General features: G+C 35.0%; 3 protein-coding genes across 10 annotated transcripts; all 3 read right to left on the bottom strand.

The window, feature by feature from the left end:
• Positions 1 to 735: 735 nt before the first annotated feature.
• On the bottom strand, positions 736 to 3,195 carry kcnv2a (potassium channel, subfamily V, member 2a). The gene is made up of 2 exons (XM_056467249.1): positions 1,880 to 3,195; positions 736 to 1,115 (listed from the first exon to the last, which is right to left on the bottom strand). Exons 1-2 carry the CDS (start codon positions 3,191 to 3,193, stop codon positions 873 to 875), a joined length of 1,557 nt encoding a protein of 518 aa, XP_056323224.1. The 5' UTR covers positions 3,194 to 3,195; the 3' UTR covers positions 736 to 872.
• A 5,068-nt stretch (positions 3,196 to 8,263) lies between these two features.
• On the bottom strand, positions 8,264 to 60,351 carry vldlr (very low density lipoprotein receptor). Of its 5 annotated transcripts, none has more exons than XM_056467072.1 (20): positions 60,012 to 60,351; positions 48,486 to 48,605; positions 36,686 to 36,808; positions 34,012 to 34,134; positions 31,079 to 31,450; positions 29,672 to 29,794; positions 29,205 to 29,327; positions 25,776 to 25,895; positions 25,516 to 25,641; positions 19,582 to 19,753; positions 19,135 to 19,353; positions 18,893 to 19,011; positions 14,975 to 15,114; positions 14,725 to 14,866; positions 14,394 to 14,543; positions 14,136 to 14,198; positions 13,198 to 13,239; positions 12,795 to 12,875; positions 9,270 to 9,439; positions 8,264 to 9,163 (listed from the first exon to the last, which is right to left on the bottom strand). In XM_056467072.1, the coding sequence occupies exons 1-20, from the start codon at positions 60,079 to 60,081 to the stop codon at positions 9,137 to 9,139; spliced, it is 2,625 nt and encodes an 874-aa protein (XP_056323047.1). In that variant the 5' UTR covers positions 60,082 to 60,351; the 3' UTR covers positions 8,264 to 9,136. The 5 variants fall into 5 exon arrangements, with proteins under 5 accessions (XP_056323047.1, XP_056323046.1, XP_056323049.1 ...); XM_056467071.1 differs by having other exon boundaries at positions 8,264 to 9,149; XM_056467074.1 differs by lacking the exon at positions 13,198 to 13,239 and having other exon boundaries at positions 8,264 to 9,149.
• Positions 60,352 to 71,190: 10,839 nt separating this feature from the next.
• sh3bp2 (SH3-domain binding protein 2) lies at positions 71,191 to 118,714 on the bottom strand. 4 transcript variants are annotated; one of them, XM_056467080.1, is made up of 13 exons: positions 118,642 to 118,714; positions 89,689 to 89,828; positions 87,266 to 87,368; positions 83,596 to 83,713; positions 83,411 to 83,478; positions 82,545 to 82,627; positions 81,386 to 81,442; positions 80,041 to 80,557; positions 78,516 to 78,624; positions 77,765 to 77,820; positions 77,027 to 77,105; positions 76,501 to 76,560; positions 71,191 to 74,357 (listed from the first exon to the last, which is right to left on the bottom strand). In XM_056467080.1, exons 2-13 carry the CDS (start codon positions 89,822 to 89,824, stop codon positions 74,202 to 74,204), a joined length of 1,542 nt encoding a protein of 513 aa, XP_056323055.1. In that variant the 5' UTR covers positions 89,825 to 89,828; positions 118,642 to 118,714; the 3' UTR covers positions 71,191 to 74,201. The 4 variants fall into 4 exon arrangements, with proteins under 4 accessions (XP_056323055.1, XP_056323052.1, XP_056323053.1 ...); XM_056467077.1 differs by lacking the exon at positions 118,642 to 118,714 and adding an exon at positions 102,527 to 102,720; XM_056467078.1 differs by lacking the exon at positions 118,642 to 118,714 and adding an exon at positions 102,527 to 102,720 and having other exon boundaries at positions 78,516 to 78,621.
• Between the last annotated feature and the right edge of the window lie 3,182 nt (positions 118,715 to 121,896).

Below are 121,896 nucleotides of genomic sequence, written 5' to 3'. Positions count from 1 at the left end.
CGTGCTTGAAAAATTTATTTTGTTGACCTGCTCTACTTCCATCTGTCCTTGGGACTTCAATGATCCCCAAGGATTAATCTTTCAGGATTATCAATGCTTGCATGAGCATGCTTTTCAGAATTAATTACGTCGCAGTTGTCTGCATTCTTATGGACGTCACAATGGCCACCGTTTATTAAGTCAACAAGGGGTTGTAATTGCGAACCGCATATAGTTGAATGCCCGGTCATTGTAGTAAGGATGTCAGTTCTGAACGGATTAAAAGGTTTACCGTTGTAAAGTTATACCTATAGAAGATGTATTTTCCAATCCATCCAGCTTAAAGTGCTTTCAGAGGAAACCATTTGAAATGAATCATAAATCCGCTTTTCTTGATTCAAACTTAAAAAATTACAATACAAGATTGCCAAAAGTGCTGATGCTGAGCTTGTGCTCGGCCAGATGTTAAACCTTCAACTGATTATTTGAAGTAGTGTTTATCTATCCCTGGATAATTCCTTTTTGCCTCATTGCACTCAGCCCATATAAAAAAATGATGATTCATACAATTACTTATGCTTCTATGAAATAATATATTTGACAAAGACTTGGTATTCCAAGAGGAGTTTTTATTAACTGCATCCATAACTGGTAGACTTGCCTAAATGCATTGTTTTCAGCATAAAAAATGTATAATACAAAAGTTCCTTAATATAATTGTATCCCAGCAGTACAAGAGAAAGGTTTTCTAGACAAACAGCAATGACAAATTTGTGTGAGGACAGTTATACTTAGGTGGTCTGTTTGGTGTGAATTTTTGGAAAGGCAGGCCACCGTGTCCATGAATTAAAAATCAGCCTGTAGGAGGATGGAGTAGGTCAGCACATGGCGTTCTAAAAACATTCTGCAAACCTCTTGGCAGCCCTTTTTACAAACCTCACTTTCCCACGATTCTTTATAGAGGAGGTGTATTCATAGGCTTTTAGTTTTGAATAGTAGTCTGAGAATTTATTGAACAGAATGGAGATCGGCATGCCGTTGAGAATAATTCCAAACGAGATGCATGCAAATGCAAAAATCCTGCCCAGATGGGTCTCTGGAAACATGTCGCCATAGCCCACGGTGGAGATGCTCACCTGTGGAATAAATATAGGAATACTTAGACGTGCCAGTTAATACATATATTTTGAGGTTTAATAAAAATAATAGGTAACACTTTATTTTGATGGTCCATTTGATTAGTAGACTGTCTGCTTAATATCTGTTGATACTGCTCCTTCAACAGACGTTTAACTGACTAAGAAACTTTGCAAGTACATGTCAACTTACTCTAACCCTAATCCTAACCCCAACCTAACAGTCTACTTAAAATCTAATGAGATGAATTGACATGTAGATGCAATGTAACTTAATTCAACAAACGGACCATCAAAATAAAGTGTGACCAAAACATGTTGCTCTTGGGATAAATAGAAGGATTAAGAAGAGCAGTAGGGGATTACACATGGTGGGCAAGTGACACGATTGTGACAGGTGCCGTAGTCACACTTATCACAGTTAAAGATGAAGCATTTAATAGAATTACAGTGGAAACACCCCTCTTGATCTGGCTCGGTCCAAATTCTTCACGAAAATACCATCAGGGGTGTCCAAGCATGTTCCTTAAGGGCCATTGTCATGAGTTTAAATCCGACCTAAATAAACAACTGAACCAACCAAGTAAGGTCTTTAGAATCACTAGAAATTTTTGGCAAGTGTATTGGAGATGGTTGGAGCTAAAATCTGTTGGACATGGGCAGAATTGAACACTCCTAGGTATTACGAGCATTATCATTATCATATTACCATGATACATTCACAGCACATTTTATACACTAATATAAAAAAAATATGTACTTACAGCTGCCCACCACCATGCGTGTGGAATGCTGGTAAAGTTTGTTTTATGCACATCATGCTCAACGGTATACACCATGGCCGAAAATGTTAAGATTCCCATTGCAATGAAGAGGAACAGACAGCCCACTTGTTGGTAACACTGCCGAAGCGTGAAGCCAAATGCTCGAAGTCCAGTAGAGTGGCGTGCTAGTTTAAGGATACGAAATATCCTCATGAGACGCATGATTCTGAGAACTTGGCCCAATTTACCGACCCGTCCTACTGTCTCAATATCGCTACCATGTTTCCAGTAGTCATGGCTCTCGAAACACTCTAGAACCATCTGGAGGTATAATGGAAGGATTGCAATCAAGTCAACAGCATTCAACACACTTCTCACAAAGCGTTTGAGGTCAGGCGTGGACACGAGCCGGAGCAGGTATTCCATGGTGAAAAATGCAATGCAGAAAGTCTCGACATACTCGCAGTAGGTCTTTCCACTTAGTTGTCCGGTGGTTGTTATGTATTGCATTTCCTCTACCGTATTGAGCGTCATTGCCACAAGTGATACCAGCACGAAGAAACTGGAAGCTACAGCCATGAGCTTGGCTATAATTGACGAGAAGGGCTTCTCCATCATGTTCCAAATGAGGAAACGTGTATGCCCAAAAGCCATATCCTGAAACAAGTCCTCATGTTCCTCAGTCTCCACTTCTGCTTCAAGTTCCCTCTGCACCTTCAGCTGTTCGTTGAGTTCATCCTGCCGTTCCTCAAATGAAATTCGACAGCAGCGATGGGTGTTCTTGATACGAACACCCCAATAGTTGATCTCCTCCAAAAAATTGCGTGGACACAGTTCATCTTTTATCCACAGAACTCCAGTCCTATAGAAGTTAAAGATGTTGTGGAAGACATCTGGGTCCCTGTCGAAGAAAAACTCATTGTTGTGGACGGTGTAATCATCACAGAGGTCAAGTTTCCTGTTGTGGTCCGTATATGTTGCGAGACGGCCAATTCTTGTCTTGGGATACTTTGCTGCTACCCTGTAAGAGATCTGGTAGACCTTGCCTCCTACATTGAGGTTAAGCATGTAGTTCTTAACCGGAGAGGACAGTTTACTAGGAGTGGAGAACAGTCGATCCTCTTCATCATCCTCATACTCTGCATAGATGTCGTAAATATCCTTACTTAACTCCTGCATCGAATTCCATGGTTTTACCCAATTGTGCTGACCGAAAGGAAGGTCAGAGTCCTCTGGATCTTTGGGAGCAGGGACTGTGACCCCAAGTTTATAGTTGGGAAAAAGGCTTTGCCTTCTGCCCTTAAGCTTGAGCATGGTGCCGATGTCCTCTCAGCCTGGCAGATGCACAGGTTGCACAGGGCGTAGAGGTATTAGATGAATTTAATACCTCTGAGTCAGACCCCTGAGCAACTACAGGAAGCAGCACTGACTAATGTTGCTGACACAGAGGATCTGAGTGCTTAAAGACTTAAATACTATGATCCTCTTCCAGACTTTATCTACCAACCCTGATGTCTTTCATTTCCCATATATTGACCAATCTCCAACAGAGGATATTACACCATGTGGCTTGTAAACTAAAGCAATGAAGATTTTCTATATACAATTTTTTTTACAAATGTCGCACCAGAGAGAACTATAGTGAGAACGATTTTTCAAAGGGATGGACATCAGAGCATCCCTTTTCTTTGGAATCACACTGTATATTCCAGAAACCCACTCAAAATGAAATAAAAAGTATTTAGTCCCCTTGCCACAACTCAAAGGGTCTAAGGTAAAAGGCTAAACACAAACTTCTCCCCTTTAGTAATTGCCAACATTCTAACCAAATCAATTCTTCAGTCAAGAAGTCATTTCACTCAGATTCCCATTATGTCCCAACAAGGAGAAAAAGACAAATCACAAATAAACAACATGCTGAATAAAGAATCACTGGTACCTAGAGATCCTACTGGAGTATGGTTTCCAAAGTGTTTTTGTTCTATATCTGGTTCTTTGGGGAAATGTAATGTCCACTCACTCACTGCCAGACAAAGATTTTTTTGGGTTTGGTACAACAATATTAAAAGCAACCATTCACAACCATCACAGGAACCTTATGAACCATGATGCACAAGACTGGTTGCTCACTGAAGAGTTGTGATGGGCCATTAATTAGAATATATATGTAGGTCCTGCTTCGGGTAATATTGTGAGTCCAATGTTTACCCTGACATGTTGAATACAGAGTTTACCAATAAAAAAAAACCTCTCATCTGTCCATTACATCTGGCTCCTTTCTGTTGCGATTTAAAAATAGCATTGCTTTTTTTGTAAAGAATCAGGATGTTATTCCCTGTATCCGAGCAAACTTCAGTCATGGCCTCCTTATTACCTACATCCAATGATCAGGAAATTTGCCCTTTTATTATACCCCTACTGAAATTGGCTTCTTGGGGGCTTTTACACAGGAAGAACTTTGAGTTGCTAGAACTATTGTTGACAGTAACTGCTTCATGGCTTGTTCACATCAAAATCAACTGGAAATGGTTTTAGTTCTACGAAAATCTTTTAGTTTAACTAACTTAACAGCTATTTCAGAGCAGGGTCTAATCCAGCACAATAATAACTACAGTGACGTGTACACTGATTGATACAAAACACTGGCACAGTATTTTAGTGTTACAATACATTACCATTCAGAAAGGTAATAGTAGTGCTTACCTGTTGCCTGCGGTGTTATGTTTAGTGCTGTGTAGCTAGCACTACAAGTTGCCATAGAGTTTTCATATTTTGCAGTATCAACACACAATGACATTTTCCTCTTCAGACATTGCCATGGGGCCAGTGCACTCACCACATACCAGCATTGGTACTGATGTTGCATCATTCAGGTAGATGTACACAGGTGGTAGGCGAGGAGACACCACCACTATGATTTTAAAGCACTTTGTTTATAGTACAACAATCAAAGTGCTGTATAAAGCCAGACACAATGTTTTGCTGTCTGACATTACATAATAGACAATACTTTGGTTCCTAAACAGCTAGCCTAACTGCAAAAATAGACAGTTCTTCTCAAATGAATGGTCACAAAGGGTCAACTCGCCTAAAAATAACATTTTCAAATAATTTTACACTCATGTCATAACCCCCAAGATGTTTGCTCATCTTTAGAACAGAAATGAAAGATATTTTGGATCAAATTCAAGAGCTCCCTGATCCACCATGGACTGCAATTGTCCAGATTTATTCAAAGTTCAGAAAGGTACCAACCATCTTCAAAACAGACAATGTATTAATATTGATTAATTCAATCAAAAAATGATCAAGCACACTGTTAGTATAGGGCACACATTCCCAAAAGTGTAGTGTGCTGATATATACCTCAGATGCCCACACAAATTTCTCTTTGATGTATACCTCAGATGCGTTGGTGCTTTTTTTAAAGTCACAAAACTTGAACGTAAATGTAGCTTCATAAATTTCAGATTGAACTGAAGGCATAGGTTCTGCTTTTTATTATGGACTTTTAAATGAGTCAGGACTATTGCGGTCTAGAGGAAGAGGGAGCTCTCAGATTTCATCTAAAAAATGTTACAGGTGCAGTTCGTAAGTTGACACCCAGTGGTTGAACTAGGTATTGCACTGCTAGTTCAAAACGCATGCAAACTCAGGTTGCCAGATTGATGCCACAAACAGGAGTGTGCCTGACTATCGAGCCTAAAGGCTGATTTAAAGTTGTGTTCTATATAAAAGCAACAGTATGCAATAGAAGGAATAATTTCCATATTAAAATGAGTTTGTTCTAATCAACACCTGAAATTGATATTTTAGAAACAGTTTCTATTTCTTGCATCTGAACAACAGGATTAACTGACAGTTATCACCTCACCATGCACCACATACACCTCATGTGCTTTATTCAGTGTTAAATGCTAACAAGGGCTACTTTTACATGGACACCAATAATTCGATTTTAATGCAATTAAGACAATACTCAACAAGACAAGAGTTTACCATTGTGGAAATACAAATTTATATTATCTAGTTTCTAATGAACAATAATCTACATAGAACTCAAAAGTTATATTTTTTGTTTTTTTGATTATATCATTTTATTAACAGCCCAGCCATGAGAGACATTAACCTTTGTCTTTCTGACTACTGGCTGAGCCAAAGTGATGCAAATGCTACGGACAGGCTTTTAACGACTCTGCCTTTGGGTGATGCTTTCATGCTAAAGAAACCCTTTTGTTGATTAACTCATCTGGTCAGTTGCTGTGCAGGCCGCGAACACCTATATGCTGATTATCATGCCGACTCCAAAACTTAATTTGCATGCTTTGTTTAGCCATCTTCCCTCCTCCTAACATGACAATATAGACAGGACATCCTTGTTTTAATTTAGACTTGTGATAAAACTCGCAGACTTCAGACCTCCAGTAGGCTCTAGCAGACACATGGACTTCTTGAAGATGCTGTATGACTGCAGATTAACCAACACGTCTCAATAAAGGAATTCTGCTTGTTTTGAGTTTCCTGGACTGGGTTCTTCACTCATTTATTTTTACAACACCATGTAAACAGCGATTTTTGATTAATTTAATCAGATTAAAGGTCATATACGAACTAAAGAGAAATTGAATTAAGACATGTGGAGTATGCCGATTTTAGTCGTATTAAAGTGCAGTACAGACATGTAAACACCTTAATAGAATTATTACCGTCATGTAGGACTTTTCACAGTGTTTTGCGACAGGATAATCACACACATGGCTGTTTGACACTCTCTGGACCTACTGAGTCAGTGCAGACTACAGACACCTGCATCGTGAAATGCGGAGGCTTTCTCTTCCATTCAGCATGCGGTATGAACTTCAGTTAAATCAACGTTCTTCCAGCAGTTCAAAGTTGCATCCAATATCTCGTTTGTCACAGCGGGCATGTCCGAATGAAAGTGAAAGTGTTAAACCACAGTTAAAGTCGACAAATTAATAATGAAACACCCGAAATTACATGAAACTCCGGAGGAAATGCGGATAGCGCGGTGACGCAATGACATTAATCGAATTATGTGCTATAACATGTAAAACAGGATCATGAAAGAAACATTTAAAAAGCAACTCATGTAAATGCCTTAATCTTATTACTGTCTTAATTAGATTAAGGCAAATAATTTGATTACTGATGACCATGTAAACGTAGACATTGTGAGTTTGAATGGCATTTTACATGACATTTATTGCCATACTACTGAAAGCAGCAGCACAGTTCAATTCTGATATTATAAATAAACTGTTTGAAATTGAACTTTTGAACTTTGAAATAATGTAAACCAACTCAGTGATTCAGCATGTACATTTAATAATGTTAAAGAGGTTTAATATGTATTAATTAGATTGTAAACCTTACCATTAACCATTTTGTAGGAGTGCACTATTCTGTGCTTCTGAATGGCTGTATTTAAACATCTGTCGTGTTTCGTCTGGTGCAATCGGCCAAATTCTTATCACTGCAAATCTTGTCATGTTGCGTGTTGTTAGGACACGGGGCTACAAGGTAACCTGCTCACCTAATGTTTAAATTCGTAATATTTATGTTATTTGCTATTAATAACCTCAAGTGGAACTTTGAATCTGCGTCTCATTTCGGAGTCTGCTACTGTCCACTTGAGGTCAAATTTTGGTTCAGAGTCTGACTGAAATATGCTGTTTTCCACCAAGGCAGCCCGGGGTGCTTAAATATAATTGGCTAAAGTGGCAGTGGGTGGGTTAAAAGACCAAAACAAAGACAGCATTCCGGCACATAACAGACATTTTCAAAGCAGACAATCTGACTTTAGCATTGTTTTTCAGATAAACAAGAATGTTCACTTGGCATGTTTCTTAAATATCTGCAAACATATTATGGTATTTATATGCTTTACAAGAGTCAAAAATGTACATACAGCACTTTTAAACTGTTTTGAAGATGAACGAAGCTCGCAGGGGATTGGAATGACATGAGCATGAGTGACTAAGTATTTTCATTTTTGGGTGAATTTCATAGTAACACTTCATGGGTTTTTATTCCTGCAAGAGTAGGAATCATTCACAATCTCTGCAATGTGTCTAGACAGCAAAATTGTAGAGTGAATCCAATGTCATTTCATCATGCCTGTATTGCAGTGGCAGCACTTTATAAATATCAGTTTGCATCATGATTCTGTAAACGACCCTCAAAACACAAAAAGTCAAGGCTTTAAGGAAGTCTGGAGTTTGCTAGTAGTTATGACACTGAATGACTGCATTTATTTGCACTCAACACATAATTACCATCAGAGTTCAGCATAGCATTACGTGTAGGCGACCTAGACTGAATCTCGAGTCTTAGGAGCCTAAAAAACGACAAGGGAATCTGCGGTTAACAAAGCAGCATAATTTAAACTTTAATTTTATTTTACGGTTTGCAAATGTTTCCTTTTCACAATACAGAGCATTTCATCCCCCTGTACACTGCTATAAAAGGTCACAGGAACAGCACACAAACATACAAAATAGGTTTAACAAACTCCATTTTTTTTTTGTTTTTTGTTTTTAAATACATCATCCTCTACCCTGGTACAGTGCCCAACCATAGCAAAATTGTCTCAGTCAAATGTATACAATCTTATTTACAGAGGAACATTTGATCAAAGTGCTTGAGGAATCCTGATTATGTTTTTTCCAGAGAGGGATATATACAATGTTTTACAAACGTCGTAACAGCACTTTTCCCCATAGAGCATTTTTTAATCCCAGCAAGACTCACGAAGCATCTCTGGGAAACAATGTTCATTATGAGAAAGAAAGAAACTTACATCTTAAAGACATGATCATCTAAAATATGCATTTTCATTTAAATATTTCAGGCATCCACACACACTGCTAGCCATCTACTCAGCATTCTGGTTCTTGAGTTAATTCTAACATCCTTGTAAGTAGGACGCAAGGCTGTTGAATCATTTTTGGGCCTTCTATGGTGTACGTGAAGTTAAAATCATAATCCCAATGGAATTCCTTGATGCTTTTGGAGCACACTCAGCCTGAGCAGGATGCAAATACTTTCTTGTACCACAAATGACATCCTCTGATTGGGATTTGGAGGGGGACAAAACTTGAAAATGCAATTCAGAAGGCAGCTGGTTGTGAAACCGTCGAAACGGCAGCAGTTGCCATTGGTGCCAAGTGGCTACTAAATAAACCGGAGCATTGTAGGGGGGGGGGGGCTTGGGTTATGACAAGTCATCTTCTGTGTTTACCATTGAGATCTGCAGGAAAAGGACTGGAAAGATTAGAGGACTGAATGTTTGCTTGTAACAGTGATTGTAGACTACTAATCTACGGTTTCACTGATCTGAAACCGCAGGTGATGAATAAGCGTTACTCACAGCAGGGTACGTGTGACCTACAGAAGCGCTGTGTCTACTGATATCGATATTGAGGTCTTCCTCTGTGGTCTTCAGATACACTGGGTTGTCGAAGTTCATGCTCTTCTTGTTTTTGATCTGCCAGTTGCGCCACATTAAGTAACCACCAGCAGCAGCCATGGCCAATAATACTGCAAGTAAAGAACAATAAAAATAATGACTTAACTAAAATAGTAAGGAACTTGTAGAATGAGACATTTATGAGATGATTTTTATTTAAAAATACTTTAAAATTCCTTTCAGACGCCTCCAATTTTTTTTGTTTTCAAATATGGAGGGACATTTGCTTTTAAAATTTTTTTTTTTTATTTACGAACAGATTACATGGTCAAAATTCATTTTGAAACAGACCTAAAATATTAGGGCTGCCACCTAAGCCAAGGACAAGAGGCTTGGTCGACAAGTTTTAGTAGTCGTTTAGAGATTTATTATTATTTATTTATTTATTTATTTTTTAATGCACAACTTTTTGAAAAAATTGTTATGTTAACATGCAACATACAAAGCAATTATTAAAAGACAGAAAAAGCAAAACAACAACAACAACAACAAAGACCATCAGTTCCTCCAGTTTTTTTTACATGGGTTAACAATGTTACACATATTTCTAGGCCAGTGGGAACAGGCAATATGGTGATCTTGCAGACAAATCACAGTGTTATACCTTTAAACTGTTATCCTTGACATTAGACAGATAATTAAAAAAGGGTTTCAGGTGGCTTTGAAGCCAGCAATGTTATCAGAAAGATTGTGTCCAAGTCTCCCTAAATGTAAAAAGCAAGAAAATTCTGAAAGCCAGCATTTTAAAAAAAAGTTTTGTTTTTTTTAGCCATCACCATTTCATATTGGACAGCTTTTTTTAATTTGATGACTGAACCCACGAAGTGAGTCAGACCAACCAAAAACAGCGATTGCTGGATAAGGGTCACAAGAATAAGCCTTAAAGTAGAGTCTGAAAATTTCCCTCAAACTCAAAACGTTTTGGGCATGACCAATTTTGAAAATGTTAAATGCAGCCTCTATTGATTTTAATTACAATCATTAGTTGCGTTCGACTTCATGTAGCGCTGCACAGATCAATCGAAATCTGTCTTAAAGCAGTGCATGCAGGTTAGAAATTATGTCCCGATTACAGCGTTTGAAGAGCGACTGCTGGAACTGCGATGACAACACTGATATTACATGACTGGCCGAGTTCACCGCATGACAACAACCACGTGTTTCCGGTTTATTATTGGACAAATTCCGATTTACAAATTTCAAAACAAACAATTCACTTTTCATAACATCTCTATCTTGTATACATTGTGCTTATTAAAAGACTACAAATATTTTACTGCAGTAATCATCTTTTGGTAAATAATTTGTTTATAATGACTAGATTGCTTGCATAAGTTTATTTTCGAACTTTTTTCATACAGACTATTTACTGCATTCAGCTCCATAAACGATTTAAATGATATATTTCAGTGAATAACCTAAATATTAACTCAAGTCTTACAGACTTTAAATAAAATAATTATCATCATTGATCCTGCCACCCTAACGGTTTCTTAACAAATTAAGTTAAAGAACTATTTTATTTAATATATAAATATACTGTCAATCGATTAACAAAAAAAAAAAAAAAAAAAAAAAAAAAAAAAAAAAAAAAAAAAACCCTCTCTGCAATTAGATCGTACTTAATCGAATTTAAAAGACTGAAATGTGTAATTGGCTGTTCAAACGTAAAATTAATGTAAACACGGCAAAAAACTATTTTAAATTCAAAATATGATTGTTTATTAGAATTTTTGTTTAACTTGTAACCCAGATTTCTTCATGTAAACAACATACCTGCAATAAACCATCAAGATCCTCAAACTGTTGGCTTGACAGCCATATTCATTACAGAAATAAACAAGAGTTGAGAACATTAATTATAAAGTAGAAAGAATTTTGTTCAGTCCCCCTTTATATTCAGCCAGTTAAGACAGTCCCGTCTGTCGATCAAGGAACGATGTGGCCCTTTTCTTTTGAATGATGTGACCTGAGAGTGAGAACAGTCTCTTAACAAGCAGAATCAACATAGGAATTTCGGCGACTAATTTTGGTGCCACTAGTTCTATGACAAAGACGCAAGGAGGATCAAGGGGTACATCAAAAGGCACCCACAGGTACGTGTTGTGTCACACCAAAGACTAATTCTTACAGGGACTTTAGGTCACACCATCTCTAAACATTTAATTCTAAACAACTTTGAGGGATACACCATTGGCGATGTTTAGGCGTTTGTTCTTGTTGTGTTACTTTATGGTCTTGTATGAAGGGAGCCTGTGATTGTGTCTTTTGATGATGGCTAACACATCCATCGGTGTAGAAAAAGAGAGATGTAAAATAAGGTAAAAAAGACCAGGAAAACGTCTTGTGCTCCTAATGGCTAGTTCGCCACTGCACCTTGGTCCTGATTTTATTTCAAACAAGGGTTACCCTGTACCAAGATGGCAGCTCAATTGACATTAATTCTATTTGAAAATAACCTACATGACATCTACTGTATGCATCTATGGTTGTGCAAATATAGCCTATAGCCTACCAGGTTCAAGTACTCACACATGCTTATAAACAAGTGCATAATGTTGTGGTTTTCATAAAAGTCATGTTTTTGTAGTTGAGACCATAACGGTTCATTAAAATAATAATAATAATAATAATAAATATACATTTTTTGGAACCCATTCATTTACTGTACATGACAATGTCGTTTTGGGGGAAAAGTCTGAGTGGATTTAAATTAAGAGTACAGTTTCTTATTTTGCAAAATCATCTTAAATACCAATTCAAGAGTTCACACTTAGCTGATGATTATAAAGCATGTTAAGCATGCTGTCCCGGGAGAGAGCCCTGAGCTTATAAGATCCTCCCGGGGCTCCCTCCAATTTGCAAGGCAAGAGGAGAGTTTGAGCTCAGGTAGATCGAGAACTCCCTGCTGTAGTAGCTAATGAACAGATAGTGATTGCTCTTAAGAGAACTACTTACTAGGAGCATGTCTATGGTGCAGATTTGGATTAGTCATTTAACTTAAAGTGCATGTTTTTGGATAGTGTGAGGAAACCGGGGAACCCAGGGGAAACCCACGTGAGCACGGGGAGAACATGTACACTCCACACAGAAACGCTGGGTAGCTTGGTAAGAACTAGATCCAGTGACGTTCTTGCTTTGAGGCAACAGTGCTAACCACTGGGCCACTTATCTAGGAAAGGGGTGTAAAAGGGGATTCTTCAAAATAAAGATGGCAGTTATATGGAACTTAGGGTATTTATAGTGGCTTAAGAACCGCCTGATTGGTGAATCATAAATTGAATAATGCGGGACCAGCCGCAAGCAATCATAAGCACGTGATCCCCTCGAAACTAGTTTAAACTTTGCTAAATAAAAAGTAATAATAAAAAAAAGAATATTGTAATGGGATACAGCATAATATAGGAGCAGAAACTTTGTACTTACACACAGGTAGAATCGCCCAGGCGGCAGCAGATCCTCTGGCTGATGTATTAACCTCATGTATGGAGGTGCTTAGGTTTCCTTCTGTAGATGGAAAAAACAAACAAAATAAAATCATTTTATGACCATCGTGTTATGGAACACGACAAACAATGAAATGTAAACTATATAAAGAATCGGCCAAGCAACATGTAAATAATAGTGGAAAATGCAATTTGGTTATGAGTAAGCAGACAAGCAGCAGCAAAAGGATGAATGGGACTCTCTTGAATGAAAGAAAAAGCCAGCCACTGAATTCAGTCTTGTTATTCAGAATAGTTAGGATTTTCTATTCTAAATGTATAGTTAAAGGTTAGGGGTTTATAATTAGAAAGATTCCAGAAGATAAGAGGCAGCTAGGCCTTACCAGTATGAACTGGTTCAGAGACAACCTTCGATACTGCAGATGCTTTAAAAGAAAATAAAAGGTTTATAAGCACTGGAGGCCCATTTTACATATTATACAATTACTAACTCTATAACCATTATACATGTCATGGAACATGGTAATAACAGTATATTAGTAATAACCTACTAGCTACAAGTAATCCAACCACAGTCAACAATATAGGCGAGATCCATGGCGTTCAAGCTACTAAGGCCTAAATTTGCATATTTCAGGGTTCTTAAAGACCCACCAGTCCAAAAATAAAAAAAATAAAAAAAACATTGAAGACCTACTTGGTAACGGTGTTAATTTAAAGACCAAAATGCAGTCAAAGCCAATATTAATTAGCTAACCAATGTTAATTCTTGTTTAACTGCTCTATGGTATCCTTCATTTTGCCATTTTAAGGAGATTCTGTGCTCCTATTGGTCAGCGTCACCCATGTGACAGAACTCAAGGACAACGGGAACAAAAATGCTAGACTTTCTATGATGAGGTTGTGAAGCGTCTCAGACATGGCAATGGTTGTCATGCACTATGACACTACACAAGAAGAAATGATTGAATCTTGCATTCTGATACCCATTGTTGTACAAACCCCCATGATACCCTACATCAAGAATCAAAAAGAATCAGCTTCAGTTGTGAGCAGTATAATCTTTTAAAAATACTTGAATCCATACTTGTTTTGAGGAGGAATAGCATTAGTTAAAATTCCCAAAACCTCACAGAAGTGATCTTAGGAATAGGTCAGTCATCACCACTACAGCCTTACTGCTAGCTGGACCTGTTAACCTACTGTAGGTCACTTCTACAGATTTTAAATAGCGAAGCCTACTGTCTACGGCAGGAAGCAAATCAAAGCCATTGATCAATCTCCATGCGCATGCAGTTAGCATCCTATCTAACTGCTTTACCTTTTGGGTGACTGGGGCGAGTAGTTACCTGCCCTCCGTCTTGAGGGGCGGCAGAAGTTGCCTCTGTCATAAAAGATCAATACAGCCAAAGCAATAAAACGGCCAATTCTTAGCTCTATGGTAACTTGTTTTTAGATAGCTTTTAAGACCCAAATATGACCAACAAAAATGGATCGTGAATGACAAACATGTAACAATGCAAATGGAAGCTTGTTTAGCATTACATGGTTTCACATTGTAAAGTTATGCGTTGCGTACCTGCTCTGCAGCGCAAGCCATCTGAAGCCAGGGTTTGGCCTTCCGGACACACGCAGGTGAATTTAGGGGAATGTTTATTAATTTGTGGAGCTGGTAGACACATGAAGGAACAGCCTCCATTCTCCATCTTCTCATTACACCAGTTAGTCCCTGAGATGAAAAATAAAAAAGGTGGTGACTGAATTGATACAGAATGACATAGGCAGGGTTCAAATGATGCCATTTCGAAACAAGGGAGAAGCTTGTGAATGTCACAGAATCAGAAAAAACAAAAAGGACTTAAGTCTCTTGACGGGGTTTGTTGCTGTTCAGCAATAAATAAAAGACCCACCAGATAGCTGAATTAGCTCATGGTACACAATGATATCCTGGGGTTCGTTGAGGTTGCTGGCCAGCAGAGTTACATCAGATCCTGTGAACTTGTTCGCGCCATAGATTGCCTCATTCTCACCATCTGTCCAGAACACTCGGTCCTGGGATGACATAATAAAAACAGTGGGAAAATACCAGGAATTAAACATGGTATAACAGAAATCAGTACCATCAATAAAGGTCAGTTGTGATTAATCTAGGTGGTGTACCTCAAAAACAGTAAGAGCAAAAGGGTGGGCTAGGTAATCAGGAGACTGCAGCACCTTCCGACGGTTGTCTCCATTCAAGTCTACGCTACAAAGCATGTGCAGCTTGGAATCCACCCAGTAGAGCCTTCCCTTGATCAAATCTATAAAAGGCAAGAGTCACGATTAGAGGACAATTTATTATTTTGGCTGACTGCTCATTGGTCTTACAATGGCCAAGTCAAGAGAGACCACCACAATTGTGAAAAAAACAGTTGGGCGGCAGATTAGCTCAAACCATAAATACACACACCTGGACAGTTAGGCAAGTCCTCCAGAATTACCAATCCCAAATGGCTTGCACACTTCACTTGGGGTCTTGTAGACTTGCGATTGTCTATTAAATCAACAAGATGGTAGGGTGTCCCATTCCTTATTTTAGCTTTTAAAATGGTGCATGCAAGCACCTTTGTGGCTGCTAAGTGTGAAGTCCATCACTCAAAGCAGTATATATCAGCAAATTGCAGATCATGACTACAAGGGTATGGGGTGCCATTTGGGATTGGGCAATTCCTTACGGGTAAAAGGCAGCTATGTTTAAGCAGGTTTGCATCTAAAGAATACAAGACTGTGACCCTCCAGGAACTACTTTTTTTATTGCTTGTGCACACTGGAAGAATTATCATGTGATCACGTGACTTCTGACGTTTAACATCTCATGACTAATCAGAGGGCACTAATGTCATCGTGTACACATGTAAAAAGGCAGACCAACTTGATTTATTCATGTGTCCTGAGCTGCTGAAGATACAGCAAAATCACGACTTACTGGTGCTTAAACAAAAAAATGTCTACATTTATTGCAGATCAAACAGGATTAGATAGCTTAATTTCACTCTTTTTTTCAGGTTTATAACTTTTTCCCACAAATTTCGAAACAGGTGTGCTGTAGTGGAGTGGAAAAGCTTCCGCAATAAAAACACAAGAAAAAAAAAAAAAAGCATGAAGGCGACTTCTTGTTTTGTGCAACATGTAAATGTTAGCTGCATAGCACCACCTTGTGTACTGGGGAATTTCCTTAAGCGAAATATATTGTCAGGTAGTGATTTTGCACCTTCCCCTGGCTCGTTTCCAGTGAAAATTGCTTGGGCATGAATGTTGAAAAATGTTGGGGGAAAAAAAGCTGATAAGCAAAAAAACATCCTGGTGTACGAGCTTTACTTTGTTTTATCATCCACATATGCAGAGTTCAGACTGCACGATTTTTAAAGTAGTGGCATCATAGATGTTTTCACACTGCATGACTAGTGAAAAAAGTGCATGGCTAGGGGTAGCATTCTGTTGGTGTTGTGTTTACACTGTAGGATGGATCGGTGACAGGGGGGGTTTCACACTGCATGACATTACAATACGAGAATAACTGACAACTTTGTCTTGGTCCACAAACTACGTCTCCCAACCAAACGCATGCGAGAAGTGACATTGAAAATGCAAGGTCAAGTTGTATATCTTTTGTTATTAACTACATAATGAGAAAGAATTCTTAAGTGGGGAAGAACATTTATTTATTTTGCTCACCTGGCATTTGGAGGCAATCTTTTTTTTGGGCAAAGTTTTTTTTCCTCGATCCACTTGTGGTATTGCTCAGATGACACAAACAGGCACGGGTGCTCCTGCCAAATTTACACTAGCTTTTCCCCCAATTTCTTGGGTGTAAAAGAGTGAAAAGCAGCACTTTTAACTTGGCTATACCTATACTAGTGGATGCTGCTCTTTAATTGACTAGGTAATAACCAATGTTATTTTCAATCAGAACATTTTACACAGCATGATTTTGAATCGCTGACAGCTACAGATATTTAGCAAGCCAAATATCTTACAGGGGTCGGCGACTCCTCAGCAATTCTCTCAGAACGCGTCTTTGATAGTTCACACGGTGTCATTTTTACTTGCGTAAACGAGCACTGATTTGCTTGTGATTTCAGGCATTTCAAGAGTTCACACTTAGCTGATGATTGATTATAAAGTTTGTTTGGCATGCTGTCCTGGGAGAGAGCCCTGAGCTTATAAGATCCTCCCTCCTCGGGGCTCCCTCCAATTTGCAAGGCGAGAGGGGAGTTAGAGCTCAGGTAGATCTCGAGAACTCCCCTGCTGTAGTAGCTAATGAACAGATAGTGATTGGTCTTAAGAGATAACTACTTACTAGGAGCATGTCTATGGTGCAGATTTGGAATAGTCATTTAACTTAAATTGTATGTTTTTGGGCAGTGGGAGGAAATGGGGGAACCCAGGGGAAACCCACGTGAACACGGGGAGAACGTGTAAACTCCACACAGAAACGCTGGCTGGATTGGTAAGGGCTAGAACCAGGTGACGTTCTTGCTGTGAGGCAACAGTACTAACCACTGGGCCACCGTGCCACCCATCTAGGAAAGGAGGAGTAGGGGTGGAAGGAGGATTCTTCTAAAAGATGGCAGTTATATGGAACTTAGGGTTTTTAAAGTGGTTTAAGAATCGTCTGATTGGTGAATTATAAATTGAATAATGCAGGACCAGCCGCAAGCAATCATAAGCACGTGATCCTCTCGAAATTAGTTTATAAATAAACTTCACTCATCTGCGATTTCTCAAAGCCGGTTGGAGAGTCAAAATCAGGGTTAAAATCATGCAGTCTGAATGCGACAAAAGTCCAAATGCTTTCACAAACCTCTTTTATATTTATTTATATATATATATATACATACACAGTCAGGTGTGTTGGATTCAATCTTCATGGGTAGAGTTATATATATATATATATAGTTATATGGAAGAGTTTTATATATATATATATATATATATATATATATATATATATATATATATATATATATATATATATATATATAAAACTCTTCCATATAACTATATATATATATATATATATATAACTCTACCCATGAAGATTGAATCCAACACACCTGACTGTAGTTCAACCTATTTTGAAATTAATGCCAAGTTCAGACTGCATGATTTTAGCCCCGATTTTGATTTGCAGACAGGTTGAGAAATCGCTTGTTCATGAGAGTAATAATCAGACAGTGTGAACTGTCAAAGATGTGATCTGAGAGAACTGCCAATGAGTCCTGTGAGATATTTGGCATGCTAAATATCTGGAGCTGTTGGCGATTCAAAATCATGCCGTGTGAAATGTCTTCTGATCGAAAATAACATCGGTAATAACCTACAGCCAATAAGTGAGCAACATCCACTAGTATGGGTATCTGCAGGCCAGCAGGAGGTTGGGAGAGAAGTTAAAAAAAAAAGCGCTTATTTTCAGTCTATTTTGACCCCCCCAAAAAATAGAGGAAAAACTAGTGGAAATTTTGCAGGAGCACTCATGCCAGTTTGACATGTCATCTGAGCAATACCACAACCAGGTCAAAAAAAAAAAAAAAAAAAAAAACAAGTTGAAGAGAAATTGCTAATTCCATTCAAAGGCCAGGTGAGCAAAATAAGTACATTTTCTAGCCCATGTCACTTCTCGCGTTTGTTTGGTTGTGTGGGTTTGTGGATCGGGATGAAGTTGTTGGCGATTCTCCAATTGTAATGTCATGCAGTGTGAAACCCTGTAACCGATCCATCCTACAGTGTAAACAACAAACTGGATCACATCACAATAGTCTGAAAAAAAAAAAAAAAAAAAATAGAAAAATTTTGCTAGTCTCGCTCCTGAAGCGCTACCATCATGCAGAGTTGAAATCGAATCAAACTCAAACAAACCTGAAATGACCAAATCAAGACCATGTTCAGGGCTTGAAAATAACTGATGTTTTGTTGCAGTGCTGGAACAGAAATCTGCAGAAAAGCAGCTTTCCAGGAGCTGAGTTGGTCATTCCTGCCTTACTGGTTCAATTATTGAAGAAAAAAAAAAAAAGGGAGAGTGCAGAAAATGTCACATACCAAGAGTGATTCCATTGGGCCATTGAATGTCCGTCTCAACAAGAACCTGTCTGTCATTCCCATTCATACCAGACTTCTCAATCTTAGCTGGCTCACCCCAGTCTGACCAATACAGAAACCTGCATTTAAAAGGACAAAATCCAATTAAGATTGATTTACAGGCTCCTTCCAGAGAAGTACTCACAAAAGGCATTAAAAGCAGTGTAAATGTTTTATTGATATTTATTACAAATCAAAATTACCCTGATAGAGGATCTACAGCAATAGAGGCTGGTTCCTTTAGGCCATTGTTAAAAAGCACCTTCTTCTTGGTCCCATTGAAGTTGGCCACAGTTATGCTCTTACTCCCCAGGTCTGACCAATAGATGTTTTTATAAATCCAGTCCACTGCAATCCCAACAGGCATCTGAACATCGTCAATCACTTTCTTATGACTCTCTTCCTGCTTATCCAACACTGTGCTGTGGGTGGAAAATAATGCAAATCAGACAAATACTTGCAAGTCAAAGTGGTTGGATGAACAAACACATTGACATTTATACACAAAAACCTGTTAAAAGCCAACAAAAGTACAGTAGGTAGCATTGCTTCTGGATTTTTTTGTGCCATTTAAGAGTCTCTGCTTTCATATTTGGGGTCATTTAAATAAGTTTGCTCTAGTTAAGTGAGGCAGAGGCAACGACTGTTACCTAAAAATGGCCTTCTGGCCCAGGTCAGCCCAGAATATCATCTGCTGAATGAAGTCGGCATCAAGAGCTACAGTGTTCCGCAGTTGCTCCACAATCTGAGTATATTCACGACGCTCCAGGCCTAGTTTACGGATGTCTCTTCGATTGGTAAAAATGAGACAGGGTTCTTTACCTGAAAATGTAAAAAAGAGGGAATGATACAAGTGCTAATATTTTTATGAAATCAACCCCTTAAAATGTCACTTTATCTAAACCTGAATTTCTCTTTACAGACTATCATTGTTTATCAGTGAAAACCAAAAAAGTTGGGTGATAATTAAGGGGACAACTTTAATTGGGCAAAGAAGAAAAAAAAAAAAAAAGAAAAAAAAAAGAAAAAAAAAAAGGACTACTTAATTGACATTGATTACAAGTTTATAAATTCATAAGTCTTGTACCATCCCACCAGTGATTTCATTGTTAACCATTGAAACAATCATAGCTTAACACTATTGATTAATTCAAGTGAAAATTCATCATATTTTTGGTTAAAGCCGTTTTTTTATTAGCCATGTTTTTGTTTGAACACAATCTCACCATTAGTTGGTATTGCGTTTACACCATAAACACAAGGCAGACATCATCCCCACTGTACAATCAAATGTTCCAAAACATTTCTGCTTAGAAAGTAGCTGTAAGCATCAAGACTACTAAGCTATTACCAATTTTCCTATGTAAACGCATTCAGCACAGCAACAATCAGATATTGCAGTAGTTCTCAATCCCAGTCCTCTTGCCCAACCACTCTGCATATTTTGCCTGTTTCTTATTGAACACACCCGACTCAGATAAGCAGCTTGTTAGAGGAGCTACATGCATGAACTGTTCTGATTGACAGAGTCCCTACACAGTCTTCACTGCTCCCTTAAGCATAAAAAAACTAAATAAAATAATAATAATAAAAAAAAAAAAAAAAAAAAAACTTTACTTTAGAACATTCATGAATTGCAGCAATTTAGACAGACAATACTTACTAATCCAATTCTCTCTAAATAAATTAAAAACCAAATATCACAAGCTAAAATGTAATTTGAATGAAACCTATACACTCCTTTCAAACTGTAATTTGAGGAATAACCTGGTGAGTTCACTTATGGTGGAATACGAATAAACATCTGAAGGGATAAGAGAAGCATAAGAAAATGTGCAAAGCAGTGAGGCATGAGGACGGAAATGAGAAACGCTAAAACATTACCCATCTGCATTATCCTTAAGGCACTGCAAAAAATAGTCACCTAAAAGTCTTTAGTTCTGTAATTCTACTTCATAATTTTATGTAAATGCCTCAACTGTTGGCCAGATTTGGCCAGACTTCAGTTTATGTATTTGTGATTTAAAAAAAAACGGCACCAATTGGACTGCTTTACAATCAGACTTGCATAACATTTTTGTGATCATTTACTTCCTTATTCTTATAGAGTTAACTTAAAGGTTCAGCAGTGGGACCACGTCTCACTTTGCCTCCTCAACAATCACCTACTCCCTAAAACTTATTTAAGGCAGACCAGCCCTCTAGCACTGTTCTTCTCATTCTCTCGAACCCACCCTCCCTCCCTCTATTTCCTTAATCCCATTAACAATCATATAACCCTCTCTTCCCTCCTAGATTGAATTGGGGAGTCCAATCACTCTACCAAAATATTACAGAGACAGTACCCCCCCTCGGAGTCTCTGGGCATCATCGTAGGACGCCCGATCAACCTACCTACCCGTTCACCTTCTTACTTCCCTTCATGCCACTGTTCCCTTACCAACCCTTTCATTCCTACAATAAAGTCTAGCTCAGTGTGGCATGGGCCATGCTGGAGAATACACGTTTGTATGTAAAGCAAAACAAATTTATAGTTGCATAAGGAAAAAAAAAAAAAAAAAAAAAAAAAAAAAAAAAAAAAAAAAGAATAAAAATAAAATAAATAAATAAAATAATAATAATAATAATGGAGTAGGTACTACATTTGAATTTTAACATACTTCAGTTGTTGTTCATATGGTATGAATAATAGTGTTAATGGCTAATCAATTGCATTGATTCACTTCTATTCATAAATTCTCTCACGTGGCCCAAGTTTACTATGGTTTTAAATTTTTTTTAGATTAGTTTTTCTATCCGAATTTAAAATTCTGTAAATTGTTTAGTTTTAGTTAGAATTAGCAATTCCAGTTTGACAGACTTAACAGGACATGGGTGTTGAGAAAAACAAAAGTTTAGCGTTTCCACAGCTTATATAGACTCATTCAAACCTCTAATAATATTTTGAACAGACAATGGGGTCTCATTCACCAACCATGTGTATGCACATTTTTTTTTTTTCAAATTTGATTCACCAAAACACTTGTACCAAATTGTATTTTAAATCCACAGAAAAATTCAACAACAACTCAAGCACCCTACATATAATTATTAAATATGCATTTACAGGGTGAATGAAAAGCAAATAACTAGGCATTACAAATTGATATTATAGGTGCAAACAACAATCAGCTGCTCTATCCTTATATAGAGGATGAATATTGTTTCCCACCTTGTGTTTAGAGGCATACCAACAGTAACTGAGTCTTTAGAGAGTGGACAGATATGTTTCCTGAGAGGTGGTGAATGGCTGTTCAGGCCCCGATCACACCGGATGAGTTCTTTTATACTCACCACAAAAAGTACATTCTAATGGCATCAAGTGTTCTGCGCGTGGCTCGTATTTGCCTGCTGCGGCCTTGTTTTGACTGTGTGCTCATGTACACCTGGAGCTAGAAAAAGTCAACTCTGCACAAATTGCACCTGAGCATCAAGGCCATTACAGTCATAGTGATTGCCTAGGATCATAAAACATGCAGCTCTCTGCTCTTTTAAAAAGTATAGTCAACACAAATGAAGTGCGTTTTAATAAAGTGTTCCACATCCAACATTAAGATTTTCATTGGTGTTACATTTTTTTTCTTTTGTTGCCATAATGGTCTCTTCTTAAATCATAATTTGACTTTCTCTGGACAGGTGCCAATTTACAGAAAGTCCTTATATGGAGCTGGCAGGGCGTGTGTTATGCAAATTACTAATTGCATGTACAATGACACTCACTGAGGCCCAGTCTGCAATAATATGTTTTAGTTTTAAAACAAATACGTTTTGCTACGGTTATGCCTTCCGTCCACACTACCCCAGAGTTTGAGCCTGGAAAAGGGAGCGTTTTGGAATTGCTGAAGAGCCCATTTTGGTTTTGAAAATTCTGCTGCTCCGTGTCAGTGTGCATGGGGGAAACGGAGACTGAAGACAGAGGTGTGGCTGCAGACATTCACCTATCTGACTGGGGCTTTTCCCTCAATATTAAGTGCACAAAAGTTCAGTCTTGCATCCTTTCCATGCAAGTCCAGACTTCACAAGTTTGATATGGAAAACAAACTCCAGAGGACACGGAGTAAATCTTCAAACAATCTTAACAATAAAATGAAAATATGATAAGAAACTGCCTATTTTCATTTTGATTGTAGCAACTTCACAGACACTAATGGTCCATTTCCATTGGTACAGTACGGGTCACCGTAATCAGGCTTGCATTTACACTACCACAAGTACCCTTTTGGTGGGCGTGGTGTATGACAAAGTTTCAGTCTATGTCATTCTCGCTCAAATAAATGTCTACAATAAAGCTGTACGGGTCGTTCACATACCAAATGAGAAGCACTTCTCACAAAACAGATGCTTTATACACAAATACTTCTGTGTAAATGTTTATTACTAACTTTTCTATGAACAATTTAATTATAACTGCAGATCAATGATGAAATAGCCTACTGTAACGTCTGCAATTATATTAAATAAATAAAAACATATGAACACATACAGACCCTTACAGTCTCTGATATGTTACAAATAACAGATAAACTACACAGAATACATTTAGTCCTTATTTGGGTTTAAACAACCTGCAACATATAGTTCAGTCAGCGCAAACCTCTCATCTGTGTCTGTAATCTTCACCTGCACATGTAACCTCAGTTAAAATGTAATTGTCATTACGAGTTCATAATAGTCAAAAGGCGATGATAAACACGGCAGTTTGTTCATGATTCAGGTTGCTGAAACTATTTGCTTCTGTGTTTTGTCAGGCTTGTCCTTGTTTTTTTTTTTTTTGTTTGTTTTTTTCACGCTTCACTCTCGCATTTGTCCTTTTCTTTTCTGAAAAGATCAGATGTCGGAAGCACTTCAAAAAAATAAAATAAAATAAATAAATAAATAAATAAATAAAAAAAAATAATAATAAAATAAAAAAAAATAAATAAATAAAAAATAAATAAATAAAAAAAACACACACACGTTATTAATCACCAGCTCAAGAACTTTGTCATTTCAAATATAGATGCGATCGTGAGCTCCCTAGAGAAAGCGAAAACTGCTCGCACTTTTAGACGGCCTCGTAAAACAACAACAGTACACGGCAGATTTTGTTCTTCTTGGCTTTGTGGCTGTACATCAAGACAACGACAAGGTTTGTTTGAGCTCGGGTCATCTATGGCTCGTTATTTTATGCATATAGTAGTTTGTTTTCATTCTGGCTAGCTCCACGAGCTCATGACGCATCTCTGTAACCTATCAGTGTTCAGCTGCAAGTGTAGCTCCACCTTTTGGTACCCTTTCGAAAGGGTGCTGAAAAAGTCCATGTACCACTCAGTGAAAACAGGTCATAAAAAAGGCATCATGTAGCTAGATACTTATACGACCATCATCTTCACTATATGCATATTTATAACAAAACAGAGCCTATAACAGAACTACCTCCTTTTATTTTTAGCGAAAAATATGAAACATATACAGTCTCTTTTGCTGAATATCAGTTTTAATAATACAATAAGTTTATACAATATAGGAAAAGCAAGCAATCAGTCAAATGTGCAGAATCAGTGTACACGGTTATATAAATAACCTATTTGCGCTCAGTCACGTTACCTGAGAACAAGTAATAGATTCAAAAGACCAAAGAGTTGTTAGCTAAAGACAAGATGAATAACATGCATTTAACAACTATAGCGAGAGGAGATCCAGCGGTATATCCATGGTGAACTGTCCAACGTGCGCCGCTCTCACCAGGGGAGGTGTCTGCAGACCACCCGCTGACTGCCTGGGGCTCATATGCTGCAGCGCACCACGAGCGTGTGAGTGGTCATGTGATGTGCATTTTCTGCGGTATAGTGTGGATGGAGATCTTTTTAGAAATGCTGAGTAAACACCAGTGCGGATGTGGATCGTTTACGTTCTAAAACTAAAAATTTTAAAAACTAAAACGTATTAGTGTAAACGGGGCCTGAGAACACTTCAAATGCAATAACAGAAGAACGTGCAAGAACAAACTCGTATGCATTAACACGGACAGAAAGTTTCCGTGAAAAGTTTAAATGTGCATATAAATATGAAAAATGTATGCAATTATTTGTGAATGAGGTCCACAGAACCCAAAAGTCACACAAATGCGACAAGTGCTTTTCCCCTAACCTGATTTCACCAAGTAGGACATGTTCCTGGATTAACATCTATGTTGATTCTGGAACAACATTCCAATCAGCCAATCAGAATTAAGGAATATGCTTGCAGTTTCTGTTAAGTTTAGGCTTATGGTTGGGGTTATGCACTTCTATGCACTTCTTATTCAACTATCTTTCCCCTCTGATTTTGGGAATAATGTACAGCTTTGATTGAGTTTAGGAGTAGGAACATAGATGTTAATCCAGGGATTGCACCGTACTAGACAAAATCATGACGTGCATGTTTATCGAATACTAGGAATTTGGACATGCTACTTGGCTCTCACATACTATATAGTAGGAAAGTACACAATATAGAATGCACTGTATATTTGTTTAATCGCCAAGCCAATGAAAAAAAGGGGATTAAATTCAAAGTGAACTTACCAACAGCTTTGCACACTCCAGTGGTGGGGTCCATCTGGTAACCATTGTGACACTCACATTTGTATCCTCCTTTAAGATTTATACATATCTGACTACATATCCCTGGGTTGAGGCACTCATTGACATCTGCGGGGAAACAATTATAGTCTGAGTTCCTATTGGAGAGTACGCTCACAAAAGATCCATTATCAAGACCCACGATAATCAATAATAAATTCAATATTTGACTACATTACAACAGCATGTGTGGTTATTCATACCCCCGCAGGTCTTGCGATCGATGAGCTGGAGTCCCGGCGTGCAGTCGCATTTGTAGCCAATCGTCAAGTCCTGACAGATGTGCGAACAGCCTCCGTTATTGAGCAAGCATTCATTCATATCTAGAACAAACAGCGAATGACTGTGTTTTACACATTTGTAATATCAATGTTGTACATTTTACACACATGATGTTGACATGCTGAGATTTACAGAGATCAATAAATCCAGATGGGGTCCACATGATGAACGTCCCACAGGGTGATATAGCAGCGTCCTTGGATAAGGTTTAAAAACACGGTGTGTATGTCTGTGATTCAATTGACTCCATGCTGGACAAATGTGCCATAAAACTCAGTGGTTTAGGTCTTACTGTAGATAGTATGTAACAAAAACAGGAACAATTTATGTCTATGGTCCACATATTGTTTTTGTGTGTGTGACATAATGCATGGTGTCCAGTTACAGCCAAATGTGAATGATGAAGTGTTGTTTTTCAGGCCCAAAGGCTAAAACACACACTATTGTTGTGAACGGTGTCAGAGCACAATAAACCGAGTCAGTGGAGGTTTGAGATTTTGTTTCATACTTAATCTCAGCAGTTGCTCAGTTCTACCCTCCAGCTGGTCACCAGACTGCTGATGTAGCATGGCTTTGAGGGAGTAATTTCCGTAAAGTAAGTATTGACTTGCAGACTCATTAAAAAGAAAACAGTGGCCTTGCGAGCCAAACTGTGGACTATCAAATGCAGGCAATCCTGATGTAGATAGCAAGCAAATTAAGGTCAAAGGTTGGATGGATACAAATAGTTGATGCCTTTTCAAATATACGAACAAAAAGACAGACTGTAAGCAAGCAAACATATAAAAAAAATCTATATATTTTAAAGGCGTCACTAAAGTCATAGGCCTACAGGTTTGGAATGATAAGATTATGACAATTAAGGTTCAAAATTATTAGTGTTTTCATTATACCCCACCCAAAATGAAATTTAAAAATAGAATTGGATTTTTTTCCCTTTTCCATTTGGTTCACATGTTCCATCTGGTTAAGTCCAAGGTAGGAAAACAGTTTTAACATAGTTCTATATTTTAACGATCTAGGCGCAAAGTCTAAAGCGCATGGCGCAAAAGCAAAAAGGGCGTGTCCAAATACACTTTTGCTATTTTTCAGATGGAAAAATACATATTGCACCCCAGTGCATGGTCTAACAGGGTTGTGCTTATTCTCTTAATGAGATATGGGTGTGTTTTGACTAGAATTAAATCAATCAGCGTCATCTTCCATTCCCTTTAAGAGTCAGTTGCGTCGGGCCATGGTGCATTTGCTGTTGGTGGACTTTGCAAGTGGAAAAACTGAACGCTTCACTAGCGGGAAAACAGTTAAAATAGACCATCTGTGCAAGGATAATAAATGAGCCTCTTCCATTCAGCCTCTTTACTTTCCTTTTACATTTGTGGATAAGTAAATGGTGAAAACCCACTCCATTGAAGACATCTATTAGCCTACATATCTAATTTTGTTTGTTAAGTGCAAAGATTAGTTTCAAAACTATTTCTAAATTCAGTTCTAATTTCCAGCAAAGGAATAAATGAACAATAATAACCAAGTGTGGTCAAAAAACAGTTCTATCCAAACACAAGGAGTTATGCTCCATATGGTGATGCAGACGTCTCCAAAACATGAAAGGTGGACTAATCTAAACTTGTTTTTATAAAAACAAATATAAAACTGCATATAATAAATAATACTGCTAACAACAACAACAACAACAACAACAACAACAACAACAACGTCATGAATGAACTAAAAAAAAAAAAAAAACTCCCCGAGATGAAGGAATGGATATAATGGTTTTCATAGTTAAGAAAATAATTTTTGTAACATTTTAATCCTTTAATTGTGTATTTCTGTACATCATGTGTATACTAAGCAATGTGTAAGCATTTAAACATGCATAGGCACATAACTAACGCACTCTGCTCTTGACTTTAGACCAGCTTTTAATTGGTCAATGGTGCAGTCTATTTCAGTTCCTCAAAATAGCAATGTGCCAACAATGCACCTTAACACACCTCCTTTTCAGACTGGCAGACCCATGAGTCCACAAAGTTGGTGTAAAACATGTCAATTAGAGGATTAATCCAAACAAGAATTATTTGGTTTAAATGCCAATACCAATGTTGGCTACTAGTACTTTTAAAACGCACTAATCTGCTTCAGATCTAAAGCAATAATAATAATAATAATAATAATAATAATAATAATAATAATAATAATAATAATAATAATAATAATAAATAAATAAATAAATAATAATAAAAAAAAAATCCTCAGATCTATACAGAAACAAAGATTTGTAATACACTGCAAAAAAAATAAATAAAAATAATAATAATAAATTTATTTGGTTTTTAAAATTTAAGTGGATTAAACAAAGAAATTTTGTTGTCTCCAAAAAAAAAAAAAAAAAAAAAAAAAAAAGAATTGTGTTTCAGCTCATTTTAAATTCATTTGAACAAGCAGCAACCATCATTTTTAATGTAGACAAAGTATGAAATGTAAATGTGCATTTTGTCCTTTTTATGGTACTTCCTTGTAAATTTTCAGTTTCAATCCCCTATACAGATCACTCAAGTCTTAAAACTTCCCAAATTCTTTCTCAAAAGTTTTAAAGAGCTAAAATTATCCTGAAACAAAATGTAAAAATATTGCAAATCACTTCCTGTACAGCATCTCATATACCAGTCCCCATGTCCTGTTCACACCCCTAACATCTGGAACCATTTAAAAAGCATTTAGGTCAAGCTCGCATACAGCCTGAAATAATTTACTCACAAACGTTCAGACTTAACAACCCTGCCTATCATTACACTGTGGACTAAACATACTGCAGGTTCTGCCTCACGATGAACCTACAATTCTTCAGTCAGCAAATAACAAAAAGGTTAAACCAACAGTTTCACAGTAAACCATCATAAGATCAAAGTTAAATGTTATTCATTCAGAAATATGATTGGTCCTTCCTAACTGCAGTTATGTGCAGGGTGAATAGTTACAGTTTTCCATTTTTGTATTCATTTAGTCACATAGCAGTCTTTAGATTTCAAAAACTGTAAATTAACAGAAGTAATGATGCAATTCCATAATAAAGAGCTAAAATATTTATGACTCAATGCTACTTTCTAATTTTTGGATTCTGATGTAAGGGGGAAGCTGGAAATTATGCATCAAATAACAGGGAAACTACAAACCGTAATTATGTGATACACATTACACACTTCTAAGAATTCTTGCATTTAAATTTTGCTTTGACAATATATTTTATTCAAGCTTTGTGTACACTCGTGAAATTCTTGGACGCTGAGCTTTCTTACATTTTAGTGTATATCTTTAAGCTTTTGGTAATGAGAACAGCTGTATGTACTTACTGCACTCTTTGATGGGCTCGTCACTCCAGTCAGGACAGTCACGGACCTTATTACACACTTTACTCATATCAATGCACTCTCCACTTCGACACTTGAACTGGTCAGAACTGTTACATTGAGTTACTGAAGAAAAACAACATCAAAAACATCCAATTAGTCCATTAAACAAAATCCAAACCGGTCAAAAGCATGCAAAATAATAAATGTGAAGCAGTCATCAATTCTGTTGTCATCACAGTTAGGATTGCAAATTAAACATTTAAATTAAAATACTCCCCAAATTTTGGTTGACATGCTTTAATCTGTTAACATGTTACTAATACACATTCAATATTTGGTTCAGGTGTTAAACAACGTTTCTGAATCTTGCAGATTACTGGCCAGTCAACAAGAACTCTTGAATTTTGAGGATGTCTTTTCCAAGTAAAAGCACTCAGAGAGAATTTGTTTCAGTTCAGTGGACTCACAGTTTTTGCAGTTGACTTCGTCTGTTCCGTCTACACAATCTCTGAATCCGTTGCACTGTCGGCTGCCATGGATACAGCTGCCGTCATCACACTTGAACTGGTCAGGTCTGCAGTTACGGGCAGCTGGAAAGGGCATGGACAAACACTTAGTGAAGCAAAACCAGAGACTACACTACAAAAACCACCAAAAAGTCCAAGTCAAAAAGGTAAATACAAATCAGCAACAAAACACACCACAATTAATAAGAAAATAAAACGACCAAAGTAACACCAACAAAACTGAATTGTAAACCAAAAGCAAAGAAACTAAACTAAAGACAAACCAAAACACCAGACTAGGGGCCTGTACCATGAAGCTGGATTAGCTGGCTAGCCAGTTAAATTTTAGTTTGCACCAATCTTGGGTTTTAGATCAGGGGTTGCCAAACTTTTCAGCTCATGACCCTCAAAATAACAATGCCAGTGACTCGCGACCCCCAATATGCTCGGAGGTGGTTATAAACATAGAAACCTTGCATGCAACGACGCACACACACCAATTGGTCCAAGTCCATTCTTCGTTTATTTATTTAATGTATGCGAGTGCTGTAAAAGTTTAACCTGGTGCCATAAAATCAATCCGCTGCATCCGACGCTATTGCGGTGTCTTTTATATAAATGTAAAAAAAAAAAAAAAAAAAAAAAACCACCAAGGGTCGAATCCAATAGACAATACATACATACAAAAAAAATATATATTATTATTTATTTTTTTTAAAGGCTGTAACTATAAAACTACTATTATCTTCAGTAGCTTATTGATAAAATATGGTAATTCTAATGGTTTCAATTTTTTTTTACTTTTTTGGAAATCAATCATTATCCCGCGACCCCCACTTTGGGATCCACTGTTTTAGGTAACATGAAGGCAGCTTCACTCTGTCGCCATTGTATTATGTAGGTTGGCTGACCTGAACTACCTTCATGGTAACCAAAAAAACCCTGAATTGGTACACACTAAAACTTAACTTTCTAGCCAGCAAATTTTCATGGTACAGGCCCCAGACCAAACACCAAAACAGCATAAAAGCAAAAACCAAAGCAAACACCACCTCAAAGTAAACCAAAACCAAATCAGCTAATAAAGAAACTAATAAATAAAAATAAAAAATAAAAAAAAGCAGAACACACTAAAAACAACAAACCAAATTAAAATGACATGACCGACTTCAAAAGCAAACTAAATCCTAAAATATATAAAATCTAAACCAAAATAAAAACAAACCCCAAGAAAAAAAAAGCCAAACTCAAACAAAACCAAAAAAATAAAATAAAAATAAATAAATAAAACACCACAAAAACAAGCAAAGAAAAAAACAAACAAACAATCCCACCCCAAAAAAAAGAAAAAACGAAAAAAGAACTCACAGCAGTTTTTCTCGTCACTGCCATCCTTGCAATCAGGGTCTCCATCGCAGCGCCACTTCCGGTGAATGCATTCGCCAGAGCCGCACTGCATCTCACTGGGCGAACACTTGGCCGGCGGCGTCGGGTTGTGGCCGCAGCGCTCCGGAGACTCATCTGACTGATCTTGGCAGTCCACATCATCATCACATAACCAGCTTCTAGGAATACACGTATTGTTCCCACAAGGGATTTCGCTTGGGCTGCAGGAGGAAGGAGCGCAGTCCTGTTCATCGCTGCCATCGCCGCAGTCATCTTCACCATTGCAGACGAATTTACGAGAAACACAGCGGCCACTGGAACAGGTGAACTCCAGAGGGGCACATGTAATGTTACCTAACAAACATGACAGGTAAAAGGGTGACAGAGTTAAAATGGGCTGTCAAAAGATCATCAAGTGGTTTAGAATGGTATTATGAATTTCAGCAAACAATTTAATGGACATTCCTGTATAACAAGGCTCTCAGGTAGCTCTTGATGTACCTCAACCTACTTATCCATGATAATGGATACCATGTTTTGGGGAATGACTATGTTTCTACACTTGTGTTGAAAAGGTGAAGTGCAAGAACCAAGGAAGGCAGTGAGCTTGACTTTTGCCTGAGGAAGTAAACACCTTGCTGAAACGACTTTGAAACAAGGTGCAGTATCATAGATTAGTCAAAGTGGACACTTATGTGAATTAGGGCTGTAAGATATTTTTTTTGTGGTAAATGTTACGATGTGAATAGTGTCACAAGATAGCTTGAATAGCTCTATCCCCAGTTTCTGGGGAGGCTAACAGTATTCAGGTACAGAAATGGAGTAATTACAGTGCAAAAAATACTGTTCATACTTTGTCTTGTTTCTAGTCGAAATCTCAAATTTTTAGATCAAGTAAAAATATAGTTTTGTTTTCATCTTCAGAGGAAATAAGAGGCAATATTAAGAGTTCATCCTCTTTTCTTTCCATTCCAATGGGCAAAGTAAAATAATTTTGTTTTTGCTTTAAAATGTAGATATCTGAACTAGAAACCAGACAAAAATTAAGATTTTTTTTCCCCGAATAATTAAATGCAATTCTAAACAATATTGTAACAAACAAATCTGTTACACAAATCTGTTACACCTCCAAACATAATTTTTTTGTGCCTAAAATATTTTAAAACTCTTTTGAAATGCTCAGTCACACATGAAAATGACATGATTTTACTCTATTATGGTTGAACTTAGCAGTGACTCTTCAAATCGCATGTTCTGTAGCTCCTGGTCAACTACAATTCAGCCTCAACATTCCAGATCTTGCAACGTGACTATTGCAGACGCACATGTTGTGATATCAATGCTGAAGCTATTTATTGTGCAGACCTAATTTGAATTTTATTTGATTGAATGACACCTCTTTTCACTTTTACTGCCCATGTTTACATTGAAGCATTTTTTCCAGTTGCATGCGGTGCACCTGTTGTGGTTTCAGTCAACAAGGTCACATTTGTATTTGCTCATATCTAAACCCAAATGTTACACAGGAGTGGGGCAAAATTTAATTGTGGAAAAAATGTGTTACACGCAGGTCTAGTCTGAACTGTTCTCTGACTGCAGAGTAATTAACCAGCCCACAACAAATAACAGGTTCAACTAAAAATTGCAGGGGCCATGGTAATGTAATATATAAAAAAAGAATTAAATAAATAAATTACATGCATTAAAAAAAAAAAAGTTAATAAAATAAAAAAAATAATAAAATAAATAAATAAAAGAAATGGGAATGACTGCTCTGGACTACATTCTATACTAGACTAAGACCCTGTCCACACGAAAACGAAACTTTCTGAAAACTCTGGCCTGCATGAAGATTTGCCAAACCTCCCAGTACAGTACACAAGTAGCAAAGAATTCGGGCCCAGATTCGTTATAAATCTGGCAGACCAAGCATTAATCCAGCACTGGCAGTTGCTAAGTTGTTCCGAGTAGTTGTTAGGCAGTTGCTAACAAATAAGCATGTTCTAGTATGAATTAGAATGTTGCTAGCATGTTTCTAGTATAAAATAGCACATTGGTAGCATGAATTAGCATGTTGCTAGTATGTTTATAGTATAATTAGCATGTTTGCTAGTATGATTAGTACTTTTCTAGTATGATCAGTATATTGCTATTATGAATTGGTTTGTTGTTAGTATGTCAAATGTAAAGTCAATGGAAGTTTTTATACAATGGAAGTCTTAGGTACAGTTGCTAGCGAGCCATAAGTGGTTGCTATGGTGGGGCTAGTAAGTTGAAAGGTCATCAGTGATTGGCAGATTGGTAGTCAGAGTTAAATGAACCCAAACTTAAGTCTGTACGACAGTCCGCACAAAGTTATGAGGTCACAAAGTTTGGTCCATTGTTAAGTCAATGGGACTTTTCTGAATTTTCTGGGTCAGTTTTGGGAAAACCGCAAGTCAGATCAGTTGGAAAAGATACAGTAACTTAATTCAGTATAGTTTGGAGGTTTGGTGGTTGTAGTATGAGGAGTCTGGGAGGAGATGCATTCTTAAAATAGTCTAAAAAAAAGATGGAAGAATAATAAGTTTTAGTATAATAGTATGTTGGTTTACTCAAGCCACCCTAATGAGCTCATGTATGGGACAAATTTTGGACCTTTGCCAGCGAGGGGTGGGTCTTTCAAACCACCTGAACCCGCCCTGGCTACGGGCCTGAAAATAAACTATTCCAACTTAACTCGAACAGTGTTTACAAGGAAAAAACACAGGGCATTATATTTCATTCATTCAAGGAATTAATAGTTTCTTCTTTAGAGTTTGACTTTGATTCTCTCAGAAATGAGTCATTGAGAGCCAGAGTAAGAGGTAAGGAGAAAGGGGAATTGAAAGCGATGGTAAGAGGCGTTTCAGCTGCTGTTGTGTCTAGTGACTCACCACAATTAATCTCGTCCTCTCCGTTGTCGCAGTCTTTCTCACCATCACACTTCCAGAAAACAGGAATGCACTGTGTGGAGCCGACACCACAGCTAAATTCATTCACTCGACAGGTCCGTGTATCTGAAAGGGGAAAAGTCAGTCAGGAGTTAATAATTCACCTTAAATGCCAGATTTTACAGCTCTCCGGAAGGCGGATGAAAGTACGCCTCAAACAATGCTGGATTTTAAACTGCGTTGGCCAGAAGTCGCTTTCACATATTTGGAGATACACTGCAAAACATTCCTTTTTATGTGTCTGCCAGGCTTTGCATAAACAAACGTTAATTTATAGCACTTAACATTGGTGTAAACCTACACAAGGAAATAACCTTTAGACTCTTAACAATTTGGTTGAAACATCTATCCCTTTGGCAAACCTCTAAAGCCTGCCATGGTTAAGAGACACTAGCGGCTCAAACGCAATGGGAAACTTATCAAAAGGAGGAATGATGCAATAGGCCTGTTGCGTAATGCGTGAAGCCTTTGATAATTTACTCAAAGTTGAAACGCTAGTCTTCTTTTGAGTCATTTATGAAGGTGCATCTTGACGGAAATACTAAGTAAAAGGTAATTAGAGATTTATAGCTACACGTGCAAATCTTAGCTCACACACTCACACAGTTGGTCTCTTTCCATTTTCTGCTCAATAACTTTCCAACAGCTGGTCAAACAAGACTTGATATAGAGAGCTGACCTGCATAACTGCACGTACACTGATACTTCTACACTGGACTGTATAGAATGTACAGCCACTTTACGTTATTGAAGCAACAGGTCACTTTTTCCAATAGGGTTAATGAACTTTGCAAAGAAAAGTCAAAGAATATTAATTTAAAATGCACTCGATATCAACTAGGATAGAACGAACATGAAAAGGACGGACCATAACAGTCTACAAATGTACAGACTGGTGTTTAAAGTCAGTGTGATCCAAATTTACAATGTTATTATTTAGGTGAATGATAAATCCGTACACGTTAATCCACTGAAAACGAACCAAACTTTTTTTTTTTTTTTTTTGGTATTTTTTTAAACAAAGTCTGACCATTTGCATCCGCACTTGGGGTGGCAGTTCTTCTGTTGACATCAGTTTGACAGCTTCAGCCACAATATTCTTGACCACGACCTTCTTACCATTAGTTTGCTATGAGGGAGTGATTTGCAAAAAGAAAGCCCCGTCCGCTACTCAATATTCAGTTTCAGTTGTAAGTACATCAAAATACTGTAATACAAGTTTAAGCTAACTTTCAGGTGATAGGGACTTTAATTATATCTTGTAATACTTATGTTTAGGACATTGTAAACATTAGTAATTTAGTGTTTCAATGTTTGACTATGTACTTTATGAAAAACGTATGAGCAGGCAATATCTGTATTAGTCATTTGAATGTCTTAAGGACAATTGCAAAAGATCACAAATACAAGTGGACAGATGACCACATCACCGAACTGATATTATACGTCAATGGTGAAGCTATATTATACGTGAAGCTGCGGTTGAGCAATCTTTTGCAGATGGCAAAAAAATGCAACAAACTTGTAAATTGCGGGTATGCATCTACGGTTTCAGGGGATGGCGCAAAGTTATGAGTGTTCAAATCAGTTTGTGGCTTGAAATTAAATTTACTTGGTCCACAATGTAATCATTCAATATGCAAGCTGAGAAACCACTTTAGCCTTTTTTAATTTTTATAATTCTGTTAAATGTACAGTTAAAGTCAAAATATTAGCCCTGCTGTGATCCCCCCCCCCCCCCTTTAAGTATTGCCCAAATGCAGAGCACAAAAAAAAGAAAAAAAAAAAAAAAAAGCGCAAGACATTTTTCACAGTATTTCCTAATACTGAAATATAGTTAACTTGTTTTCTTATGGATAGTCTTATTTGATTTTGGCTTGTATAAAAGCAATTTCTAATATTTGAAGTTAACAATATTAGCCTCCTTAAGAAATATTTTTTTAGATTGCCCACAGAACAAACCCCTAACTTGCCTAGTAAACCTAATTAAGCCTTTACATTGCACTTTAAGCTCAATACTAAACTATTATGTTTATAAATGCCTAAGGGGAAAAAAAAAAAATCTTTCAGTTAAACAGAAATTGGGGGGGGGGGGGTATATTTCTTGTGTTTACTGTGCTTTTTAGCATTTACTTGTTCTAAATTTTCTTCTGTTGCATGCAATCACGCACCTTGAAAATGGTTTATTTTGCCATTTGTTTTTCTATTTTACAAGTCAATGGCTACTGCTTTCCAACATTTTTCAAAATATCTTTTTTCTTTTTCGTTTAATAAAACATTTGAAATGGATAAAGGGAGTAAATGATGACAATTTTCAAGTTACTAACCCAAACTAACAAAAGAACAAGGCCTGCATAAAGAAGAGACCATGTCCATGTGCTTTTATTAAATGATCATCATGTCAAATGTTCATCTAGTGCACAGGGGTGAATCTAAATATACCTCACAGTTGAGATAAGACTCACACTGAGGAAGTTAAAAATAAACTCGAGGTTTTATGATCCAACTTTGAAAGTAACTGGGGGATTTACAACCCACTCAAACGCAGTTCATGCAGTGCACACAAATCAAAAGAAGGTAACACTGCTGAATAAAAATGAATAAAAATCTGACTTACGGCACATTTCGATGCTTTCGTCTGAGCCGTCCTCGCAGTCTGGTTCACCATCACACTGCCATCTTTTGGGGATGCATTGTCCACTGCGACAGACAAAGTCCACCTCTGCACAGGTTTTCCTCACTGAAATGGTCAAGAAACAGAACGGTTCAACTGATGTTCATTACATATTAACCCTAGGTAGGTATCCAAGTGAAGATTCAGAAATGCTGCCGTTTAGCAGTTGGAATTGCAAATCTTAGGCTTTGGCACGCAGTTTGATCACTTAAGCAGCAAATAATGCAAATGTGAAACCACTTAGACAATTGTTTACATGGACTGTAGGTTGCTTGGAATAGTTGGACAGTTGTCCCTGCATGGTGGATGTTTACATAATGCTGTTAAAATACTTGTTTTAGTTATATGATAATATATATATCTAAAACAAGTATTTTAACAGCATTATGTAAACATCCAGATAGATATATATATATATATATATATATATATATATATATATATATATATATATATATATATATATATATATATATATATATATATATATATATATATCTATCTATCTATCTATCTATCTATCTATCTATCTTATATATCTGGATGTTTACATAATGCTGTTAAAATACTTGTTTTAGATATATATATTATCATATAACTAAAACAAGTATTTTAACAGCATTATGTAAACATCCAGATATATATAATATATCTATCTATCTATCTATCTATCTATCTATCTATCTATCTATATCTATATCTATCTATCTATCTATCTATCTATCTATATCTATATCTATCTATCTATATATATCTATATCTATCTATCTATATCTATATATCTATATATATATATATATATATATATATATATATATATATATATATATATATATATATATATATGATAATATATAGGACACATGGATTAGCAATTAATGCTGCTATAATTCTCGTTTTTGTAAAATAAATTAAATACTAAATATAACACTTCATAAAAATAGAAACAAATGAAATAGCATGGTAGACGTTTACTTAATGCTGATGAAATTCTCTTGTTTTTGTAATATAAATAATTTAATATGAACAAAAATAAAAATATAAAAATAACTAAAAATTTGAAAAAAATAAAACACTTAAAATAAATGAAATAAATGAATAGCATGGTGGACATTTACTTAATGCTGATGGACATCTTTTTTTGGTAAAATAAATCAAATTAAAATGAATTAAAATGATAATAATAATAATAATAATAATAATTAAAATACACAGTTGAAGTCAGAATTATTAGCCCCCCTTTGATTTCTTTTTTCTGTTTTTATATTTACCAAATCATGTTTAACAGCGCAAGAAAATTTCACAGTATGTCTGATATTTTTTCTTCTGGAGAAAGTCTTATTATTTTTTTTATTTCGCCTAGAATAAAAGCAGTTTTAAATTTTTTTTAAAACCATTTTAGGGTCAAAATTATTAGCCCCTTTAAGCAATATATATTTTTTCATAGTATACAGAACTGTAGTTAACCAATAACTTGCCTAATTACCCTAACCAGCCCAGTTAACCTAGTTAAGCCTTTAAATGTCACTTTAAGCTGTATAGATGGGTCTTGAAAAATATATAGTAAAATTTGTAAATATTTTGTCATCATGGCAAAGTTACTAAAACTAATACGTTTAGAAATGTGTTGGAAAAAAATCTTCCCTCTGTCAAGTAGAAATCAGGGAAAAAGAGAAATCAGGGGGGCTAATAATTCAGAAAATGTATTCTAAATTTAAAATAAATAGACAAATGGAATAGCATGGTGGATGTTTACTTAAAGCGGATGAAATTCTCTTGTTTTTGTAAAAAAAAAAAATTATAATAAAATTAATGAATATAAAAAAAAAAAAAAAAAAAAAAACAATATAAAATTAAAATAAAATAATGGACAAATGGAACAGCATTGTAACGCTGATGGAATTATCTTGGTTGTTTTTAAAAATAAATTAATAAATATATAAAATCTAAATATATTTAAATAAATGTATAAAAAAATTACTTGATTAAAAAAACTAACAAACACAAATGTCTTTTTTGAAAAAAAATGTCATTAAGCTTTAAAACTTTATACAAATGTTTAAAATTACATAAAAAAAAAGGAATGAACAATAGAGAAGAGAAAAATTTTTTTTAAAACACCACTTGGTTTGATCAAATTACATCTCTTTGGGGTCATAGACAGACCTTCCATATAAATGTTAGTTATTTCTCTTCAAGCCATATAATTGTCCTCATACCATAAGATAACAACAAAAAGCAATAAATCACTCAACATCTCTGCTAAGTCCACCTGTCTCCACTTTAAAGTGTCTGGAGGAGATCTACCCAAATCCACGCTGCACAAAGGCCTACGCATTTCTGCTTAATTCAGCACTGGATATTGATTTAAAAGAAAACACTTCAACCTTAAAGTGGCGTCTAGAGATGGAGGCTCTCCGAATCCCAGCTCCCTCCCACTGGACACATTCACAGTCTCTTCATGTCCACTCAGAGCACAAGTGCACACTCAAAACAGGAGGCCTCCTGCAGACCCAATGGCAACAAGAGACGGAGCCGTTTAAACTCACATTCTTAACACGGGATGAGTGTGTTTACTGCCACTGCTGAGGGAGAGCAAATGATGTGGAGTTTTGTGGCTTCGGAAATTGAGGCAAAAATGGAGGCCTCTTCACTTTAGTCCAATGTGAAAGCATGCTACAGTTAAAGGCATTCTATTATGCAAGTAACAAAGTGTGAAGGAACTATTTATTTACTTTTAAGTGCCATGCCAACACCAAGGTCATCTTTATGGCACTCTCAGAAAGAAAACAAAATGACAAGGTGTACAATTAATAAAAGGTTAAGATATTTTAGATTAAAACTAGCCAAAAAAGTAGAAAGTACAATTTAAAAAAAAAAAAATTCTGTTGAGGGATTGGAGATGCACACAATATATTATTTTACATTAATGTTAAATAAATAAATTAAACCCTTCTAAGTCAGGTCAGACTTTATTTATAGAGCACTTTACAAAACACAGAAGTGAGCCAACATGCTGTACAGAAAATAAACAAAATAAGCATCATAGTAGATAAAATACAAGATAAATATAGCTAAACTACTTAAAATGGCATGCAAGTTAACCAATTAGTAAGATCAGGTGCCCAATGCAAAGAAAAAAATAAAAAGTTAAGAGCTGATTTAAACGAGAACACTGAAGAGGCCTGTCTGCAAATTGTTCCAATATAGGACCTACCACAGTTTTTTGCACAATCAGGAGAAGCTGATCAGCTGACCTGACAGAACGAGCGGGTTTACAGAGGTGTATTAGCTCAAAGATATAAAAAGGTGGGGCAAGAGCATTTACAGATTTAAAAACAAATAAAACATCTTAAACTGTATTCTAAAATTCAATGGCTACCAATGAGGCAAAGCTAACACGTGGGAACTGCGGTCATTTGCGAGAACCAGGCGTGCTGCAGCATTTTGCACATTTTGCTAATTTCCTCTGAATCAAAACCATTGTCTGTTTATATGCAAGATAATTAAATAAAATATATACTTGTCATTTTAGTGTGACAAGTATGAACTAAAGACATCTTGTAAAAAATAATAATAATTTAATAATTTTAAAAAAAGCCTCAAAGTTTACTCTAAAAAGGCAGTTATCCTCTGCCATCCGTAAAGTATCTACTATCCTCCTGCTCTCCCTCGTGAAGTAAATGAAACTGCAATTTATCAAAATTCCGCTAGTCCTGGCTCCATAAGAGCAGATTTCTATTGATCCCACTGTTAAAATAGCTAACTTTACAGCAGAAGAGAAAGAAAGAAAAAAAAAAAAAAAAAAAGTTACAGCCTGGTACAAAGAACGATTTTGGTTCATACAGCTAATATTACCCATCATGACAACTGTGAGGGGGATGAATTTTTTTATAACTCAGTTCTCTTTATATTAGGTTATATTAAGTCTGCATAATTAAGGGCGTGGCCACTTGAGTGACAGCCAGGTCTCGCTGGTCGCAGTCACTTCACCTTAGCTGATTAGCCACTAAACTCGGCATATACATCGTATTTTTGTTTTGTTTTATGTGGCTTTACACAGTCAGTTGCTTTTTGGAATTATTTCTTACAATTATCAGATGATATGGCATGCTGTGTGCACTTAATTGTGCTCAAACCATTCACGTGGCCTCCATTTCCCAGTTGAGTGAAAATTTTATACTTATAACATCTATATAAATTTGTTTACTTTAAGATAATTTATCACTTATAATTCTTTATACCAGTTATGCACTCCAGAGTCTGACAGATTGATTAGCTGTAGGCTCTAGAACGGTAATCTGAAACGTTGTCATACAGTGTTATGCCTGGATTTCATTAATAGTCTTGCATTTACGAACACAGACTATATTTGAAGTGTTTGGAAGTAATTCATGTTTTCCTCCTGTTGAAAAACGTCATAATAACAATGCTTAGTGGCTCAATGTATTACAGCATTGTTTTTAAAAGTCTAAACACTATTGATATAGTACACAACCAAGCACATGTAGTCAGAACACAAACGAGTTGCAGGTAATAAAAGTATTAAGCAAAATGCTAGCAAGCCCTTGTTTGGCATTCCCCGGTCAGTGCGATAATGCGTGAACAAACTGGCGACGGTTGGCCATACTGGTAGCTTCTTTTGCATTCTTCAGAAACCTATGGGTGACGTCCCGGATACTACGTCCATATCGTTTACAGTCTATGTTCTGAACACCTCAGCTGTCCCAACCTACACATTGCAATTTCCCAATTTGATGCCCAAGCATTAGTTAGTAGTGTCATTAATAACATTTCACAGATCAAATATACTGATACATTTCTTCCTCAGCTGTTTAAATGCACTGATATGTCTGAATGAAATGTTCTAAGGATGTGACAACTCTCAACAGTACTACTTTCAAACAACAACACAAAACAATTTGATTAACTGAACAAGTGGTCTTTTATCAATTCTCAAATGCTACACTATTTTTTGGGGGGGGGGAGGAGAACACTCACGCACACACAAAACCCCCAACAACAAAAAAGGTGCGATATATAGAAAAAAATGAAATCCATATTTAAAAAAGTTAAACCATCAGTGCATTTTTTTTTACTTTGGATTTTTTTTTTTTAAGAAATATGACCATACCCATGAATTCATAACATCTGGCATAAGTGGGTTTCTTTGCCCATTTACCAAAAAATAAATAAATAAAAAACCCTGCATAAGAATAAATGAATAGCATTTATTATAAGTCCTATACAAAATTGTAAATTGGTCATTAAAATGTGAGTGCATACAAATTTGGTAAACGTTCAAACTTCTGGTCGGTCAACTGTGTTTACGGTGCTCTATTTAATATGAATGAACTTGTAAAATGCTAGAAAAAAAGGTGCACCGAGAGTTTCAATTATAACTTAATGTTAAGAAAGCTATCATAACATTATCCATTTGTAGCTCTTTTCGGATTCTCGGAAGCTATAGAAATTAAAAACTTGTAAAACAGTAAATACGTTAGGACCATTGTTTTTGCTTACATTCCTCAAAATGGTCTATACAGTACATACAGTACGAGTTGTCTCCACTTCGCCGCTCTCACCATCTCTTACAAGCAAGTCAAATTGCATTAAATCAATGACCATAACCAAAGAACATAAGTCGTATGTCACACCGTCTGTGAGACTATGTGGGCCATAAATTCAGTTAACGTGGGCCAGTACTGCTCTGATTTGAATGAGGATGGAGTTTCCTCAGTATCAACATCCCAACCATTTGTCGCCTTTAAAATATTTGCTGCAACTTCCCATTAAATAGGTTGCATTAAAAACATCATCAACAACAACCCTCGGATCTCAAATATTGCAGTTCGTTTAACACAAACCAATTTAAAATCAATTTCTCAATTTTATTTTTCAACTGGCTTAAAAGGTGAATCATTACATCCCTAATGTTAATTTAGAAATTATATGTGCTTCGAAAGTGTGTACAAGAGACCTGCGCTTAACTTATCTGGATGTTCGGAAATGGTCCATCAGGAGTTTAAACTGACAAGTCCGTAAAATGTACACTGCTATTTTGTTCGTTATTGGCAGAGTGACATTCATACGGGGCATCAGCATCAACACCACCCATTCACTTTGAACGGGTGATGTCAATCGTTGCCAAACTGAATTGTGCATCGGTTGGTGCCGCTTCAGCAATGTTGCTCGCTGCAGAAGTTGGGAATTTCTCAACTTTAAGCACCAATGGAAGCATCAGCTAATCAGATCACTATATGCAAATACCCCATCTCAGCCTAAACTTCAGACATGCCCTCCATCAAGCATTATTACAAAAGGTGAGATCCGAGACGTGACTTGCCACAGATAATGTTGCGATTGTCTGATTGTTAAAGTCTGATTGAGATCAATTCCTTTTATTACATTTGGCTAGCTAAAGAGATCTACTCCTGGGAGGAGGTAGAAATTAGGGGCTGTGCGATTTACTTCCAGAAGGAAGTTGAAATTGGGGAGCATGTAATTAGAGCTGTAAAGCTTAACTTTACGGTTTTTGGTGAAAAAAAATAAATAAATAAAAAATTCTAATCTGTTGGAGACGTCCAATAAATCACCAGAATGGAGAAGTCCCAGAGTAAAGTGAGAAAATGTGATACACCGGTGTTTATGCAGTTCATCTGTTTTTATATTATTGGTGTTTGTTTCATTTATACTTGTCGCTTTTATTGCGGTTTATGTAAAGCACTTTGAATTGTCACTGTGTATGAAATGTGCTATATAAATAAACTTGCCATGTAAAATTGGCATTTACATGCTAAAAGTGATCTGTGAGGTATTTTATGCTGAAACTTTAAGCTGACACATTCTTGGGGCAGACGAATGTTATATTATATCTAATGAAATAAAATATAACGTCATTTACATGTTTAAAGACCTTTTGTACACCCTCCTCCCAAAAAGTGTAAACGGGGACACTTATTGAAAAGCAATTACACTGGAAGGCAACACATTTTTTTTGTTTTTGAATATTTTAAAATGTGGAAAAAACGAGCAAAGAGATTTATAATTTCACAAAACACAAAATGAAACAAAATTGTATTTTAAATACAAGCTGTGCTTTTGAATTTTACATTTACTGCACCTCATTCATACCTTAAGCTTTCCACAAAAAAATTACATGTACAGTAAACTGATCTGATTTAGCACCAGACAATTAAATTATAAAATACTGATTTCTGAATTGGGCGACCTGGTGGCTCAGTGGTTAGAACTGTCGCCTCACAGCAAGAAGGTCGCTGCTTTGAGTCCTGGCTAGGTCAGTTGGCATTTCTGTGTGGAGTTTGCATGTTCTCCCAGTGTTCGTGTGGGTTTTCTCCGGGTGCTCTGGTTTCCCCCACCAGTCCAAAAACATGTGGTATACGGTAGGTGCATTGAATAAACTAAATTGGCTGTTGTTTGTGTGTGAATGTGAGTTTACCAGTACTGGGTTGCAGCTAGAAGGGCAGCCGCTGTGTAAAACATATGCTGGATAAGTTGGCGATTCATTCCGCTGTGGCGAGCCCTGATGTATAAAAGGGACTAAGCTGAAGGAAAATGAAATGATTTCTGAATCATGTGACTGCAGTAATGGCTGCTACAATTTCATCTTTGCATCATATGAATAACCAATTTAAATATTTAAAAATTAAAACACTTAATCAAATGTAATTCTTATTTTTTACTTTAATATTTGCTTAAATACATGCAGTAAAGGAAAAGTTAGTGCGATTTTACAATATCTACTTTAAAATTTCAAGTAAAATAGAAGGAACGCCACAATTATCCTTTACTTCCGCAATGTGAATCTTGATATTCAATAAGACAACACATACAACAATCCATTATAAATGACATCAGTGATGTAACTGCAGGATATTTTACCAGAGTTTGCATTTCACTATTGTTATTCTATATTTATAAGCCACAGTATTCACAAAAGGGAACGGCCCCGAGTAAAAGGTGAAGAGGCGTAAATGAGAACGCCAGGATCCAAAAAAAGACTCCGGCTCATCATATCTGTGCCAGCATCCATCTGTAATTTCCCTCGCATAAATGACCTAGTTAGCGCATGTTCGAGCATTGGACTGTGCTTCTGGGAAAAGCTTTACACTTAAAAACCACAGAGCATGCAGACATAAGGATGAGTATCAAACAAGCATCTGTAGCTCATCAAAATTTGAATTTGTCTGTGCATGGTCACTTTATGCACCCATAATGACAGATTACCCAAGAGTTACATCAGCTCTGAACAACAAGCGGAGTTCAAATATGTGGATCAGGCAAAAAAAAAAATTTAATTCTCATGTTGGCATTACACTAGTACGCAGGTGTGGCCATTCTGGCAAGCGTCAATACAATCACACCTACATGTTAGAACAATGACAGATGTGCTGGAGAGCTGATGCAACACTCGAGTTATGGAGTTTTCATACACACCAATGCACACAGAAGCGGCGTCTGAAAAGGCTCCAGTCTATTACGGTGTATACAAATGTACTGAATTGGGTGTCCACCATTTTCTAGTAGTGTCTGAATGCTGATGTTCATTCCAATTTGTCTACTTGTATTTCTTTTTCCTACCCTTTTTCCTTTTGTTTTGGGAAGAAAAAAAGAAAAAAAAAAAAAAAAAAAAAAAGTATATACACTACACGTATGCAAGCTTTGATACTTACTATTTTGTCTTGTAACAAACTGTTCATGTTTATTTATTTCTATAGCACTTGTAAATATATGTCTAGTAAATTGAAACTGTCCAGCTTTCAGAGTTGAAGTTCACTTTAGATCAGTTCAGCGTGGTTTAGTTTTCACAGCTATGTCCAAACAGTGAAGAGCAAATCCATCGATGCGCAGATCCACAAGTCCCAAACCAAGCAAGCTAGTGGCAAGGAACCAATTGACAAAAGTGAAGGAAAAAAAAACCTCTAGAGAAACTCCGCTCAATCAGGCACGACCATTTCTTCTCTGGCCAAACTTCTTGTGCAGAGCTGCAGTCTAGGCACTGGAGGCTGGAGAATGCGGTCCATCATGGAGACGTGGAGTTTTATGGACTCTTTTTAGACATGTAACAGTCATCAGCATCTAAAATCCTTAAGTTTTTAATTTTAACGCATGTACATTTATAAAAGCTCTCATTTTTATTAGGTCATCTTTGCATCAAAAAAAAAAAAAATTATAATAATAATAATAATAATAATAATAATAATAATAATAATAATAATAATAATAAAACAAAAACAAATGACCGCTTGGAGACTGCATTAGAAATGCCTGTTATATGTGTGGGACAGTAAATTGTGGTTGTTCTCTCTTCTGGCTAAAGTTAAAAGTTTTATACAATTTTACCCCCTTCTTGATAACACCATCATTGAGGTTTTCCCCTCATAGGAGCAAATACGAATGCAAAAATCTCATTTGTTGTGCTCTCATATTTCATATGTAGATTGTGTCAAAGCAGCTTCACATAGAAGTTCTAATAAATTGAAACTGTCAATCCAGTTCAGAGTTGAATTTCAGTATAGTGTGGTTTAAAATTTCACTGCCAAAAGTCCTAACACCAAAGAGCAAATCCATGGATGCGCAGCTCCACAAGTCCCAAACCAAGCAAGCCAGTGGGGACAGTGGCAAGGAACAAACTTCACCAATTGACGAAAGTTCAGGAAAAAAGGCTCAGTTGGGCATGAACATTTCTCCTCGGACCAAACTTCTTGTGCAGAGCTGCGGTCTAGATACCCGAAACTGGAGAACTCTATGGTCCTATGGATTTAAGACATGTAACATCTATAAAGACATCAGTATCTAAGCATAATTCTTTTAAGATGCCTGTACATTTATAAAAGCTGTCATTTTTTTATTTTTTTTTCCATCATGTAATATTTGCATCAAATCACAAAAAAAAAAAATAAAAAAATTACTGCTTATAACAGGCGTTTCTAATGCAGTCTCTATGTGTGGGACAGTAAATTGTGGTTGTTCTCGCTTCTGGCAACAGTTATGTTTTATACAATTTTTACCCCCTTTTTTCTGAATGTCTTGATAACATCATCATTGAGGTTTATTCCCCCCTCATAGGAGTAAATACGAATGCAAAAATATTATTTGTTGTGCTCTCCTATTCACCGCGTTCTAAGTTTACCCGACTATGATGATTTCTGGTGCTTAGAAACCCAGAAAAGTGAAAAGGCACAGTGCAGAAACTACGCAAACCTTACAAATGAGGAAAAAAAAATCCCTTTAAAAGTTGTGACAATTGGCAGTATTAATTTCTCTAAAATAAGATAAAAATGGAACCAGGAGACTTTGATAAGAGAATGTCACAAAGCCCATTTTAGAACTGACATAACGTAGTTTGCATAATTGTTCATTGCTTTGAAAATGAAAATGAAATCTCCATGCGTTTGCAAAATTGTGCATTCAAGTGTTAAATGACCAAATAAGTCTTCACAAACCTTCAAAATGTTGTTGCAAATGAAATTACACAACATTAAAAAAATAAAAGCAGGTTTACATATCATTCAAATCATTTACCAACTCTCTAAAACTAAAACAAGGCAGACTGACGGTTAAAGCTTTGAACCTTTTTATTTTTGATCAAATTCACAGATAATACACAACGTGTTGTGGACAATAGCCCCTTCCACACAGTGATACCGGTAAATATCTAGAACGGCTTTACAGGTAAATTAGTACAAAAAAAAAAAAAAAAAAAAGGTATATTTACCTTAATTACAGAGTTGGCATTAAGAAGGAACATAGAAACGTTATCTGACCAACATCTAGAAACTAATTGTGTCTGGACAAATATTTAAAGGCTTTTGTTTTTCATAAACAGCGCGGATGTCAATGCGTCTGAATGATCTGATTGGCTAAAGTAGACATCTTGCGTCAGCACGTTCTAAGCCTGAACGCGCTCTTTCTGGCAATTTTCCCTCTGCGTTCACAAAGAGCAGCATACTGAAATTACAGGTAATGTTACAAATTCTCTTTCCAGGAAATTACGGGAACAAATTTACCTGTATTTTCAAAAAGGGCCTGTTCACACATACAGACCTTTACAGAAAACCACCGGTAATTTTCCGTAAAGGTCTGTATGTGTGAAAGGGGCTAGTAATAGCGATTCATTAAGAGTGTGTAGCTGGCATATCTGAACATCGAATTTCTTGTGTGGACAGAAGACCAATTACAGTAGGTAACTTTGGAAAACTACGATTTGAGACTAATCAATTCTCAAATACAATTTAACAATAGAATATTTGGGGAGTTGGGACACAACCTGACTGAACACTGCCTTCCCTACAAAACATTGATTACATTTTACCCACAATACATACTGATTTTAAGCATTTAACCAGAATTGAAAAAACATTTCCCAAAATCCAACGCGAGGCAGCAAAACAGCAAGATAAGAAAAAACAGCTGAGGTAAACACCAAAAGTGACAAATTTCATTCATAATTTTTTTCCAGGTTTACCTCAGGAGGCACTCAAGGACACTGGAAACCCAGCAAAAAAAAATAAGGAATCTTCGTTCACTTAAATTTTTTTTAATTATTTTAATTTATATTCTTTATGAAAAAATATATGTGCCAGTTTTTGTTTTATTTTTGAAATATATAAAAAGTAAACAAGCATGACAGCCTGGCGTTTTTAGTCTCTGTTCTAAAATATAATAAATATGAGAAATTGGTGAATGACTGACCAAATGTAGTAGTTTCAGATAAACTCACCGCAGGACGTCTCGTCGCTGCCATCCGAACAGTCCATGTCCCCATCACATTGCCACACAGATGGGATACACCTGCCATTTCCACACTGGAACTGAGACTGCTCACATTCTGCTCGGGAGCCTGGAGGAAGAAAGAGGCGCCATCGGTCAGTCTGATAAGGACTTGCATATCATATTGAATTTGGGGTCATTCTATATATCGTTTAATATCGTGAACCAGAAGCTGTGATTGTTATTTTTGTGGCATTGTGACGCAGTTCCTAGAGAAACGGAATTTTAAATGAGCAAACAGTGGGCATGGCTTGTTTTTCCAGTAGTGGGCATGGATTGTTTCTAGTAGTAAAGTAGGCATTTCATTCAGAAAGATTGGGAAAGGAGTTTTGGAAAAGTTATTACAACCTAACAGACTCCTACTGCTCACCAGTTCTGTTAGTTTTCAAAACAGTTTGAGCAGCATTAGCCATGCCCATTACCTCAAAAATCACATAATCTGATAAACTAACTGAAAACATCAGGAAGTGCATTTTCAGATTTCAATTAAATATTAGAAGGGCTATTTTTAACTATTTTTGTTTTCTCAAATGACATACACCAATGAATTATTCACCACAAGACTAGAAATCTGAGCTAACAAAATCATTTGGTTAGTTTTGATTTCTTGGGGACTTTAAACTTAACAGGAAGAGGGTGGAGCTTCAAAGCTGCACCTACTTATTATAATTCACCATGGACCAATTGAAAGTTTAAAACGGTTTAACAGCTGAAATGAACTTTATAGGAAAAAAGTCAGTTTCAAACTACTTAAATTTACTCAAAATAGTTTTATTTTTAAAATCAGGACATTAAATACTATAAAACACACAAAAAAAATGATTCTAGCACAAAGAAACAAAACTTCTGGAAGTCTTTCCAGAATATTTTCTCCAGTTGCTGAAGCACATCGACATTAAAAACAAACAAGTGTTCACCCTGCCTTAAAGCGCACCATGGCATGTTTTGTTTGTAATGTAATCAATGATATATCCATCATAGACAACACATTAACATCCCTACTTATCCTGCCTTGCTTGAATATTTAAATCTGCCAGTAGTAGTAGTAATTGCGATAACCGTTTTCAAGGTATACCATGGTTTGGAAAAGTCAAGGTTTTAAAATAGTCAAAATTTTCTGCTTTACCGTTCCTAAGGTGTGTACGATTTTATTTAAGTTTTTTTTTTTTTGTTTAGGACAGCAGCATCTTCAGCACAAAAGATATCTAAAGATGCTCTTTTAAAAATCGTAAAAAAAATCTGTTTTTGAAACAAAAGACAGAAGTCAAGGATTCATTTAGCCCGACACGTTTACTCTTCCAAAAGATTTTAAATATTCTCAAATTAAAATTTGTATCCAAAAGGGAAAATTTTTTTTGTTTTTTACCCAGACATTTAAAAAGAATATATGTTAGAGCAGTAATCATAATACCGTGGTCAGTGAAACGGTGATCTTTTTATCCAAGGTTATCATACCCTCAGAATCTTATTTTGGCCCATGCCTATGTAGTAGTAATGATAATTGTTACAAAGGTTTAATTTTGCTAGCGAACATTGCTACGCTTTACGTGAATATTTAATCGAATAATCCACAGAAAAAAATGTTTTGGTAATCTACAAACAAAGTATGTCCATTTGCTCCTGCATTTGGAGTGGCAGTCCTTCTCTGATGACGTCAGTTTGATAGCTTTAGCCACGATATTCCTAATCGCACCCCTCTTGCCATTAGTTTGTACAAGGGAATGATGCACAAAAAGTGCCACCCCCTACTAAACATTCGATTGGATCACATGCTGAAAAAATAAAAATTTGAGCCTTTAATCCCATCAATGCATCTGCCATTTTAAGTCCACTTAAAGCCATTTCTGCCATTTTAATTTACTCATTGATAATTAGACGATTTTATGTAGAAGGCGGGACTATTACACCATATTGTGTTAAAACTTTTTTTTTATTAATATGCAACGCGTGCACATTCTTTGTAAATAACATGGCCAAACTGAGCCAGGTAATGAACATTCTTGCTAATTTGTGTATAAATCCCAAGTTGAAATTGCAAGAGTTCATGCAATCAGTTTGAAGACATGAGACTCTCAGCATTGACATGTTATAAAAAAAAAAAAATGTCATGACCAACAACCAAAACATTTTGATAGCTAGCAAACCCAAATATTTAATGCAATATGATTATAGTTTGATCAGAGACCCAAACATACAAGCATATTTATAATGCTCTGAGGAAGATCTGACTAAATGCCCACCAAAAAGCTACAAATTGGTATGAATAATAGACCGACGGGCACACTAAAGGAAAAACTGCCATTAATACTTTTTTGGAAAAACTAATGGCCTTTAAATATATCTTATTTCTTCTTTCCAGCTCTAATACAAATTATTTTCAAACCGCTAAATAACACCACCAACACCACCAATCCCATAATACAACTGTAAATGTCTGAATGACATGGTGTGCATGTCATTTGAATGAGAGACGGCACAGATGTCCTTTAAAACAATGCGGTCACTTCATGAGCACCACTTCCCCCTTTTGACATCTGACATTACCCAAAGTCAGCCGCTTGTATGTCATTCCCTCCATTCAGTGGAAGATCTATCCCCTACCGGGACAGGAACATTGTCAATGCTAATTAAATCTACACCACTCCAACTTACTCAAAATGAAAAATTGAATTGGTAGAGGTCTCTAGACTAGCTGTGGCCTTTAGGTTTCCAGCCTTACACTTGTCTTACAAGCTGTGCACATGTAAGACAGCTGTTCCTGAACTCGATGGCATTTGAGAACCATATCACCAGCTGTGTAACACTGGGATTTAGGAAAACAACTCTGTATGACATTACTCACTTCCCATCGGTGTAATGCTGAATGCACAGTTTATAGAACTATGGCTTTGTAAAAGCAATAACCATAGACCATATATTCTTTGGTTTAAAAATACAAGAATCTTTTTACAATTCAAGACTTAAGAATAATTTTTAGCAGTTTAAACTTAAGGTTGGTTATCAAAACGTATAGAACCCAGTCAGAAATCATACTTTTACTAAATTAACAATAATCTGAGGCACAGAAAATAAAGGATTGGAAACCTGCATTTTTAAATAAGTAATAGTCAAAACACGTTCTATAAACTAAATATTGCTTTAAAAATATTCACAGTTATATTTATACTAGCTTAATACAGACAGGACAACGACCAAGTCCTCATAAACCACCTTGAAGTTTTAATACCTAGGTCATATTCATGTCCTTACACAAATCTGTCCTCATATACCACCCAAACCAGTGCACACAAACACACACACGCAGAAACACTACATTAGTTTCTTCACAATGATATCATGTGTAATAAAGCTGCACAATGTATCAAAAAAGAAATGTTAACACGATAAAAGTATATGCTCACAGCATTTTTTTTTTTTTTTCATTTTTCTGTGCATACGATTTACGAGCAACTTACATTTGTTCTTGGAGTAATTTTTTGCACAACTTTTTTGGTTCACAAGAGTTTTTCAAAGCCAGAATTGAGGACATAACTACTGAAGAAATCAACTCATCTTTATTTCTGCATTGATTCGGAGACTTTCAAAATGCGTCACTATTCTCTCTGGAACTGATTCTGAGATTAATGTTTAACAGCAGATGGTGCTCTAGGCAAGTTTCTAGCACCAGATGGCACTCTAGGCTAGCTTTAACAGCAGACAACGATCTCTCTATGATAGTTTTTTTTTTCTTTTTCCAAACAGCAGAAGGGGCTCTAGGTTAGTTTAACAGAAGATGGCATTCTATGCAACTTTTTTGTCTTTACAGCAGAGGACGCTCTAGGCTAGTTTTAACAGTCAATGCTGCTCCATGCGAGTTTTTTTTAATACCAGATGGCTCTCTAGGTTGTTTTAACAGCAGATGACGCTCTGTTATTATTATTTTAGGCTTGTTTTTTTTTTTTTTTTTTTTTTAAACAGCAGATGGCATTATAGGCTAGTTTTTACAGCAAGTGACGCACCGGACTAGTTTTTAAACAGCAGACAGTGCTCTAGGCTAGTTCTAGACTAGTTTACAAACAGCAGATGATGCTCTGGACTAGTTTCAAAGGCAGATGATGCTCTGGGCTAGTTTTAAACCGCAGTTGACGCTCTGGGCTTGTTTTGAACCGCAGTTGACGCTCTGGGCTTGTTTTAAACCGCAGTTGACGCTCTGGGCTTGTTTTGAACCGCAGTTGACGCTCTGGGCTTGTTTTGAACCGCAGTTGACGCTCTGGGCTTGTTTTGAACCGCAGTTGACGCTCTGGGCTTGTTTTGAACCGCAGTTGACGCTCTGGGCTTGTTTTGAACCGCAGTTGACGCTCTGGGCTTGTTTTGAACCGCAGTTGACGCTCTGGGCTTGTTTTAAACCGCAGTTGACGCTCTGGGCTTGTTTTAAACCGCAGTTGACGCTCTGGGCTTGTTTTAAACCGCAGTTGACGCTCTGGGCTTGTTTTAAACCGCAGTTGACGCTCTGGGCTTGTTTTAAACCGCAGTTGACGCTCTGGGCTTGTTTTAAACCGCAGTTGACGCTCTGGGCTTGTTTTAAACCGCAGTTGACGCTCTGGGCTTGTTTTAAACCGCAGTTGACGCTCTGGGCTTGTTTTAACCCGCAGTTGACGCTCTGGGCTTGTTTTAAACCGCAGTTGACGCTCTGGGCTTGTTTTAAACAGCAGTTGACGCTCTGGGCTTTTTGACGCTGGGATTTTTATGCGCATCTCCAAAATGAGCATTAAAATAGGTGGGTGGAAACGTAAGGCTAAGGCGAGAAATACTGCTTGGTCATTAAAAAGGGGAGGAGACCAACAGAAACTCAGAGTTTAGGGAATAAAACCTGCTCCTGACCAAGTTAAAGTTATCTCTCTTTCAGAAACAGGCTTGACTTACCCTGCTTTCGAGTTTAACAAACCTGCCATTTTGAAACGAAAAATACAGAACTTCTCTAATTCCAGGGTTAAAATACTCAGTTTTCAGTTAACCTCCTTTCTGAAACGGGCCCCAGATGACGCTCTGGGCTAGTTTTAAACAGATGACGTTCTGGGCTTGTTTTAACCGCAGATGACGTTACGAAGCTAGTTTTAGCAGCAGATGACGCTACTAGGGTAGTTTTAACGGCAGATGGCGCTCTAGGCTAGTTTCAATAGCAGATGAAGCTTGGCTCAATTTAAAAAAAAATGGCAGAAGATGATCTGGGCTAGTTTCAACAGCAGATGGTGCTCTAGGCTAGTTTCAACAGCAGATGAAGCTCGGCTCGTTTTAAAATGACAGAATATGCTCTGGGCTCATTTTAAAATGGCAGATAATGCTCAGAGCGTTTTTACAGCAGATGATGCTCTAGGCTAGTTTTAGCAGCAAATGACGCTCTAGGTTAGTTTTTTAATAGCAGATGACACTGTAGGCTAGTAGGATAGTTTTTAAATAGCATATGGCACTCTAGGTGGTTTTAAAAAGCAGATGACGCTCTAGGTTAGTTTTCTTTTTATTTTAACAGCAGATGACATTTTAGGCTAGTTTTAACAGCAAATGGTGCACTAGACTAGTTTTTAAACATCAGATGGCAATCTGAGCTAGTTAACAGCAGATGATGCTCTGGGCTAGTTTTTGGATCACTATGCTTGCCTTTTAAAAAAAGATGGCGCTCTAGGCTAGTTTAAACAGCAGATGGCACCATAAACCAATAAGTGCTGGTATTAAAGTGATTTATGAAAGTTGGCTTTTATGTCAAGAGAATATATGTAAATAGCCCACTATCAACACTTTTGTAATTCACTTAAACCTTTCCCAAGTTTAATGACTATGCGTTTAATTATACAGCACCATCTGCTGGTAAAAATTAAGCTCAGAATTGATTCAAGAGAGAATAGCGATTGATTTTGAAAGCTAAGAATCAATGAGGAATTGATTTTGCAAGCATTTTTTCACCACAGCTCTATCAGCATATGCACTAAACTTTAGATATATGGTCCGATCTTATACTTTCTCATAAATCAAAAGGCATTTTTAAAATCAAACATTTTGTGGATCTTTTTCTAAAGTATAAGTTTAGGCACCAGTATATTTTAAAAAGTATTGATTTATCATTGGTATGTTTATTTATTTATTCTTACTTTTTTAATGCCATATTAGCAGCTGTGGCTATATTCACGGCAAAACCTATACTAAATATACAATATATAATATGCAATCATATTGGTTTCTAAATAAACATTCATTGTACAAAAACATACAAACAACACTGTCAAATACAATCTTTTAGTTATTGATACATATTCCAATTCATTTACTGGTATTTATTAACAACAAACGAAAACATTGCCAACCCTGTTTATACAAATACAAAAACATCTGCCAAATAATAATAAAAAAGCTACCAATTAATTCAAAGTGTGCATTATGCAAATCACTTGTCAAGTAATTCTTAGGTAAAAAAATTAATAAATAAATAAATGCTGCACTCACATAGTAAACATTACTCACAAAAAAAAAAACATTTCCAAGGCACCTCTTTTAAGAGGTGAAGACGTCTTGCAATATTTGAGCCTACTAAAAGAGTGCACTTGTCAAGCTTTATTATTTCATATCTCTGCAAGTAAAACATTTACCACAAGACTTCAGAAGCTCTGATTCATCAGAATATTTAATGTTTGCTTCATCACTGACAGATGCTGAGAATGCAGAGGCCTTCATCTAAAGCACTGCAGAAGGACCACTTCAGCAGTGACCTTAAATCCCAAAACTAAACCATCATATCAGCATTTCACCTTCCCTTGAGAAACACGAGCAGTACTTCAGATAAAACTCATTTATCTTTCTCAATTACACTAGTGGTATTAATTACAACTAATATGTAATTTAGCAAACACTTTCATGCAAGGAAATTGACAGCAACTCGTTACAAGTGAGCGGAGGCCTTGCTCACTGTCACAACAGTGACGAGACTTTCCTGTTTAAACTGTAGAGCATGGCAAACTAAGATCAAGGGTTTAATTCCCATGGAATTTATAAACTGATATGTGCACCTTAATTGTAATGATGGTTGGTAGGGCTGAATGATATTGGGGGAAAAAAAAAAAAAAAAAAAAAAAACGGATTTTGTTTTTCTGCAATACATTTACTGCAAGGTATACAAGATATAAATAAACAAAAAAATATTAAAAGCATAGACGAAAACAAAATAGTTAAAAATAAAACTGCACTTTATGGGTTTTAGCCAACATCCTTTCCAACCCTAAACTACGACTAAGCCACAGCCTCCCCAATCTGCCATTATGCAAGTGTAAAGGCTAGACTGTGAAAATTACAAAAACTTCAACCAGTCACCTATATTTGACACGGTTATTAGATTGTCCAATAAATAAGATTGTGAATTACAAAATAAAAAAAAATAAATAAAAAAAAATAAATAAAAAAAAATGCGGTCGAATTTATAAACTGAAAATGAATCGTATGACAGAGAACTTCTCTTGCAAGGTGGTAATTTCACTAAATTTCTTTTTTTTTGGGGGGGGGGGGGGGGGGGGGGGGGGGGGGGAATTTCATAAAAAGAAATTGAGACCAAAGTCTACCCTAACCTAAACATGCTGTAGTCAGAATAAATTCATATGAATATATACTGTACACATTAGATCATAAATAAGCTACCAATACCCCAAAACAGTTACAAATTCACAGGAAAGTGTTGGTGAAATCAACGTCTAATGAGGTTACAGCTTGACATTGTGTGGATGTTACCAATATGACTATATGTCTATCAGACGTTAGATTTTGGTTGCCATACTTAAAGAGTAAATATCAGTATTAGACGTCAATATGACGTTGGTTTAAGATGTTGGCTCGACCTTTGATTTTGGTCACTTTCCAACACAACCCAAAAAAATCAACAAAATATCAACATCATAATTGGATGTCAAAATAAAATTGTCCTTAGATGCAGGCAACTTAAATCTAACCTAATATTATTGCCTTATAACGCATGTCTGCTGGGAGGCTTCTTAACATGAAACATTTATATAAAAAGATTGTGTTCTTTAGGTGCACAATCAATTATGCAATCCTCCAATGACTCAAAAATTTCAACTCTGGTTTAGGACTGTAGTGTGAAACGTCATTTCATGAATAACCAGGATTAACTGTTAATCCTGGGTAAATTATGAGCAGTGTGATCAATGTCCAAAATTTTGTTGACCTACAATGACTCAATAAAAAAGTACTCAAATTAAAGGGATAGTTCACACAAAAGAAAATAAAGTAGAAAACCTGTAACCAGTGGCATTCATTGTAGAAAAAACAACAACAACAAATACCATGGAAGTCGTATCACATATATATTTTATTTAATACCATGTCAGCTACAACAGCAACTTTCATGGCATAAACATTTCATACAAAAAAAAATAATAATAAAATAAAAAAAAAAAATTTAAAACACAAGTGAATGCATAAATTAGATAAAATTGAACATTAATATACGATACAAATTAAACTCTAAGAATTAAAAGTCCTGGTGACACTTCACCATGTAAGTCAATGGTTACAGCTTTCTTCAAAATATCTTTTGTGTTCAACAGAAAAAATAAAACTCAAACAGGATTGGAAATGAAGGATGAGTAAATCATGTCAGATATTTTTTTGTTTGTTTCTGTTAATTTTCTAGTTCCCACAACTATATTTTACTATATCTAGAAAATAAAGGGTCTTTTTTGTTTGGTATTGATGGATCCGTTAAGAATTACAAATCACTTGCATCAACAAATGCTTCTCCATAGTGAAAAAAATGCTTAGCAAATTATTAAAATGAAACCGATGGCTCTTTAAAAGGGATTGTTCACTCAAAAACAAAAATGTACTCATTTATTCTAACTCAAGTAGTTCCAAACCTTTGAGTTTTTTTAGTTGAATAAAAACATTATATATTTTTGAAGAAAGCTGAAAATCTGTAACCATTATTATCCACAGTAGGAAAATCAAATACTACAGAAGGCAATGGTTAAAGGTTTTCAGCTTTCTTCAAAATATCTGTTGTGTTAAACAGAAAAAAATAAACTCAAACAGGATTGGAAATGAATGAGGAGTAAATTATGTCAGCATTTTCAGTATTGGGTGAACCATCCTTTTTATTCCAGAGAACTGATGCTTTATATTGTACATATAAGTGCAAAATCAGTGCATCTCCAGCAGTCTTTCATAATACGCAGACAGTTTAAACAGTTGTAGTGTCTTTAAAATTAATGAACTATTATGAATCTATTTATTTAGGTTATTTTAAAGTCACAGTTCACAAAACTCGATTTTATTCACTTAAAAAGGTCTTTCTTGCTTGGTATTGATGGATCTTTTAAAAATTAAATATCACTTGCAGTGGCACAGTAGACATGCAGTACAGGTGAATTGGGTTGGCTAAATTGTCCGTAGTGTATGTGTGTGTGAATGTGTTGCGGCTGGAAGGGCATCCGCTGCATAAAAAACTAATTCTGGATGAATTGGCGGTTCATTAAGCTGTGGCGACCCCGGATTAATAAAGGGACTAAGCTGAAAATGAATGAATGAATGAATGAATGAATGAATGAATGAATATCACTTGCATCCACAAAAGATTCTTCATAGTGAAAAATTTATCAAATTATTAAAAATGTTAGCCATAAAGTAAAACAGATGGCCCTTTAAAAGGGATGGGTAATCCAAAAACAAATATACTCCCTTTTTATTTTTACTCAAGTAGTTGTTGACCACACACACACACACACACACACACACACACACACACACACACACACACACACACAATCCTTTTTACTTCATAGAACTGTTGCTTTATGTTGTACATACAAGTGCTAAATCAGTGCATCAACAACAAGTTTTCATAATACGCAGACAGTTTAAATTGCTGTAAACATTTGTAGTCTCTTTGAATCAATGACCTATTATGAATCTATTTATTTAGGTTCTGTTAAAGTCAGTTCACAAAACTGTATTATTTTTATTTACTTAAAGGGTTTTTGTTTGGTATTGATTAATCCTTTAAAGATTACTAAATAACTTGCATCCACAAAAGGTGAAAAAAATGTTTATCAATTTATTAAAATCTTAGCCACACAATGAAATAGACGGCTCTTTAAAAGGTGACAGTTCACCCAAAAACAATTTAATCACTATTTATTCTTACTCAAGTAGTTACAAACCTTCATGTTTCTTTTGTTGAACACACAAACATTATACATTTTATATCAATATATACACTACAGAAATCAATGGTTAGAGGTTATCTTTCTTCAAAATATCTTCTTTTGCGTTTAACAGAAGAAAACTCAAACTGGTTGGGGAAGTGGAGCAAGAGTAAATGTCAATTTTCCTTTTTGGGTGAACTAACCCCTAAATCTATATAAAAAATAATAATAATAAAATCATCCTAAGAAATGAAATTCTTTAAAGAACCTAAAAATGTATAGCCAAAACTATTTTGGAACCTGTTTTATGACAAATGTATCATCGGAGGCAGGAAGTGCAAGCAAACAAAATCATCACTTTAGATCTTGAGTGTCAAGTAAATAAACATCACATTTTCTTTTATGGGGAAAACAGGGAAAGAGCCATCCGTTCATCCATCCAACCGCTCAAAAGAAGCAGAATCATTAATTCCTTTATGGTTCCCACGCATAATGCTCGCATATGATAGCAATCAATCAAAAACGCGTTACGTGAACGCCCCCTTTGCGTTTCTCTCCTGTTTTTTTTTTTTAAATGCAGGAACGCGTCATAATAACGCATCGCTTGGAGGTTTGCTTGCATCAGTATGACATACATATCAATTCTTAATCTCCCCCAAAGCTAATGCACAATCCAAGCGGACCGCTGCTTGAATAAAGGCTCGCATATACACGTTTCACACGCGCTCCAAGCGGAGTCACCTGCTTAATTACCGCATCCAAACACGCCTCGTTTCTGGACCGAGCTGAACAGCGTGCGAGATGATTAGAGAAAATTCAACAAACAAAAACTGCAAATTAATAACAGAAATGTTCATTCTTAATGGAACTGCTCGATTAATATATGCATAAACAATCAAACACAAGCAGACATTGCGCAGATTTAAAAACGCGCATACTTTTATTATAAAAAGGAAACCACTGCAATCAAATGAATAAGTGTAAGGATATAAAACCTTCCATAATGTTCAATGTACGGATGATTGTTCCCATTTTCAAGGCCCCATACATTTAGACGCATTTTAAATAAAGCGATCGATAAAGCCAGCCAAACATTTGGTTTTCCAGGCATAACATCTACGCTAAATTATTTTCCCTTTCATATAAATGTGCCATTTATTACCAGGCGGCACAACCCCCCCCCCCCCCCCTCTGAGGAAAGATTTAGATTGCAACACTGTATCCACAGAACGCGGCATTGTTCTATATATGATCTGCCCATGGCAACCATTGTTACCATCCTCGTTTAGAACACTCACCGCGCGAAAATCCCCACAGCTGAAGACATACTGGCAGGAGGAGAAGAAGCCCCAGCATAGACCTGATCATTTCGCGTTAGAGCTGACCGCCGGGCTGTCTGTCTGTCTGTGGCCTCGTCCCTGATATTGTAACACCGCCGATATGTCTTCGTGGGACAAACGAGGGAAAAAAATCCCCAGCGCGACCCGCGGGCTTTTATCTCATCGGGGCTGCTTCCCGGTCAGTCTCTCCACGCAAGGCAAACGGTCATAAAACCGCAATCCATGTCCTGATTGAATGATCTCGTGAACCTGCAGCGAATAACCGCGCTACTGCTGAACACAGGCGTGTTTTTTTCTCTCCTTCAACATGTCATTTACACACTCTTAACCCTTTGTTTGCCACATTTTCCATTGGCTTGCATGTTCAGCGCAGTCTCTGTGTGGCGTCTGAAAATTACTTATACGGCGTTAAAACTAAAATACAGATGTTTAGTCTGTGTAGATTTCAATCAGTTTGGAATGAGCTTTATATCTTTGGTTCTCAAATATTTTGGAGCTTTTAAGTTTGATAATTAGTCTATAAAGATGTGAATTCTTATTAATTAGCATCAAAACACAACAAATATAAAATTTAGTATGTTCACTTTGGGATTGGACCTGTGGTTTGAAGTTTAATTTAATAACCTGAAAAGGGTTAAGATTGCTAATGTTGCTCATCAATATCATTTTGATGTTTCACATGACTGTGGAAAATCTATTTAGTGTATTTGGCAGATAAAGAAGCGGACTTAATATTAAATAAAATATAAAGAAGCTGTTTGATTTAAAGTAACTTTTCATGTTATAAATAATTATTATTGTTGTAATATAATGTAAAAGTATGTAAAAGGAACTCACAGCAAGAAGGTCGCTGGTTTGAGTCCCTGCTGGGTCAGTTTGCTTTTCTGTGTGGAGTTTGCGTGTTCTCCGTGTTGGCGTGTGTTTCTTCTGAGTGTTCCGGTTTCCCTCACAGTCCAAATTCATGCGCTATAGGTGCATTGAATAAAATAAATTTGTTGTAGTGTACGTGTGTGAATGTAAGTGTGTATGGATGTTTCCCAGTACTGGGTAGCAGCTTGAAGGACATCCACTGTAAACATGTGCTAGATTAGTTGACCGTTCATTTCGCTGTGGCGACCCCTGATGAATAAAGGGACTAAGCCAAAAAGAAAATGAATAAATTAATGAAAATTTTAACTTTTTTTTATTATTGTTCTCTTGATTTGCCATTTTATTACAATTTATTTAATATTTGTTCCCTAACATATTCATTGGGGTGTACCCATTTTTGCCTTATGATCTTATATTAGTTCCCGTTTTATTCTGGCTAATCTAATGTACTGTATATACACAAACATCTTATTGCATTCTATAGAAAATATTAATTTAAAAGAGAGATCTAGGTGCTTAACACTATACAAGCAAAACTTTGCTTGACACTATATATATATATATATATATATATATATATATATATATATATATATATATATATATATATATATATATTCATATATATATCAGTATATAGGCTTAAAGAAGTGATCCAGATATTTTGCCGTAGATCAAAGCGAGTATCAGAACGGAGAAGACAAATGATTTAAGCGTCTTTTAAGATAGCATGTTTATTCTAAGTGTTTCAGAAACTGCTGATCTACTGATATTTTCACACACAACCATCTCTGGGGTATACAGAGAATAGTCAAAAAGAAAAAAATATCAATTGAGAGGCAATTCTGTTAATATTAAGTCCCTTGTTGAGATCAGGTCATTTTGGGGTGAACTATCCCTTATAACCTCGACTTAGGAGTAAATAATAGATCCTGGCTGGAAGACTGAAGAGCTCATAAAGATATATAGGCCAAACCATTCTGAGATTTGTAAACAAGATTTTAAAATCAACTCTAAAATGAACATGCAGCCATGCAGTGTGTGCCTACTTTTTCATCCCACTCAAGAGTCTGCTTGACACTATATATATATATATATATATATATATATATATATATATATATATATATATATATATATATTCATTCATATATATATTAGTATATAGGCTTAAAGAAGTGATCCAGATGTTTTTCCGTAGATCAAAGCGAGCATCAGAATGGAGAAGACAAATGATTTAAGCGTCTTTTAAGATAGCATGTTTATTCTAAGTGTTTCAGAAACTGCTGATCTACTGATATTTTCACACACAACCATCTCTGGGGTATACAGAGAATAGTCAAAAAGAAAAAAATATCAATTGAGAGGCAATTCTGTTAATATTAAGTCCCTTGTTGAGATCAGGTCATTTTGGGGTGAACTATCCCTTATAACCTCGACTTAGGAGTAAATAATAGATCCTGGCTGGAAGACTGAAGAGCTCATAAAGATATATAGGCCAAACCATTCTGAGATTTGTAAACAAGATTTTAAAATCAACTCTAAAATGAACATGCAGCCATGCAGTGTGTGCCTACTTTTTCATCTCACTCAAGAGTCTGTGAAGAATTAAAGGGATAGTTCACCCAAAAATGAAAATTCTGTCATCATTTACTCATCCTCCACTTGTTCCAAACCTATCTGAGTTTCTTTCTTCTGTTGAACACAAATGAAGAAACTATTTACTATTGTAAAACATCTCAAATGTTGTTTTGGTCATTCTAAAATCCCTCAGCTAAAGTCCATCCTCAAAGTGGTTCAGTATTATTATCTCACAAAGAGCAGTCTCACACCTCCACAAGCCATCATACATTCATTGCATTTTATCTTCATCTTCTGAATCATATTATTATATTAATTTCATTTATAAGAAAAAAGGCCCACAGTGGCTTTTTCTACTACAACAAATTAAATTTTTCTTTTTTATAATTGCTGCTAGTTTATCAGGAAGTGACGATTGTATTGTCTTTGACTCATTGGATGGAAACGAAGCTTTATTCACAATATATTCCAAGATATTCCAGTTTTACGCATAAGTTTATTTCACATCTTTGGATGGAAACATAGCTAATGGCTGCTTTTCCCCAAAAATTCAATTCAATTCAATTCAATTCAATTCAATTCAATTCAATTCAATTCAATTCAATTCAATTCAATTCAATTCAATTCAATTCAATTCAATTCAAAGCTTTCCCAGCAGGCACAGGACGTCAACATGACGTCAGATTGAAGTTGGACCCCAATGTCAGGCCCATAGCCAGAGGGGGTTCGGGTGGTTCAAAAGGTCCAGAATTGGTCCCATACATGAGCTAATTTGGCTTATTTTGACTGCTGTGCCATCAAAAAATGTGAAGGCATCAAAGAGGGCTTCCAAAAAATGCAAACAATTATAGTTCAACGTCCAGTTGTGCAAAAAACATAGAATCTGAAGTAAATGAAGACATTGAATCTTGGACCTTATTCTTAAAAGAAAACAAAATAACTTTAAAAAGCACTAAAGAGACCCAAATTAAAGTTAATTCAAATACTTATTAGGCTATTTTTGCCATCCCTGAACTTTCAAAATGTTTTCTTTTTTTTACAAAAGGGATTAGAAAAAGCATGAAACTATGTACTAAATATGTTTTAAATATTCAGATAGACAAATTCTGACTGAGGAAAGCTGAATGTGTTGGCCATGAGGGAATGTGTTTTAAAATTTTTTTTTTTTTTTTTCATATTTCTTTCTTCTAAATATTTAGCAAATGTTATAACCATCTGACAAGCTAATCCAGCTAAAAATAGTGCTTAAAATGTCACTAAATGCAGTATTTATTTATTTACATAATTAAATAAAAAAAAAAGATGAATAACTGCAAAACGGTCTTCTTTTGAAGAAAAAAGAACCACCACTTCCACCAGGCTGGTAACGAGCCTGGACATTGCATTTTGGGTGGAAATGAAAATCGGGTTGATGTCAGAACCCATCGTCAGGCCGATGTCAATGTCCAACATTGGACAGACATTGCATTTTGGTTATTTTCCAACGCAACCTAAAAACTACTGTGTGTATGTTACCAATATGATGTCTATCAGACATTGAATTTTGGTTGCCATACCTGACAAATAAATGTCAGTTTTTGACGTCAATATGACGTTGCTTTAAGATGTTGGCTCAACACTGGATTTTGGTCACTTACCAACACAACCTAAAAACAACAAAATATCAACGTCATTTCATGTCATTATTGGAGGTCAAAATAAAATTGTCCTTAGACGCTGGTGACCTAAATCTAACCTAATATTATCGTCTAACCCAATATTTGTCTTTAGACAAAAGGCTCACATACAACAATCCAAATACAGTAATTTTAAGATGCTTTTAAAAAAACAATTCATTGGTAGTATGTCTTCTTACTGGGACTTTTTCACTAAAGGGACTTTATGCTTATTTAAACAATATCTTCTTTTGTGTTCAACATAAGAAAGAAACTCATAAAGGTTTGGAACGGTGAGTAAACGGTGAGTAAATTCATTTAAATTTTTGGACGAACTGTCCCTTTAAGGCAGTTTTGAAGGAAAGCTGTATGTACCTAATAAAGTGGCAGGAAAGAGAAGCAAATATTCAGGAAAGAGCTTATATACATAAGAATGTAAGGAAATAATCTAAAATAAACAAAATTTAAAGACGATGGCTGAATCAAATCTCATAAAGTAATATCCATCTATCTGTTCTCTGAACTGTTTAATCCTCAGGGCCGCAGGGATGCTTCTCGACCACAGACATGATCAAATATAATAAATCTTCCAATATTTAAGTAAAGATTAATGTAACCCAGTCAGAATACCACTGCTTCTTTGACAAATTTCATTGTATCCTCAGGAATTCCAGATTAATCCTCCAGCTTCATTATATTTCTGAAAAGTACTTGAAAAAAAATATAATAATTCTGCTAAAAATTTGACTCGTCTATTTGATCACAATAAAGGCATCAGAGGCAGTGGATTAAACATTACAGAAGTAAAGCAGCAATCGAAGATCAAGGTGGTTCTTTTCTTCAAAAGAGGATTACGTGAACAGCAGGGTTACTGTTCTCAGATCAGAAGCTTTCATGCATATCGATCCTTTATTCATCTGAGATCAACGTTCTCAGCAGAAGCCAGACAGATGAGTGTGAAGCAGTACATTCACACTCTTCATTAATCATCATCCTGACAGCTCAGTCTCCTCTTCTCATCTTCTATAGCTTCATCTGCTCATGCATGATTCACGGTTGCCATTAATATCCTATTTATCTTATGTAATGAAAGCTTTTTGATTAGTGGTGCTTGCTAAGGAAACCATTATTATTTGGATGGAAGGGCATGTACTGTCTGTACAGTTGAAGACAAAAATATTTTTATAGAATTTTTAATAAAAAACTTTTTATTGAACTTTTTGCATGAGTAACAGGAGAATTATACAGAAAGATAAGCATCAATACAAAACTATTATTCCCCACCCTTCCCCATCAGACAATCAAAAACTTCCCAAGTAAATAAAAATAAATACTTATTTACCCCCAGGGTCATTTATTGGCCTGGGAGTTAATATTTATAAGTTAATATTTTGCCACACCATATTGGTGTTTTGTAACATCTAGTTTTTATGAGGTTTGTTGTTAGCGCAATGCTTTACCCCCAACCTGGAGGACCAGAACATACACTACGGACAATTTAATTTACCAAATTCACCTATAGCACGTGTCTTTGGACTGTGGGGGGAAACCGGAGCACCTAGAGAAAACTCACATGAACACGGGGAAAACATGCAAACTCCACAGAGAAATGCCAACTGACCCAGCCGAGGCACAAACCAGCAACCTTCGTGCAGTAAGGTGATAGTACTACCCACTGTGCCACCATGTCACCCCCAAAATAAAAAACTGAATAAAAAAGTTATACTTATAAACAGTCATGTACTCAACCAATAAGCGAGGTAAGCAGCCACTTAGGGCCCCAGGGAATTAGGGGGCCCCGACCAATGCCAAGAAGTCTATACTTAATCATAGCTCTTTTTTTATACATTTTCTATTCATATCATAAAATTTTAACATTATAACTTGCTTTCAAAAACATGGGCCCCCATGAATAATGGAACGTTCCTTCAGTACTGCAAACATTTAATTACAAAATCTAATTACAAATATGACTAATAACTGTACATAGTTTGTGAACTTGTTTTTTATTTGTGTATTTAATTTTACATTAAGAAGATAAAGATTCCACTTGAAATATATTTTTTTAAACATGCAGTTTATTTACAAATAATAATAATAATAATAATAATAATAATAATAATAATAATAATAATCTACAGAGTTGAAGAAATATCTATAGAGAAAGAGAATGTTTTGCGTTTCAATACTAGGGCCCCAAACCTGGAAAAATAAGTCCACCCCTGCTTATAAATTGGAGTATTATACTACATCATCAGTCAAAACAAGCACAGATATCCAATTCACTGGTATTCAAACAAAACAAGTTGCAAAAATTCCATTATACCTTCACTGTAAAACGTAATAAGTTAAGGTAACTCATACCATTTGAGGAAACCGATTGCAACAAACCATTTAAGTTCAAAAACTAATCCCTATGAGTACTGTGAACTTACTAAATTTGAGTAAACAAAGCAATTTAAGCACAGAAAAACCCAATAAATGAAAAGAACTCAAACCAACAGAGTAATGTAAAACCCAATAGGTTAAGGCATCGCAAGTCGTTTGAGGAAACCGATTGATACAAACCATTTGAATTAAAAATGAATCTATAGTACTGTGAACTTTTTCCATTTAAGTTGAAGTAATGAGGTATTTAATGAGGTACTCAACACTGAGTTCAAAACTCTTTTCAAATGAGTAGAATTAACGTTCAGTAAATTTTGAGCTAACTACACTCATTTCATTTGATAAAGTTGACTGTTGGGTTTTACAGTGCTGTCTTCCCGACACAAATCAAATAAGTTAGCTTAATAGTTTTTACAAATTTAAGTGGATTGATCAAAAAAAAGTTGTCTATCAAAAGACTTAAGAATTGTGTTGTTTCAACTTATTTAAATACGTAGTTTAAACAAGCAAAACAAGTCATTTTTTTTGTTTAGTTGGATCACCTAATTTTTTAGACTGATGGTCTGAAGAAGACTTGTCCACATATTCAGAAGAGAAGAATCTTCAGAAGAAGAATAGTGTATTTAAACAAGATGCAAAAAATGGAGTGTTATAAATGAAAATAGCTGTTATATGTAAAGGATAAGAGAGTTTCTAACACAATCTGATGTATTAAGTAGGAGTGTGTCCTACAAGTGGTTGTCAAGCCAGCTCACCTGCGTGGAGCACATTCATGCATCATATCGCTATGTGATGTACTATGTGTATGCTTTACTAAAAAGAAAGGTCTTTAATCTAGTTTTGAACAGAGTGTGTCTGAGCCTCGGACATTATCAGGACGGCTGTTCCAGAGTTTATGAGCCATACATAAGAAGGCTTGATCTCCTTTACTTGACTCTGCTATTCTAGGTGCTCCCAGAAGCCCTGAGTTTTGAGGTCTTAAAGAGGGGGTTGTTAATATAAAGCACATTAAAATGTCATTTATTCCTGTGATTCACAGATGAGTTTTCAGATCTTTCAGAAATCAATTATTTATTCATTCATTCATTCATTTTCTTTTAAGCTTAGTCCCTTTATTAACCTGGGGTCGCCACAGCGGAATGAACCGCCAACTTATCCAGCATATGTTTTACACAGCGGATGACCTTCCAGCTGCAACCCATCACCCGAAGGAAACCCACGCAAACACGGGAGAACATGCAAACTCCACACAGAAATGCTAACTGACCCAGCTGAGGCTCAAACCAGTGACCTTCTTGCTGTGAGGCAATCGTGCTACCCACTGCGCCACTGTGACGCTTTTCTTTCAGAAATTATTATTATCAATTTGATAACAGTTTGCAGATAATATTGTTGTGGAAAAAATACTTTTTTCCATCAAAGATGCTAGAATTTATTTTACATTTGTAACTTTATAATGTCTTTTACATCAATTTAATAAATCATTAATATTATGCTTTGACACAATCTACATTGTAGAAGTAAAGATGAATTGAATTTCTTTTCTTTTCGAACCTACACTCAAAATTTACATTTGCTATTTATTCAAACTACTTATTCAAATTGAGTTGAAACAACAGGGTGGTGAGGAGGCGGGGCCATGGCTGTGGGAACGGAACAAGGCCGGCGTGTGAGTGAGTAATCAGAAGCACCTGTGGCACACACCGGCGTCGAGTCCCACAGAAGAAGCTCTGGACTATAAGAGGAGGAACGATGGCAGAGGAAGCTGAGAGAGTTCCAGGCCTGGACACAGTTATGTTGTGTTTGTTTTGGTTTAGACAGCAGTCTCCGTGAGAAACTGCTGTCCGTTTTACTAATTAATAAAAGCTTCGTCAGTTCTCCGCCTCCTTCCTCCTGGTAACAAGATCAATATCTAACCTTTACAACAAACAGCTCAACAGCTTCATTTGGGTGACAACTTAATTGTTTTATTTTCATTCCACTTAAATTTGTAAAAACTAATATATGAACTTACATTTTTTTCTCAGTGGCTTTGGTGCATTTCTCACAACACTATTTACATTTGCACAACAGTTCATGCATTTCTCAAAACAATTAGTCCTTTGTGCACATCATAGTAGCAGTTTCTCATTCCTTCAAACAAATTGCAAATGCTTTTGGACATGCATCAATTGCTTTCATACAACTCTCTGCTCTTTTATAACATTATTTGCTTATGTCAAGTCAGTCAAAATTAACTAAACTTGTGAATGCTGAAAAGTTATTACATATAAAACTAATAGTCCTCGTTTCATTACTTGAGTCATAACACACAAAAATGTTGAACTAGTTGTCAAAATCTGTCAAGCAAATTTTATAAAATTAAAAAAAAAATTCCTGAAAATGTCTTTTAAATTGAATAATTTCATGAATGATTTACAAACCCACAGTATGTATGTTGTAGGTTCAGTTCCAATATGGACTGCAATATTGTTTACAGTTGTGCACAGCTCTACCCAAAGGAAGTTTATGTTTGTTGTAAATAAGTGTGTATTTATTCTTTTGCACAATGCTGTGAATAAATTAGAATTGTAAAGAGCATCTGCAGTATAAATGTGAAACATATTCAGTGTCTTGTTCTCAGAGACCTCACTAAATGCAGTGATAAAGTTTAACCTTACTGTAGTTTTCAAATGGCTGTGCAAATAGTATAATGCTATACTAGTATATATAATAGTTATATAAGTATATATAGTATATATAATAGTAATAAAGTTTATATAATAGTATATAAACTTTTTTTGCACTGAAAAAAATGTACAGAGTAAACTGTCACAATGAGAACATGACCAAGCCATTTGACTATCATGTTCATAAACAAGGGTGTCAGGACTTTTCATCTTGATGCCACTGACACTTTCACTGACATTAATACTTGCTTTTGAGGAATGAGCTATCCATTTTGAGCAAGTGACACGCTTTTGCAGGTTATCAACTAAATTTTGCAGTTTGTACTAATTGTTTATAGAAATGCATTAACTGTTGTGAAAATGTAAATAGTGTTGTGAGAAATGCACCAAAGCCACTGAGAAAAACTCAGTTTTTCCTTCATGTTGTCCCAACACAAATTTATAGTAATGCTTTCTCTTAGTCTTGTTTTTTCTTAAATCAAGAAGCATTTTCTAGACAAGAAAAAAATTATTGTTTTAAGAAATAATATACCAGATTTAAGTGAGCTTTTCCTTTAAACAAGCTAACTAATCTGCCAATGGGGTAAGTAAAATAATCATATTTTTCGTTTAGATTATTTAGCTTATTTTAAGGAAAGACTTAAATTTGGCATATTATTTCTTAAAACAATACATTACACAATCAGTTCTTTGCACTTCAATAATCTGCCTGGTTTAGCTCAGCTACCAAATCCAACATCCGAAGACTACGTTGAATAGTTCGGACTGCTGAGCAAATCACTGGTACAACCCTCCCTACTTTCCAAGAACTGTATTTATACAGAGCGAGCAGAAGGGCTGCCAAAATCACTCTGGACCCCTTACACCCAGCACACTGCCTCTCTGAACTGTTACCTTCTTGTCAACGCTATAGAGCATTGCGCAATTTTCATACACATTTACACTTATTTAACAACATACTTTACATGCCAATTTGCACATAACAGCTGCACATATAACGTTGTATGTAGTAATATACCTGTACATACACTTGTCAATTTGTATATTTGCACTCACTACTTACTTCTATTTAAGAAAAATATATATTTATTATCTGTTTTTTTTGTCCTGTCTCTGTAATTCTGTTGCACTGTATAAGCTCTGTCACGAAAACAAATTCCTTGTTACCTGTAATAAAACTCTTTCTGATTCTGATTATTTTTTGCTTGCCTACAAAATGCTTCTTGATTTAACAAACGAAAGACAAAAAAGCAGAAATATTTTTTTTTAGACATTTGGACTAGAAACAAGACAAAAAAAATCTAGTAATAAAGTAAGAAAAGCATTTTTTGCAGTGTAGAACCAAATTACCCTCCACGTTTTTGAATGATCTCTTTTTGCCTTCATGTTTAGTTTCTTCTCAGGAAGTCCTGCTGTTACAGCTCATTTTCCATTTCCCTAAGAAAAAGAGCCGCGCTAAATTTTAATCATCTTCTGTTATGATCATTTATTCAGCAGCTTCTCTTTAATGCAGGCACTCTTTTGCACATTAAATCCTGTGCTGTAAGTCAGCTGTGTCTAAATCCATAAATAGCTTTCTGGACGTATATATCTAAAACAAAAAACCCAATACAAACTAATTTTACATTTTGAACTCATAACAGTTTGTGAAAGATTAATAATTAGTAATAATTATGTAATTAGTGTTTCTCGACCACGTTCCTGGAGGACCACCAGTTCTGCTAATTATCCATGTCTCCTTAACCAAATAAACCTGATTCAGATCATCATCTCATTAGCAGAGACTGAAAGACCTGTAATGAATGTGACAGACAAAGGAGACATCCAAAACATGTAGTGATGGTGATCCTCCAGGAACGTGGTTGAGAAACACTGATGTAATATATGCATAAGCTATTTTGCGTTCACTTTCAATAAGATTTTCACATATTGTTACTATTCTTAGTCTTGCACAGTAAAAAAAAAGGCCTGGTCAAGTGCTAAAAATAATTTTCATGTTTACAATGTGCATACTTCAGCTCACAACAGTGTACAGTGTCAAAAGTACAAACATCATTACATTCAGTTATTAAATGGCTTATATAATGTACAATATGATACACGATTTATACAACATGTAACACATATGACTGAAATACTGCAATGACATTCATTCTTTTTCATTTTGCATTATACAGTAGAAAGCTATTTTTACAGTCGGACGTCATCAGAGTCTGTGGTTTCTGTGGGTTATTTAGAGCCGTCATTCTGGATCATGTGCAGCACCTGATAACAAACATGACTTCGATATCATGACTCCACTGACATCGCTATAAATATTTATTGTTTCTACATTTAATAAGCTTTCATACTTCCCTGTGAATCTTAACATGAAATTAGGTTTTGCATAAAAAAAAATATATTTTCAGTACAATTATAACTAGCTTCAAATTATAATTTTGCATCAAAATATACTTTTTTCTATCATAATTCTTCAACAATGTCTTTGCTATTTTATTACCATTAATATGAATAAATGCAGCTCTACACTAATTTAACAGCATTTCTTATTTTAAATGATATAAAATTACAGTGACACACCATAAAATTCAGTAACTTAATGGTCCTCGAATAAGTGTAAATGTTTTTCCATTTTGTTCATTCATTCATTTGTTTTAGTCCATGATTATCAGGGGTTTGCCACCATGGAATGAACCATTAACTATTCTAGCATATGTTTTACGCAGCAGACACCCTTCCAGCCGCAACCCAGTACTGAGAAACACCCATACACTCATATTCACACTCACTCATACACTATTAGTTTATCCAATTTCACCTATAACGCATGTCTTTGAACTATGGGGAAAACCGGAGCACCTGAAGGAAACCCACATGAACACTGGGAAAACATGCAAACTCCACACAGAAATGCCAACTGGCCCAGCCGGGACTCGAACCAGCAACCTTCTTGCTCTGAGGTGACAGTTCTATCCAATGAGCCATTAGGTGCCGCCTTTCCATTTAATTTTAGATTGAAATATGACATGCATGTATGTTGTAAAGTTCACTCAGTCCAGGTTAACACGCCTTTAAAGATGGAATAATCACAGGATAGTGGGAACAAATCTTTGTATATTAAGTTTGATGCACTTTAAAGAAATTCAACCATGGCAAGCCATTTAATCTATAAAATGTATTAAAGTCTATTTCAATCTACAAGAAGTTATTTTAGCTAGTATCCTTTTCATCAACACTGAAAAATAATTTTTGCTGCTTGTTCAAACTAGTTATTTGGAATGAGCTAAAACATCACAATTTTTGAGTTTTTTTGGGGATAACTTAATAGCTTTATGTTCAATCCATTTAAAATTGTAAAAAAAAATTAACAATTATTAGTTAATTTAATCGATTTGAGTTTGGACAACATGAAAGAATCATGCGAAACCCTGCATTCTTTACAGTATACTAGTAATATTCATTAGATACTGATTCTTACACTGTAAAAAGTGATTAGTTACTTCACACGAGTAAACCAATTTCCTAAAAAGTAACAAGTTGACTTCACTTAAAAACAATGCAAGTGAACCCATTGTAACTTGGAACTGTCAAGTTGACTTAATTTTTATAACAATGCCAATTTTACTCACTTTTTTAAAAAAAGTCAACAAATCTCTTTTACAGTGTATTTATTACACAATAGTATGCATTTGATAGATACCATTAGAGTAACTATGCTTCTAATACAATTAACAAATTTCACATTATTTTCTGCCACTGACTTCTGTTGGGATCTGTCACTGAGAAATAAGTAACCTAACATGCTTAGTTAACCAAGCTAACTAAACTAGTTAAGCCTTTAAATTGCCCTTTGAGATGCTAATGTAGTAGAGGCCAGCTAGCGAAGACGCTAGAGGCCATAGTCTTTAGCCTCCTTATTAGAGCAACTGACTCCCATGCAAAGAGTCCCTGACTCGATCCCAGCTCAGACCTGTTTGGGTGCAGTAGGACCGGTGGGTTGCATGTGGGGGCTCGTCCGGGATGGGAGTGAGGTTTACATGGGTGAGTGTAGCAAAGGCCAGCTAGTGAAGTGCTATGCAGGTAAACCTCACTCCTCTGGCCTCAAAAGGTGCTCTAGTGACAGACGCTAGAGAACATGGTCTTTAGCCTCCTTGTAAGAGCAACCGACCCCCGTGCAAACCTCGGACCGGGTTGGGTGCAGTAGGACTGGTGGGTTACACGAGTATCTTGCAAAGTAAAGTTAAAAAAATATTATGTACTGTCATCATTCACGAATTATTTTTCCTTCAGCTAACTTCCTTATTTATCAGGGGCCACCACAGTGGAGTGAACCACCAACTATTCCAGCATATGTTTTACGCAGCAGATGCCCTTTCAGCTGCAACCCAGTACTGGGAAACACCTATATACTCTCACATTCACACACGCACTCATACACTGCAGCCAATTTTGTTGACCCAATTCACCTATACCTCGTGTCTTTGGACTATGGGGGAAACCGGAGCACCTGGAGGAAACCCACGCGAACACAGGGAGAACATGCAAACCTAAAATTTTGCATTCAACTGTATATATAAAAAATCTTTTATGCTCACAAAGGATGAATTTCTTCAAAATTATAAATATTTAAAACATTTAAAATACAGAATTAAAAATATTATGTAACATGATTGCAATTCTGCTTGAATCTATTATATTAAAATGAAATTTATTCCTGAGTTGTCAAAGCAGATTTTTCAGCATCATAATCGCTCCAGTCTGCAGCATCACATGATCCTTCGGAAATCAGTCTTTTAATCAGCTGAGTACTGTTGAAAACTCTAGACCTCAAACAGTGTACCCACATTTGCAAAGCTGTGATTGTAGAGCAGTCCGCTGGCAATGATGATGATAATCTTCTTCACAGTGCTTGTGTGTCCTGATGGGATGCAGATGTTTTGTCCAGAAGGAGCAGCAGGTGTTTTAGTGTGGGACCGAGGCCGGGGTCACCTGGGCGGAGTGTAGCCGAATGGTAAATGTAAGCAGAGCGAGTAATTGGGCATGGAGTTGTTGCTGCTGGGCAGTGGGTGACTGTGGTAATGTTCAACCAGAGCAGCTAAAGAGGTGAATGTTACGTCCGTCTCCAGATACACTCGCTGCTCCTGGGAATATACGGAAAAGAGACGGTAAGAATAGTAAGTATTTTACACGGTAAGTATTTTAAAAATCTCCAGACTGCCTAGATAAATAATTATCAAAATGTTGTACTTTTGCATAAGCACAGTCCTATCATAATCATTTTAACCTGGTGTAAGCCTGTAAATCCCGAAATAAATTTCAAAACCTCACAGTTATTCAAGCACGTGTGACATATTTTAAACAGATACATTTAAAAATATATATATAATTGTAGCCACTCGATGGTGGCAAAAGACCACTTATTATTTACTGATTGACCTAGTTTATAGTAAAAACATTGCTATTGCATTTAAAATAGGACTTAGTCCAAGCTTAAAATTCAAACTATATATATATATATATATATATATATATAAACTTATGACATAACAACTACACTGGAAGCTGATTTTCATGTATATACATTTCAAATGAAAGCTTAGTATTAAAGATTTTGTTTTATTTAGGTCAGATTTTAACATGTGGCACAGAGTGTGTATAAAAAAGCATGACGCATGACTACTATTGATATAATAGTTTAACCATAACATTTTTTGCCCGTGTGCCAACATTATGTCCACTAAGGATGTGTTTTAATGTCAACGGCATTAATTAACTTTTTTTTTAACTTAGATTTTTTTTTTATCTAACAATTTTAATTAATGTTGTTGGAACTACAACTAAATTCAAATTCTTGCAATTTTTAGTTTTTACTAATGCTGGGCAAAGATTTAACACAATTAATGACATCCAAAGTAAAAGTTTGTTTTGACATTATAATGTATGTTCACTGTAAAAAGTGATGATTTACTTTACTTTAAAAAGGGAGAAAGTCCATTCTAACGTATAACCTTTTAAGTTGATTTTACTTATTTTTTATAATTATCCACAGGCCCGTAGCCAGCCTGGTGAATGGGGTGGTTCTTTTTTCTTAAAAAGTGAACTCTTTTGCACATATTCGCCCCTTTTCTATTTAATTAAGAGGTTTAAATATGTAGGTTGCATTTTAGTGACACTATTGGCACTATTTTTTCTGAATTAGCTTGTCGGATGGTCATCATAACCACATGTTTTGATATACCAAAACATTTTCTAAAGATTTAGAATGAAGAAATATGAGAACAATACTTATTTTTTTATAACAAAAATGTATTACATCATATATCATTGGTGGTTCAATCCGCTGTGGCGCCCCCAGATTAATAAAGGGACTATGCCGAAAAGAAAATGAATGAATGAATTTATGATTAGAAAAAAATAGGAATCTCTTAAAGTTTTAAATTAAAAACTGAATTGTCATTTAAATATCATTAATTTAAATAACAAACTGGCCAGCACATTCAACTTTCCTCAGTCAGGCTGAAGCAACAGCCAACACAAGATTCCGCTTGGTGCTAAAGCCTTCTATTTAAGAGTTATTTTCACAATTTATTATGGCAAAGCAGTCAAAATAGATCTAATGAGTTCATGTATGGGACAAATTCTGGACCTTTGTCAGTGAGTGGTGGGTCTTTCGAACCACCTGAACCCACCCTGGCTGCAGGCCTGATTCACATAGTTCATTTACTTAAAAAAAAAAAAAGGTTTTACTCGCTTTTTTATGTAAAGTCAATTAATCAAAAGAAAGGCAGAAGGTTTGTTTATTTAGTTTAAGTAAATACATACAGTATGATACAAATTCTATATAAATCTAAACATCTATGTGTGCAAAAACGATGTTTTATTTTTGTGTCTTATACACATATCTTATGCCAAAACAAACCTTGATTTTGTATGTGATAATTCGCAGGACTATTTTTTTTGTTTGTTTTACAGTTCTGAGTTTTATATCACAATTCTGGTTATTATGTGTTTCTATATTTCATCTTTGAATTTGCAGTTCTGAATTAATCTTGCAATTTTGAGTTCATGCCTTATGTAATTTGTAATTACATAATTTAAAAAATGTATGTATTTGTCTTACAATTTTGCATTTCATTTCTCTTGTGATTCCAAGTTTATAGTGCATAATTCTGAGTGTGCATCTCTAGCAATTACATAATGCAACTTATAGTATATAAAACCATTCATTTAGTGCTTTTTTCTTCATGCTATTCTGAATTAATGGAATATATGGAAACCACTAACCTCCTCAAAAAGCCTGTAATTTCTGGCTTTGTTTATACCAGAGTCCCAAACAACAAGTACCTGTGTCAAATAAAAATAAGACATCAAAATGTCATACAGACAAATATCTAAAGCAATTTCCTAAAATAAATGACAATTAATTAATAATTAGTAATTATTAATAATTTAGTAAACAATAAAACAAGTCATTTATAATAACCTTTTACAAATATCTATCTATCTATCTATCTATCTATCTATCTATCTATCTATCTATCTATCTATCTATCTATCTATCTATCTATCTATCTATCTATCTATCTATCTATCTATCTATCTATCTATCTATCTATCTATCTATCTATCTATCTAACTATCTATCTCCATATATTCATATATAACTAATATACGTGATTACAGTTTATGCTAAAATTGAATTAAATTAAATGTAACAAAATAATTTTAGTATAAAAAATTAAAGTAATATTATAGTAATACAATAATAACACTATAATAGTACTATATTAAAACAGTGAGTTGGCTGTACCTGTGACGTTTTCCCCGTTAATGATTTTCGGATGCAGTACAGTCCATTCTGTGGCTGATTGTATGTTTCTCTAAAAAGTCTGTAATCAGTAAATGAAATTAACAAAATTAACAGTGTAATCTAACACAGTCACGCATATATCCGTGTCCAGAAGCCTGAATATTACTAGTTAATTAATATCTTACTAGTAACATTTTCAAACCTTGCATAAAACAAAGGTGTACTTAATAAACAATAGTTACTAGTCACTGATAAAAAAAGATCTAATATGAAAAAATACTAGTAACATAAATAGATGCTAGTCTTGATTGTAGATTAAATATTATAGGCTATTATTATCATTATAGGCCAAATTATTACTATGATGATGTACTACTGTTATCTAATAATAGCTAATAGTATCTAAAATAAGCAGGCAACTAATATTTAACTGCTAGTATATACAAAATATTATCTAAACTGAAAAGTCAATATCTCAATTACAGATTCATCGAAGTGAATAGAAAATATTTCTATTAGTATTAGTGTAACAATACTAATTCAAAACAAAACAATTCACTGTACAATACAACTTCTGTCCACTAGAGAGCAGCAATATAAAGAAAAACAACTAGAGAGCGTTTTTTGAGGGAAACGGTCAAGCAAACTTAGTTATTTATATGTGTTTTAGTAATTATAATTCTTAAAAAATTACTCAAATATAAATTACCAAATCAGAATGACATAATGTTTATTTACCTTTCCACATTACAGGTTTCCATCGTGTTCACAAAGACAGAGGGAGGCAATTGTACCTTATGACAAAAGACATCGTTGTTACGACAAAATTAGGTTAAAGGTAAGATGACCTTCCCTTTTTTTTTACTTAAATACATCTTGGAAAGTTGCAAGGGTTAAACAAAAACAGATAATTTGAGAAATGAAGTCAAATCCCCCACAATCTATTTCGACTAAATGTGTCACAGGAAATGACTCGTGAATTCAGCTTCTCAAAAGTGACTTTTTTCTTCAGTAGTACATTAAAGACGATTTTTTTTTAGCTGAAATCCATGGTGATTCATAAAATAAACCAAACCAGCTGCCACTTTGAGCCAATGAAACATATACATGCAAAAGAAAATGATACTGCTATGAAAAGACTTCTGTAAATGTGGAATAAAGGTAATAATTATGTAAACAATGTTCAGTTTCTTGCACAAACTGATCATTTTGCTTCATAAGACTTCAATTGTCAAGATAACAGATAGTAAATTTGCTTGATCTGTATTTATACATTTTTGTCAAAACTGTCAAAGCTTATTTAATTTTTAATCTTTGTGAGTCATCTATGACCACAATTATGTTCTATTGCAGTTGAATGACCTGAGTATGAGTACATTTACAGAAAATCTTTGAGTTTGTAATCTTTGAATTTCTGGGTGAACTATATAGGTGCTTTATTAATATGGAATGAAACATGTTTGCGAAATAACAAATGAGGTAAACTCACATTTTCATAATCCTCTTCGTCTGAGCTTTCATCAATTCTCTCTGGCACTCGTTTTACATGCTTCTCTTCAATAGAAGAACGAAAACTTTGTCCATCCGGTGATGCTCTTCTGAGAAGAAAGGCACAGGCTATTTGTATAAATAATCTCCCAAAATATTACACAATATATAAAAGTTCTGAGGTAAAATTACATTAATTATGATTGAATAGAGTTATTATTATTCTTTTCATATACTGTAAGATGACTCATTTTGGTCTCTGCATTAAATTACATTTACTTAAAAAGCATATTGAGTAAAAAATATAAATGTAAATTGTGTACTTAAATATTTCAAATATAAAAATATCATTCAATTATCATTCAGTGTTACAGATTTTTTTTTATGTAAAAACAAAACAGCATGTATAATCTGACCTGTACTTAAATATATAAAAGGTTACTAAGTTTTATTTTATTTCAGCTGACAGATTTAGGATAGAGGCAAATAATCAAGCTATAAAACGCTTAAAATGATATGCTATACGTGTATTTAAATATGCTATACATGTATTTAAAACTGAATTTAATGATTGCATAACTTCACATTTCTAGTCAGTGAATGGATGGTTGCACCACACACTTTTTAGAACCATTAACTTTGTTTGATTTCCATTACTTCGATAGTTGCACTGCATGGCATTTTTAGAAGCATTACATTTTAATAATATCATTTAATTTCATGATTGCACCACATCACATTTCTAGTCAATAAACCCGATTAACTTTAATTACTTTGATGGTTGTATCCACATTACATCTTTAGGGGCATTAAATTGTATTAAACTTAATTAATTTGATGGTTTCTCCACACAGCATATTTATAAGCATTCAACTGTATACATTTAATTTAATTCAACGATTTCGCCACGTCACATTTAAAGTCAGTAAATTCCTTTAATTACTTTTACGGTTACACCACATAACATTTTTTACCATTAAATTTGATTCATATAAATTATTTCAATGATTGCACCACATGACATTTTTAGAAGGATTGCATTTTATTACTTTGATTGAATTGCATGGTTGCACTACATCACGTTTCTAGCTAATACATTCGATTACCTTTAGTTTGACGGTTGCACCATATGTCATTTTTTGAAGCATTAAATTGTATTAATCATAATTAATGTGATGGTTACTCAATTGATTGATGGTTAATAATTTGATTTAATTTCATGATTGCACCACATCCAGTTCCTAGTAAATACATTTGATTTCCTTCAATTAGTTTGAAAAATGAAAACTTAAAAACTTAAGTTTCTTAAAAAAAACTTAAAAAATGAAAAACCTAATTGACGTGAGAATTTGTATTGTAAACTACCGTATTCGCCTTCTCACATATGTGGTTTCAAACTCTCTCAGTTACATCAGCATCTCGGTTTTAGCTTTTTATAACCAACCTATGCAAAAATACATCTGCATACTAAAAACATCCTTAACCATAAAAGTCTGAATACACAACCATGAACAGAAGACACTTACTGGAATGAGGGTCTTCCGGGTTTGGGTTTGTTTGGCACCGGGGGCTTGTTTATCTGTCCCAGTCTGCTATGATTTATGGACAAATGAGGTGAAAGCGGCCTTTGTCCAGGTGAAGGCTTCACTTCCAAATGATGACCCGAAATGCTTGTTTTACTTGCAGAGTTCAGCATTACCTTCTGCAGGTTCTCCACAATGGGTAAAGTGGCTGGTGAGTGAATAAAAGTGACGCTGGGCTTCTTTTCGCAGGCAGGCATTGTGGAGAACGGGCCCAGCGGAGGTTTGAGGCTGACAGGAGCAGGTAAAGGGGGCATGGGGCTGACAGGGCGTCTGTTTGAGTCTGTTTTCTCCAGATGCGGGGCATACGGTAGAGGTGGAGGAGGAGTATCTTTGATGTGGTAGGACGGTTTCTTGAATGGAGGTGGTAGAGGAGGCGGAGGTCCTTTCGAACGGGTTTCTTTTGACGACTGAAACGGAACCGGCGGTGGTGGATACGGTGGAGGCGGGACCGTGGGTCGACCTGGAAAAAAAAAAGAAAACCAAAAAACATCAAACTAATTCCACTCTGTGAGTTTGTGTTCTCTGTCAACCTGAATGCAAATACAAAAGATGACAATCATTTATTTACAATATAAAGGTTCTTGTTGGATTTGATGGTTCCATGAAGAACTTTTAAGGCAAGACACTGCAGGTAAATATGCTAAAAACCACAATTAACACAGTTCATAGATTACATTGCGAATAGCAAACATTTACTTTTGATTTACAACTTTTCTAAAATGGTATATGTTTAAATATGATTTAAATATTAAATTAAATCTAGAGACACAAATTGATAAATTGTGACAAAGAAACACTTAAATGTGCATTTTGGATATATTAAAAGAAAAACAGATAATTTATTATATCAATAATTCAAACATTTATTTTTATAAAGAAAACATCTAAAATACACATTTCAAAAAAACAATTTTCTTATGACAATAAGAATGGCAAACATTTATTTTTGTGGTACAATTATTCCAAAATATTATGTTTTTAAATATGCTAATTAAATCTAGATACAACATTTTTTAAATTGTGACAAAAGACACACTTAAATGTGCATTTTGAATATATTCTGTGCAAAATAATAATAATAAACACTTGAAAATTGCTCCAAATCTTAAAATGTGCTTAAAAAGTGCATGAAAATACAGTGTTTAACACAGTAAAATCTATGAAAAAATGTTTTTTTTGAAGAACTTTTCTCTGCAAAAACCCATCTTTGGTTCTTTTGGCACATTTATGAGTATGACATTTATGAGTGTGAGCAAAGAAATAACAGACATGCAGAAATCACACAAACCTGCTGATGTCGGTGATCCGTCCTCCTCTTCACTGTCTTCATCTTGTAACATGTAATCTAAATGAAATTAAATGGAATATATATATTTTTAGCACAAATTAACATCTGTGAATCAATATTTTAAAGAAATAAAACTAAACAGGTTGTCCATGGGTTCTTAAAAAGTCTTAAAAAGTCTTAAATCTCAAAACTAAATTTTAGGCATTAAGTCTCAAATCTACTGAAATGTTGTGTTGTAGGTAAATATTTTTTAACAGGTCTTAATTTTCCTTTGTTCATGTTTAGCTACCCAATCTGCCCATTAGCACCCATACAATCACCAACAATCCATTTCAATAAAACTTTTAACTTTGTATTTAAAAATTGCATTTTTAATTCTATTTACCACAATGGTTTAATTACTTTCCTTACAGTAACATTTGTTTAAAAGTTCTCCATGTATTTACTGCTGAGGATAGTGACCAGACCTATATTTTTTATTATTAAATTATTATTGTTGTATTATTAAATGTAATAAATTATAAGCATTAGTATGAGCTAGTATTAGCATTTAGTCCTGTATAGGTCTAAAATTGAATTTATAATGGTCTTAAAAATGTTTTTAAAAGTCTTAAATTTAACTTGGTGTAACCTACAGAAACCCTGACTATAAATCCATCACATAAATATGGTATACACGCATACAAATTATAAATAATACTTTTTTAAATATAATTTTTTATTCATAAAGATTTTTGAAAGACCACGTGACACATTTTAAACTACACTGACTAATAAAACGTTTATTTTACATTGTTATAATATTTGAAAAAGATAAAAAAAAAACTATTTGAGTTTTTTAATTGTGTTGCACAGAAAGGACAATACTGAACAATGCTAGAAAAACAGCCATAGACTTCCATAATATTGTATTGTTCCTACTGTGGATGTCAATGGCCACTTTTTCCAACATTCTTCAGTAAATCTTGGTTTTTTTGTTCAATAGAAGAAAGACACTCTCAAAAAATGTGTGTAAATTCTGGGAAATGTTAATTTTTGGGTGAACGATGACTTTAAACAATAATAATATAATTGTATTGCATTACAAGTACTCTTTATTATGTAACTCAACAAGAACATTGTTTAAAGTACAAATATCATAAAGTAAAATGCTGCACACCTTCTTTAGGATCATCTTCAACAGGACTGATTTCCACCGTTTCCTCCAGCTGTCCATATAACGACTCCGCATCCAAATCATCACTATGAAAAACACAAGCCGTTCCAGAGAAAAGATGAACATTTCAGTTGAAGAAATACATAAACAAGCAGTGCTCGCAAGAAAGAGGAAGAGATGACAGATGGCATGTGACAAATTCCAGAGAAAAGTTTGACTTGAGAGGTAAGATCAGATGGTGTAAGTAACCCTAACCCTAACCTTATTAGGTCATATAATAAACCATGCACACAGTAGATTTGAATTATATCACAGTATCTGGCATCACTTGGTCTGAACAACCACTTTATTTTTAAGTACCAACTCCCATGATTAACTACTGGCTTACTGATCTTATTTTTGATGCACTGTACAAGCGGGCGCAGCCATTAGAATCTCATTGGCTTGAGACTTCCAGGCTCATCCACTTCCACTGATTTGCATGGTGCACGACAACACTGAAAATTTTGTGCAACTGCCACAAGGGGCATATTCCGTGAGTCATGTCCATAGTTGTGTGCAGTGGAAAGGTGGCATAAACTGATAAAATGTAAAATAGTTATGTTTCCTTGTGAGATCAGGCTGGTCTTTCTAATCCACACCTGCTTATGATTGTGTTTTTGTCCATGTAACAGTTTATTGTAACATTGGTGTATGACACAAAAAAATTGTACAAAATAAGGTAATTTACCATAAAATGTACACAATTTGTTTACATTCAACCGCATTTTAAACTGTTAATTTCTGGCAACCACAGCTGCCACTCTTTTTTATCATAAATGTAACAGATTTTTTAACAGTATGTGAGTAGATGGCAAAGTAAGTTTTACCTTGGAAGCGGCATATCTTTTTTATCATTATAATAGTTGATTTCTCTTCTTAAGTGCAGCATCCATATCTGTCAGAGAAAAAAATACACATGCATATTAAATTAAATAATAATGATTTTTAAAAATCAAGTATTCACAAAAAACAAAGCAAATGCAGATCTGAAATGCATTCAGCAGGACCTCACCTTTCTCTCGTCTTCACTCGCAGCTGAGAAATACCATGTTCTGTGCCTCTTACTGAAGTGGACGATCTTAAAAGGGAAAACGTTGCTTGATGTTGTTTCTTCTGCTGCTCGTAAGACTCTGGAAGACAATAAAAACAATATCGGGAAGCCGAATTAGCAGAACCCAAAGTTTACCTTTACAGTTTTCTTTAAAACACATAAATTAAACAAAAATTATTACTTTTATTCATGAAAGATGCATGAACATTTAATTATTGATTACCAAAATGTGTGCAAAGTGTGTTAAAGTAATACCTAAGACCCCCAATGTGCCTGAAAGTTTTGAAATTTGTACTAGTAAAAATAACAACTTTAGCATAAATTCTGTAATACCGTGAATATCTATAATACTGTGATAAACCTTTTTACATTTATGATGGCTAATAGTGCTTCAGGGTCAAGCTTCACTACCATTTTGTCTTTTTTTTAAATAATAAATCCTTGTATTACAGTTTATTGATTTTAACAAACCCCATTGTGCAAATATTTAGCGTTTTCTTAACCAATAGCTATTCTGTCAGACACACATATAGTTAAAATGTCCACGAATGACTCTCTCATCTGCAAACCCTTCCTGTTCTCTGCTCTATTAGTTCAGAGGGCTATTTTTCACCCAACCACTGCATGAAAACCATATATGTACAATAATTACATGTTCACCGTACACCACAAACCTGCTTAAGAAAAACTACTCGCAGGACTCCAAGCACTTTCCGCCACTTTAACCTCATGGAAAGTTTGAGTCTGAAATGAACACACGAAAGACACGCAAAGGCTTCTTTAACATGCACAGGAAACATATGAAGGCCAATTGTGTACAGAATCGAAACTCTTATACTTAAAAAAGGTCACCTGTAGAAAGCAGGGCTGTGGACAGGATGTGGCCTGTGATCGTGCTGAAATGGCCACTGCATATCTTAACTTACACAGCAGAAAACATACAGAGACAGGCTCTGCCTGAGTGACCATAGACTAGTGTAAATCACCATACTGGATTTTCTAACTTCGATACCTTACCTTAAAAAATAATTTGATATAAGTTGATACCATTTTCAATAATATGGGAAATATTGCTACAATATTAATTCAAATGATGATGTTCATGATAGTTTTTTTAAATTGCAAGCTAATAGATGGCTCAGTATTTAATGGACAATTCAACCCAAAATACAAGATAGATCAACATTTATTAACCTTTAAGTGGTTACACTTAGATTTTCGAGTTCTTTTATTTTGAGGAATATTGGTAACCGGTAGCCATTGATATCCGTAGTCGGAAAGAAAAATAATACGAAAGTCAATGGCTATTGGTTATGAACATTCATATCAGCATTCATCATTTGTTGACATCAACATATCAATAAAATATCTGTTTTTTGTGTTCAACAGAAAAAAAAAACTCAAAAAGTTTTAGAATAAGTGGAGGAGAGTAAAATGACAGAATTTTAATTTTTTTGGTTGAATTATCCCTTTAAGAATTTTTACCACTCGTCCAGTTAGGTTAAGATTTTCACTTGACCTGTCCAATTTTTCTCCGGCCCAGCTAAAATGTAATGATGAAGTAAAAACTACATTTTAATAACAAAGGCCATTCAGCATTCTTTTAATTGCATTTCATAATCCAAATTTCAACATTAGAGATGAAACTACTAGCCTAACTTATAATACATATGTATATATATATATATATATATATATATATATATATATATATATATATATATATATATATATATATATATATATATATATATATATATATATATATATATATATATATATATATATATATATATATATGGTTGGCCGATAGCAATACTGATACCGATATTGGTCAATTGCATGTATTATATAGTATAGTTAGTTTTTATTCTTCATCTATCTTTATTTCTATAGCACTTTTACAATGTAGATTGTCATAGCTTTTCCCCATTAAATTAGTTTTACTGAATATTAGACCCATTTATCATTTAGCTGTCCAACATTTTAAGAGAGGCACAAGTTAAGATAAATAAGTGACAACATCACTGGCAACATCATTAGTGATTTTTGTGATTCAATATATATATTTTTATTTGACATATATTAAAAGCAAACATATTTCTTTAATAAACCGAACAAATAAAGCCAGTGCTTTCGCAATATATTTCAACTAATTACATGTAAATTTGTATTAGAATCACTCTGTTAAAAAACGATGGATTGCTAACAATCAATTTGCATTGGGACAACATCAAGGAATTAAGTTAACTTATTCGTTTTTATGGCAACACAGTGGCGCAGTAGGTAGTGCTGTCGCCTCACAGCAAGAAGGTTGCTGGTTCGACCCTTGGCTGGGTCAGTTGGCGTTTCTGTGTGGAGTATGCATGTTCTCCCTGTGTTCGTGTGGGTTTCCTCCGGGTGCTCCGGTTTCCCCTACAGTCCAAAGACATGCAGTACAGATGAATTGGGTAGGCTAAATTGTCCATAGTGTATGTGTGCGTGAATAAGTGTTTCCCAGTAATGGGTTGCAGCTGGAAGGGCAACTGCTGCATAAAACAAATGCTGGATAAGTTGGCGGTTCACCCCGCTGTGGCGACCCCAGATTAATAAAGGGACTAAGCCGAAAAGAAAATGAATGAATGAATATTAGTTTTTACAAATTTAAGTGGATTGAACATAAAACAATTAAGTTGCCCCCCAAAAACCCTCAAGAATTGTGTCGTTGCAGCTCATTTTTAATAAGTAGTTGGAACAAACATCAAAAGTAATTTTTTTGAGTGCAGATCTGACATTTGTAAAGATTATATTTCGTTTTTATACATATTTAATGATTTTGCTCTAAGAATAATGTTGGGTTATTTTAAAGACGAGTAACTCCGTCTAATTATTAGCCATTACATCCGTCCTTTTCACATTATTGAAGATCGATTTAAATAAATCCAATAATGCCCGATAAATGACAGTGGCTTACATCCCTAATTAATATAGAAATAACCTAAGAAAAATATGGTTAAACCATTATCGAAAAGTCTTAAGCCAAAAATGTAAGCCAATTACAACCAACAACACAAATAAAATATACAGATAGCAGTACAAATCTGCAGATGAATACAGCATTTAAGATTATATTGCCTTGATTATATTGCGTTGCCTTGTACTTGTACATGTGTAATGACAATAAAGTTGAATCTAATCTAATCTAATCTAATCTAATCTAATCTAATCTAATCTAATCTAATCTAATCTAATCTAATATAGTGATCTAATCTAATCTAATCTAATATAGTGATTTAACGAGTGATTGTTTCGTTTGTTGACTAATGTTAGTAACAGGTTGCTGTCACTTTAAGAAATTAATTCCAACACAAAATATATACCTTAAAGTGAAAGAATATGAAAACTGAGACACACAAACAGCACAAAAGTGTTGAGTTTCTTGTGGTCGATCTTTAAACTGAACCCTGAATTGCGAATAAAGTGCAGTGTGTCTATGAAATGAGCTAATGAGGTCTCTGAAAAAAATGGTCAAAGGGAAACTGCGGTGGGACAGATTAGACTGTGACTACCAACAAATATTTCAGTATTGCTATTTTTGGCAACCCTAGAACTTCATGTGAGTGAACGCATTGTGTTATGTAAGTCAGCCTACCTGTTGTATCCATTGAGTGAAAAAGTTCCTTGTGGTGTGGCAGATGTGCTGCTCTTGAAATAGTAGACGCAGCCTTTGTGGATGATGATGAAGCGGAGAGGCCCTGTGGAATCGGCAGACAGTCAGTACATGCTGCACGAGTCATATTAACAATCTTTTTTTTTTGCACATACAGAATGATTCATTGGATTTACTAAAGTTTTTTAAGGTTGCAAACAATTTATATAGGCTGAAATTTAGTAATGTTCAATTTAATTTGTTTGTTTAAATTCAGCCGATATAAATTGTTTGTAACCACTTACAGTTGAAGTCAGAATTAATAGCACACCTGTTTATTTTTTCCCCAATTTCTGTTTAACAGAGAGAAGATTTTTTCAACACATTTCTAAACATAATAGTTTTAATAACTCATTTCTAATAACTGACTTATTTTATCTTTGTCATGATGACAGGAAATAATATTTTACTAGATATTTTTCAAGACACTTCTATACAGCTTAAAGTGACATTTTAAGGCTTAACTAGGTTAATTCGGTTAACTAGGTAGGTTAGGGTAATTAGGCAAGTTATTGTATAACGATAGTTTGTTCTGTAGACTATCAGAAAAAAAATAGCTTAAAGGGGCTAATAATTTTGACCTTAAAATGGTTTTTAAAAAAAATTAAAACTGCTTTTATTCTAACAGACATAAAGAAAATTAGACTTTCTCCAGAAAAAATAATTATCAGACATACTGTGAAAATTTCCTTGCTTTGTTAAACATAATTTGGGAAATATTTAAAAATGAAAAAATATTTCAATGGGGGTTCAATAATTCTGATTTCAACTGTACCTTAAAAAAATGACCAAATCCAGTGAATAATTTTTTTTCAGTGTAGCAAATCCTACAAGAAGAATCATTTGATGATGTAGTAAAACAGATTGCAGCTCCAACATATTAATTACTTTACACTATAAACCTTTACACTTATCCTTCAAATCACTATTTTTAAATTTTACATAATAATTCAATATTTAGGGTATTTTATTATGGAAATAGGACTTGATCAATGTTCATTTATGCCTAATGCATTAACAAATATAACCAAAATTCATCTACAAAGTGTGACAGGATACTACAGGTTACTCAACATGAAGAAAACAAACATCTGCAGCTCCAGAAAAAATCTATACTACCAATAAATGTGTTTATCTGCTGGTAATATTTTTAAAAGCCTAAAAAAGCTGTTTAGCTATTGATCTATAAAGCTGTATTTTTTTTTCACATGAACGTTTTAGACCATACGGTAGGTCTCAAACTCGATTCCTGTATGGCCGCAGCTCTGCAGTTTTGCTCAAAGCCTAATCAAACACAGCTGATCCAACTAATCAAGGTGTTCAAGACTACTAGAGACTATTTAGCAGGTGTGAGTTGGAGGTGGTTGGAGCTAAACTATGCAGAGATGTGGCCCTCCAGAGTTTAAGACCATTGTTCTAGATGAACTTGGTTATGCATTACGTTATTATTTTTTCACCATCACTAAATACTGTTAAGTAATAACTGTGAAAAATATTTGTACAATTTAAATATTTGTTCTCTGCTTCAATATATTTTAACAGGCCATTTAAATATGTTTTTCTATGATTAAAAGATAAATAATCATTATAATAGTAATTGTATATCAATAATCATACTCATTAATTGATTGACTGACTCACTGATTCATTGATTTTTAAATATGTTCACAAAACAAACATAACAACAAAAGTCATAAGGATTAATAAAGACAGAATTAACTTTTTTAGATGAACTGTCGCTTTAACTAAAAGACAGAAATGTGTCCCTTTAAGCAATAATCAACTTTTTTTTTGTAAATAGGCTGCTTTCGCAACTCCCTTAGAGTTAAACAGTTGAGTTTTACATTTTTAATCCCTTTAGCCAATCTCCAAATCAGGCAAAAGCACTTTTAGCTTAGCTTAGCATAAATTATTGAATTGGATTAGACCATTAGCATCTCCCTCAAAAATGACCAAAAAAATTCCTACAGTAGGTAAAGCTTGACTCTTCTGTAGTTACATTTTGAACTAAGACAAATGATAAGTTTCTATTTTCTAGGCTAATATATCTTGGAACTATAGTATACTTGCATTTCGGTGTACAAACTGTAACTACAGAAGAGTAAAGCTTTTAAATAAAAAAAAATTATCCTAACTCTTTGGTAATTTTTAAGCGAGATACTAATGGTCTAATCCAATTCACTGACCTATGCTAAGCCAAGTTGAGCTAAAACTGCTACTGCCAGACCTGGAGATTAGCTGAATGCATTCAAAAATGGTAAAATTCAAATATATAGCTCTAGAGGAGTTGGAAAATAGATGTTCCTTAACTAACATTCCTGTGTGTTTAATGGCATATGGGTGTCAGATAGCCGTGCAAAACTCACATTTCATCAGGCTGAACTGGCTGCCTCCTTTCTTGTGCAGATATCCAGATGCGTTGACTCCTCCAGGCATGGTGAGCAGATTCTGAGCTCCGATAGCCTTCATGGGAATGGGCCAGGAGACCGGTGGTGCAGCCATGTTTCTGAAAGCAACAGCAAAGGTTTCTTTGTTAGCACTTATGTTGTTTAGTGGCTTTGGTTTAAGCAATTATCTTGGTGAAGGGCTGAGGTATATTTTTCCACTGTTGGAAGGGTGAAAATATTCACACGACCACCCAGAACGCTATCGTAACCCTGAACAACTGTTCAGAAGCATCATAGCAGTGATATAACAACTACTTGAATACCAGCAATCACAACTACACAACTACACCTTTTTTTTCTGACCATTTCAAGATATTAAGAGGTTAAAGAATCATTTACTCCATGAAAATGGACTGCGATTGTAAGTGGTTTCAACACAAAAGAAGGTAATCTGAAGAATGTTGGTCACTGGTAGCCACTGAATTCCATAGTATGCTGTTTTTCAGACTATGATGTCAACGGCTACCAAATTCCAACATTCCAACCATGCCTTAAAGCCTTAATCAAAGATTTTGTATGCTGTAAAACATCGCCATGTTTATAGAAAACCATGCAGATATCATGTAAAGCAAAATATGCCACTGGACACACAAATAAGACAAAATGTATCTGATTTGAAATCTCAGTAAGTCTACTATTAAGATCTTTCTCTCTTTATTCATTCAAAATTATTCTAAAGCCAATGAAAATCAGTATTTTTTTTGCCATTACACTGGTTTACTGCAGTAACTAGACGACCCACTGATGACCCAGATGACTTGCATTTAAATATGCGTCTTGTAGAAATGCTGTCTCATCAGTGATGTTGGTGTAGATAATCAAATTAACTCTGGTACACTGTTCATAAGTAAACCTCAATTCAATAGAATAATGGTGTTGCAAATAATAATATATGATTTTCAGCACAAAATACCCAGTGGGCACGTTAATGTTAAAACGACACCAAAAAACACATTAAAAAAACTAATATTTTTTAATGTATATTTTTCCTCTTAAACTCTGTGTTTATGTTTTCATAAACTCAGTTTAAATGTTATTGTTTATAAATCCTGTCAACCCTGATTTAGGACCAATTAAATATAGTTAAAATGTGGTTCACTTCAGACAATGTGCAAATATATTATTTTTCTGATGAAAGATTTAAGTGTAGTGCACTATAGTAATATATTTCTTTCATTATTTCTTCACACAAAATACTTTTAATTTGACACTTGGCATGAAGATAATTTTTTTCTTTAAAAATTTTTAATATATATATATTTTTTTACTTTATCAAGCTCAAAAAAGTTTTTTCCATGGGCCTTTGAACATTGTTGTGGACCACTGTGCAAAACTAAACAATAAACAAAAACCATCAGCATATGAACAGGTTTTAGAGCAACCAGACATAATAAACCATAGTCATCACAAATTATAGCAAATTCTTCTAAACAAAGGGAGTAAACTTGGTCAAAACACAGAGATGAGACAATCTGCGAGCATAAACAACGAAAAAACAAAACAGACACTCAAAGAGCTCTAACAATCACAGGAGCCATAACAAAAACCCTGCTACATGTCCACAGTTTCCACATAACATTTGACCAGTATCAGGAGACCACATGACCCCAATTCGCAGGAATATACAATGTATCACTGCAACATTCTAATCAGATTTGGATATAAGATTTGTGTCTTAAGTTTAAGTTTAGTGCTTTAACATACTATTCAACTATTTTCCTCTAATTTTAAGAATAACTTACAGTTATTGTAACATTTAGATGCAGGGATTCAATTTTTGGACAGGAATGATGTTTCAGGATCAACTAACTATGGAAAGTCTGCTAAATCAGGACATGCCCAAACACCCACAACCTTCAAACTAATCCCACACGCCACAATCATTATCCTCCTGATGCCCTGTGCTGTCTTTATAAAAACTGAGAGATAATGTTGAATGCATAAAGGTGTTTTCCAAATGCACAAACATAAATTTAAGTGATGTTATGTAAAAAAAGGGCCAAACTGGTTCTCAGCCAAAGTCTGGGGTCCTTTAAAGACTGAGAGTTTAAAGACCCAAGAAATAAAGTTAAAACTAGGTTATAATTACCGTATATATACAGTTATAAAAAAAACTGAGCAACCATTTGAAAACCATTTGAGTTTTTCTTTTTGTGATTTGTTCAACACGATCTTACAGAATTTCATAACCTTTTGATTTAGTGGTTAACTCGTATGAATTTGCACGATCCAATGATGATTGGGTTTAGGGGTGGGGTTGGATGCCACGCCTCCTTTTTAAAAGCGTACATTTTCGTACGACTAAACTACGAATTCGTATGAATTAGCCACTAAACTGACAAAATGTAAAGTAGTTATGTTTTCCTCGTGAGATCAGGCTGGATTTATTAGATTGGGTTTGAGTAAAATGTTAATACTTGTCTGAGAACATTTCTTCTGATATGTTGCTATTTAAGGTTTTCCCCCAGAATATACCAACTTATTAAAATATATATTTAAAAACTCTTCTGAAGATGAAACATTGCTATTGTGTTGTCTAAAAAATTTACATAATCACATCTGGAAACATGACCAAGTGTCATTTTAGGCTCTAAAGGACTTTTTTTAGTCTAGAAAAAATATAATCAATATTTTACAGAATAAAACAAGAACAAATCATATCATCAAAAAGTTTTCATAAAAAATTGCATTTAGTACACAGTAATAATGTCCTATTTTTAAAAAGCTGAAACACTTTATGTCTTATAACTCTGCCCAAACACCCACAATCCTCAGATGTCTCCCACACTCCATAATCACAGCTTACCTATGGCTGACGCATCTCCTCATGCCCTGCGCTGCTGAAATTTCCCTCAACATACTGTACTGCCAAATACCAGAGCCCAGCAAGACATACTGAAAATGTCCTGCAACAACAACCGTGAATCTGGACAGGACAAAGCAAGGACAGGAAACTCTAGGCTTCCTCTGGAAAGTTTGAGCCCCTCCTGGGCTGTCGAGGCACAGCAGAATTTGCTGTATCTTATCCGGCGTGTAAAGCAGAGTGCCGGTCAGCAGATGTAGATGAAAACTGAGGAAAGTCCATTTAGCATTGGGTGGAGTGGAGAGATTAGAAACCCATGGGACAGTCTTGACCTCAAAGAGAAGAGTAATTCTAGAGTCTCAACGTAATATCCAACCAAAGAATTATGTTCCAGGAGCGTGTTTGTGGCTATGTGAAGCTATTTTTAGGAGTTAAGTAGAAGTTTAGTGTGGCGATGTCAGCAAGAAATGCTCTTGACATAGACTTCACTTAAAGGAAATTAAAAGACAAGCATTTTCACTCATTTGTTTTTTGCAAGTGAGCTTACTTTTTGAGAAGGTTCTTCTTTCTGTTGAGGTGTTGATGCTGTGAGGTTGACATGAGACTGACATCGGCTGTAATTTAATTATAGTTAGAGGCTTGTGTGGTTTGTTAACACTTATACAACTGAATGCTTTAAAAGTGTATATGCAACACCTTTTTTTTTTTTAGCTAAAAGCAGAAACCATTTCATGCACGTTAGATCATCTCTACACAGTATACACTGTAAAAAATGCTGGGTTCCACACAATTCCTTCATGTTGTCCTAACACAAATCAATTAAGTAACTTTATTGCGGTATCACGGTATTGTGGTTACTGCTCTAAAATATATTCTTTTTCAATGTCTAGGTAAAAAATAAGAACTTTTTTCTCAATGGTTGTGTCCGAAATTCCATACTTTCATACTATATAGTACCCTAAAAACAGCTTAGTAATATGTTCGAATTCATAGAAATCGAAAAACAGTATGTAAGAAGTACCTGGATAACCTACTATTTCCGGTGAGATTCTGAATCTGATAGATGCTACGCTATCCCATGATGCACAGCAAGAGAATTAATGAATGGGAGTGAAGCGGTGATCATGATAAAATGGCGGATGAAGTATGTCTGATATATTTTATTTTGAAAAACATTAAAAAAAAATTAGAACAGTAAACAGGTCAGTCTTCATTAGTTTAAAAAACACAGATTTCTTTACAATTTAAAACAACATTTTTGGATATATTTTTTGCTGAACATACTGTTGTCCTAAAAAACCAACAAAAAACCCAAAACAAACAAACAAACAAACAAACAAACAAACAAACAAACAAACAAACAATAAACAAACAAAAAAATCTAAAAGAAAAAAAAAATCTTAGATATACTGTATCGTTGGAACGGTATAACAGAAAATTTTTGCGGTTTTAAAACCTTATCTTTTCTAAACTGCGGTATACCTTAAAAACGGTTATCGCATGAGGTCATGTTTTGATCTTTGATTGGTCTCACGCAGTCATGTGATGTGATTTCTCAGGTCAGAAATCACCAGGTTCAAGCTTGGTGATTTCACCAAGCTTGAACTTTGCAATGCAGCGAACTGCGAAACTTGTGTGCGCATTTGTGTGCGTATGAATGGAAGTCTATGGGGCAAACAGTGAAGTGTGACCATAAAACAGTTTTGTCCCCAAAAACGCTTAAGAAATGTCATTTCAACTCGTTTTAAATAAGTAGGCAGCAAAAGTAATTTTTTTTGAGTGTACACTGTAAAAATGCTGGGTTCCACAACATTTACTTAATGTTGTCCCAACAATAATCAATTAAGTTAACTTAAATGTTTTTACAAATTTAAATGGATTGAACATAAAACAATTAAGTTGTCCCAAAAGACACTAAAGAATTGTGTCGATTCAGCTCATTTTAAATGTGTAGTTTGAACAAGCAACAAAAATTATTGTTTGAGTAAAGACTGTGCATTGCAGAAAAGAAACCTGCATCGTACGTTTAAAAAAAAACGTTTATTTACATAAACCGTTTAATGCGACATAGTGTCTTTACACTGAATTCTGAGAAGACACAGAGCCGCTTTTGGGCTGCCTATAATCTGCCGTGCAAGCATTACTTTATATATGTAACCCCTTTGCTCAATAAAGGATGAGGTAAATTGACTTTTTGGCTGCAGAGAGCAGAGAGAGGGGAAGGGTCGGCAAAGGACCTCGAGTCGGGAATCGAAATCTGGTCACCGTGAGCACCATAGTGCTATATGTCAGTGCACTTAACCACTAGGCTCTTGGCTAGTTTTTCAATTTTACACAGAATAAACAAGTAAGGCCCTGCTAACAAACTGATAGGCTGGTCTTTAAGTCACTATGAATCCTTAATCTTCATCATCTTTGATAATCACAGGCACAGGATATTCATGCTCAATAGAAACTGTAACAAAAACAAGGTGGGTTGAGGTCGACTTTGCTATTTTTAAACAACTTCCTGATTTTGTCAATCCATGTGCTGCTCAACATAAAGCCAAATACAGTTCACAATCGACTCTATTTTTGAGCTGTGATGAATTTCAAAGTGTAAAAATGCACTGATGGACTATTAACCAGTTTTATCACTCTTGAGTAGTTTCTTTATAATCTTAATCCTAAAAAAAACTTACATACTTTTAAAGTGACTCAAGATTGTAATATATTGCTTTTAGAAGTAACTTTCCCCAACACTGATCTGTATCTGATTGGATCTTTAAAAATGAGGTGCTTTCAGCATAAACTCATTTCTGTAGAATTACACACGCAGACGAATCATCAAGAAAAGTATAAAATAAAGACGCAAATGTGGTCAACCTGGAAATATTTAGGAATGCCAACAAAACCTCAGTGCCCTTCTCTTTTCTTGAAAGTACACAAGTTTAAGAAGAGGAAAAATAAAACATATATGGCCATTTCCCCCACCCACGTTGTTATGATGATGTCAGTGGAAAATTAGGGTTCAGTGTTTGCAGTCTATTGCTGAAATTTGATTAATAGAATATCAAAATAGCATCTTTCACACTAAAATGTATTTATCTTTAAAGTGAATAATATCACTTTCCTCAATAAAATCAATGATATCAGTGGTATTTCAAAGTTTACAGACAAGATTGTTTACTACTTATGAATTTTTGGCGGTGTTTCCATGACCAGAACTTGACCTGAGGGTGTGAAGGAGAATAAAAGCATATTTGTTCTATATATTTAGAGTATAGAAAGTTGTCAGACTTCAATACATTGACTATGCAAAGTACTCGTGAAGTAAAAAATATTGGTATTTTGTTGTCTAAAAATTAATATTTGTTTTCTCTTTTTTTGTTATTCAATGCAATCAAACAATATATATATATTTTATAGAAAATATAAAATCTAAAGAACATTTGTATTTTAAATTTGAAAAAAATTCATCAGTAGTTTACAGAATAAACCAACAAAAATTTTACACAAACACATAACTGTCAGTTTGTGTGTAAAGTCAAGATACAATGAAAATGAGTATCTGTATAAGAATCTGATGATGAGCGTATTAGGATTTTATAGATTATTGGCATCTAATATTGATGCTACAGTAAGTAGCATTGTGTACCTACAGTATGAGCACCAACATTCCTGGTCAGAATGCTGATTTCAGTGCCAAGTACAAATATTATTCATCATAAAAGCACAGATAGAGAAAATTATTGAAAGACAGACTGTCTACTTATGACATCAGGCTAATAGAACTATTGTGTCAAAATGTAATATTTATATTATATTAATATTATTCATATTATAATATTTATATTTTTTACCTTTTATGTTTACTTTTAAATAAGGAGAGATTTTTATTTATTTATTTACCAGAGAAACAGAATTTCTGATATTTCTCAAATTAGATTTTCCTGCTTGTTTTTAAGGTACATTAAGCTATGCTAAGCTTTTTCCTTATAATAGACTATAATAGGAGAGAAAACACTTAATGTGCTGTTTTTCACTTTATCTATGGAATTGGGACTCGTTCTTTTTACAGTAGTTGGGGTTAATAACAAGTACAATTTGACAGAAATTTGGGTTTCTCTAGTTGATGCTTAGGTACATTAAGCCACATTAAGCTCTTTTCACATTAAGCGTTTTAGAATGTCCCCCCAATTTAGCCAAATTTACAGCTCCTAAAGTATCAATGTGGTGCCAGTATTGTAAAAACCCCAAATATTCTCAATCTTAACAGAAAGCAGTTCTAGATGTATGTCAGTAATGTTATATGTATCTAACCTAAGTGAAACATCAAATACAACAAACTTTAATCGGTCTTTTCCTTTCTACATTAGCATTAGATATCATATTTGCAACATTCTAACAATATCTTGCAGGAAAATTAGTTACACTTTAAAGGAAAAGGAAAATTGTGTCAGAAAAGTGTCTAATTCATGATTTCATTCATATGAAAACATACTATTTTTAATAGATGTGACTCAAAACCCCACCCCTAAACCCAATCCTGAGCAAATCATACTAAAATGTACTAATGAGATCAAATACCTTTCTACTAATTAGCCACTAAATAAAAACATAATAGGGCAGCGCAGTGTGTAGCACAATTGCCTCACAGTAAGAAGGTTGCTGGTTCGAGCCCTGGCTGGGTCAGTTGGCATTTCTGTGTGGAGTTTGCATGTTCTCCCCGTGTTCGCATGGGTTTTCTCCAGGTGCTCCAGTTTACCCCACAAGTCCAAAAAAGACATGCGCTATAGGTGAATTGGGTAAGCTAAATGGCCCATAGTGAATGAGTGTGTTTGGATATTTCCCAGTAATGGGTTGCAGCTGGAAGGGCATCCGCTGCATAAAACATATGCTGGATAGGTTGGCAGTTCATTTCGTTGTGGCGACCCCTGATTAATAAAGGGACTAAGCCGAAAAGAAAATGAATGAATGAATCAAAACATAATGAATTTCAGTAAGATTGCATTGGAAGTCCTTTGTGAAATTCTTAGCAGATACTTATTACAAGTGACTGGATTTGTCCATCAATATTTGCTATCATAAACAATAATGCATTTGATACATGAAATAAAAACTGATTTAAATATATCTCAAGTTATTCTCACTGAGGGAACCATTCCCTTATTAATCAAAAATGAGAATCTGTGGGCAGCGGTTCAGTTATTATTTTTGTTTTGCACGTACAGGCTTCATTTCCTATTACCTAATATGTGCAGAGACGGATGCCCTTGAGTCCTGCTTTAAATAACACAGGAGATGATGATGATGATGATGTACAATCAGTGGCTCATGAAGTTGCTTTCAAACATCAGCCCACACAGGTTAGTTTCACAGTCTGCTGGATACACCTCCACACATCCTAATGTGTACAGACGTTAGTGTAATTCTTTCTGAAAAGGTCACGTAAACACCTTTTGCATGAGGTAGGAGTTTAGCGGTAAAGGTGTAATATAAAGTCCACAGAGCACAACGGGGGTTTTCCCTGCATAAATAATCATGAATGAAAAACATTTCGCTTGAAGTATGTTTTCTGCATTTCACCAGCACCACATGGCTGGAGGTAAACAGCAGATTGTATATGAAGAGTTCAATTCCAAAAACACACAATACCATTTTTGTTCGTTTTCATGAATTTTGTTGTTGGATTGTTGCTAGAAGGAACACAGCTGACAATTAGGAATTGCTTTTATTGTTTAATAAATTATACATTAATTGTATTTTTTTACATCTACGCCTACCCCAACCCTAAACTCAACCTTTGCAGTAATGCATAAACTTTAACTATTCATTTATTCAATCACTTTCCTTCGGCTTTCCTAAGTCCTTTATTTGTTAGGGGTCGCCACAGCGTAACCATTCCAGCATATGTTTTACACAGCGGATGTCCTTCCAGCCACAACCCAGTACTGGGAAACACACACTGTAGGGGGAAGCTGGAGCACTTAGATGAAAACCCACGCCAACATGGGGAGAACATACAAACTCCACACAGAAACTCAAACCAGCATCCTTCTTGCTGTGAGGCGACAGTGCTAACCACTGAGCCACCATGCCGCCAAAATAATTATACAGAGTATTATCCATATTATTTATTAAATTACCCATAAAGTGTATTTTATTAATGTATTGTAAAATATGAATTGGTGTTGTACAGTGTCACAACAAATCCTCCTTTATTGATGCGAGTATCCACAGTTGTATCCCTTCTAGACTTCACCTTGTTGTTGTTGTTCAGTCATTCATTCATTTTCTTTTTAGCTTAGTCCCTTGATTAATCTGGGGTCGCCACAGTGGAATGAACCGCCAACTTATCCAGCATATGTTTTATGCAACAGATGCCTTTCCAGCCGCAACCCATCACTGGGAAACATCCATTCACTGCCATTCACACCAGTACACTATGGACAATTTAGCTTACCCAGTTCACCTGTACCACATGTCTTTGGACTGGTGGGGGAAACAAGAGCACCCGGAGGAAACCCACGCCAACACAGGGAAACATGCAAACTCCACACAGAAGAGCCAACTGACCCAGCCGAGGCTCAAACCAGCAATCTTCTTGCTGTGAGGCGATCGTGCTACCCACTGCACGCCACAGTGAGGCCTGTTGTTGTTATTGTTTTAAATTAAATCTACCATACAGATTCTCAGTCTGCATCTTAGAGATTTGTTTTTCTTTTTACGAACCTTTGTTCATCTTTAAAACACAAACTAAGATATTTTAGATGTAATCCGAGAGCTCTCTCATCCTCCATACACAGCAACAGTCCTGAGACCTTTATAAAGCGCAGGAAATGAATCAAAAATATAGTCACAACATTACATGTGACTTCAGTGGTTTTACTGTAATCATAAGAAGCTCCGAAAACTCTTTTATGCGCCCAAAAAACTGTAAAGACAACTGTGCTCGCATATGTCTTCTGCATCAGATCAGGATGTTTGTTTACTATATGGACAATAAAATGCTTGGACTTTGTGCTACTGACTTTAATGGCAACAACACATAATGCCCTTATTAAACGTGCATCCTGATGACCTAAAGTGGGAGAGGAGATTCAATTGAACAAAGTCATATTTAACGTTATTTTCGTTCACAAAAGTGTTCTTGGGGATTCAGCTGAATGTATTTATGCTGTAATTACATGTATTTTACAATGACAATATTTTGACAATGTTCCTTTGCTGGACTTTGACCATCTCAGAAAGGTTGCTGTCAATGGAAGATGACAGAACTCTAGGTTTTCATCTAAAATCTCTTAGTTTGTGTTCTGAAGATGAATAAAAGTGTCAAGGATTAATTAAATGACAGGATTTTGTTTTGGATGAACTAACACTTTCAGGGCCCTATCATACACCCGGCGCAATAAGGCGCATGACGTGTATGGCGTGATTTGTTGCTATTTTTAGACCAGCTCAACTCAAATTTTAATGAAAATTTGCATTTGTATAATATTATTAGCAGTATTATTTATTATATGCATAATTATATTTTGCTTTAATAAAAACTATTTTAGATTTGTCCACCTGCCGTGTTTTGGAGACGTCTGCATGACCATATGGGGCATAAGATCAGGACGTGTGTTTGGATATAACTTTTTTTTGGCCACACTTCTCTATTATTGTTCACTTATTTGTTTGCTGGAAATTAGAACTGAATTCAGTAATAGTTTTGAAACAAATCTTTGCACTTAACCAACGAAATTAAATATGTAGGCTGATGGATGTCTTCAGTGGAGTGCGTACAACACCATTTCCTCATCCACCAATGTAAAGGAGTAAAGTAAAGAGTGAAAGTAAAGAGAAAGTAAAAAGGCTAAATGGAGGAGGCTCCACTTACAAAGTCCATCATGTAAATAGCAAATGTGCCATAGTGTGACTCAACTGACTCTTAAAAGGAAAGGAAGATGAGACTCTGATTGGTTTAATGCATGTTATGCTCAAAACACAACCATAACTCATTAAGAGAAGAAGCACAACCCTGTTAGACCATGCGCCAGGACGCAAACTGTATTTTTCAGTCCTTAAAATAGCAAAAGTGGATTCGGACACACCTTTAATACTTTTATGCACTTTAGACTTTGTGCCTAGATTGTTAAAATAGAGCTCTACAACAAAATCAGTTCCTGGAGGGCCGTATCCCTGTGTAGTTTAGATGCAACCCTGCTTCAACATACCTACAACAACAAAACTAGGTTTCAAGTTGGAATCATGAAGGAATCATTCAGTTTGAATAGGTGTGTTTAATTAGGGTAAAAGATAAACAGTGCAGAGCTGAGGCCCTCCAGGAACTGAGATTGACACCCTGTGCTTTAAAAGGAAACCTGGGTATTAAGATTAGCATGTCTTAATAAAACATCAATGATGTTTCTTACAGAAATAGGTATTGTGCTATTTAAAAAAACAACACATTTATTTTGGATTATGGGAGGTGCTGTTTTTATTTGCATGGTGCATGTCGTCATACGGTTGCACTGGGTTACATGTGCTACATGTTGATAATTCTACTGTAACTCACTCACTTTCCTTCAGTTAATCCATGATTTATTTATCAGGGATCACCACAGAGGAATAAACTGGAAATTACTCTTGCATATGTTTTATGTGGCAGATGCCCTTCCATTCGCAACTGAGCACTGAGAGTACACTAACTCATGAACCCCCAGTGCTGGGAAACACCCATACACTCTCTCATTCACACACACATACACACAATCATACACTACGGCCAATTTAGTTTATTCAATTCACCTAGAGCACATGTCTTGGGACTGGAAACCCACACGAATATGCAACATGCAAACTTCACACAGAAATGCAAACAAGCCCAGTCAGAAGTTGAACCAGTGACCTTCTTACTGTGAACAGCACTAACCACTGAGCCACTGTTTACCATAACACAACTCAAAAAATAAAATACTGCTAAACAGCCACATTTTGTAGCATTGGGTTGTAATTTTCAGTCAAAGAGCAACAAGATGTAAGTCTTCATTGACATGACGGAGGCAAGAAATGATAGATATTAAACATTGACAACATATGTCTGTGATGCTGCATCAATCATAAAATGAGAAAGTGACTGCCATTTCTTATAGTGGATTTCACTTTATACAGAATGGGGTAGCATAAACGTCTTGTGTGGAAAAATTGATGGTTGACATTTGGTTTAAGCTTTCAGTAACTGTGGTCCACTAACTGGTAAAAAAAAAAAAAGCAGTAAAGATTTGCATCTCAGTCTTCAAAAACGGAACAATGTGGCATCATTTCAGAATATATTTTTGAGATGTGTTGCATAAAAATAGCAATTGTAGCAGTAGCATCCATCTGACATCATCAATTCACAAAGCACTGTGCACCTACAACAATGGCACACCCACAGTCCAAATTGTAAAGTTACATAACGTAAACCTATCATGGGTTATTATTTTATTTCAATAATAGACATCATTTTGTTTTAGTATAACACCAGGTGTTCTTTTTAAAATAAAAATGATCCCTTTTACTTAAATACAAATTACTGTATGTACAAAAAAGAACCAAACTGAATTACGCTGAAGTTCAGCAGTGACGTTTACACTGAATCAGTTTTTCACTGAATCATCACTACTCTCCTACTTGCCTGATTTGCTGGAATGTTCCACAATCTAAAATACTGTTGAGTTTTTTATTCTCCTTTCTTCATATATGTCAAACTGCTTTGATACAATCTTCATTGGAAAAGTGCAATAGAAATAAAGATGAAATGAACAAAAAGTTACTTTCACTTTTGCTAACGAATCTGAATATTCCAAGTACTAATGCCATCGACAAGAAATCCAGACACAAATTATAGCAATTAATAAATACCATATCACTCTATTGTACATCAATATTTAGATCGATTTCTATAAGGACTACAAAGATACAAAGATGAGAATCCCGCTTACTTACTTGCTATAGAGATCTTGGATGCACATCTTCGGATGTGACTGTTGTAAATGACCATAGGAATGCTTTTTTTTCACAGAAAGAGCCATTCCTTCTGGCTGATATGTGTCACCATGTTTTACTGGTTGATGTTGTGAGATTCGGTCGAAAGTTCATTGAGCGAGTTGAGGATTCAGGCGCTGCTGATAGAGCAGAGACAGCCTCTCAAACTCATTGCACAGTGCAAGTCATTTCCTCCCGTGGCCCACTGTGGCGTGCTCTTTTTCTGTGTCACCAAGTCACTTCCTTTTGCATGCTGTATGGACAAACTCATTGGCCAAAATTCTCAGTACTTGAATTCAGTAACAGGGACTTTCCAGCCAACTTTAATGTGAAATTACGTAGTCGAGGCAGCTACAATAGACAGAATTGCAACAGCATCTGTTGACTTTTTTAGACACATAATCAGTAGTAAGTTCATTTAGACCATCAGAGTCTGAAAGCAATGTATTTGGTTTGATGGTTTAATGGTTGTTTTTAGATAGGTTAGCATCGTGATTAGCATTATGGATAATGATTTGAATGAACGATTAGAAAGATTTTTGCTACTTGTTCAGACTACTTGTTTAATATGAGCTGAAATAAAACAATTCTTTCAATTTATTGTTGACAGTTAAGTAGTTTTATGTTTAGTCCTCTTAAATTTGTAACTACCTGGGTAGTGGATGTGTAGTTCCCAGCATGCTCAGCATTGGATTACATCAAGGGGACAAAATGTTGACAATAAAATAATCCACAAGGCCAGATACAAGGCCAGATACAGATACAAGGCCAGAAAAAAGGGCACCTATGATGAAAATCAACTTTTGTACGCTGTTTGGACAGAACTGTATGTATGTATAGGTGTCCACAGTCATATTGGAGTAATAGGAACACAACAAGTGTCCTGAAAATGTCCTGATGTTAAAATAGGATCCAAATCCTAGTGATTTTGAGGCCCACTGCAACGTGACGCTGTGTTACTGTCATAACTTGTAAACACATGTCCTAAGAACATTTTGGTCACACTTTATTTTGATGGTCCGTTTGTTGAATTTAAGTTACATTGCATCTACATGGCAACTAATTCTCATTATATCCTCATAAATAGACTGTTAGGTTGGGGTTGGGGTTAGTGTAAGTTGACATGTACTTGCAAAGTTTCTTATAGTCAGTTAAATGATTGTTAAAAGAGCAGTATCAACAGATATTAAGCAGAAAGCCTACTAATACTCAATTGGACCATCAAAATAAAGTGCTACCAACTTTTTTTGCAAATAAACTGGAATTAAAATATTTGTTCCAACTCTCTGTTATTTTTATAAGTTTTATAAGTTTAAAACATTTTTAAAACAGAGCATGTTTGTGATAAAGACCACATGGTGTCAGTAAATGCTGATAATTGTGTGTGTGTGTGTGTGTGTGTGTTTGTGTGTGTGTGTGTGTGCGTGTGTACTGCAAATGGCATCTGTGTGACACTCATCATTTCAAAAAGGCTTGAATAAACTCCACCACAAATACATCAAATAAACGTACTTGGTATTTTTGACTAATGAGGTGTATTTCAGCTTCATATAAGTCTGTCTCTATCACTGACTGCTGTTTATCTGACGTACAGTGTTGCCAACTATTTTTAATGAAAAGGCGCTAAGCTCTGCCAGAAATTCGCTAAATGATGCTAGATTACATCATTTGCATATTACTGACCCCATCATGTTCTACTGTTTCTGTTTGTTTAACAGCCTATGGTTAATAAAGTGGTATTTATATTTGCACTACGCTTTATTTATGCATGTCAATTTGACTACATTTATTGCTGTTTAAATACAGTATATCAATATAGATGTGTAGTGAATGTGCAGTAATCTAATCTAGTAAAAGTTCAGAAACTGTCACTAAAATGTCTGTGATTTTGAACAAGAAAAAAATAAACGGTCAAATAAATTGTTAAAATAAAGGAGAAGCAGATCGGTTTGACTGTACGGAAATGGAAATAACTCACACTCCAGGTGCTAAATCATTTGCCGCTGGTACTCAGAGGAGTGATCTGCTCTCAGGCTGCAGGTGAGAGAGACTGCTGTATGAGGACTCGGGGGAGGGGCCGGCAGCATCACCCGCAGCTTGTTGAGATAGGGATGGTACAGTTTGGACACACGAGAGTCTATAAAAATCTTCAGTAACACACAAAAAAGTCACTAGATTTGTTACTAGTTGCTTTTTTGAAAATTTGTCGCTAATGAAAAGGAGCTACATATAGTGTCAAAGTCGCTAAGTTGGCAATACTGTTTATCTGACGTAATGCATAATGAGAAGCAGACGCACGAGAGCACAGTGGGCAGGGAGAAGCAGCTCATTTTCATTTAAAGCCACAGGCTATTAAAAAACTGCTACAGTAGACACTAAAATGGGCAAATTCTGGATGCTAGAATAAATAATTGAGATGGGCATTTTTAGCTGAAACTTTACAAACACATTCTGGAGACACCAAAGGCTTATCTTACATCTTGTAAAAGGGGTAAAATAGGTGCCCCTTAAAGTTCTTGTTACGTTTTAACTTCAATAAACAGCATAAAATTCTGCTTGTGCAAATGATTAGACAACCCTTGGTTCAAAATGAGTTTTGCTCTTGGGTTCAAGTTTTCAAATAACTAGGTGCCATTCAAACGAGTTAAAATGTGTGTCATTATTAAAAAAAAAAGTTACACCAAACATTTTCTCTTTCAAATAAACTCTTTCAAAGTTGATTATGTTAGAATTGAACGATGGACCCTTTTTACTAGACTGTTAGGACGCGTTTAACAGTAATCAGCATCTTAAATACTTGAAAGAGTTTAATATTTATTTATTTTGTAAACATGTGTATTAGAGCTGCACAATATGTCGTATATAGTCACATTGCATAGATATCCAGTGTTGAGTTGGGATTGTTGCTTCAATGTTGATGCAGAGTTTAACCATAATGGAGTGAAATTTTATAATTTGCATGTTTTTAAGGCCTGAGAGATATTAAAGTATTCAGGCACAAAGAATTTACTAACTGGAAGCTTAATAAAGTATAATTTAATTAATTTATTTATACATTAGACTTTACAGTGTAATTACTACATTTACTTATACAAAACCATAAAGCATCCACTGTTTATTCATTATATGCTTGTAATTTCTTTAGTACATTTTATGCATGATTCACTCAAGAATCATCTTAATCAATCAAAATGAATATATTTGGCAACACTTTAAGGACCAATTCTCACTATTAACGAGTTGCTTATTAGCATGCATGTTATTAAGATATTGGTTACTGCTTAGTAGTACTTATAAACTACATATTTTGTATGATCTTATTAGATAATCTATTTAGATCACTAAAATACCCCAATAACTATTAAGAAGGAGCTAATTAGCAAATGCCATAGTTACTTGTTTGCTAATATCAGGAATTGAATCTTAAAAATAAAATGTGAGCATAAATTCTTTCCCAAATAGTGCTATTATGTCATTTGGTGAAATTGTATAGATACAGTATATCACAATACATAATGCAGAAAAAATGTAATTTCGCAATGTCAGATTTTTCCAATATCCTGCATGCCTAGTATGTACATTTATAAGTATTTACATATGTAATATATCATCTTTGCATCAAATTACAAAAAAGTAATTACCATTTATGCTATATGTTTCTAACAAAGTGTCTGGGGCTGGACAGTTCATTTGACATTGTTCTCTTTTCTGGCTGCTGTTATCAGTCTTACACACATTTGTTTTCCTTTTTCTGATAGTGTTGATAACCCTATCATTGAGCTTTTTCTTTTATTGAGCAAATAGAATTGTAAAAAAATATTTGTTGCACTCAGCCATTCACTGCACACTACAGTAAGTTTACCCAACTATGACAACGTCCGCTGCTGAGAAACCTGAAAATGTGAAATGGGTCATAAGGAAAATAAAGCAGACATGAGGTAGCGATGTGGCCAAGACATGAGAAGAAGTGGGTGTTGCACATTGGGTGTGCATTATTAGTCTAATATTTCAACAGACTGGAGTCAATTATTCCACTTATGCTATTATTATCACACAACACAGATGTTCATATGTTGTATTTCAAGACATTTGTCAGGTTTTGTTCATTTTGGACTAGTTTCTTATGCATCTCTTTTAAAACCATTTGTTATGATTAGACAGTTTGACAGTTTGTTGTAGCTGTGAAATAAATCAAATCATTCAGTGTAATGATATGAAACTGTAATGTGGTCAAGATATGCCTGGACTTACTTTAGCGGTGTGTTTATCTGAAAACAATTGCACAGCTTAGAATGTTCATCAGCCAATCAGAATCAAGCACACAACAGTCAAATTAAAGTAATTTAATTGTGGCCTGTTACTTTAAGCAATCAGGCTTACAATTATCACAAAATCAGGCAACAATATCCAGCATTACTTTATTTTGATGCTTCGCCACAGACTTTCTACTGACTTCAACTCTGAAAACCGGACTGACAGTTTCAATTTAATAGAACTTCTATGCTAAGCTGCTTCGACACAATCTAAATTGTAAAAGAGCTATATAAATAAACATGAATTTAATTGAATTAACTATACATACATCCCAGCAGAAACCTTGATGTCAGAATTACATCAAAATGACACAAAAAATGCAAATAGATACAGTTAAAATGATTAATTTAATTACTAAATTATTAGAATTATTAGAATATACAGAATTATTAAACCCCTTTTGAATTTTTTTCCTGTTTTTAAAATATTTCCCAAATAATGTTTAACAGAACAAGGAAATTTTCACAGCATGTCTGATAATATTTTTTTCTTCTGGAGAAAGTTATATTTATTTTATTTCGGCTAGAATAAAAGCAGTTTTTAATTTGACATCAAGGTAAATAGTTTATTGTGGGGATACAAAATCCACTGCAGATGAATTAAAGTTTCTTATAATAATTTTTGTTGTCATTTTAGTGGTCAAAAAGGCATCAATGTGTGGATGTCAAATGGACATCAATGTTTTGACATTAAATCGATTAGCATTTTTACATGTTTTATGATGTCGTTTTGACATCAAGATGGCTGCTGGGATATAACTTAGAAAGTACAACTTACTGTACACTATCTCTAACCTAACAGTCTAATGAGAGTAAGGAGTTTTTTTGTTTTTTACCCCTACCCTTTCCCCTTGGCCCTTAAAACAGAGTATGAAGGGGAAGGGCTTCAGAATTCACCCCTAAGAAATGGGACAGCACTACAACACCTGCACACATCATCATATGTCATTGTGATCTCTTACTTCAAATGAGAATGATGAATAAGGCTGCTATAGTTATTCCAGTCATGTTTTTTGGTATTTATCTGCAGGAAATCACTAAAGGCAATAATATCATGTTATCATGACAATATAATGTGGCAATAAGCTCATAACTGTACTGTGTATTTACACCCTGGCCATATTCATCTAAACACACATTTTCTAATTTCTGTAATAACGACAAAAGAATACTAATTTATGCATCTCCTGACTTCCATAAGCAGCCATGCTGCCGTTGTAGATGGTGTATTCCGGGATATTTTTGTACCTCTTGGTTTCGAGTGTGGTCCTGGAAAATCTCCATTTCAAGGACTAGCTCTTCCCCTTAGCCCTACGCTTCAAGCTAAAGAGAATTGGGACGTCCTTACCCCTTCACGTAAACATGCAAATCAAAGGCTCTATGGGCTAAGGGGTAGAATTGGGATTGGGCCTTAGTTGACATCCTGTAGTTGCAATGGTACTTAAACAGAATGTCTAAACAGGCGGACTACAAAATGAAGTGTAACCCAAAATCCTTTAGCTTTAGTTAGGGAAAGTCGTGGCCTAATATTTAAGGAGTTGGACATGTACATCCCAGCAGGAATTGAAGAAGAGGGAAGTGAATGAATCTCACTCAGTTGAGGTGGTCCTGATGAAGGAACCTATCCCCTAATTGCTCCTTGGGAAGCAATAGCTGCCCACTGCTCTAGGTGTATGCTCACTGTGTGTGTGTTTGCTCTCACTAATCACTCAAAAATGTGTGTGTATAATTATATGGGTTAAAGGCAGAGGATCAATTTCGAGTACAACCATACTTGACAAAGCTCACTTCACTTTAAGGCCTTGGAAGCGAAAATATTGGAATTAAGTTATGATACAGTTGAAGTCAGAATTATTAGCCCCCCTGAATTATTAGCCACCCTGTTTATTTTTTCCCCCTAATTTCTGTTTAACGGAGAAAAGATTTTTTTAAAAAACATTTCTAAACATAATAGTTTTATTAACTCATTTCTAATAACTGATTTATTTTATTTTTGCCATGATGACAGTAAATAATATTTCACTAGATATTTTTCAAGACACTTCTATACAGCTTAAAGTGACACTTGAAGGCTTAACTAGGTTAATTAGGTTAACTAGGCAGGTTAGGGTAATTAGGCAAGTTATTGTTTAACAATGGTTTGTTCTGTAGGCTATCGTTCCAAATATATAGCTTGAAGGGGCTAAAAACATTTTGACCTTAAAATGGTTTTAAAAAAATTAAAAACTGTTTTTATTCTAGCCGAAATAAAACAAATAAGACTTTCTCCAGAAGAAAAAATATTATTAGACATACTTTGAAAATTTCCTTGCTCTGTTAAACATCATTTGGGAAATATAAAAAAAAAACAAAAAAAAAATCAAAGAGTGGCCAATTATTCTGACTTCAACTGTATATTAATTAATAAATAAAGTATAGTGTAATAAATAAAAAGCCTGAAATAACTAAGCAGTATTATACTGTTAACATCCCCAAGCTGCCGAGGACGAATTTAGATGAACATAAATATATGTTGTACGCTTTCAAAATAACCTAATAGAGGCAACAAAAATGACCACAGGAAAAAAAAAACATCTGATCAGTGATGACGTGGATATATTTGCATCAGCTCACAAAAACATCTTGCTTATTTGTGTGTTACTTTGTACTAAAGTTGGTATAAAGCAAGTAGGCTTACGGTACATAAAAGGGGTCATATGATGCAACTTCATATGACACACTTCCAGAATACACTTCATATTAATTCATATGTCCCTCTTAAAAAAACCACCAGAATCACTTTCGACTACAACTTAGGTTTCGACAGTAAAGCAGCATAAATCTAGTGTGTTCAGGACACTCAACAAACTGAAGAAGTGAACCGACTTGTCAAATAAAAAAGGCTGAGCCACAGAGCCACACCCACTTTTGATGTGGATTGCTCCACATCACCAGGAAGCATCACTTCGGCTTAATCCCAATTCTACTGCTTAGCCTTTCCCCTTACCCCTACCCCTCGTTTTGCACATTCTCGTCAAGGGGTAGGGGTGTCCCAATCCTCTTTAGCTTGAAGGCATAGGGCTAAGGGGAAGGGGTGAAGAGCCCAGAATGCATCAGCCACAACGGCAGTATTGCTAAACCCGGAAGTAAGGAGATCCACAAATTAGTATTTTTGGTCATTATTACGAATTTTTACAACAAACAAGCACATGTTTTAATATATTTATAACCACGTTCGTGTTTTACAGTCATGCTTTAAAAAAAAAAACGCAAAAAAATGATTAAAAATCATAACTCCTGTATAGCAGTCCCACACCATTCTGACACTCGATGACACTCGAATACCGTCAGTAAAGTCTAGTGGCTGGGAAAGAGCTTTTACAGTGTCTGCTATAATGTTAGTGTTGTTTTCATGTTTACATAGATGAATATGGCCATATTGTAAATACACAGTACAGTTACAATCTTATTGCCACATTAGATCGTTATGATAACATAATATATGCCTTCAGTGATTTCCAGAAAATAAATACCAAAAAATAGCACAACTGGAAAAACTACAGCAGTCGAGATCGTCTGATCTCATATGAAGCAAGAGATCGCGATGACATATGATGACGTGTGCAGGTGCTGTAGTGCTGTCTCAATACTTAGGGGTAAATTTTGAAGCCGTTCCCCTTAACCCTCGGTTGTAAGGGCCAACGGGAAGGGGTACAAAAATAGAATTGGAATTGAGCCTTCCAGTCACTAGCACGTGCTGTGCCTCTGTTGTGTAAATACTGTCAGTCAGAGTAGCTGTAGTAGCCATATCAGTTTGTACCTAAATCAGACAGAAAATGAAGAGGACACAGCTGAACCTCATGCCTTTAAAATAAAATCTGACAAGTGTCTTTCACATATATTTAGAATAAGCATGTGTAAGTAATATGAAACCTTCACATATCTTTTGCGAGTTGGTTAATTGAGATTTAGAACGCAGGGAAAGCGGCTGCACAGAGACACACTGCAGCGCAGTTGAAGATTGTGGCTGTTTACATCAGTTTGACGGATAAATATGAATTTGTTGCTAAATTGTTAGCGGTGCCAAACAGCATTTCCCGTTGTTTACATCCTTGTTTACATCCTTGTTTACATCCTTGCTACAACATACCATTAACGCTAGAAGCTGTGCATGTAAAAGATCAATTTTAACAAATAATACTTACAGGTTGTGGCTCATAATCCACAGCTTCATCTATTATGGTTGGAGCTGCTCCTTTGAGGAGTTTTTAGCTGAATCCAGCACTGAACTGGAAGAGATTCTGGAAGCTGTGATTTGTCAAATGCTAGAGCTATATATTTTTAATAATTCTCTGGACCATAATTAAAATTAAACTGTAAGCATGTCTCTCTTTGTGTCGTGTCTTTTGGAAGCTCAAATAAAGAAACAGAACATGCTCTGTGGAAACAGCAGTGTTTGGACGGCATTTTAGCTGTCTCTGCTATAACATTACAGCGCATCTAGCCACAGCCCTTCACTGATGGGGTGTATGCACGTAACCTGAAGGGTTTGTGATCTCATCAACCCAGATGCTTTTTTTTGTAGTCCTTAAACTTTGTTCGCTGTAGGCTTTTCAAAGCTAACTCTATAAAAGCCAATGTCTCCCTTTGCATTGCTCTTTGAGCATATTACATTCAGAGATGTTGTTTATGTTCACACAGCTACATTACACATCAACTAAAGTTTAACATATGATATCGTAGTGGACCACCCCTTTAAATCTAATTTTCATCAGTTTACACTACTAAGTTAACTAAATAAATAGTTACATGATACATCTGTTTTCTGTATTATTTGTAATTTCAGTTTTAAAAAGATACATTCTGTGTCTGTCCCTATGTTCAGGTCAACCCTGTTACATTGGTTATATACGTAAAGGCATACATAACACTCTTTGAAGCACTGATAGAACAAGCATGTGAGTTGCTCCAAGGGATGTCACTTCCTCTGGAGGGAAACTCTGGAAGGAATTGAGATGTGTCATTTATTCTCTCATGTACAAAATGTTTTAGGACACACCAGGGGCGTCGCTAGACCCAATTCACTGGGGCACGTGCCCCAGTAAAAATCTCCAGTGCCCCAGTAAATGAATTGAGATATGATTTACTTCATATGCAAGTGTATTTATTAAGAGTGCTAAATCCGAAATAAAGACGGTTATTCTCTATTTGCAACCGAACCAACGCTGGTGAAAGCAATGTAATCAAAAAGCAAACTGACGCATCTCCGAGTGTGCCCGCGTGCCTCTCGCACGTGCTGCACTCGCACGCGCTGCTCTTCTGCCGGTGCGAGTCCCGATAGTTAACATGCGCGCCAAAAAAGCAGGCTACCTGTTTGTTACGCGCCGCTCATGTGTTGTAAAACCAGCGTAACAGCCTTTTTTGTTTTGCAAATCGACAAAACTAAAGTTTAAGCAATATGATGGTGATCTTACTAAGCCTGCCTCCTGATAGATTTTTTTGTATGAAGCAAAAAGGAGGGATGACGAGTCAGGGAGGTAAGACTTAATAAACCTAATTATCTGCCATGTGTCAAGTCTACAACAGATAATCCTATAACACATCTTTTTTTTTTGTATTTTATTGAATTGTCTATAGAATTTCATTCAAATGAAATTAATATTTATGCAAAAGTAATTTCTTAAATGATCTTAGCATATCACTCCAGTTGTCTTAACATTGTTTTCCAGTTACATTTAAGATTATTTAGAAGAATAATTGTATATAATAAGAATACTTTATTATAATAAATATATATATATTATTATATATATATATATATATATATATATATATATATATATATATATATATATATATATATATATATATATATATATATATATATATTATTATTATTATTATTATTTTTTTATTTATTTATTTTTTTTGAGGGGGAAGGGGGTCGGGGGTGGGGAAGGAGGTACGTGCCCCAATAGAGCTTTGTGTCTAGCAACGCCCCTGGGACACACCAATAGTAAATTAGTCATTAGTCAACTCTGCTATCATGATATTTCAGTGAATCTCTCATTCACTTTTTAAGAACTACAATAATATGATAAAACAATTCTGACAAGCCATGATGTGGAATGTTTGAGATAAGATTAGATTAGATTCAACTTTATTGTCCTTACACATGTACAATTACAAGGCAACGAAATGCAGTTTAGGTCTAACCAGGAGTGTAATAGCAGCAAGTGCCGGATATAGGTATAAGTTATAAAGTGCAGTTATAGAAAAACTATGGGTAATATTTAAAAATGGATGTACTATGAACATTATATACAGGTTGTATTAACTATTATTACAACAAAGACAATTTATGGATATATGTACAAGTTGCTTTTAATAATCAGAACTATGCAGATATGTATGAACATCATTGCAGATGTATATGTCCAGTGCATATGTACAATTCAAGATGAATTAGTGCAACAAAGTGAGGTCAGCATCTTGAGCTGAAGCACAAATTGGTGGAAAATATCAACTCTGTTATTGCCAACTCTGTTTTAAAATCCTTAAAGAGATTTCATTATGCAATATAAAAGGTCATATTTTGGTTTTGGGGTCTCCAACAACAGGCTGATATGCATGCAAGGTCAAAAAAACACTTTTATTGTCTTATAATATACATTTATTTTTACCTAATAATCCCAATGACTCCCATATGATTTATTCAGTGATTCATTTTTTCCAAACCCTTCCTTTGCATGACACTAATCAACAGTGATCGATGACCCAGACTATGATTGTTTGACTGCCTTCAGCACAACGCAAATCAATTAAGTTAACTTTTTAAAAAATGTTTAAGTTGAGTGAAGATAAAACAATTAGGTTGTCCAAAAAAAACCCTCAAGATTTTTTTTTTAAATCTTATTTTAAATAAGTAATTTGAACAAACATATAAAAGATAAAATAAGTTTTTAGTAAACGCATGACAGTAAGAAGCACCCAACAAGCAGCCAGCCTTGGTGCAGTGTATATGTGTGAGCCCAATGCAGGAATGCATTAAAGCAATGCTGTTAAACACCAGCATATTGCGCTACTGTTAACCAAAACCACAAGATGACATACATTTGGTATTAATCGACACAGCAGCAAAACCTGAACTATAATTGACCACATCTGTGTAAGAACAGATGATGGTGGCCATAGCAATGACAAACGTCAGGAGATAGTGAGCCCAGAAATGCATTTAAATCAGTAAAGGAACTCATTTGTCGCATTATCTACGTGGTTTTAGACGAATATGTGAATAGCCCCATAAAGAGTTAACCAGAGCAGTACAGAACAAGCCATGCTGAGCGTTTACAAATTACAACACACAATCAAATACATAATTTGCAAGAAAGCAAGGGGAGGCAACCATTTTAACTTATTATACAAGTTGTGATCTGGAGGTAGAAGAAACTAATCCATATGAACTGTGTACTGACAAAGTCCCATTTATTAATATTCTTTGCTGATCCTTCCTTTAATAACAAACGGCTGTAGAATCCCACATTGCAGGGTAGGTTATTGTATTAATCATGAGAAAAACAACAGGAACAAACACTGCACAAGGATGGCTTGGCTGGGGTATTGTTGTGTAAATGAACTTTAACCATTTATTTTCTACAGATGCACTGCTAGCCTTTTCACAGTAAAAAGTGATTGCTCATTTTTAGTCATGATCAATCCTATCCTCCCAATGCCGCTAGTGTTTAAACGGAAGGGTGGGTTCAAGTGTCTAGTGCCTTATATATGGCAATGTTTCATATCGATGTCAATACAAAATGGCTAAAGATTTGAACCCAAGACGATTCATATAATCGACTCAGAGTCCCAGTTTTTTTGAGAATCAATAGTTTTAAACTTGGTGCACTTTCAGATTTAAAGGCCACCTATTTTACCCTTTTTTCAAGTTTTAAGATAAGTCTTTTGTGTCTCCAGAATATGTCTGTAAAGTTTCAGTTCAAAATACCCATCAGATAATTTTTTAGACCTTTCAGAATATTGGGATTTTCTGCTTGCAACACAATGTAGCTGTTTTTGTCGCCTGTGCCTTTAATGCTAGTTCTCTTTGCCCATCGTTCTCACAATTTCCGTTGCCTCAATCTCTGCCTCGGCTGTGTCAGATAAACAACACAGTGACAGACATGAAGGAAGCAGATCTCACATAACATTTGGGCGAAATACTACAGTAAGAATTTTCCTAATTATTATTTGATGTATTTGTTGTGGAGTTAATTCAAGCCTTTCTGCAATGATGAGTCACACACAACGTTGTTACAAATTTCACACACACACACACACACGGACATATACAGAGTGCATGTTTAACTTTGCACTGTTTTTGCACAGCAAATGTGACAGGATACAGGTTAATCTTCACTGCTGTATGGACATCCGCTATGTTAATGTACAAAATAAACCTGATTTAATGTCCACAAACCGGGATTATCTTCTTTTATAATTGTACTGACACGTGGTTGTGGTGGTAAAGATGGTAAAATTACTGCAATTCCTTTCAAACATGTACTGTTTTAAACTGTTTTAAACTTGTAAAACTCATGCTTGATCACATTTGATGATGATTGATGATCCTAGCGAACTGAATGGATCTTATATTCCCGGTCGCTTTGCGCAAATCCTGTCTTGTTGATATGATTATACACATTACTACGGAGACATGTTAATACCAGGCTGTCAATCAAATCATCCTACATCACGTTGCGGTGGGCCTTAAAATGGGAGCAATTTGGATCCTATTTTAACATCAGAAAATTAAAAAAAAGAGACTTGTTGTCTTTATATCACCCCAATATGACTGTGGACACATTATATCTACACATAGTTCTGTCCAAAAAGATTCAAAAAGATGATTTATTATCATAGATGCCCTTTAAATCTTGATGCTGGATGTTTTTATTCACTTAGGGCTGTGTTACACACTGCATGAAAGGTCATGTCCAAAAACCCATATCAGGAGCTCTTTAACAATGAGTTAATCAACAATTAGTAACAGAATCAAATGTTCCCCATCTTATTTAAGCATTATTTTACATTAATATAACTTTTCAGCTTACTTTAAATTATAAACTTGCTGTACAGTATGTCATGTGAAAGGAAAATGAGTAGAAATGTACTGGCATTTCTAAAATGAGTCAACAAATATGTAAATTAGCATACTGTAAATTACCAAAGTATTTACATTTTAGGTTTAAATGCTTTCATTACTTCTATTGTCTTTGCTTTGGATAAGCACGTCAAATCATTGAGTGTATTGAGTGTATCACTCAGTAGACTGATGACCAAAATAAAGAGTTAGCAATTATTAAAACAGACAGTCTACTAATGCTGTAATGTCTGCTAGATAACATGTAATCATGGGCTATAATTAATGCTCACCAAGCACCAAATAAAAGTAAAGATTGAGATTGGCAAGTTTAGGAGACAGCTAGCCAGCCAGTAACTTTTTTTTCTGTAATTCTAGCAATACCAGAGAACTTTGTTTGTATTTATCAACGTTTAAAGTGTTGTAAGTTAGCAAATATGTAATATTATAATCTTTCATTTGAGGAATTCATGATAACCGTGTGGTCAGTGTCGAAGAAAATTGTCTTCATTTCTGCAAATGCGAATTTGAGTTGCTCATAAGATGTATTTAATACACACTGAACAATTTCCAAACCTCTGTCCTGGTTTCTAATGAGAATTTTTGGCCATAAAAGACCAGCATTTAAAAATAGTGTTTCAAAATTGTGTATTAAAATAAAATAATTCTGCTGTTGTATAAAGAAATATAACATGTTTTATGGCTGGTAAAAAATACCAGTCATTAGCAGGTCTACCAAAATGTTTCACTGTAAAACCCAATAAGTACAGTGAAGTCAAACTGTTTAAGGAAACCGATTACTGCAAACCATTTAAGTTTTGAAGCAATATTGTATGAGTACTGTAAACTATGAGCAATTCCATGCAAATGTCAACCTTGCCATAAAAAAATTTAGTTTTCATCAAAATAGAGAAACCGTCTCTACATTTTTTTTTGTGTAAGCAAGTATTTTACACTACTTAAAAAAACTCAAAAATGTCTGTCAGTGTTTTAAACTATTATATTTGATTTACCAAAGTCACACAAGTGCCAATTTCACATCTGTCACATCCATAGTGGAGAGATGTCAAATTCATAATGAAGCTTTTCCCTCATATATGCAAAAATGTTAAATAAAATAAAGTCAATCATTTTTATTTTATAGACAACTCTTATCCTTTTGATGAGCATTATTTCTTTTGGGTTGTGCAGTTTGATTTACAGAATTTCTACAAAGTATGTTGTATACTGTAAATTCGCAGACTTTTTTTGTCACATCCATAACGCATGTTTATTTTCATTATTTAACATATTAAAAATGTTTACAGATTGTTATTTTTCTAAATCTGTGGTTAGTTATTTTGGAAGATATAAACAGATGTTTCAATAAAATGTTCACATTTACTTTCTCTGTGAATTTATGTTTTGTGTTTTACTGCAGATGTCACATCCATAACGCTGGAATTGCTCCTATATGACTATGACTATATAAAGAGTCATATACACATATATTATTTGTGTTGATAATTTATGATGTTAAACTTTTAGAGTATTACTAACTTAAACATTTTACAAACAACTACACTTTTTAAGTTAACAAAAATATAATTAATTAATTCATAACTCATTCATTTTGAGTTCTGCTTAATATAATCCGTTCATGACTTACGATAACTCTGTATCATTGAGTCAAAGTTAACTTTTAAAAAATTATAAGTTTAACTAGCTTATTTCATTTAGTAATTTTGACTGTTTTACAATGTAGTTGCAGGTACTACAATATCAAAACAATATTTAAAGGGGATTATCAAAACGTTCAATCAATCACAATTTAGTTTGAGGAACAATCCCCACTACACTCAAAATATATGTTTGCCGTTAGTTCAAACTACTTATTCAAAATGACAACACAATTCTTCAAAGTTTTTTTGGACAACTTAATTGTTTTATGTTCAATCCACTTAAATTTGTAAAAACTAATAAGCTAACTTAATTCCTTCATGTTGTCCCAACACAAATTGATTGTGTGAAACCCAAAATTTTTTACAGTGTATTAAAGGGATAGTTCACCCTAAAAATGAAAATGTACTCACTATTTACCTACCCTCAACCTTTATAAGTTTCTTTATTCTGTTGAACACAACTTAAAATATTTTTAGTTTAAAACTGGTAACCATTGACTTACATAAGATTGAATCCTAAATGGATCTTCTACTATGGCATCACCGTGAAAATTTTTGAGAAACTTGTAAAGATTTTGTTACCAACATAAACATAAACACATGAAAATACTCAAGTAAGTTGCAAAATACTATAGTAAGCTCCTCTGAAAATACTCAATGGCAGTAAGTCGCCACACCATACTTAAGTCTGACACTATGATGAGACTCCAAACTTTGGTTTCATTTATGAAAGGAAAGTGTCTCTTCTGCAGCCTCCTCTAAAAATAAAAAATGAGCTGAAATCCCCTGAAAGAGGATGCAAATTTTGTCAAGTTCCTTCTCTATTTCATCTGTTCGGTGGGACGTACATAAGTTACATCGGCTTCCCAGAAACATAAGATGAGCTCTAATATTTTAACCCAGAAGCAAAACCAGCAATTAAGAGGTGAATTTAACATGGGGTTCAAAATAAAACAAAAAACAAAAAACAAAAAAACAAGGACTTACCCATTGAGATGGATTATATGGAGGTTTAGCTTGTACGCTTAAAGTTAGTGGTTAGCAGTGAACAAGTTCACTTCCTCCTCTTCTGCACTTGAAAATGCTATTTATGATCCTCCCATTTACAACTCTGCCTTTGTTCTGCTGAGCTCAATCGTCTGTTCTGCGCACAAATATTAGCATATTTGCATTGTTTAAATACTGCAGGTTCAGTTCATAGTTTCATATGGGCAAATTTAGTTGAAGCTAATTCTCGTTCTGAAGGTTCTACTAAAGTTCAAAGTTGAATCTGTGTTAATCTGCACCGTAAAAAATGCAGGGTTCTACACTATTCATTTACATAGCCCAACACAAACCTATTTAGCGTATCAAATTTAAGTAAATTGAGCATAAAACAATTAAGTTGTCCTAAAAAAAATCTGTTTCAGTTTATTTTAAATAAAAAGTTTGAACAAACAGCAAAAGTCATCATGCATCATCCTCCTGGAAAAATGTGATTAGTGTTTTCTTTTAAATGCAAGATTGCTTGAGAATAGTGTTAAAGGTTTCACTAAATTTAGGATTTGGTTCTGCTTAAATAAATATTACAACAGACGTGCCCTGCTGTTGACTTGTTTTTTTTTTTGACTGAACATTATTATTTTTTTAAACTTTGTAATGCCAGTGTTTTATAATTATTTTATTAAGCATATTTATATGTAGTACAGTGGCTGAGAGAGCACTTTAACAATACTGAACACATATGTTTCAGTTTGACAACACACTCGCATGGAAATTCTCATCACACTTGTTCCTACTGGTCTGTTCCCTTACAGATATCTTGAAAATCAATGGTAGTCATGAATTTACGTTTTTTTTTCTTTCATTTTAACTTCCGCTGTAATCTAAAAACTCAATATATATTGTCTAATTTAGCATTTTTAAGGCCATTCTACTCATTTTTGGTTGCATTGTTTGCTATATCCTCAATTTTTATGATTTTACTTTGCATTCGCACCAAATTATCAACAATCTGATAATTTTCTGATGGACAATCAATACCCTTTCCTGCCCTTCACTGTAAAACTTATCTGTAATTAGTAGTTTTACGTATTTTTTGATTCATGTTTTTAACTTAATAATTTTCCCTGTTTATTTATGCATTTAAATTGCATTATGGGACTTCAAATTTTAACCTCGAAAATGTTGAAAAAGTGACTTTTATTAACATTTTTAATAGTTTGAGTGATATATTGTCTGGGTTGGTGTTGTATATTACGGTACAGAGACCTTGTAATAAACTGCCAGTACATTTTCTGTTATTTTACAGCTTATTTCTCTATATATTATTTCTTATATTATTTCAAACTACTAAAATGTAAATAAAACTTTGTTAAATTGTAGAGTTGAGTTTTCAGCATCAACAGTCGACAGAGCAGAGATCAACGTACCATAATGCAATTTACAACTGTAAATAAACAGAAAAAAAACTTGTGAAACTCAAAATACGGAAACTGTCAATTAACAGATATTTTTTACAGGGTACGCAAGCAATCCACTACATAAGAAGCTATAAAGTATTGCATATGCTATAGATATAAATAAGGTCAATAATGCAGCGTGCATTATTATAATAACTCACGCCGATACTATCAGCAACAGACACTATCTGCAACAACTACAGTCCATATAGCCTCTGCCTTGAAATAAAGCCAGTACACCATAAAAAAGAAGCAGATTAAAAGTAACAGTTGACAGAATAGTGATACAGACCCACAAACAGAGGAAGTAATGCGGTTTTAGACTTCCAGCAAATGGCATGTGAATGAGCACATCGCTGTGAGAAGCGATTGTGTGTGTCTGATGTCTTATTGTTTTGTTTTCCATGTGTCTTACCGCCATTCTTCCACCCACATGGAGCGAATCGCGAACATCAGCATCAAAATTAAACATGAACAGCGCCAATTTTTGTTTTTTTAGCATACAGTAATCAGAATAGATTGATATAAATAGGCTTTGTTTAACAATGAACAAATATTAAAGCAACAGTGAGTGGAAAACGATGAGTCAGGACCATTGACACAAATTTTCCATTTGTGGAGTATTTAAGATATTCAAGACACAAGCACAATAGACACATAAAAATTCGGCAGAATGCAGAATCAGCATATATCTTTTTTTGTAACATAAAATGCCTAGGTTTCATTTCTAGATGCTTTTAAGAAAAGATTGCAATGGGGGATTTTTGCAGCAGTAACATAGACAAATTGTTTTGTGTTCCTCTAATAACATTTCAGTGAACAGATCTTAATGGAACACTGCAGAATCAGCCATTTTCACTCTTTTATGGAATTGAATGATTCCATTGTTTTCACACACAACCACAGATTTCAGTTAAGTGTGAAAACTATAATTTATATATATATATATATATATATATATATATATATATATATATATATATATATATATATATATATATATATATATATAAATTATAGTTTCAGAACCTGAATGTTTTAGCCTTATATATATATATATATATATATATATATATATATATATATCCATTGGGAAAACGAATTTTAACAATAACTGATAATATTTGCAGACCTCTTGTGAGCTTTGAGGTTGTAAAAAGGCTAATTTTACAGCTCCTCTAAAGGTAAACAGTTCAGTTTTACCATTTTTGAATCAATACAGTCAATATTTGGTATGGCTGGGGCACTTTTAGCTTAGCATATCATAAAACATTGAATTGAATTAGCATCTCGTTCAAAAATGACAAAAGAGTTTTGCTAATTTAAAGCTTGACTCTTCAGTATTTGCATCATATACAAAGACCGACAGAAAATGAAAAGTTGCTATTTGCTAATGCAATATAGAAACCATGCTCTCATTCCAGCGTAATAATCAAGGAACTTTAATGCAGTACCATGGCTGCAGCCAGGGGCATCGCTAGGGCCTATTTATTGGGGCACGTGCCCCAGTAAAAATGACCAGTGCCCCAGTAAATGCTTTGAGATAGATTAGTGTATAGCAAGTGTATTTATTAATAGTGGTAATCCCAAATTAAGACATTATTCTCTATGTGCAGTTGAACCAACGCTGGTGAAAGCAATGTAGTTTATTCAAAAAGAAAACTGACGCTTGACACTGAAAACCATACTCGCGTGCTTTTCGCACTGCTCATGCTTGACTCTGACGCGCTGCTCCCAGTTTGAATCCCGGAACATACACGCTGAAAAAAGTATGCACTGCTCATGTTTAGTAAAACCACCA

This window comes from Danio aesculapii, chromosome 10 (assembly GCF_903798145.1).
Source record: "Danio aesculapii chromosome 10, fDanAes4.1, whole genome shotgun sequence".
In the NCBI taxonomy this organism is placed as follows: Eukaryota; Metazoa; Chordata; class Actinopteri; order Cypriniformes; family Danionidae; genus Danio; species Danio aesculapii.
The sequence above is the reverse complement of the archived record's forward strand: the minus strand, read 5'-3'. Positions and strand labels throughout refer to the sequence as shown.

Bases quoted from the DNA above. Each gene is read 5' to 3' on its own strand.
- kcnv2a (XM_056467249.1), bottom strand. From the start codon at position 3,193: ATGCTCAAGCTTAAGGGCAGAAGGCAAAGCCTTTTTCCCAACTATAAA. The intron at 1,116-1,879 runs GTAAGTACATAT...TTTATTCCACAG, and splicing joins ACGCATGGTGGTGGGCAGCT to GTGAGCATCTCCACCGTGGG.
- vldlr (XM_056467071.1), bottom strand. From the start codon at position 60,081: ATGATCAGGTCTATGCTGGGGCTTCTTCTCCTCCTGCCAGTATGTCTT. The intron at 48,606-60,011 runs GTGAGTGTTCTA...TTCTTCCTCCAG, and splicing joins GCTGTGGGGATTTTCGCGCG to GCTCCCGAGCAGAATGTGAG. The intron at 25,896-29,204 runs GTAAGTACATAC...TGTTTGTTCTAG, and splicing joins CGAGCCCATCAAAGAGTGCA to ATATGAATGAATGCTTGCTC.
- sh3bp2 (XM_056467077.1), bottom strand. From the start codon at position 102,612: ATGGCTCTTTCTGTGAAAAAAAAGCATTCCTATGGTCATTTACAACAG. The intron at 83,714-87,265 runs GTAGGCTGACTT...ATTGTCTTCCAG, and splicing joins TCACTCAATGGATACAACAG to AGTCTTACGAGCAGCAGAAG. The intron at 82,628-83,410 runs GTAAAACTTACT...TGTTTTTCATAG, and splicing joins AAAGATATGCCGCTTCCAAG to TGATGATTTGGATGCGGAGT.